Here is a 144179-nt window from a genome sequence, read left to right on the forward strand (position 1 = left end):
GTGTATTCATGGTTTTGTTTACTCTATAATGTTCTTTAAACAAGCACTTGCTATCATTTTTCCAGTGCCAAGGTTAACCATTGTAGAACAACAGTATTTGTACTAAGCAGCCTATTTAAAATATTTAACATTCTTAGATGCTCTGTTTATCTAAGTGATACATCCATTATTCCTTTTCCTGACCAAGCTCATAGAAATATATTTTCTTCCTTCAAGAAATGGGAAAACAAGGTTTATTTAGTTAGGGATTTTGGTTCTGAACAATTTTAATCCACTGTTTTATCATTCTATGAATTTTCCTGCCTTGGGATTAAATAATTTATTGATATCATGCAGTAATGGATGTATGCATGACATGCTCATGCAGACAGAGGGAAATTTTTATCCCCAGGGGACTTGAAAGCTAGGTATGATCCTTCAGTCCAACAAACTTTTCAAGTTTATATGAATGAAAAAAACCCGTATGAAACCAAATAGGAAACACAAACAAAACCCAACTCCCCTTCCCTGTTGCTCAACAGAGCACTGGGGCTGAGGAGCAGCAGACAGTGGCACAGAGCTCAGCTAAGGGCCTGGCTCAGGGAATACCATGTGGATAAAGCAGGATGGATGTGGCCTGTGGTGCCCTCAGAGTGGAGGCAGAGCCCAGCCTCTCTTTTAAGGCCTCAGGAAGCACAACAATTACTATGAACTTGCTGGCCCTGAGCTGCTGACCAGTGAGATGCAAGAAATCAAGCTCCCTTGGTAAAGAAATCTATGGAAGTTGCTGAGAGCACAGGAAGAGGCTCAGCTGAGGTGTGCTGCTTAGTTTTCTTCCTAGAAACTACCTTTTCCTGGTCTCCTTTATGCCTTCTTTAAATGGTCATCCCATTCACCATGCTCTGTTTGTCTCCAAAGATCATGAAAAGCAAGCAGAGATGTCTTAAGGTATTCCCTTTAAACACATGTATTCAGGAATGACAAGATATGGAAAATAAAAAATTAGAATACTCATAATCCTATGAAGTTAAATTTTTATTCATTTGCTTTAGTCTTTCTAATACTTCAAGAGCTTCTAGAAGAATGAGTGAATGTAGACTATTCACAAAACTGTGACCATTAACTTCATGTTCTTCTCTTTACAATTTTTTTATTTCTAGGAACTCAACACTTATAATCTGAGAAACTGTCAGAGACTATGCCATATTTTCTTTAAGTTTCACAAGGTAATGTTTTGTATAATTGCACTTGGTGTGAGTTATCCTGAGGATGTGTGATGTTTTCCTGTATTTCTTTCCGATGGAATAAATTGGAGTAATCATGCACTGCACAGGGAGTGGGAAAGGAATATTCCCACTGGAAGGCACAGTTTTCCAGGGTTTAACATGTATTCTGTTTCTGGGCCAGAGTTAGTAATGATACAAAGTGTCTGTGTCTGAAGAACTATCATAGGTTGCAAATTCCAGAGGATTAAGTGTTGGGAATACATCCCAAACTGGAAGGGCTAAAGGTAGGTGGTACTGCAGGGGCAGTTCAGATGAGACGTCCTTACAAGTGCACGAAGTGAGAGAAAGCCCAAACACTTGGCAGCAACAAAATGTGAGTGGGCTGTTACTCCAAAAGGGGAAACAGTGAGCTGCTCTCACAAGGAAGACAGGCTAACATTAGACTTTAAATTATAACTTTTGTGCTTTGGAAAAGGAGTAGTGGGTGATTAAGGCTTCCTTTTTTTCATATCATTCTGTGTTCCATGGAAGGCATTTTTGAAAGCAATTTGAGTCAACATTTGTAAGTGGATGAAGTACAGCTTGTTAAACAGCCAGCATTAATCTCCTGATATGTCTGGCTTAGAAATGAGACTTGAGCTTGTGCTTATTGATGACACTGAGAAATTGAGCTGCTTCATTATTGCTAATGAAGATGGAAAGGTTAAATTTAGATCCAGAGTAAGCCTCTGGAAAGAAACTGGATGAGTTTCTTTAGTACATGTTGTATGAGATCTATATGAGATTTTTTTTTTTTTTTTGCAGGGGTGGGGAGTGGATTTTGGGTTTTTTACCCTCTTTTAAATACAGTTTTCCTGATATTTTATCTAGTTTGTTTCCATAAACTGTTCAAAACAGGGGAGATGGTGGTTTTGTTCTCACATAGTACTCTTTTTCTCTCCTCTAGTATGTTCACAGAGCTTTTCAATGAAGGAAGAAGGATTTTAGACATATAAATCCCAAAACCTTAAGACTGTCCTATAAATAATTTGCCTTCTGATTTGTGTGACTCAGATTCCAGTGATAAATACCACCAGCACGAGTAGTGAATTTGGGATTTGTGTTGCCAGGAGCTGGGCATATTTAAATTGCAAATATGGAATCATGGCAAGATATTACAAGGAGTATTTTAGATAATAAAATGTACTGATTCTGGAAGTGAACAAAATTAGTGTGTTTGTACTGCTCCTTTGAAATCGTAGAAGTGAATTTGTGCAATGATGTAAAGTATGAGACAACAACTCCATCCTAGCAAAAGCTGACCACTCTGAGAGATTTAAAAAGTGCCTTGATTTTATTAATACACTTCTATCAATCTGTTTATTAAATTATTTTTAACTCCATTTCACAAATAAGGAAGCAGAATGAGACAAGACAGATGTTTAATCAAAACCATTGGACAGATCAGTGACAGATTTAGAAATAACCTTTTGACCAAGAAAGCCAGCAGGGAGGGTGTGATAAACAACTGTCTTTATACTTTGTGTAGGTCTTCTTTTGCTTGAGAATGAAGCAGCCTCTGTTCCTTGAGGACATAAAAACCTTTGTAACACACATTTGTAAACACATATTTGTAAGTCTGTTACTCAGTTGCTTGTTTATCTGAAGTCTGTAGCTTACGTGATATTCAGAAAATAAAGGAGATGAGGACAGAAAAAAAGGATAATAAGTAGGGAAAGAAGAAAAGAGGAGCAGCTGATCTCTAAAAAAGATATGGGGATGTCAGTACCACATAAATGAGGACTGAGAGAATGGTATATGGGTCTTTCAGCCAGGGACATGCAGGTACTTACTACAGAGTAAAGGAAATAGTTAATACCTCATAATTTGCCCTCATGACAGCCATGGTCAGCACTTGGCATTACAGGCTGTTAGTTTTTGCAACCAGTTTATTCAGAGAATCAGGTGTACAGAAGAGTGATTGAGATTATCTGCAAAATGGATGTCTTATCATACCAAAAAACACTTAAAAGATTTGCTTTATTTAGGCTGGGTAAATAAAGGCTAAGAGAAGGTATGACTTCTGCTGAAATAATATGTCAGAGCAGTAAACTATGGAGACCAGAGCAGTAAAATACTACATAAGCTAAAGGTCAATATTAGCAGAGTCACCAAGGGCCATGAATAAATTCAGGTAGAGAAGAAAAAATGAGAGTCTGTCATGTGATTTTTCTGCAGCATCTGGAGGACAGAATGAAAGATTTCAAGTGTTGTATGCACCCTATGCCCAGTTGAGTCTCAAATTGTGACAAGATGGGTGAGTTACCTTGTCAAGGCATCCCTGTTTTGAAAGGTATGAATCCAAGATGCAGTTCTGGTTTAGCCCATCACCATAGCAAGGGCTTCTGTCTTTAGCTTACTTTGAGAGAGCTGTGTAAACAATGTCCCATGGCTCAGAGAAAAAGTTCTCTGAGAAGTTCTACATTTTCTAAGAAACAAATGGCAGAAGGAAGTGTGACTTATTTAGAAAAGGTGAATGTGTGACTGCATAGGTTTTGCAAAAATGGAGTAAGCAAATCCAGGGAGCTCAGCAGTAGTGTGCTTACTGCCTGCATCTCTCTGTTGTGTTTCTTGGGAGAGGCTGGGTCTCAGTGTAGAAGAGGGATCACAGCAGCACACATTGCTCTCTTGGCTGTTTGTTTGCCTTTGGTGTTTCCTATGAGCAGCCTGCTTTGGACAACTGAGCAAAACCAACTATCCTAGATGTGCATGGAGGCTTTGGAAGTGTTTTCAGGCCACTGGCAGTTGCCTAGGGAGTCAGTTACCTTGCTGCTCTCCCTTGATAGATGTGGTTTAATAATTAATGTCCATCAGGAGATGTTACTTCTCTGACTTATCTAAGCCTGGACAAGGAATTTGCTGACCCAGGTGTACATGAGAGACATAAGCTTCATTATTGCTAATTAACCAGTTAAAGAAATTTTGCCAGGAGACTTTGTTTCTTGCATTGGAAGTTTTGGTGCCTAGCTGTGTGGTGTAGTTTGTTTCCTGAGTCCTATGCATATGACACAAAACTCAGTTAGAGCCTCAGTTTTGAAGTGTAAAGGCCATAACTAGAAGGAAAACTGTTACATCAGCTGCTGCTACAAAGGGAGAATGTTGAGTATTATTAACAGGTTGTTTATCCTAATGGGGCAAATATTATTTCAAATTTTATTTTCACTATATGAAGTTTCAGTGTTTCCTGTAGGCTATGTAAATGTCTTACCACGTTTCAGATTCTTCTGACAGTCTCATTTACTTACAGAACTGGTGGGGGAACAAAGTTTATTTGGGTTTGTTTTCTTAAAAGGGTCAGATTGTAATTTATTTTCTTCCCCTAAATAGCCTGTGGAAATGATTCCTTTGCCTAGAAAAGGCAGTTGAAGAAATGTGAAGAACCTACTTACAGTGTAAGCAATGCCAGTTTAAAAGATGTTTAATAAAACAAAAAGGAGCCCTTACAAGTTGTTCTATTTTATTCAAGACTTTCAAGGATCCTTACAAGGATTTCCTTGACCTTTAAAACAAATTAACAGGATTGTGATGAGCAAGTAATGGCTCTGGGACAGGGCATCAAGTCAAACAGGTGAAATCCTCATTTGTTCTGGAATTTATTTAGCACGAGTAGGCGCATGTAAATTCTGGGGATACATCACAGTCACAGATATAAAGCCCTGGTAACTCTTCATTTCTCAGTGCTGTTATTTTTTCCCCTGTGAAGCACAAGCTCACTTATTTTTTAACCTGATCTCTAATTAAATACAGTGAGTTATTTTTCCCTAGGTCTTTGAAAATAATGTACAAAATCTGTGCATTTTTTTGTAAATTTAGACACAATGAACCTCAAGTACTTTCATTCATAACATTTTGTATGTGCCTTAGCCTTGATGAAATTGCAGCTTGGATGACTTTGATCATCCAAGTGAGAATGAGTGAATGAGTGAGATTTGATGGTGGTGGCTTTGACAAACTAATCTCTCAAATTTTGACTGGGTTTAAAGTTAGGTTGTTAGTCACTCTGGTAGGAAACACTATATTTAATTTTTTCCTATGGTATGAAGCGATGAGGAAGTTGAATTTATTATCTTTTCATGATAAAACATGGTGGTTTTATCCCCATAAATGAAATTGACATTCTGCATAATCAAATGTCAATGGTGACCTAGATTACAAGCTCTCTACTTTTAATCATACTATGGAATTTTCTGTCTCTGTTTTCAAAAAGGATCTTTTCAATTTCCATCTTTCAAAATACAAGAACTTCTGGCTAAGAATATACTCTTTATTCTTTCTTTCTTCCAGTTATATTTGAATCTTATCTTGATTTTAGTTTGCCGTGTGTGCCAAGCAGAAGTTGATGTGTTCACAAAGCCAAGTCTGTGTGAGATTATGCAATACATATGTGCTTAATGTTTCTCCAAACAGAATTCAATGTTCCTAAATCCAGCTGTGTAGTACAGCACTGACTTTGTTTTCTGTATTCTGCAAGGCCTGAGTTCAGATTAGTGGGAGTTTGATTCCTTGCCCGTCACTGTGTTTTATCCAGAGTGGAGCACAATGTTGAAATTTGGAGATATTTGACCATATTTTTCCATGAAGTGGAGTCTGAGGGGAGCTCGGCTGTGTAACTTGAGGCTTATGTCTGTCTTCTGTTAGAGCTGATGTTTTGAATTATTTTTTTAAAGATACTACGAGTTAGTATAAACCAAGCTGCCTTTCCTAACTACCATCTGTCACTGCAAAGGAAGGAAGAGACATCCCCACTGGAATAAAGGTGGAGTAGGAGTAGGAGCCCAGCTCCTACTGCTCATTCACACTATCCTTCACAGTCTTTTATTGATTTTTATGTTGTCAAGAATAAGAATACTCGAATAATGAAAGTCATCATTCTGGATGTTGAAATAATCCTCGGAGATGGATATGGACAATTCTGATATCTAAGGGTGGATGGAAGAAAGAGGCATTACAACTTAATTCATGGAATTGTCAATTTTCTATGTAGACCCTGCATCTCTGGGATGGTGGTAGAGATACTGATAGTGGGCTTCTGAGATAAATGTTGGTAACAAATTAACAGGTTTTCATTTTAATGATATGTAAAGGTCTCTGTGAATGGCTTGAACTTCTGGTCTTTTTTTAATTTTTTTTTTTTAATTTTTTTTTATTTTATTTTTAAGGAACAAGCACTGAATGACAGTACTCTGGTAGTTGGCTTTCTTCTTAAAAATATGAATTTGTAGCATTTGGAAGAGAAGTTACTTGCCATTCTGCAACAATTAATTCCAAAAAAGTAAGCTAATGGTGAGTTGGAGCTAAGGTTATTATGTCTTCTGCTTCCTTCTGGTAAACATAAACTTAAAGTAAGAATGTATTATTCTCAGAGCTTGACAAATACTAAGGATTTACCACAGTGAGAACACTGTCTTCCTATTGTTTATAAAAACACTGAAACAAGGCCTCTAGGTTATCATTCAACTCCCCTACAACTATCAGGCTGACATTTATAAAAAAACTATTGATGGAACCCTCATTTAGAGTGTGTTCAAACCACCTCTGAAATACAGGTGTGAAAAGCAGTTCAAAATGCACTGGTGAGCATTACAAGAAAAAAGGTCCATGGTATTTACAGGGACCCATCATTCCATATTATGCAAGAGAGTTACTGAAACCCATTGCAGTGATACATTTAAATTATTGAGGGGGTGAGGTGGGAATCCTGAGATCTGAAGATATGTTAAGTGACAGAAGTGAGCCTTTCAATGTCACTTAACTTATATTTATTGTTAACAGATGGGATTTTTGTTTTCTGATTCTCTGAGTTGCCTTTAGGAATTCCATCCTAGACCAAGTCCAAGATAATTTTTTTTCCCTGTCACTTAGTCACAGAAAAGACTGAAGGTGTGAGGATATATAGAAAATTGTTCTCTTCTACACTTCTTGCTTGTAGTTATTAGCAATATTTTCTAACTGGAGGAACTGTAATTAAAATCAGATGGCAGATATATCCTGAAATTTTTAAGCATGAAGAATTTTCCAGCAGTGCCAGCTGCTGCTACCATATCAGGGTTTTTTACTTGTTATATCTGAATAGGTTGTTGTGGAAATTTATCTTCAATCTCAGCCTAGTTCTGGAAGGAAATAGATAGAATACTTAGAAACATAGTTCCATTTTCCTAATTTTTTTCAGTGCTTTAGAAGAATGAGTATTACAGCTGGAGTTGGATGTTGCTTATTTATTTTTAAACAGTACAGGTGCATACTGCTGGAAAGGAGCATATACCATGAAGCTAATGATATGCAATTAGGTAGCAGCCTGTAAAATCCCCAAACCCAAAACTATTTGGTGATCAAATGACAGGTTTATATTCCACCAGGTCAAATAAACATATCCCCTATTTTGACTAGTTTCCAAGGACTTCAGTAGCTATAATTTGGGATTGCAGTCTCTAAAAAAGCTCAGCTTAATTGGCTTTAATGATCTTGGGTTAAGTGACTTCTCTCTCTGTATTGGAGGTGATGAATTGCTCTGTGTGAAGGGAATACTTCAGTTGGAATAAAACTGAGCCATCCTCAAACTATGTGACATTTCCAGGCCCTCAGACTCTGCCTGGAACCTAATTCACACAGAATGTGATCAGTTACACTTCACTGTTGGCTAATCTTCAACTGCAATCAATAGAAACCAGCCTGGGCAGGGAGAGAGTAGGCGAGTCAAACGTACTGTGGTGTTTGCTTTTACAGCTTTTTTGAGAGGTCAGATAATGGAGACATCAATTAAAACCAGGATAAACAGCAGGGTTCTTCTAATGCAATAGTGTTTCTCTTTGTTAAATGGGAGTGTGAATTTAGCTTTGGAGGAACCAGCCAAATAGATTGGTTGTGTTCATAAGCAGTGTAACTCAGACATGGCTGGTGAAAGCTTCAGTGCTCAAACTTCTTTCAGAGAACACAGAATGTAGATTTGAGTGAATATATCAATGTCCAAACCTTTTATACAGAAAACAGTGGTTTGGTTTTTTTCAACCTCATTAATTTTCCAGTGGTTTTTTTCAGTTATTTTAGCATGACTTCAACACTCAAAATGAAAGCCCATTGTGATGCATGTATATGTGAAGGAAATACTTAAATTTGGATAAAACTGAACAAACTTCCGTGTGTCACTTCCAGGCTCTTAATGGAACCTAAGTGTGCTATTTCCTAAGTGTCTTTGTCAACAATGGTCATTTTTATGGTGGGTGAGACTACATTATTTATCCATTGGCCTTTATTATTTGGGCTGTTTCATACAATTATTATCTTTTCCTCCAGTGTCTGATAATCTAATACACTTGATTAATACCATGCTTTTATCTCTGTTTTTGTTGTGTGGATATTTTGGCTCCCAAGCAATGATGTCTCCAGTAGTTAGAGGTGCCATTGCTGAGACTGTTGTTTCACAGGAAAAGAAAATGCTGAATCAGAGCATCTGTTGAGAATTGGCAGGGAGTTTGTCCTCAAAACTAGGAAGTAGGTTGTTCTGACTCCAAGAGCTGGTAATCCTGGGCTTGCAGAGGAGAGAAGTACCTCTTTATGGGGTACTTTCTGCTCAACAACAGTTGGCCATAGTTCAGAAGATTTACAGGAATGTTATTAGAAAAGTGAGCCAAAAGACAGCACACTCTGCTAGTTGATGGGGATTTCTTACATTGCACTGGATACTGCACAATAATTTTGCAAGAAGGCAGAGCCAGCTGTGAGATGGATGGAGCCACATATATTTCCACACCCAAGAGAGATTTGTGTACAGAATTACAGTCAGGGTTAAGGCTGAGTGAATTAAGCATTTTTCACAGAGATGTCTGGATTTGTAGGTAAATTCACTTGGATTGGTTGTTTTTGTGCTAACTTTCTGATCATAAAAGAGTTTTGTTGCATTGAAGTCTATAAAGAAGTAAATAGTGAAGAAGTACTTGAAGATTATTTCATTCTGAACTCAAGAACCTTGCATGACTTGTGTTTGTGGTCTCTTTCCCAAACTTGAAATGGTCATACCACTGTCTTCCCATTTCCCCAATGGCACCTTGGCACTACCACCACCCAGAAAAGCTTAGTGCGAAGAGAGATGTCATGCTTTTTTCTCTCACATGCTGCAGCCCTGAAAAACTATGCAAAATGAGGTCAGAGCTTCTGTGATGCTGTGCTTCTGCAGCAAAGCAGGGAACAGACACCAGCCAGGCTCCTGCTTGCTTTCTGTAGCATGAGGTAGAGGGGAGAAAGTTCATTCAGCAGTGCTTTGATTCCAGGTAGCAGAATCCTTGGACTGGAAACAGATCAGGGAGTGTCAGTATCACCCAGGAGAGCTGGAGCACATGATATCTCATAGCCAACATGTGTAAAAGGAGTGCTGTCCTCTGGTGTGAGTAAAAAGAGATTTTTTTTAAGTGTTCAGATTGTTATTCTCTGTTATAACTTCCTCTTTTAATCTTCTGTGTTTTTAGAGACAATGGGACTAAAAAGACTTCTCTGTATTTTAGCCTTATTAAGTCTCTTACATGAACATAAAATGAGAACAGTGCTGTGGAGAGCTGAGCTCCCAGAGTGCACACAGCTGAGAGCTGTTTAGGGCTGAGTAAATGCACTAAAGGTAATTTGCAGACAGATAACTGGATCTTCCTAACAAATTTCCTTCCCTTGTTACAGTCAGTTTAATGTACCATAACAGTCTTTCTTCCTTTTGTAAGTAAGAGAAAAAAAATTGCTGCTGGGATTAAAGCAAGCACAGAGAATTTCAGATGAGGGAGAAGACAGTAAAGTTTGTGAAGCCAAATGTTGGTAGTCATAATTGTAAAGCTTCCACTCCTAGGTTACTCAGTCACTTCCAAAGTGACTTTAAAAAAAATACAACATTTGAGGACAGGTGTTGTATATGTTTTCTAGTTCATCCTAGAACAAATCACATGCATACGGCTCATAATTTGTTTCTATTTCTTTATGTATCATATATGTTTCCTTGAGGAGAAGTTGTTTTAAAGAAATACTAAAAAACCTTCAATTCAAGCTGAAGAGCTGCAGATAACTGCTAAAATGCAGGTCCCATTGTCTTGGTGAAGACTGGTTTGTGTGGGATAGATATTACTGCTATCTACAAAGTAATTCAGACAGTAGGGATCCTGCTGAAGAATCAGGAGGCTGAGGGGCTCTGCATGCTTTGTAAAACAAGTTCAAGAAAACAATTCAAGTATTAATTTACCAAGCTGTAAATGGCTTGGGGTTGGCTGAAAACATTAGCATATCCAGCCTATTAGTGAGCCACTGCTGAAAAGTGGAGTCACAATTGCAGAAGATGAGTTAGGTAGCGGTGTCCCAGTTTGGCTGTGCACATTCTTCCATCCATGGCCCGACTGGAAACAATACCAGTGAGCAGACACCAGAAAACAGATTCTGCTGTGTGACATCACACACTGGGGTGTCACATGATTCAGAACATGTAGGGATCCTTCCTTCCATTGCAGGGTTGCCCTGGAGAACCAGTCAGGTAGGTTGTCCTGGAATATGCTTTTTTAAGTACTTCTGAGAATAAGAGACCAGATACAGTGCTGCATTACCCCTGTGCTAGATTAGCTCACTTGATTTCTGATCAGGATGTGTTGAGCACTGTCTAATTTGCCTGATATTAAATAGACATATGTTGTTCTCTGGGTACATGAAGTTCTGCCTATTTCAGGAAAAGCTGGTAGAAGGGTACCCAAAAGATTCCCTTACTCCAGCCTGTAACAGAAAAATAGGGGACTGAGCACCTGATATTTTGGCACCTATCTCTGTTCCTGCTTTCTACCCTTTTGGCTTCCTCTTTGTTCCTGCAGTGGTCCTGTGGTCACAGTAGTACCTAGAAGATCTGGGATATTCGTTCCCATTGGGCTTTCTGGTAGTTGAGCTGAGTTGCAGTAGCAGCAAGTCCCACTGCCTGCAACCTACACAGAAGAATTAGAAAGGCAGAGCAACTGGAGCTGTGAAATGCAGATTAAGAAACAGCTTCAAAATATTGAGCAATATATTTCAGCCTAAATGCATTACAATAGATTTGCCACAATGTCAGAGGTGTTTTAAAGTGCACTTAAGGGATGTAGTTGAAGTCAAACAAACTGGACATAAGTCATCTGCAGTACTTTGAATGCTTCACTAGGAGTATTTGACAGAATTAAGTGATCAGACTTTATAGGGCCAAGTTGGAGAAACTGGCTCTTGGCTTTGGAACTGACTCTGTCCTTCTGTGAGTGTGCAGATAGTGCCAGCCGAATACCAGTGACAGCAGTGTCATGTGCTCCTGCATAGCACCTCTGCAGAGCCTGGCCTCTCACTTTGTTGGCACCCACAGTTTCCCATATGTGCACTATCACCCCCCATGTGAGGTAGCTCTTCAGATTTTAATTGTGGATAAGTGCATGTCCCAGAAATGAAAGAAGCCCTGAAGGTCTTCAAAGCACCACCAGACTGCCTGCTTGCTTGTCTTCTGTTATTGAGAGGTGTTCAGGAAACAAGGCCCAGATTGGATTTTTATAACACTGTGGTTTCATTGTGGGCATCAGAGAATGCCTCTAGAAGTAGATGTTGCTTCTCACCTGCTCCAGAGAAGCAGGTTGGAACAACAGTGCTGATGATAGCCAATATTTAAGGTGAACTTCAGAAGGAAGTGAGTGGTAACCTTTGGAATGATTAAATTATAATCTAAAAATGCATTTGGCATTTGCGAAGTATGTGAAATACTTACATGCCATAGGGAAGTTCAGCTGAGTTATCTACTACAAGACTAATTCTGCTGGGTAAGACTTTATGTCTGGTATTGCTGAAAGCTTCTTGCTCCTACAGGAACCACAGTGCAGGATATTAAAACACTACAGCTCTTTCAAGAAAGACTGCAGTGGCTGCCATAATAATTTCCTATAACAAAACCAAAACAGACAAAACCTCAACATATCAACATTCCAAAACAAAAAAAGTCAAAACTAAACCAAGCCAAACAAACAAAACAACACCCCCCACCCCCCCACCACCCCACCCCAAAAAGCAACAAAACAACAACAACAACAACAACAAAAACCACCAAAGAAAAGAGAGAGCGAGAGAATGTGACAATGAGGTTTAGGGTGTCTAACCAGTGAACTTCCAGTTTTCCATAGAGAAGGGCAAAGTTACTGAATGTTGTAAGAGAGGAAAAGAGGAGGATAGCTTTTAGGAGGTTCTAAATTTACAGAGATATCAGGGTGAAGTGGGACAACTAAGATCAGACCTGACATGTTGCTTATCCTCTTTTCTTGGCATTTATTTTCAGATAAAGCCAGCTGGATTCAGAAAAGTTGTTCAGTGCTAAGTGCTTCCATGACCTGGAACTGGAGCTGTTGTAATTGACAGCAGTTCCCTTTCTTGTGTTTATCATAAAAAACAAAGTCCTTTTCGTATAAGGGACGTTTCCAAGTTCTCTAGATACACTGTTCTCATCATTATCTGTGGCTGTCCTCATTGGAGCCCTTTGGACTCTGCACCACTCCTATTCACATGATGATCTCACATTCCTCCTGGAGACAAAAATGTGTGCTCATGCAGCTAGAGAGTGGAAACTTACTGGTTGTACAGAGCTTGGCAGAAGCTCCTGTTTCAGCCTCCTGACAAGAGCAGGGACAGGCCACGTTTCTGTAAGTGCTGAACCAATTAAAGCCTTCTTGTCTCTGCATTGATGCTTCTTTCCCCGTTTGTTCCTTTCTCCATGCTTACGACAAGTATGCAAAGCAAGGAAGCTGCTTTTTTCTGTGCCTAGTCAGTGTTGTAGGAAAGGTTTGGAGCCAATGCAGACCCATTGTAACAACATTTCTGCAAGAACCCTGCAAGCAGAACTGCCTACAGCAAGAGCACAGATTATGTTTTATGTCTGACACATCCATCTTTTAACATATTAGAGCAGAAGATGGAACAGTTCCTTTAGAGTCCCCAAATGAATTAGTGCAAGCTGGCTTTCTACTGCGTGGAGCTCTGTCTATGCTCCTTGTTTTAACTCTTTGCTAGCCAGAATCCAGATCACATAGAAAACTGCAGTAAATGATGAAGTTCCTTAACTGCATGAATGTATGTTTTTATTGTAGTATTAACTTACATGAGCTATTGCCTGCAGTGGAAGTGTGTTGCAAAAGCAGCATCTACGTGTGGCTATATTGGAAGAGAACAGCTCAATGCATAGTATATTTCCCCATTTTTCTTTTTGAAACATTCCTACTAGCAAGCTTTAAGGAAATAGTTCAAGCACATCTGGTGACTCCAAAGCCATGACTGTGCAGATGCTTTTGGGAAAAGCTTGGTGAGCTACTCCTGAAGGTTCAGAGCAAAGGCAGCCTGTTTCTACCTTCCTTCCACTGCTTGATGCCCTTTTCATGAAGTCTTTTAAAACATGCATTTTGAATGGGTCATATTATGGGCACTTACACAGTCAGAGCTTCACATTGATTTAATGAACAGCATTAAAGGTATGTCTCCAAATTTTCATTGAAATTTCCAAAACAAGCTTTGCAATTGGGTTTTGATAGATATTATTTCGCGGGCATGCATTTGCATCCAGTATGCCTAATTTCTTATATATTAAACCTACCAGAACAAAGACTTAGATATCTGTAATTATATTATTAAAACTGCCAGTCTGATACTTTGAAATTTAAGTCTAAAAGCAAATATTATAATTCTCACAGGTTAGTAAGGACTTCTAAAGAGCTAAGTGTGAGTTTGGCTAAGCTGAAGTGCAGTTCTGAGTGTAAATACACTATCAGTAGATCTCTGGTGGGTATGAACATTAAGGGAGAGGAGGATTAGTGCTGTGCCATTAGTTATGTGGAGATATGCTCTGAAGAATGTGAAAAACTGTTTTTGTTATCAGCCAAACCCATAAGGCCTGGGTTCAGTGACAAGTTTCTGCTTTCCCAAGAAATATCTAAAACCCTATTAAAAACAGAGAACCAGCTTGCGCTTCCAAGAAGATAAGACAGATGAGCTAATACCTTTTCCCTCCCTATCCTTCTGTTCTCATACTTGGCTGCTGACTGTGGCCATGCTGTGGCTCACCAGCTTGTGCATGGGGAGCATTTGGGCTGGAAGTGAGTGTAGGACCAGGTGAGTTCTTGGAGACTGTCCTCAAACTCACCAGTCAGTTCCTTCCTCCAGGAGGTGCATAGCAACATGAGGACAGTCACTGCGCTGCTCTGCTGGACTTTGAGTTCCGCCATGTAGTCAGTGAAAGAAGGTACCAAATGTGGTGGGTTTTTCAGGAGGTCATTGATAAAACGTTGATTTGTCCCAGATTTTCCCCTTTCCCTTGCTGCTTTCCCTCTCCCATCCACACACAGTCATTGCCTTGAGTCACAGTGCATTTGTTACTACAAACTGTGCTGCAGCACTTCTCTTAAAGGCAGTTTCCCTGCTAGTACTTCTTCTGCTGAAAACCCCAAAACTTTATAGACTGTAGTAAGTTCTAAGTGACAAGATTGCCAGAACATGCAATAATGAAGAGGACAGCTTGGCTAAAGTTGGGTAGGATCTGGTTAAAACCTCTGTAAATCAAATAGGAAGAGAGAAAATGTCAGCTAGTGCGTGGACAGGAAGTCAGACAGCTTAAATCCCAAGATGCTGTTTTTTTACTAGCACTGAGTATTTTCACTTTCATTGAAGCTTTTTTTTTTTTTTTTTTTTTTTTTTTTTTTTTTTTTTTTTTTTTGCTGGTAAATTATTTTTACATTGCTTGCTTTTTAAGAGAGAAAATATTTTTTCATGGAAAGCAGTGAGTGGACTTTCAATTTTTAACACAAACAAAACTTGTTTGATGGAGCCATGACCAATATGAGAGATTATATATCAAAGTGTTTTCTTTAGCTGAAAATCCTGAGAACAAATAAAACTCAGAGAAAATGGAGAGCTCTTCGATGCAAAGAGTAGCTAGAGGCCTTGTTTTGGTTAACTTGTTTGATTTCAAGATCAAAGAAAGATTTATGGAGAACAGTAATGCTATGGAGACAGTTGTTTGAACTTTGGATTTGCTAACACTAACGGCTGCTGATATCCTTGAGAGGAAGATCCTTGGTACCAGTGCAAAACAAGCTCACTGCTTTCGTCTGCACTGGGAAAAACTTGGCTGAAAATATCACTGCTGTGAATAGAGGAGCAGAGAGAAAGAGTGGTGGTATGGGCTGCCTGGAAAAATCACAGAGGTGAAGGACAAAGTGTTCTCAGTCTGATATGGATGAAGTTAAGATTAAGATTGATTGGCTTTGATTGTCCTGTGGTGTGGTGAGTTCCCTTAGGAGTTAGATTGCATGTTTGTATAAAGCTTGTATTTCACTCTGAAGTTAGATGGAAATGTCTCTCAACAGGAGATATATCTTAGAGCTTATCTAAGAAAAATATAGAGAGATTATGGGAAAAAATCAGTTTTTCAGAAAATTGCAAAATGAGAATTCAGAAGTCCTAGTTTAGGTCAGAAACAATGTTAAAGGCATACTGTAGTATTCCCCTCCTTTCCTATGTAGAAGGATTTGGATTTGGCCATTCTGCACCTGTCTGACCTGCAATAGCTCTGAAGAGAATTGTTGTGTTGACAACTCATAATAAGGCAAAGCAGAACTTGTACTGGAAGGAGTGTTTTTCAGGCAGTTATCAAATTACTTGTAGCTTTTCATCAAAGCAAATGAATCTACAGCGGTATGAATTGAATATGGTAGTTGATCCTGAACTCTTAACTGCCAACCAACACAAATATACTGACATATGCTCTTTTGCTGATGTTATTAAATCTTAATGTACTTTTCCCACTCTTCACCTGTTTGACTTGCCTTCCATCTTGCTTTTGAGTTCCTCTCTGCCAAACTTTGAGCTGTGTTTATCTACCTGCTTTGAGCCCAGCTTCAGCTGGAAGCAGGCCCAACCTGTGGTAGAAAGGGCTAAAAATAATTTGTTGTAGCAAAGATGTATTTGACCAAAAGCAGAGAAGCGTGTGCTTTATTAGTGTTTCATGGTGCCTTCCAGCAGGGCAGAGCTGAAAACTGCAGCCTTATTAAAAACAGTAATGCAATTATGTGTTGTATAAATTCTTAAAAATTCTTTTATGAAAACCATCTGGTTGTGTTGTTGTCAGCAATACTGGGGAAGGCAATGTGAAAGCACAAAATGTTAAATCAAGAAAATCAGTTATGTAATCATTTTCAGAATCATTCAGAAGTAATCAGACCTTCTCAGACTTTGCTGTACTTTTTCTCCTAAAAGTAAAATGGAAGTGTCTTTAAGAAAGGTTATAAATTTAGCAGAACAATTCCTTTCTGTGAAGGGCATTCATCAGGGGAGGGTTCATGCCAGCTCTGTGCAAAGCCACACACTTGGGTGCAGAATAAAACAGACAGAAAGGGATAGTGCTGCAGGTACAAGGCAGTGAGAAATCTTGGAGCTGGATCTCACTTATCTGCACAGAGTCCACTTCTCTGTGGAGAATCTTTCATGTCCTATACTCAGCTTTAAAAAGCAGAATCAGATTTATTAAAATTAACATTCAGAATGCATGTTCTACAGAAAGTAAGAGCAAGCCTGTTCCAAATCATATCAGTGGCACTCAGTAAGACTCTCATGGGAGTGGTTTTCAGCTCAACCAGTTGTATTCTTCTATCCTTTTTCTATCTGAGCAATAAATATTAAATAGTATAATTTATTTGGAAACAAATGAAAAGGACACTGTTGGTTTGGGGGAAAAATCCCTTTACTCCAATATTATTACCCCCTTAGAACCTGTTCTTTTTAATTGATTTAAGCTGATAAGATCTAATTTTCATGAAGCAGCCACACCAGTTTGAATCAATCATAGGCTGTCAGGCACCATGCTTGAAGATACACTACATTTGGGATAGTACATAAATAGGACAGAGAAAAAGGGAAGGAATTAGCAAAGTTAAGGCCAATCTTATGCCTGTGGGAATACTTTCTTTTTATCAAGTAAGGTAGTCAACAACCCTCCCTGCTATGTTAAAGAACAGGGGACAATGGCACTGGTTGTAAAAACTGTGATCATTGTAGCTCTAGGAATTATACACACCTAGGAAACATTGTCACACATCCTTCTGATCTGTTTAGTTTCCCTTATATTTCCTTTCTGATAATTAATTTGTGTCTTTGGGATGCAGAGACCGTAACTGCATGCTGTACTTAAGATATGGGTAAGGCAAGGATTTCCACAGCAGCAAAAGGATACTTTTCAAAATGTTTTCTCTTTATATTCACCTAGATATCAGAGTCCTAGAAAAACAGATGTTTACACAGCTTTATTTCCTCTGATTCAGAAATAGGGAGCAGAAAAGCATCTAAAGATTTACTCAGATTGAATTAGGCAGCAGTTATGCCACATGTGTTGTAGGGCCTTACACCAGTAATTGCAGGAGGAGGTGAAGTAGCAGCTGCATTTTTGCTGTACTTGGAGTGACTAGTTCCTCATGAGTGCCAATGGTGAGATTCATTCTGTATTGCACTATTTCCCAGCAGGGCAGTCCACCTCATGAGGTGTCTGGAAGATAATATTTTTTGTTTTGGTGAAAGTATCCCACATACAGAGGACACCCAGGTTCATGGCTGTTCTGTGGTGTTGAAGCAGCATCCAGCACTCCTAGTGTGAAGAACTGGACCACTAAAAGTGCACGTCATCCCTGTTTGCACAGCCTGTCTTGATGGAGCTGGGCATCAATTATCTCTCTGATCGAGGTATGAGTAATACAGTAGAAAGGAGCTTAGTACCAGCAGTTCCTGAGAAATCTGCCGGTGAATTATTAAAACCAGTGGTTAATTAAAAGATGCACTCAATCTCATGGCCAGAGAAGCTCAAAGTAGGACATGAGAACTACTGAGAGCCAGTTCAGACCAGTTTTCTCAGAGCACAACTCACAAAAGCACTGGTAGGGGAATTATTCTAGCAGCACTGCTTGGTAAAGAGAAAGAAATCCCATTTTTTTCTTATCAGTGCAGAGCCTGTTGCTTTGCAGTTTCTGAAAACTCTTTGACCCTTTTGTAGGACTAACATATATTTTATGATTAAACATATCAGATACATACCTGCTATTGTTATACACATCAGATGTTTATTTTTCCTTTACCATTACTACAGAAACCAATTTAAATGGAAAACTTTACTAAATTGGATTAAACAGGACTTCATCTCAATCCAGTCCTCCTTCCTATACTGCTACATCCAAAATTTCATTTTAACTGATCATTCAAGCTGACTCTTCTACACAAGTTGACGGCCCAGTGAAATCATGAGGGAGCATCTGCATCAGTTCCAGGCCACTTTCCTTTGAGAAGGATTCTTCTATCACTTTTTCAGATGCAAAACATTTATTTATGTTACAACTTTTCCATCTGTCTTTTCTTTCCCTCCATACTTAGGATGGAGAAAAGTGAAAGATTCCCCTTAATGGGCAGCTCTGGATTTACTTTTACACGTCCAAAGTCACTGTAGGACTTCACGTTTGGACACAGAGAAAGTAAAAGAGTAAGAAAGGAAATTCAGACTAATGGCTAAAATTTCTGTATTGTTTTTATGTTGGTTACAGTAAATGAATGAAAAAATTATTCAACAAGGACTCAAGCCTTATAACCATGATAAATTTTTTTAGGTAGCACTGGAGGAAAATTTTTCATGTGATATGTGTTGAGTTACCAATTAGCACTGATTTCTCACTACTTCTGTTGTATCCATAAATATTTATTGGCTTTTCCTCATCTGGGGAGAACTCTTTGAGATGAAAATATAGGTGAATTCACATTTCACTTTTTGATGCTAGCAAAATGCCACACATTAATATGAATAGCAGTGAAGGCAATGGTCTCTGTAAGTGAGGACAGCCCTTCTCAGACTGTGGTGCTGAGAGAAAGAGGAAAGTCGGGTTGTCCAAATGCTTGTGATCTGTGTATTTGTGAATGTGGAGGGAGGAAAAACCCTTTCTTCATTTATTCAAATACTTAATAATGGGAAAAAAATCTCCTTACATCTGTGCTGATCTGATTTAGAGTCTGCATTAACAGACAGGAATTGTGTGTAGAAGCTCTGCCTATTGATATTTTAAGCATTAATTCATTAGCAAAGAATAAAATATAGTGTAGTACAACTGTTTTCCTGAAGTTGAGACAGACATGCATCCCACAAGGCATTGTTATTTATTTGCAGATATAGAAGAATTTTATTCTAGTTTGATAACTCTAGAATAGCTGAAAAATGCAGACAGAGGATCTCAGGCCGAAGGATCACAAAATCACAGAATCACTGGGTTGGAAGAGACCTTCAAGATCATCGAGTCCAACCCACCCCTAACACCTCAACGGATCCATGGCACCGAGTGCCACATCCAGTCTTTTAAACACATCCAAGGATGGTGACTACCACCTCCCCAGGCAGACCATTCCAGTACTTATCACCCTTTCTGTAAAAACTTTTTCCTAATATCCAAACTATATTTCCCCTGGTGCAGCCTAAGGCTGTGTCTTCTTGTTCTGTCAGTTGCTGCCTGGAGAAAGAGACCAACCCCACCTGAGCACAGCCACCTTTCAGGGAGTTGTAGAGAGTGACAAGGTCACCTCTGAGTCTCCTTTTCTCCAGGCTAAACACCCCCAGCTCCCTCAGTCGTTCCTCACAGGGTTTGTGTTCCAGCCCCTCACCAAACCTCGTTGCCTCCTCTGGACGTGCTCAAATGTCCCAATGTCCCTCCTAAACTGAGGGGCTGGAGCTGGACACAGCACTCAAGGTGTGGCTCATCAGTGCCCAGTACAGGGGAGGAATGACCTCCCCGCTCCTGCTGGCCACACAATTCCTGACACAGGCCAGGTGCCCTTGGCCTTCTTGGCCACCAGAGCACACCAGGGCACACTGCTGGCTCAAGGAGACATAATTTCCAAATACACAATTTCTTTTTGTCTGAGTTTTGGGGACTATAATACCTCTTTTGAAGGTATTTTTGTAATCCTCTTGTTTTCAGGACACTTTGTGTACTTTCAAAATTAACATCTTGAATGTATTTTCCCCTCTTTTTAAGCAGTTCTGTTGCTTAATTTTGCCCTCTAGTGGTGCAGTGAAGTGAGACTGAGCTCAGCCCTTGCAAGACCTGTTAAAATACGAAAAGCCATCCATGGTATATAAACACTGGAAATTCAGCTTCATAGATGATCACCATTTGAGTTACATTTCAAGGGCCAGGAGAAATAATGAGTTTTGAAAATGATCTAAATACTGTTGTTTTATGCAATCAATTGTGAATGTTTATATATAATAATGAAAATTGTTCTAAAGTGTCCAAAGTGCTTCGGTATTCCCAGTAATTTGTTTTTCTCCTTTGTTGTAAATCAATGGTAAATAATAACAAACACTCTTTAACCTATCCTGGAAAGAAAACATGCATAATATACCAGTGATTGAAAAAAGAAAAAAAGAGCAGCTTTAGACTGGAAAAAGAGAGGTTTAATCAAAATGTAGCCAAAAGACTTATAAACGCTTCCTTTGAAAAGCCTCACTTTGAAAGATTAATATGTTAATTTAGAATAAATGTAATTCAATTAGTCAAGCTCAGAATTCAGCTAATTTACTCTGCAATGCTTCTTACTTTATGTGGTATTTTTTAATATCTCTTCATAATCAGAGATGCATTAGAGAAACTCTAGCATTACTGAAATGCTTCTTTTTGCCATTGATGATGCTCCTGGCCTCCACAGCATTCTTTGGCTTATTCCAAAATACTTTCAGGCTTGAACAAGTCCAAAGAATGAGTTGCTCGGGCAATCCTTGCAGGAGGTGATTTCCTCTAATCTGTGAGGACACGTTGTGATATGCCAGGGACAGCGGTAACCACAGGGAGGCAGGGCAGGCAAGCGTTAGTGAGAGAGAAACTGCAAAATGCCAAGTGCTCCTGCACTTACCACATCCTAAAGCGCAAAAGGTTGCCCTGCTCCTACTAATGGTACATTTCTCTTGTGCATTTAAGAAAGACACAGAAAATGATTGTAAACAAGTGATTAGAGACCTAATGAAGCAATGAGATGCCTTTTTTTTTTTTTTTAACAGAGCTGCACAGTAGCTGGTGTGCAAAGGAAATGCCACAGATGAAGCAATGGTGATATGCACTGTGGTTTTCAGGACACCACAAAAACCAGTCCCATTCAGTTTTTCCATGCCATGACCTTCAACAAGAATTAAAAATTTACATGCAAGGAGAGGCAATCCAAAGGGAGCTGGGGTCTGGAAAGAGTTCCTCCCTCTGCAAATTTTCCTTTATTTTTTAAACTATCTGCTCAGTGTGGTTGAAGCAAACAGCAAGGTTCCCCCTCACGCATCATACAAATAACTTGCTTTAGAAAGTACAGTTTACTCTAGCCTACCCTTAGCTAAATTAGCTATAGCTCTGGTGTTTCCAGTTTTAAATTAAACTAAGGCCAAGATCTGCAACACATTGCCCTCATGACAGTAAATCAGATGCCATTAAAATACAGCCTCTTGCAGAGCAGCTTTATTGGAAATGACAACCCCATCTAACATTTTTGAAGACAGTTCAGATAGTGCAGCAAGAGTTTTCACTTGCAAACAAATCAGACAGAATTCAGAGTGGTCTTCAGCTGCTGCAGTTTTCCCTGTAATTTGCTTGTTGGTCTGAGAATCTATAAATGTTTGGCAGAGGGATGTTGCTTTTGGGACTCAGTGGTGGTTGTGCCAGGTCTTTCTGCCTATTAATTGATCGCTTTTTTTCCCTAGGCTTGAACACAAAAGGCTTGAGTTGTGGCATTGAGATTTTTATCTCACTAGTCAGTTAATTGTACATGTTTAACTTTATTTTATTCACACTGAATGATGGGAGGGAAATAAACTGTTCATATGAAAAAATCCCATGCAACTTCAGGCGACAGAGCAGGCTGGGTTGTATAACTAGAAATTCAGTTTTGATTTACCAGAAGATTAAAGGAATTGTTCAGTTAAGTGTTGTTGATATATTCCTTTGTCGCTGCTGATCTCATTTTAGAGACATGAGACATTCTCTTTTTATGGAGTGGAAAAAACTATAAGTTTATTTTACACATCCCTTTTTATAGAGTTTTATAAACATCTTGTGTTTATCTTTAATTGGTCAGTAATAAGCTGTTACTCTGTAATGATTGGGCAGTTCTCTCGAAGTGTGTATGTGCAAGACTTTGTTTTGAGATACTGTTTTTACTCTTTTACTTGATGGTTGGCTATAGTTGATAAAGGTGTGAGAAACAGTTCTAATTTGTAGAATTCTTTCTTGGGGAAACAAGTTTGTTTTTTTTTTTTTTACTGTTGTGGGATTTTATTTTTACAAAGAGCAAGTAACTTGCTCATGGCTTATGTTGGATTAAGTCAGAATTTAGTCTGTGAGACTTAGACTTAAACAGTGGCTTGCTGTTTAGCACTGCATTTCTCAGTGTTCAGTGTTTTTCTGTGGGCACAGCAACATCTGTCTCAGGCACAGTGGCCTAGGGAGGTGTTACCTGAGGATTGTTCTTATAGAGTGTCACTGTCCTCCAAGTCTGGGGGTGTGTTAAATTGCACTGGAAAATTTCCTCAACATCCTGACAGTTAGAGGACAGTTTTTTAAAGTGTTTGGACCCGCTGCCTCAGGTCTTTCTGATCTGCTGAAAGGATTTGTGGCAGAGGTCTAAGTTGAATGACCAGGGTGCTAGTCTTTGTTTTATATCAGAGAAATTTCACTTCTTCAACATTCTTTTTCTGAAGCTGGCAATTTGCTTTCATTCACAGACTTTACCTACCTTGGAAGCAGTGCGAATCCTCTTAACCACATAGAAAACCAACCCACCAAAAACAAAGACCAAACTAATCAAGAAGCATTTAAAACATTGCCTAAAACCTACTGTCTTTGAAGATGAATATTTACTCTTGTGAAAAAAATTCACCAGTCAAAAGCTGAAAAAACTTCTTACAAACACTGACTGGTAGATTTTTCCATATATGTTTGCAATAAATAGTCTTTTTAAGCCATTCCATGCATCATTTAGTTCTAGAACTGCTTCTTCATGTATACCTTTGCTTACAGCACTGAAGTGAAAATAGAGTTGCTAAGTGAATAAGATTTATTTTACAGTGAAATGACAGTGTTTTAAGATAGTGTTTTTCTTACTTCTCCTGGTCTGATGGCTTCAGTTTCCAGTAGTTGTCCATAGATTTGCCAGCTTCTAAAAAAAAAGGTGTTTCTTACCTCAAGAGAGGATAAATAGTAAGGAAAATGGACAGAACTCCGATTCTCACTTCTTTTTCTGACTTACTATCTATGCAAATTGGTCTCATTAAGGAGGGCCACCTACATTTCCCTTTTATATCCATATCCACAGTGCAATAGGACATTTTAATATTTATCCTTTAGAGCAAATTTCCTCACAAAACCCCTGCTCCCTCTTTCATCTGATCTTAGGAATGGTTACTTTCTCATTTTCCAGAGAAATGTTTCTTGCCACAGCAAATTCTCTTGCCACACAGCAGTGTGGTTTCCACTTTTGGGCAGAGGTTGTCATAGTGAGTAATTTACCACTGTAAAGCAGTAGCACAGAAGCTGGCCATGTAGGGTCATGGCAGGTTGTCTCATGTGCAGAAGGAGACTGGGATAAGCACAATCTAGACATTGCCCCAGCTGAGGGAGGAGGTACTTTGGGAAATGGGCAGACACCTTCCTCCTAGCCCCACTTATTTCTCAGTTTATAGAGCAAGCCTCAGCTCCTCTCAGGGCATTGCTGGTAGAGGAGCAGCTGTTCCTCACAGAACTGTGAAAAAGCAAAGAGATGGAGCTTCAAGAGAAGTAGTTATGCAGTCATTTAAAGCCTTCTACAAAACCCAAAAGGCTTGCTGATGACGCAGCTCTTGTCTGAAAACTTATGGGCTGACTCTGCTGTTTATAGTTCTCAAGCTTATCCCAAGATCCCAAATGAATCCTTTTCATTTTTCATTTCCTGTTAAACCCTGGTGACTATTTCTGTTCCATTGGCCTTGTCTCATTGCCACCCCAAACCAGCTTTATCACAGCACTGAGGCTTTGCTGCTCAGAGGGGTTTTGGGCCAGCAAAATAATCTGTTCTCCTCTTTTGGGAAGCTTTGAACTTGGTCTGCCCTGTCAGAACCACTATCTCTTGGGATAACCTAGCTCTGCCTAGGTAGCTGTTCAGGCTGTTAAACAAAAGAGAGGCCATTGGCCGAGGAAGTCCAGTCTGTACATTTCATGCAGATTTCCCATGTGTGTTCCCAGACCATTCTCCTTGCTCACCTTCTGTGGAGGAAGCCATGGTTTATGTTTCTCCTCACCAGTGGTATAGCAGGGATGTAGGAGTCTGTGTGACCCACCCAGGCCTGCAAATTACTAGAAATGTGTCATTCACAGAGCCCCTGATCTCTTCAGGAAAGAAAGGAACAGTAAATAAGGAAACTACTTCACAGAGTTTTTCTGCTTCAATTTCCACCCCCTCTACTCTCAGTTCTACCCTAGAAGGACGATTTGCTCAAATTCTAAGTTCCTGTTTTCTGCTCTGTTGGCCCTCTGAGGGACTAAGGCATAACACAACTGCCATTTCTGCTTATTTCCTGCTTATAGTACTGAGACCTTTCAGGTTCAATATTCACATTTGCCTAAAGTCATTACTGCATCTGCTAAGTAGTGAATAATGAGGTTGCCAATAGAGCAGTGCTTTACTCATTTCATGAGGAAAATCTGCACTGACATTTAGCTGGGAGTCTATTTTGAATTTTTCTGGCTATTGATCTATATTCTGAAGTGCACCCCAGACCTTCTTGACCTGACCATAATTTTTAGTCCTTCATTTACAAAGAATTAAAAGATCATTTCCAGTAAACCTAAGTATCCCCCTGGAATGCTGCCTAATTTGCTGGAAAGTACTGTAACTGCTGTTTGCAGAAAGACATTTGGACTTACAGCCTGAAACCAAAGACTTAGAGCCAAATACTGTCTTCAGTTGTGCCACGGTAATTCTAATGTAGTTATTCTGCTTGTAGTGAAGCTCCTCTCTTGTCATCCTCTTCCTGTTTGGGATTTGCAGAGTATTTTTCAGGAGTAGTAACAATTTCCTCTGAAAGATCTCCAGGAAACGATCAGAGTGACAAATCTTACATGAGTCCAAAGATTGGTCAGTAAAAAGATAGAGAAAATAAGTTATTACTTGGCCTCTGGTAAATGCTGTGTAGCATTTCTCAGAAACTAGAGAAATATTATCTGGCACTTCTCTAACTCTATTTTTAGCAAAGATGCTCTTTCTTCATCCTCATTAGATTCCTAATTCCAAGCAAGAAACTGTATTCTCAGAGAAGGACAGAAAAAAGGAGACTTGCAGGGATATGATCGGGATATCAGAAAGCACTGCACCTCGGCTGAGCAGTGATGACTTAGCTGCATTTTCAAGGTAAATAACCTTTGAGTGTAAAGGGAAACAGGGTGCCAGTGCAGAGGGCACTGAGGAGCCAATGCACTCATTAGAATTCAAAGCACTCCTGTGTGCCTTCTGTCCCTTTGAGAGCAGGACACAGATGGCTTGTAAAATGTACCTCAGCCTTTGGAATATGAATTTAGAGCTGCCAGCTGATGCCCTGCTTCCTGCTGTTGGTTGCAGAATCTGGTTGGTGGAGATCAGACAATATTACAATGTCAAATTGCCTGATATACCTCCACCACATGCATGCTCTTTAAAAAATACCTTCAAAAGCTTGGATGTAAAAGTATCATCACATATTCCCTGGGCTAAATCATTGCAGTTAGTGAGTGTGGCTAAGAGATCAACTTGAAGGGTTTTGTTTTCCCTGTCAAAAACACTCTTTTAATTATATCTCCTGTGGCAAAGCAGCACCTTGAATACTGACTTTAAACAAACATGTCAATTCAGGATTTTAAACAAATGCTTGTAGGTCTATTTTGGCTCATTCCCTGGCATTTAACTGCAGGATTCGCTCTGATGTTATAAATGACTCAGACCCTAAGCAGGAATGAGTGATGAATTTATTGAGAACTAATAAAAAATCCACAAAGCAAAAGGGGCAGCGCTGAGAGCGTGGCTGATTGCCAGAGGCTTGTCCACAAAACGGCGGCTCTGCCTTTTATACCCCAGTGTTGCATCAGCCAAATACATTTTCATCAGCTGTCATACATATTGTAACATTTTCCTCATATATCCCTGGCCCCTCCCAAAGTCTGTTAGATGACTCTTCTTCACTGTCCATTGATGGAGGCCTTCTTGTGACTTGATGGGAGGTCAGGTGTTGTCATGCCAAATCCCCCCAGTGACAAACTTCCCCCATCCCCAGCTGCCCCATGCGAGGGGCACAGGTACAGCCCTCCCTCCACATGTCTCTGAAAACCCTGACAACCAGGGCTGTCTGGTGGCAGCAATACAGAGGGGAGAAGAGAGGATTAAAAGGAGAACAAAAAGGGGTCCAAAACCAGCCTTGATCACCCACATATGACAGAGTCACACATCAAAAGAACTTTAAACCTTAACAAAATTTCTTCTAACACACATAATATCCATGCCTCGTTTGTGAGAGCCAATCATCACATCCACTCATCTATAAAATCTGATAATGTTTTTAAGTTTTGTTCTAAGTCCTTGAGAGCTTGAAAAGTTCAGAAATGCATTAGCTAGATCTAGAAATCTGGAGGACCCTGGAACCAACTTAAACTCACTTCACTGCCTAAGGATGAAATACTTTATCATCTTTTGGAAAAATACAGCTTGTAAAATTGGACACAGAAATTTAGCCTCCCTTGTAACAGGAGGAAGAAACTGGGTTGAAAGAGAGGAATGGGATAGTGAGACTATAACAAAGAAAACCAAGCTCTTTACACATGACATGGCAGTGGGCTAAGGGAAAGGGCTTGTTCTTAGGGAGGGAACTGTGCTGCTGGGGAAAGAAGCGCCCAGAGGGACAGAAAAGATTTCATTGTTCATTTCATCACAGGAACCAACCTGGCCAAATCCAGTCTGTCTATTGTAGTCTAGGCAACAGCACAGGGGTAGAGGTAAAGCTGCCTAAAATCCTGCTCTGTTGTAGCTCACCCCAGCTTGGAATAGGTGCAAAACTAGTTAGTGGCTGTCCCTGCATGGATATAGGCAAAGTGAGCTGCCAGGCAAGATTAAAATAATTTCTGAGATGAAAATAATTTTGAACAACATTGACAAAAGGTGGCAGAAAAATTATTTTTGTCTTCTAAAAGTGATAAAGTGTGCCACACAAAGCTCCTTATTTCCTCTATGCCTTACACCATCCCTGAACAGTCCCAGCCTGCAGCAGAGGCCTGGCTGTACCTGGGGATCTCCCACATCCTAATGCCAAAAACCTCTGAGCGCCTCATGTGGAGTCTTGGCTGTTGTCTGCTTGCTTGGTAGGGAGGGCAGTTGCCCTAGCCAAAACCAATTATATTCTCTAGGTTTGGTTCAAGTTTTAAGATTTTTTTAAAAAATTTGGGAAAACCATTCAGTTGTGTAAGGGAGGAGGTGATGCCAAGACATGAACTGCACTTCAGCATTTGATTTCATCAAAGCAGCTGAAAGGCAGGCATCTAAAAATTCCAAACTAGCAAACTAGTGTTGTTGGTGCTTTTTGTGTTAGAAAATTCTGATAATTTTTAGATCTGCTGTTTTTAAGGCAGCACTGTAAGTGGATCTGTGTACTGGTTGTCTAAGGCCTGTGTTCCCTACAATCACAGCCCTTGCTCTTCCTTTCTTTGTTGCTTTCTCTCCCCACAGTCCCCATCTCGCCACTGCCCTCAAAATGCCTGCTGAATGCAGATGAAATGAAGAGTGCTAAGGAGGTAGGAGCCATTTCTAAACACACTGTTACAATTTCGTGGTGTGGAACCCAAGAAGATTCAGGCAATAATGCTACAGCCTACGTTTGCCATAGACAGCAAAGTTTAAAGCAAACGAGATGGTCTAAATGGACTGAGCCACAGAAACATATTTTGTCCTTTGCTATTTTTCTATAAAAAGTAAAGTCAAGGTCGTTTGGGGATGCAAAATTAAATAGCTGCATCTGGCAATTAGGAGAATTAGAGGAATGGTGGAGGGTCTGAAAGAAAGCCAGTTTGATGGTCACATTCTTTACTGCTTTCATTTGCTGCTGTTATGGAGATTGGAGCACAGCTGTGCTTAGCACTTGTTTACCAACTCAGATCCAGCTGGGGAAATGCAGTCAGTGCTCCCAAGAATGAGAGGCAAAGTTTCTGATTTTGATATACATTCTCTTTGCTAAGTGCTGAAGGTCTAAAATTCCACCTTTCCAAGGTATTTTCTGCTTTTCAGGTGAATTGCACTGAAGACTTCTGACATCCTTTTGAAGGCTTCCTGCAGGAAAGATGAAATTTCAAACCTGTATATTTCCTGAACCTTGATCTTATCCTGTCTGCTATTGAAATATATGACCCAAAAGTGCTTCCCTATGAATTAGGCACTCATCATGCATTTTAACCTTCTTGGAGAAAATTATGCAGGTCTCTGAGTTGCCGGCATGAGTTATCTTTTATTCATTAGAATCCTAAATGTTATTGACATGCATTCTTAATTATTCCCTGCTGGAAACAGTAGTGTTCCTGAGCAAGTATTTTGCATTTGTTATGTCCTGCTGCTAGCATAGTTAATAATGTATATAATAATAAAATAAGAAACTATCAGAGCAGAATAAGAGAACTTATGAATGTGATTCAATATAAGAAAATTGTTACTTCTCACTTTCACAGACTAACAACAACATTTTCTGAATACTTCAAGCATGCAAAATCTTTGAGACAGGTCTAGCATGGAAATGACACTGACAAAAGAAAAGCTGGCAAGATGTCACCTGCTGTCCCTACAAAAGCATTAACTGGAGTAGTGCCTTCCTTAGTGGAGCTCAAGGTGTTACCAAAAGCTTTCACAAGCAGTATTTGGACATGTGTCTGGAATTAGTGATTGTTTATTCAAACAGAAAATCCCAACCCTAAAAATTTTATTTGTGCTTCAGTGTTTCCCCTGTCTCCTCTTGTTCCGTATCTTCCTCTGTGCACACACACATATGCTTTTCTTTTGCTTTTTGCTGTATGGAAAACCCAAAGGTTTCTAAAAAATTAAAAGCTAGTTGTGAAAAGCTGTACAATATTCAAGGTTACTCTCTGGTAGGAAATCTAGAAGAATCAAAAAAAATCAGTAGAAAATTACAGCCTTTTTGTTGTGCTGTACTGCAGACAGAGTGCGAGTGATTTGCCAGCACGTCCACATCTTTTTCCTTAGTAAATTCCAGCTGGTTGCAATTCCTTAAATACATGGCTTGTGTGCTGTGCAATTAAATATCATTCAGTTTCTTTGCTGTCATCCCAAAGATTTTTCAGTTCAGTCTGTAGGATATTTCAGTCTTCTCTGATGCTGATAGCATGTCCCACCTTTGACATTGACAAATACCACCTTCTGCATCTTTTTAATGATAATGGCAAAATTTAATATTAAAGAGATGAAGTCCCAGTTTCAGACCTTGAAAAGACCATCTATGAACTAATTTTCAGTCTTCTCATTTAGGTACAATTTATCAGTTCTTTGGTTTAATCAGATCCCTTGCTGCTTTATACTTATTTCACTAAGTATTTTTCTCAGCCTGAAAAACCTGTAGTGCTATTTAATCAAAAGAGGTCTAAACTTCCTGGAATTTCTTATCAAAGAAAATACTTGAAGGATCTCAAGGGTGTGCTACTGGCAGTATGACATTGGATAGTCCATTCATCACTTCAGTATTTCTTCCCTTTAAAATGTATCCTAAAATCTTAAAACCTTTTAAAGATAGGCAGCAGGCTGATAGTGATTAGATTGTTTATCTTGCTGTTGTTTTTCAGACATTTGCAGGTTAACTGTCAACAGCTCCCTGTAGCTTTTCTTCCTGTATCTACAAATCCAAGTGTCTTAGAATAATTTGGGTTTCATTGTGACCTCCAGAGGTCACCTAGGCCAACTCCCTCCTAACAGCAAGCCTAATGAGATCAGATTGTGGTGGCATCTGTCCAGGTGAGTCTTAAACACCTGCAAAGAGGGAGGGACATTCCACAGCTGCCTGGGCATTTGAGTACTTTCATGGTAAGAAAATATTCTTTCTGTCTAATTGCTTTTCTGTGTTCCTTCTTGTGCCTGTTGCCTTTATCCTACTGCTGTGCACTTCTAAGAAGAATCTGACTCCATCTCCCCTGTACCCCTGATGAGGGAAGCACAGAGTGCAGCAAGGATATCCTGTGAGTGTTTTCTCTTCCAGGATTAATAGGCCCATTTCTCTCTGCCTCTCCTCTTCCGTCATGTTCTTCAGCCCCCTAAACCATCTCAGGCCACTGGCTGAACTCACTCCAGAATGTGAATATCTGTCTTGTACTGAGGAGACCAAGGCTGGATGTTATATCCCAGAGAGGTCTCACAAGTGCCAAACACAGGGAATGATCATTTCTCTGAACTGGTGATCCCAAGGATACAGCCCAGACTAAAGCCTCCTGGGCTCCTCTGATCCAAGCAGATGCTGCTGATGGATGTGGGCTTGTTGACATGGACCTCCAGGTTTTTTTCTGCAGAGCTCCTTCCCAGAGATTTGGCTCCAGCCTGTCTGGGTTGTGAGGGGTCACTCCATCCCAGATGGAGGAATTCTGTATTTGCTTTTGTTGTTTGACCCCCCCAGGTTCCTGTCAGCCCATTTCCCCAGGCTGTTCAGGTCCCTCTGATGGGCTGCTCTGCCATCCAGCATGTTGACAGCTCCTCCCAGTGCTGTGTTATCTGCAAAACTGGCAAGAGCACAGTCCCATCATCCAAATCATTAATGAAGACATTAGTGCTGATCCCAGCACTGATCCCTGAGGGACACCAGTAGTGCCTGACTGCCGGGTAGACTTTGCATCAGTAGTTATTATTGATGATTTCTCTCTTGACATGCCAGAAAACAGCAGATCTGGGGGAGATTTGTGTGTCTTATTCACATTCGTAGTGAGAGCACCAGTGGAAAGACAGACATACAGTCCACAGAAAAATTACTTTTAAAAGTACTGGTTACTAGCAGTTTCTCAGTGGAGCTTAGTTTGAGTACAAAGTTCTGGGAACACCATTCAGGTTATGCAATTTATGTTGTGAATAGAAAACATTGTCTAAAACTGAAATCTTTAGACTGAAGAAGTCTTTCCAATAATGATTTCTCATATTCCATGCATTAATGTGTGTTTTAAAAAGCAAAATATGAAAATTAAAAATATTTCCACACAATTCAGCTGGAAATCATTGGAAAGGCCACTAAAATAAAATACAGCAATGTGCTGAAAACAAGATTTTTTTGTAGTTGGCAGTACTAAATGATCCTCTTTACCATTGTCTTGTGAAGAAAAACAAAAGGATAAAACATAAGGGGCAAAACTGAAAGCAGAGCATGTTGTGTCCCCTATGGACATTTAGGTAACTTTTGAGATTTATTCTCACAGCCAGGATAACTGGCTGATGCAGAAATAATCCTTTTCCAGAGTAACAAGAATCACTAGCCTAAAAAATATTTTTTACAGCACATTTTAACATCAATATTATTGGCTCTGGGACTTGTGTTCTGTCACTGATTTTGACAAAGAAGAGAAAGCAATTACAGAGCTGAAACATGTTTGCCATCAGTTGTACTTGAAAAGCCTTCAAGTTAAAAGTGTATATGACACCAGATTGGGTAATGTGTTAAAAGATGTTTAAAATGTGCAGAAATAAAGGCTGAATTAAGCTCTTTTCTTATAACACTCTTCAACTCCAGGAAACAGTCAAACTAATCCATACTTGATGTTAAATAATATTTCTGTTCTGCATCTATTCACAAATTACCTGAGGGTAAAATTCTGCAGGATGACATAGACAGGAGGAGTTTGGTGATCCTGAGAAATTCTAGGTTAACATAACGATGTCTCAGCTGTAACCTGTATCAGAAGAGTGAAATGTACAAAGAGAAAATGAAATAATTAGAGGCAAGGCTGAGATAGTAAGGGAAGTCTTTGTTTTACACTGCCTTTTAAAAGAGGAAATTTGTAGAACAGCTGTTTCAGATGTACTACCTGGAATCTTAAAAGATAAAACAGTAACCTTATGGGCAGATCTGTCTGACCTGACCATGTTCAGATTTTTAGAGCTGTCAGACAATGAATGCCTTTCTCTCCAGGCAAGAAATTCTTCAATATACCACTCCTGTGTGAAGTTTCATCTCTGTTTTGCCAGGGAGCTCACTAATGAATGCCTTTGTGCCCATGTTCTGTTGACATTGAGGGCAAGAACTGGGCATAATCACATGTGACAGACAGACTGCAGCTCCAACAGGAGTTTGTCCTGTAATAACAATGTTTTGATGAGCAAAATTCAGACTCTGTATTTGTTGGGTTGAAGTGTGATCTTTCTTCAATTTCTCCTAAGTTTGGGTTAGATTTTTTGTTGTTGTTGTTGTTTGGTGGTTTTTTGAGGGGTAGGTGGGTGGGGCAGGATTTGTGTGTCTGTGCTGATTTACCCTACACCGTGCAACTTTAGACCCAGTTTGCCAGACTGCAGCTCTAATCTTTATGCACCACTGCTGTCTGACACAGAGCAAAGTCTTTAGGGGATGAGATTAAACACACCGTGAATCTCCATTTCTGATGAAAGCTCCATGGGAACTCCACTGAGATCCCTGCTACTTTGCTGCAAAGTTGTATGAGCCCCTGTGCCATCCCTTTGTGCCTTAGGGAGACAGCAGGATCATGGATACAATGAGTGTGTTCTGCTTTCTCGCTTTAGGGCATTCATTGCAAAGAATAGCAATGCTTTCCTCTTGTCCTCAAAGCCACTTGTTTACCCACCTCCTTTGTTCAGAACTGAAATATTTCGCTTTAAAACCAGAGAGGAAAACTGTCACTTTTTTAAATTTAGTGGCTGTAGGAAAGTCACACAAAATCACTGTCTCTTTTAATCAGCTTATTTGTTTAAGCATGCAGGGTGGTAAATTAGCTTTCTCTTCTCCTTGTGGTTTAATACCCACCCATCTATTGGCTGAGGACAAAACAGGCCATCACTCAGTTTTGCCTGCTGTGACAAGTGCTGAGATTAATTAGATCTTAAAGTCCTGATTTATGAGATTCAGTATCATGAGGACCTAAAGTGTAGTGAAGCTTGTACTGACTGGACTATGAACTGCATGTTTGTCGTAAGAGTGAGTAATTATGTACATTTGAGAGGGAAAACAATGCACCCAAGACTTTTAGTCACACTGTTAGTGCTAGGCTTTTGGGAAATTATGTCTTTTACCAATTCTACTGCTTATTTAGCAATTTCAGTGAGAAAGCTATTAATGTACTGAAGATTGCTGTAGTTAATTAAGAGTTTATTCAGTGTAAAAGTTTGAAGGTGCCCTGGTTTCAGCTGGGGTAGATTAAACCACATCAGAAGGTTTACGAAAAGTCTACAGTTAAATATTTTCGCTGCTGCAGAGGGTTTCTGATCTGTCAGAGTAGAAAAATCCAAAAGAAAACATACTTACAATGCACTGTAAATAGGGGCCTCTAAACATTATACCCTTCGATAAACACAGATTGTTTTATAGTCTGCTAAGAAACAAGCATTTGCTCCTGATGTGTGCAAGATAGCAAATAAAAAACCCACATACAAACAGTGCAATCTCATTTTACTCAGAGAAGATTTAACACATAAACCCAACACTTGTACCGTGGTTTTACTTCTATAAATACAAGCAGCCAGAAAAAGAAATACTGAAGTTTCATAGTGCACCCTATGCAGGTTTTAGTTGTCCTTTTTCCCAACTGTACATGGTCTCTCTAAAGGACCATAAAGTCTTAAAACGATTTACTGGAGTCACCTGCCATAGTTGGCGTGTCAAATTTTGATTGTTTTTTGAGACACCGCAGGTCATTTCCATAATTCCCACTAGCTTGGTTTTACTTCTCCTGCAGGGAGGTGGAGTAAAAACTGAGAGCAGAATACAAGAGGCAGCTTGCTTTATATCTGAGCCCATCTAAAGGATTTAAAAAAAAAAAAGTCTCTAAACATGTTCAGTAGAACTCAAATACATATTAAATGCCAGAATGCTTTCTTCATTCAGAACTTGCACTTGACTGTGGGCAAGGGGCTTGCATTGCTATCTTGCTTTTTAAAAGGGCTAATTCTCCTCCTTTTATTCATGCTGATGTAAACCTTAAATAACCCCACTGAGGTCACTGGGGAATGAGAGAACTCTTTTTGTGAGTCTGAAATCAGCCTGCAAAATAAGCACAAGCTATATAGACTACTTTAAAGACTCTCAGAATTTACTAAGACTGCCATTGCATGGGGGAAAAAATCACTTGAATGTTGTTTCAAGCTCAATTTTAGAACTTCAGTTTTTGAGGGGAAAAATAGACAAATTTTAGTGGCTAATATACTTTCAAGCTTCTGAAAAGAAATATCAAGCTACTAGAAGTGGGGAAGGGTATTCTCAAAATAGAAAACTCTCTTCACTCAAAGGCTGTCAGGAAAACAAGCCCCTGGTTTCCTGCAGCTGCAAAAGCAGCCAGAGCTCACTTTAACGACAGTCAGTGAGAGTTGCTCTATTTTCTCCACATTTGGGCTGCAGCTTACAATGTATACATGTGTTTGGTGTTAGGATACACATCCAACCCCCAGTTCCCCCACAGCACAGACATGGAGAGGAGGTTCCACACAGGAGTTGTCTGTGGACCTTTAAGTGTCAGAGTGAGAGTATTCATGTGCTGCCTGTCTGGTTGGTAAGGCCCTGGACATGTGTTCCTTACCATGCTATGTGTAAGGAAGTTATTTTGGTGGATCCCTCAGGTCCTGATTCTTAGATAGGACCTGTGATCCCTCAGGTGGGTTCCCTAATTCAGTTTTGAGGGGATATGCAGCTTTTCTGGGTAGTAGTAGTAGTAGTAGTAAAATTCTTCCTGTCTGTCCAATAGCTGAAGCTCTTCAGTCTGCTGCAGCTGGGTCACTCTTCACTTGAGATTGTGGGATTAATCCTTCCTGACATCTCCATGCATATGGATGTGTTTGTTTTCAGACATGTACTTGAGCTAATGAGTGTTTGGGCCATTGCTTGGCTAATTCCTTTCATTATGGGCAATCTGATGCTCACTCACAGGACTGGTGCTATTTAGCTGCCCTCTGCAGTGGCTATGATCAAATGGTCTCTTTTTATCATCATACACTGCACAACATTATTTGCCTCTCTCACATTCCTGACTCAATACCCCTCCCATCTTTGCTTGATCTTGTCCTGTCCTTGAAACAAGCTTGTTAGCTGTATGCAAAAACTAACGAGACAAAGACATCAGTTTTTCTGAAAAAGAAAAAAACAAGTGAATCCTCAGAGTGACAATGGCAAAAGATTTACACTGACAGGCATTTTTCATTAACACTGAATGCTGATAGTTGCATTTGGCAAGATAGAGGTGACCTCTAGGACCATCATTTGGCCTGATATTTGTTCATTTAACCTAAAAAAATTACACTGTCTTTAATATACTAAAAATATAAAAATTAAATTTCCCTTCACTATATACACAATAAAGGGTAATTTCCAAGTAGCCTTTTTAGCATCTATAATTTTACAGAGCACTTTAAATGTTGCATTTTTTTTCCCAGCCATCATCAGACCCACTGAAGTAAAGTCTGCTGCCATCACATTGCACATGCTGGACTTTAAGCTGTGGGAAAGTGTCGTTCTCCTGACCCAGCATCACATCCCAGCTCAGCATCCTGGCCCTTGCCTCTCTTGTTGGTGTTTGCCATGCCTCACATGTATCTGAACTGAGAGTGGAAATCTTGTATGACCTGACTGTTGAGAGCCAGGGATGCTCTTTGTAGAATATTAAAATAAGTGATTATTACAACACACAATTCACTGAGGAAGGTGCCCCTGTGAATGGCTGTAAACAAGAAACGTTGCTCATATGGAGAGGAAAAAAGTGCAGTGGCCTGAGGGTGCTAACAGGCCCTAACAATGCTGCCCAGCTTCATTGGTTCCCCCACCCAAAGGCACCAGAAGATTTAGGAATTAACTGCCTAGGGATATTGAATAGAATGGGGGACTTCCTTTTCTTCACAGAATGTACTCAGCGAAGATCTGTAAGAACAGTGGAAGCCAAAAGGAATCAGACAGTGCTACAATTGCAGTTTTTTAGACATTCTGGGAATACTGTCTCTTGCCTGCTTCTAACTGCTGTTCACAGCAAGTTCCTCCAGGCTGAATCAAGTATTCAAATATGGCTTTTTCACTTCCTTGTCTGAAAGCAAGTTCTCCTAAGACTGGAGCTACTCTTAAGGTTACTGGATTTGTTCCTTTGACAAACCTTAAAGTAGCGAGGAGGAAATTAATTCTTGAAATCCTCACCATATGTGGGTATAAAACAGAGAAACCTGGCTTAGCCAGACTGACTGTTTTTCCTCTGACACAATGAGAAAATACTCCCCAACTCATTCATCTCTACAGTCTACACATTTCCTTATTTGTTCCTACACACTGGAGTAGTGCAGAAGAATTGAACCCTGAAAGTGAGGTGTATTCTGACACGAGTATCAAATGCTGCTAGAAATAAATTATATTAAAGTGTCTAGCTTTAGAACTGCTTAGTATGTTGCTATTCTTGCCTTGGAACAATCACATGTGTTCATACTGGAAGTTCATCTGGTACAGTGGGATGTGCATGTATGTGTGTATAAGTCTTCTGCTGATTCACAGTATGTCAGTCAGTGTTAATTATAAGCAGGAAGAATTAAAATTTAGGGAGGGTGGATCTTGCAGTGCTATTTATCTCTACTTAAACTGGGACATGGCTCCAGACTATATATGTGTCTTGCATTCTCAGCCAATTGATTTCTGCACAGAAATAGGATGCTAAGATACTCAGATACCTAAATTATTCAGTGTTATTCATATTTCAAGTAGCAATAACTTAATATTCTTATTTAAATATATTTTCTTCTACATCCACCCATGTTTTCTGTGTTCAGGTACACATTGTTTCCTGATGGAGCATCAGGTCTGGATGCCAAATGGAGCTGTACCTGCTGGCTTTGATGCAAAGCAGTGTTACTGCCTACAGCCTGAGGAGACTGACATTCTTGTTCCATATGACTTCTTTGCCTTTCTGCTGACAAAGAATACAGTATGAAAAATACCTCTATGTCAACACCAACTTGTGTGTGTGTGTGCCCATAAAGTATTCCAAGGCTTTTCCCATCTTCACATTTTGGACAGTAGTGTGGGACATACAAGTGCCCTTGACATTGATTCAAATGGAAGAAGAGTGACTCAGGAGGAAACAGCCACCACTTTTCATGTCTCGCTGTTCTGATGTGCATCAGAGAATAGGGTAATAAGGAAGCTGGAAGTGAGTTGTCCTTGCTGAAGACTATTTTTCCAGGTAGGTTTCCCCAGTTTTACTTTTTAAATTAGCAGTTTCCTTGAGAACTAAATGCAACATGGAAATAATATCATGTGCTTAAAATTTCCCCAACTTTATGGACAACTTTTTAGCTTTGTACTGCCAGAAGGGTCAGAATTCTTCCCAAGTAAGATACCTGGGAATTCCTCAGATACCAGGAAGCATTCAGAGACTGAAGTCAGTTTTGCTGGCATCTCACCATCTGATCCTAACTCACCCAGCAACAGGAGGGCTAAGAGCTGTCACTCGGAATAACTTTACTGCCTACATCTTTGGCAAGTTGAGTCTGAATTTAACTAAAATCACAGCTTGCAGCAAGAATATTTATGAACTAGGAAACCCTCCTGTAAGCATATAAGGGCAATCTTTTATATATATATATATATATATTTGTGTGTGGGTATATATATGTATTTCCACACCCCCTCCCCTTCCTCCTATCTTCATGTTAGCAGCCAGCAATGTGGCCACTCTGGTTGCCTAGGAAGCTGATTGCTGCTCCTAAAGGATCTGTTTAAAATTCTGATCTGGATTCTAGTCAGGTATGTGAGACCCTGGGAATGGAGCCCTTGAAGTGGTGGGTACTTTCCATTTTTCCCCCTCTCCTCGGCTCCTCTGGACTAGAGAAGGCAGCTGTGCTGCTTTGCGAGACAGAGCAGCTGGACTTGGTTACCTCTAGAACCAATTAAATGCTGGAAGAATGGCTTGCCTTATTCCACGGAGACAGAAGGAGCTGTTTGGGATCATAAATGACACTGGAGAGTAGCTGTGTATGTATGCAGTTATTTAAAGGATTGTTTTTGAGGCTTTTCTATGCACCTGCCACCTTTTTGGGCATTTGTCCTTTCATCTACATTGTTTGAAATGCAAATAAAAACATTGATACATATTCAGACGATCTGAGACCGTGTTTCAGAGGACTATGCTGAAGCCTTTGTGAAGTTTCTTTTCAGAAGCTAATTCTAGTGGAAAATTACTAAATGGAGCTTTAAATAGGTGAAATAGTAAGCTGGCCAAATAGTGCACCTATCAGAGAGGCAAAGGAGGGTGCTCTCTCCAAGTCGGTTTCCATCCCATAGCTCTACTATTTGGCAAGGCAAAGCAGGGTTTTCTATTTAATTTTGGCCCAAGGCTGTCCCAAAGTTGTCTGTCACACCTCATTATATGTGCTGTTCAAACCTAGATAGGCATGCAGAATAACACCTGGATAAAAGTCTATGTATACAATTACTGATTATCAATGCAACAGATATTCATTAAAAGATATCTTAGATGGTAGCAAAAGCTGGAGTTTGAGTCACTTGTTTATGCTCTTAAATAAATGTAGGATCTCATTTAAAACTGCTTTGAAATTTGAGTTATGAACAGGAGCCCTTTGATCAAAACTGAAGTATGATGTGTCATAAGGTGTAATGCCATAATAAAGAAGCGACCTGAGTTTTTTCTCCAGAGGCACTGACCAAAATGAGAGCTATGGTTCCCCTACTGTGTTTCATGCTAGCGAGTCCATGCTGGAAAAGTTGGGCTATGAAGATTACTGCTGAACCTCAGCAGTAGGAAATGGCACTTGGTTTCTGCTGGGGAGAAATGAGAAATGCACAATATAAGTGTTTTATTAGTGTACTTATAAAGCATATGTCTATTGCATACATTCCTCCCTGAGTGTGGTCCCACATACTTCCTCTTTCAAAACCTTCAACTTAAATTTGTGCTTAGCTTCACCTTAAATTTGTGGTTAACTTCAACCTGACTTTGTGATTGGTGCTGCTTACAGCAATTTCTTCATAAAGAAGTGACAACAAGCTCTTTTCTTCAAAATATATTACTCTGCACACTTAGAAAAAGCACAACTGAAATGTGATGGGCAACATTGCCATGTGGTGATTGCTGTCCCATGAGTGCTAAACTAACTTTGTAGGTAGCTGATTGCACTGCTGTTGGGTGACTTCACTGGTCTTTGCCATTCTGCCATGCACTGGCAATACTTCTGTGGCTCCTGCTGGGATAAAACACAGACCTGCTGGGATCAGAGGCCTGTATTTTAATCCAGTGGTTGATATGCATCCAGCTTCATGGCAGTGAGATGTAGAAAAAACAAGGAGAAAGTAATAGGCCAGACTAACTGTCCAAGACATTTGCTCATTTGGTCCTAATTTATTTTTTAAGTCCTGCAAATAAATAAATGATTTTCCTAATGAATGGGTATTATATCCTCCATGACAGAGTCATGAGCAAACAGCACTCTTCTGTTCACTCTGAAAAATAAATGGGGTTTTCTATGATGTTATCCAGAAGAAAGGGTAATATTGGCATGTAGAGCCAGATAAGGCATATTCTTCTGTATCTTTCTTCACCTAGAAACAATGTAGAATTTGTAATTATTATTTGGGATTTAATCAACCTGTGAAAGAGGAAAATAACAAGGTATGTGGTAATATTCCTAGTATGTGCTTTAATTACTGATTGCCTGATTACTGCTGAAACTGATGAGGCTGAGTGTAATGATATTATCAGGAAGTAAAGCCTGATAGCAAGAGATGAAAACATAACATTTAACATGATCATGATATTCTGCAAAATAGCATCTTTGAAGGTTGGGTTGAGTGACTCCCTGCAGAGATAATTTAAATGCTGTAAAGCCACATATGTAGAAATGCTGATGAATAAGATAATAGACAGCCTCTAAGGAATACAGAGGCTCCTTTAATGCAACAGAAGAGTTACAGAAACCTCTGAGTGACTGTGGCACCATATCCAGATCAACAATTACAACATTATTAAAAGATTCCAAAAGATCCAGTGAGACTTAGAGTCTGCTAATTTAATGGGTAATGATATTTTCATCCTAGCAAGTTACAGGAATGTAGTTCTTAAATATACATGAGTCATCAAGGCACTCAAAGCTATAAAATCAGAGGTAACTTTGTCAGGCATTGGACAGATACACCACATGACACCTGGAATGACACAGGAACATGTACAAAGCAGCTGAAGGAGATGACATCAGACTTTGGGTATGTGGTGGTTAAAAGAGGCATAAATAACTTTTTCAAAAGGGGGTTTCCTTCCAGACCTGGACGTTTCTGTAATATACTTAAAAGCAGCAGGACTGAAACACAAAGCATCTCAGCCAGTTATTAGCAGAATGAAAATAGTGCTTGCTAAGAATGTCACCTTTTACTAGATGGAGAGTGAAGACTCTCTGAAGCATCCAAGCGTGTAGCTGAGAAATCCAGCCCAAATCAAACAACGAAACTGAAAGACTGCTTCAGATCACTGAAACTCCTCTGTTCCTAAAAGAAGAAAAAACCCCCACCCACAGACTTATAGGGTCTGAAACTGTTAGTGAAGAAATAATCCTAGAAGTGAAACAAGCGCATGCAAATATTACTTCATATAAAATACTCTCACACAGTTCAAGGATACAATAGCTTAGAAGTGGCCCGAACCTTTCTTTATGCACAAAAATGGCTGTAAACTCATCTATCAAGCAGTAGATGGGAACTAGCTGGTATTTTGGGTAAAATCTTTCAGCTTACTCCCTGATTCTCATTTCTTGCAGAAGTATTAGCTGTTAGAGTAAATAGAAAAATGAATTATTTTATGCTATGAAATCTAATTGATTTGTGTACTATGTGTGTTAGAATTTGCTTGCAGGACAATCATGAACTAAGCCCTTGCTTCTCCCAGGGATCTCCAATTCAAAGCTGGTAAACAGAAAGATGTGGAGCTATGACTCAGTGACTAGAAATAAAGGAGAAGGAGAAAAAAACCCACCTAATTGTTGGAATATACATAATTCCCAAAACAAAAATAACGACATTATGACCATGAGCTTGAAAATCTAAGTACACAATTAGTTTAGAACTGTCCTCCTCTCTTGATCTGAAAGACAGATGTCTGCCAAGGAAGGCAGAAACCTTCCGTGGAATGGAAAATATGATCCCCTTGCCCCCGAATTGTTATAATTTTGAAATCAAGGGGCTTTCAGGCAAAGATATGGGAAAAGAAATAACAGTTTATTACTAGTATGCGTACGTATGACAAGGCAAACAAACAACGACAAGAAGAGAAACCCAATGAACAGTCTCTTCCCGCTCTTTAAACACTTTCCCCGTCGGTGCAGTTCCGGGCACAGCCACCAGGGGCGCTGCTGGCTCCCGGCCGGGCAGGGCGCTGCCGTGACTCCTCCGCGCCGGCAGGGGGCGCTGTGGCGCGGCTCGGGCCCACACGGACAATGGCGGCTGCCGCTGGCTGGAAGGAGAAGGCCTTTTCTCTATGGGTCCGCAGTGGCAGCCGGGTGCAGGGCCCCTCTGGATAGCAGAGAGGCTGCAGCTGGGAGCTCAGAGTAGCAAGCTGGGAAGGCAGGGCTGAGCAAAGTGCTGCAGTGGCAGACGAGATGTATCAGAAACTCCTCAGCTGTAGCTGGAACCGCAGGGCCGGGCAGGGGGCGCAGAGCTGTAGTGCAGCAGAAACTCGATCAGTGGCAAAACCCAGCAGAGCTGGGTAGTGGCAGCCAGGCTCGTCCACAGCAGCTGCTGCACACAGCCGGGGAAATGCGCCCTCTGAGAGGGCCTTGGAATCCTGGCGGTTTCCCCTGAGGCACCCAAACAGATGGCAAGGGTCCTTTTTGGCTGAGGTAGGGTGTTAATCAGGCCCAGTGCAATGGCTGCTCTTACAAACAGGGCTCCACTCACAGTAGAAGAAAGCAGAAGACAGAACCCTGCAGTGATGCTGAATTCGTCCCACAACAGCTGCAGCCTCCTTCCCCTCCAAATGCCCAGAGAGCAAGAGAGATAGGAGCTGCACACAACCCATCTTCACAATCCTATTCTCTCTGCCTCTCAGAAAAAATATCTCAGCTAAGAGAGTAGCCAGCTGCACCCTTCTTAGGGGCAAATTCTTTTTGCTCTCAAATATTGATAGTTATTGCTTCCTAGCAACCTATGGGACAAAATTCCATGAGGGAGAAGAAACAAAAAGAAAGATCCTAACCCCCAACACCTCCCTGTCTGGTGGGGCTGCATTTCACCACAACCTATCATCTCTAACTCAGGTTGTCAGTTTTCCTCTTGGGATTGAGGTCAGCCAGAGGAACACTGCAGTGCTCTGACCATAAGTAACAGTGGATTGTCTGGGCCATGGTTCATTGATGGTAGTGAATGACCATGCACTTCCAGCATCCAGACATTCTCAGGGCTACTGTCTAGTTAATACAACAAAACTTTTGATAGTTTGTAGCTAATTTGCAAATCTTGACGCTATTAAATGTTATTTGCACTATCATTTGATGCATAATGGTATATATATAGCAGAAAGTAGATCAATTTGACCAGAATATCAAGTGAGGTGATATGGTGGGGCTGTGAGTAACTCAGAGTCTGACGCAAGGACAGGAGCTGCAGTTGCTCTGGTCTGTGACTGTTCAGTTCATCTCCTCTAATTTTGTCTTTATAATCCACGTGTATGTGGTTTCAGCAGAGAAATTTTCAGGGTATTAACAACTTTGGAGTACACAGTAAATTGTTTTATAAATGTCATAATGACTATCTCTAAGGAAGTTGATTTCTTTTGTGCGTATAAGCAAGCGTATTTTATTTTCCAAAGCAAAAGCATCCTTTGAAGAAAATTAAACCCTTTTATTCCATGGAGAACAGATTGACAGTTTCTGAATCCTAAATCCTTTTAGAACAGCACTTTGTTCTGGAGGGATGAGGAAATGTGACTGCCCTGGCAAACATTTACCATCATGGCAAATCACTGTTTCCATAGAGAAATAATTGTTCTGTAAAGTATGTCTTCTGCTTTCTGGCTAGGGGAAGGTCAGATTTCTTTGTGCTATGGTTGGGCATTTTGCTATCCTAAGATGCTTTGAAGTGATCTGGTGAACTGCAGTCAGAACTCACTGACCACATCTAGGGGCCCATAGTTTGTCTTCCGCTCCTTTACCAGCCATTCTTTTTCAGACGGTTGACACTGGTTTTATACAAAATAAGAAAATTGTTATGATCAATTAGCTCTAATCTGATATGATGCTGGTAGCAGGGAAGAACAGCTGCGCCTGCATTTGATGTGCAGCAGTTGTTTGCAGGCTGCTGAGCAGCTCTGGGGATGGCTTTTGGAGAGCAGCAGTGGGTAAAGGCTCCATTCTTCTGATCTGCAGCTGAACAACCCCTTCCCACACTGCTCTGCAGTCTGTTGGTTAAAACTAGATTAATTCCTACTTCTTATCCCAAACAGAATAGTTGGAGAACCTCAGCACATTTCCAAGTGAAAGTACAAGTTTAGCCAGGAAACCATGCCCAGACTTTTTCCTGGGTATGTTGACTCTGTGGATGTGCAACATCAAAGAATGAAAATCTGGCTCCGGGGTGCTGTTTGCAGGGCTGTGATCACCGGTCACCGTGACCCGAGAGCAGAGGCCACAGAGGAAAATGTGTCTGCTGGTCTGGCAGAGCCGTGTGACAGCACAATTGGAAGCTGGCAGAAGTATCCAGGGCTGCAAGTGGAACCATGGGAGCAGGAGAACCACAGACATTCTTTGAGGTGCTTCCTTACTTCAACAAAAGAGACTGCTGCCAAGTGTTTAGTGACAGTGAAGTGCTTTTGTACAGAACATCACTCTATGAAAAGCCAGTGTCCATAAAGGAGACAGAGGAGTCCTGCAGCTTTATCCGAAGAAAGGGAGAGAGTGCACCGGGCCACAGGCCCGCGGGCTTGTCTCTCTCGAGGTGGCCGAGGGTGCAGCCTCCTTTTATCCTAAACTCCCGGCTGCACATTGCCCTTTTCCTTTCCCCATCAGCTGAGCTGCTAGGAAGGTACAGCCTTCCCGAACCGCCTTCAGCATATTCCCCCCTTGAACCTGTCATTTTACCCCAAAGCTCAGCCTTGTGCAGACCCTGGTCTGTTTCAGGAGCCAGTCTGGGGCCGGTATGGAACCTGCTTTTGAAGTTGGCAGAGGCATTAAGACCCATTTCAAAGACGTTAACATCCATACCTTCACCCATCGAACTGTTTATGAAGACATGAGCACACATCTTTCCTATCATTTTGATCACCCAGCATTGACATAGGCTCTGGATTCACATGCCAGAGTAGGTGTGTAAAGGGAATTAGGGCATTCTCCAAATCTGCAGAATTGATTTTAGGGTCTGGTTTACGGATACATGAAAAACTGGTGTATTTGAAAGGAGATCAGCTTGCAGGATTGAACAAGCACTCCTGCTAGTGGTGCAGAATTGGCTCTTGTGAGGGGGCAGTCTGGTTAGCTGGGAACTGCTTTGTTTGGAGCAAATGCTGGTGAGTACTCTGCAAGTTATGGAATGAATTTACTTTTATCAGCTGCACGAGAGAATGTACTTGTTATATTTTTGTACTGAAATTTGTGGCGTTTCTTCCAAAGGATCGTGATACCTTCCAGGCGGGTGAGTCAGATACCAAAAGAACGTGCCAGCGGAGTCAGCGGCAGTACCCACCTCGCCCAGCTGCGGGATGTGCCGCATCTCCGGGGAACTGACAGCCATCCACTCCAACGCTGCAAGCTAAAAGCAGCGCGAAGTTGAAAAACAGGGCTGGGGCGTGGGGAACTCGGGCTGGGCGCTCGCTGTTGGCCCCGGAGCCTCTCGCTGCTCTCCGCAGCTGTGGCTGCGAAAGAAGGCGGCTTCAGAGGGCTGACACTTCCCGGCTCCTTGGCGGGCGGGCGGCAGCGGGTGCCCCGTCCCGCATCGGCGGTGGGACCCCCCGGTCCCGTCCCGTCCCGTCCCGTCCCGTCCCGTCCCGTCCCGTCCCGTCCCGTCCCGTCCCGTCCCGGCCCGGCCGCGCCGTGCGGAGCTCGGGCGGTGTGGCCGGCGGCCGGCAGGGGGCGCGGGCAGGCGGCGTGGCCGGGGGGGCGGCGCTGGGGCGGGCCGGGCGCTCGGCGGGCGCGGAGCCGCGGCCGTGGCGTGGCGGCTCCGGCGGCTCCTGCTCCGGCCCCGGGAGGACACGGCGGCAGCGGCTCCGGCTGCGGGCCCGGGAGGAGGCGCCGAGCGCGGCGAGGCAGGTAAGGGGCGGCCGCGGGCGGCGCCGGGCCCCCGCCGGGCAGGTGGGACACCGCCTGGGGCGCGCCGGCGGGGAGCGCTGCGGCCGCTGTCCCGGCACGCCTCTGCCGGCCCCGCGGTGCTCCGCTGCCCCGGTGGCCGCTCGGGGCCGGCGGGCGGTCGCTGCCGCCGCCCGGGGACAGCGGGAGAGCGGCCCGGCTCCCAGAGGGGCGGCGGGAGCGCCGCGGGCGGGGGCTGGGGCGGCGGAGCCTCGGGGCGGGCGGGTCAGCCCGGCGGCCGGACGGGAGCCGCTGCTGCGAGCCGTGTGTTCCTCGGGCTGTGCGAGCCGCCGGGTGTGACCCGGCTCGGGGCAGGGCTGCCAGGGGCGAGTCCCCCTGCGGATCCCCCCGTCCGGAGCCCGGCGGAGGCTGCCCGCCTCGGCTGGCAGCGAGCGGCAGCGGGGCTGGAGCGGGGCTCCGGGCACCGGCACTTGTCACCCGCCGGTGGTGGATACTCAGTGGCCGGAGTGGAGTTAACTTCGTGAATTCACCAGTTTCCTGATGCCTCCTGTCTTTAGCGTGTTCCGTAGCATCCTTTTCATCGCACATAGTTAACCTTGATATTTTGAGGGGCTTGAACAGACTTCTTAGTGTATTTCTGTGCTGTAGGTTCCTGAAAAATAATCCTGAACGTTTTGACGTGCGTGGACTTCTCAGTGGAAGTGTGGTCTGGGATGGACATTGTCTTGGCCTCCGTGCAGAGTGTGGCCCTTAAAAAAACAAAACAAAACTCCGTGAAATTGTGTTTTAAAATGCTGGGAAGTAGGGGCTAAACAATGCATTTGTAAACACTGTAACCTGAATTTCTGGACTGATCACTTTACATAAAGTCTTTGACAGTGGAAATGACAGGGTGAGAACAGCATGTGTAATGACTTAATAAGCCTTTTATTTTGTCTGGCATCATAGCCTCAGATGAGCATCTGAGTACAGATCTTAAATTTTCTCTTCTACAAATTTTACAAAGATATTTTTATGTGGTGAAAAAACCAGTACTGAGTAAGTGGCTCTATCTTTGACTAACTGCAAAAGCTGTCACATATAATAAGTTATTGTGCCGGTATTATAATAGTAATGGGATATTAAACCAGCACATTTTGGCAGTAAGTAGCTGTAATACTTACGCCCTGTTTTGAAGTCTCTAGAAGGAGGATTAGCTCAGATAGAATTTGTAGTGGGAGGATGTGAGTGAGATGAAAAGCAAAAGCTGCTTAATTTTAATCTTCTCAAAAAGGTAACTACAAGTAGTGCACATGGCTAAAACACATATGCTCCTCTCTCTAATGGCTTTTAATTGTAGTATCTTGAATATGTTATGTAAACTCAGTAGTGCTGAAATACTACTTTTTATGGGATTCAATCCATACTGAACAAGTTCCCTGTTCTGGGGCAAAGGAAGCATTGAGGGATAGCAGGGAAGGTCTGGCAACAGCAGACAGTAAAATGGCTTTGGTGTAACTGAGGCTGTGTCTGTACCTGTGTAGAGATGTGCCTCGAGTTAGGCTGCAGGCATTTACTTAAATTGTTTCATTTTCAAGATTGGGAACTTCATTTTCTCTAAGAGCTTTGTCTTCTGAGCTTTTTTTTTTTTTTTTTTTTTTTGTCTAGTTTTAGATGTGGACACCTTGGGTGAAGAAACAGAAAAAGCAATCCTCCATGGTGTGCAAAATCACTGTCTCCCATCTCCCATGCAGTGTGCTTCCTCCAGTGGTTTTACACGGGGGTGTGTATATTTACACACTTACCATAACCTCCTTAGGCAAATGAAACCTGAAGTGTCCTGGGAGGTTTCTTACGTATGTTCTTTTTTTATTTTCACAATCTCATAGGAGACCTTTGAAACTAGACTTAAGTTGAATTGTTTCGGATGCTTTTTCTGATGAAGTTGCAAATATTAAAAAGAAAAAAAAATCTACATATAAAGGCTTTGTATCTTAAGTGTGTCTGCATGTTATTGCCCCAAAAATGATGGTGGATTCATGTGGTTCTTAGTGTGGCTTTTATCTGGATTTATGGTCAGTTCTAGTTGCATATTCTTGTTATCTCACCACAATTTTGTCTTTTGGCCAACAATAGCATGTTGGCAATTAGTGAAGTGGAGAAACCACTGTGAGATATGCGTTGCTCACAAGCATACATCACATGAGCATAGGAATTAAATGTTAAGCCACCCACTAACATATGCTTTATAATTAAGATTTATGGTTTATGATGGGTGCTACAGAGGAGGTGCTGGTACTTTAATTGTTCAAGAGGGTGGGGTCTTCAGGCCTGCCTCTACCAAAAGGGTGAAGGTGCTCTCTCAAGGAGCTTGGGACTGTGCACAAAACACACACAGTTGCACTGGCTGTTAGGAGAATCATTTGTTGAAGGAGCTGTGAGAAGATTAAACAAAATGGGGTTTGTTACAGGGAATACAGGAAAGTTTTGGGAGTTACTGGCAGATAGTTACCAGTAACATGCAGGAAAAGATATTGTGACAGCCCAACTCCCCTGACAGGTGCTGGAGGAGCACACACACAAATGTTGCCAGACAGCAGCCTCAAGGGTGAGAAAAGAGCTGCTTATAGAGAACCTCAGTGGTCCAAAGGCTGGGTAAAGAGTGTAGTTTGAGTCAAAACTGCCCCAGCAGTGCACCACATTCAGGGAGTGTTTGAACATGGCCTTTAATCCTGCCTCTGGGAGAGGGAGGCAGTAAGTGAGCAGTGCATTGACTCACATTCAGAGGGGTGTATTTAAAAAAACTCTGGCTTGGCTGGTAAATTATATACCTTTATTATAGTTCTTAAGAAAGAAAACTTAAATTTTTCAGCAAAAAGGGAAGAAATGTCAAATGCTTGGAAGGAGACTTAAATGTAGATTTCATGCAAGATTTTTACTTGCATGGGTTTGAGTGTCATGGTAATTTTAAAGGCCTTGTATTAAAATATTGCAGTACTGATAAAATACTGTGCTTCAAAATGCATATTTTCTTATTTTCTTTGAAACGCTTTTGAAAATGCTTTCTGTAACAGAGAAGGGAACTGCAGGCCAGTGCATGGCATAAATTACACAGACACAGAATTGGAAACAGTTGGTCATAAAGCTATGTAAAAGATGATGATGACTGAAGGTTTCTGTAGCAGTTTTCCAGGATGATACAAGGAATGCTGTGCAGACTGTGACATGCCTCATATTCTGTTAAAATCAGGCTGCACTCTGGTGAATCCCAAAGTGAGTCCCCTGAAGCAAGCATGTAGCTTTGCACACTGTTGGGGGCAGAAGAATTTGGGGAATTTTATTGTCTAAAATTTGTAGGGGAGGATACACGAGTCTTGACTTAGGTCAGTTGTAGGAGCACGTGAGGTTTGCCCATATGGCTTGTTTTGTGCCATTGGGTTGAGGTTAGACTTCAAAATTCATGTTCTTGTTTGTCTTGAAAATACTAGATGTGCTCTGATTACAGCTGGGTGAGGCATTTTCTTGTTCAGTGAAGAAATATAAGAGTGGGAAGGTGTACTGTGACAAATGGCATTTATGATTCTTTTCAAAAAAACAGATAATGCCTGAATCATCAATGTAATGGTTCATCCTGAGCAGCAGGAAAGAGCATTTTTTTTTGCATTGTGCAAGCTGATAATGGAAACATTTGCCAGGAGGGCTACAAAGGTAGATGGTAAATGTGTGATTAGGCACTAAGTGGTTCTGATGACAGGCAGAGGATTCAGAGCATGATTGACAGGCTGTTATTTCATATTGATTAGAGAAGTAAACTGGATTTTGAAAAGCTAGACAGCTGGCATATTTCTTAAAAGTGACTGATTTTTGGAAGCTGAAATAATTAGGCTTATTTGTTTGTGCCACATGGTAAACACTTCCAGAACGGTTGTCTGGAAATACTAATCAGTGGCTGCTTTTCAGCTGATCTACAGCCACCTAAAACTTTAGCATGAACCAAGAATGAGGTCAGTTTCCCCCCAGAATTGTCACATTCATGGTTTCCCTTGTAAAAATAAAAAAAACAGACACCACAGCTTTGTGTCAGTGTCTGCGATAATAAATGTCACAGTTGTGTAGGGGAAGATGCTGAACTGTGACTTCCTGATGCTGGCAGTGGCTGACTGGGGGCCCTGCAGACAGGTGCCACCTTCTGTGGTTAATCATTGTTTAAAAGGACAAAGTAATGCTGGCACTGGTTCTTGCACTTTGCCGTGTGTGTTTCTCATGCTTTATTCACCTTCCCACAGCATCTGTGGCTGTGATGTCTGTCTGTTGATTGCTCCTTTGTCTGAACACAGCCTTGTTCTCTCTCTGAAGACCTTTGTGGGGAGCTTCTGTGGGCTAATAAAATGTAAAACCAGCAAAGCAACTAAAGCAACAAAACTATAGCCAAAGGGCCTTTCCAAGGAAATAATGGGACGTGATGTTTAATGCCAGCGTGGTTTACCTAAACCTATTTTTATTTTTCCTTTTGAAGCAGCAACTCTCCTGCCTGCACGTGTATGTTCAGCTGTCTCCGTCTGTAAGATGATGTGTTCCTCGTGGTTAGCTTGTGCTGCTGCTGTGAGGATCCAGGGAGAAGCCAGGCGTGCCCTTTTGCCAGCAGCAGGGCAGTTTTCCCAGTGTGCTGCCTGTGTTATTCCCCATTCGGCTCTCCAGCAGCCAGGCAAGTTGGCAGCTGTGCAAAGTGTTGTGGGGAGGAAAGGGCAGCAGAAAATGCTGACTCTGTGTAATCACCATTCTGGGCTTAGATTGCAGGAAGATGACAAAACTGCTGAATGAAGTATGTTTAAACTTTTTTTTTTTTCCCTCTCCAGTATGAGCTGCAGTGGGTAATAGTAGTATGTGTGGAGCAGCACAAGTTTTCCATTTGGAACAGAAGTCTGGATCTGCCCTGTAATTTTGAATCCTTGAGATTTTATGGAAGTGGTTGAATATGGAAGTTTTGAGCGACCTGACATATAATAATAGGATAGAAGTGATCTCATGCAGGGCTATAGGCAGAAGAAAAATCCTTTGGGATGAGGGTCAAAATACAGCTTAAACACAAGGATAGGATAGAGTAGAAACTGGTGGGTAATGCAATCAATGCCATCCCTTCCATCCCTCTTGCACAAACACTTCCCAGGTTGTTGCACTGCCATGTTTCACATCTCTAATTAAGCTAATTTAGTAAAGTGGTGTTTAACTCCGTGGCAAGCTCTCAGTAGTGGCCAAATCACCAGATGTAAAATGGTGCACTTTAGGGTGGGCTGACAGCTGTGGGGGAATGGCTGAGGCAGTTTTCCAGAGAGTGAGGGATGAAGAACCAGGTGAAGATGGGATATGAGACAGGATGGTGAGTGGGCTGAAGAGATGAAATCTCCCCAAATCCATTCAGTTTGGGTACTGTGAGCAAATCAACCTGTGTGAGCCCCTGAGGACTGTGGGTGTGTAACTTCCACGAGTAGAGTATGTATGTGTGAGGTGGGGTATAAACTGACCCAGTATAAGGTCATTTGGGATTAAAAGAAGTACAGATTTGGGAACTCACATCACATTCTCTATCCAAATCTAACCTGAGTGGAGGAGCTGACAAGCAGTGAAAAATACTGTCCTTAATATTATCATTGTCTTGAACATTACATGAGATAAATTCGACTCAGTGTGGGAAAATAAGCATTTTTCTGTGTTTATGAGCTTTCTTCGCTGATCTGTTTATTCAACTTGTCTTCCCTGGTTGATCACAACTAGCTTTGAGTGCATCCCTGCGATGTTTACTTTCAAAGTTAATGCCAGCAGAAGGTATTTGCCTCAGGACACAACCCCTGACACTGGGGCAGAGGGAGGCAGATTCCTGCTCAGAGGAAATGCTTGCACAGGGGAGTGTTATAGCAAGAGATGGAGTTGTTCAGACAATTAAAACTGTAAAAAGTAAAACCTGAACTTAAAAACCAACGCCAAAAATCATTTAACAGTTCAGGCATGCTAACTGCATTGCCTTTGTGTGCTTTTTGGAGCTGTGATGTTATCTGATCAGCCACTGGCTGTGATCTGGGGATGATTAGGGTCTATGCTTATAGTTATGAGCATATGGTATATGGTTTTAAAATTGTAAGTTTAAAATGATTACATTCTGGTGCTGTTTTTTAAGAATTATTTAATTATCTCTATGTTCCAGAATGGTTTTGCTGCCAGTTAATATTCAGTTCTGGCCTGGAGCCATCAAAATCATAAGGTTTCCTTCAAGTTTCGTAATACTGTTAAAGAGGAGTTACTCAGTTTCCTTTAAGGAAGTAAAAGAACTTCCTTTGTTTTTACTTTCTCTGTATGACTTATTATTGCATAGGAAAAGGAGTAGGACTATGGGGACATTCTTGAAGTGGATAACAGAGAGTTTGACTTGTGACAGATTTTCCTGGATATTAAAATTTAGTTCGAGCAGAGTCTCCAAAGTGATGGGTTGGTATTGACTTCAAATTTTTTAAGACTTCTACACAGTAGTGTAGGACATTGATCTTATTTCCAACCAAAAGAGATAATCAAAGCCGGATCAAAACACTTACTGAAAAGTTTGTCTGAACTGAGGAATCTTTTGAGCTAAGGGTTTATGTGGACCAAAAGAAACCAAAATTAAGGACACCTACTCCTGGAAATATTTCATGATCTCATACATTTGCTGTTCAAGTGAATAAACTATGTGAGACCTATAAAGTCATAGTTGGAAAACCAAAGGCCAAAGCATGGAGACTTCCAGCAGTTCATAAAAGGAATATGAAAATAAGAGAGGAGGTTTTAAGCTAGCTAAGGAACTGCAGTGGTCTCTTCAATACTCAAGATTTGGGTATGCCATTAAGTCTGACTTTTTAAAAAGGGGAATGGCATGTGATCCATTGTTAGTTGAACTCTACTGAAAGCTTTGTAGTTTGACAGATTTCATTATATATTGGATTTTACTGGTAGGCTGTAACAGAGCAGTGAAGCTTCTCTGTGGTTTGAGGGAAGCAGTCCATCTGTATCATGTTCTGTCCAAAATGTGGCTTCAGATTGAAACCCTCATCCTTCTTCAGGGACTGTGCTGCACTCTGAGCCTCAGAGCAGTTCATTGTGCCAAACAGACACCTCTGCTAAGGAGTTCAGAGGTTCCTGTGGAGCTTTCCCTGTGTGTTTTCCTTGATGTGGAGCAGAACTCACAGAGGCTCCTGCCTGGGCTCTGTGCCCCCAAAGTGACATGGTACATAGCAGCAGTGACTAAAAGTACGAATCCAAAAGGAGAGAATGTGCTGGCAAGTGGAGATTTTGCTGCTGACCACTGTTTTGTCCTCTGGTCTAAACAGATGTCTAAATCTGTGAGAAAGTAGAACATAAAGAGGTTTGCAGACAGCTTGGAATAAACATTCCATAATTGTTTCTATGTGCAGCCCTGCTTTTTCTCTTTGTTTACTGTCAGAGCTAATTTAGACTTTTGTTAAGTTCCTCCGGGCAGGAGCATGTCATCCCTGTGTCCTGGCTGATGGGAACACTGGATAATATTCTGTGTAAATAGACCAGTGAAGCTGGTAGGAGCAAAAATGCCTTTGCTGTCAGGGTGGTGCCAGAGCCTGGGCATGAAGGCAGCAAGCTGTCTCCTAGCTGAGTCTCTAAAGGGAAAGTGTTCTGGGGGAAAAGGAGACTACATTTATATTGGTTTTATTTCTTTATTTTTAATTAAAGGATGTGCAGGACATAGAAACATTTGAATTGCAACTGTTCTCTCACAAATACTAATAATTTTAGGAATAATAGCATGGGGAAGGAAAAGAGCATTCTATGGTGATGACTTCATCCCCAAAGAATCAGATATTTGTAGTACCTTACATTTTGAAACTATGGTTTTCTTCATCCCTAAATTAGTTAATGTATTTATTTATATTTTTCTTATTAATAGTTCTAGGAACATTGATTATGTAGAAACTGCAGTGCTGATCCCATTTAGTGACTTCATGACAGAAATTACTGTGCTTGGTCATAAAAAGACCCCCCTGTTTTTGTTTTCAAGTGTTTATAAGGGTATTTAAAACTCACAGTTACGCCATTTCTTCCAAAAGTACTTGTTTGAGTTTTCAGAAGCATTTGGTTTTAGAAGTGTTTCCTTGCAAGGTGATTATTGGTCAGAGTACAGGGAGGTAAGCTGACACACCTAAATGGTTTGCTGCACAAGGCTTTTTTAACAGTTTCCATGCTTTTTAATTTTTGTTTTATTTGCTCAGTTATGTTTGTTCAAGATAATGTGGGCATCATTTCATCAGAAAATTGATCTAAGTGTAAGGAAATTCCAGAATCTGAGAGATTTCTGGCTGCAGAATAAGTCAACTTCCAATGCTGTGAAACTCCTAAAGAATAGTTGTAGTGTTCTGAGGTTACACTGCGTTAACTATAACATTAATGTACAAAACGTGAACCTAAGTGTCTCTGCATGATTGTGTTTACTGCCCAGTTTCAGGAGATTCAGAGATTGGTAGGTTCTAAGTTCAATAAAACAAATACATTCTAAAGGACTTAGACTGGCAACATCAAATGCAAACCTAAATTATGCAAACACTTGTTCTGCTCACGTCTCTTAGCATCTGGTATCTGAAAGAAGGCAGCTCCTAATGGGTGACTGAGCAGGACAGAGCTGAAGAGAAGGAAACAGCTGAAGGTGGCTTTTCCAGCATTTCCAGTGTAAAACTTTACGAGAGTCCTGCTCAAACTTGAAAGCTGCTTAGGAGAGAGAGGTGTTTAAAATGTTCATGAGTTCATCTGCTTGTGCACCTTGAGGTTTAAAATTTTGGAGTCAAGGGAACCTTGTGTTTTGAGACCAGTGGATTATCTTTGAGGTGTGTCAATGTTCAGCCTGGCTGAGCCCTTCATCACTTCTCTGTGCTCAGCACTCGTCAGTGTCCTGAATTATTAAATTCAGGGGTAAATCTGCTGCACTGGGAAAGTGAGTGCTGTACAGAGGGGCAGAATTGTTCAGGTAAGATCTGTTTGATCCCTTGTATGAAGTTGGAGCTTATGCTGCTCTCTTGAAAGCTGAGCAGTACTGCAGTAGCTTTTGCACTTTGCAGGACCAGCTGTGCCAGTAGGAGGATTTTAGAACTGGCCAGGTAAGGAAGAAACTTGCAAACAGAAGACAAGAAAAACTTGGATGTGGACATTTTAATGTGCTAAAATATATGAAACTTCCGCATCTTAGCATCCCAGTTTATCTTTTAAAAGCTGATACTTGTTGGTAAAATGTTAAGTAGTTAAAAATGAAAGTATCTTATAAGTTACTATTAGTTTTTGCATGTTAACGTGTAGCCATGTTCTATTGGACAGGCGCTGTTATTGAAACTTACTGTTTCCATGCCTTGCTTGTGCAGTAGTACTTGTTGCCTTTTTTGTCATGGCTTTCTTTATCTTCACTTAGGTGTTGGGGGTTTTTTCTGTATGTGTGGCTTTTTGTTTGTTTTTGTTTCATGAGGCTGCTGACCTATTTGTACTTTCAGTTGAGTTTTGCATGTCCTGTGGTTACTGACTTCCAGCCTAACTCATGGGGTGGGTGGGCTAACGTGAATAACATTACTGAGCAGCTTTAATTTAATATTTTTAATGATGAGTTGCTTTTACTCTTTTTAGAAATGCATTTATTTGCACCAAGTATCTTGACCTATTTTTCTTAAATGCTATTTAAAAAAAAGTATGTGTTTCTTGGTTTTTTTTTTCCACTGGGAAAACGGAGAATAGTGCTGAACAGTATCACAGATGCTGTGTTACTTTGTGATGCTGTGCAAAATGCACCCTCAGTGTTGCAGGGATCATATGGCCAATTTAAATTGCTGCTGCTACAGTGGCTGCAGGGGTTTTGTGAGGGTTTCTCACCGTGACAATTACAAGCATCACTAACTAAGCAGGTCATGCTGACCAGGGAATTGGTTCTGCTGCATGTTCCCATTTCCACTCTGTTCTGGTTCCTGCCATGGATCTTTATAGCACTGGTTGATTTGGCCATGACTAGAAAATCCCAGCCACTAATTTGCATTCCTGCAGGAAAAAAAAGGCAAATTGCTTGAAGTGCCAAAGAAAAGGTTTGGCTTGTGCCATTTGCTGACTCAACTGTTTTCTGTAGTTGCTAATTCAAGAGGATGAACTCACTGTCTGAAGTTGTCTGGGGGCTGGACTTGTGAGTAGATGAAAGATGTGCCTGGTAGGCTGCTGCCCAATGGCTGGGGAGTGATCAGTGGAGCATCATGAGTTAAAGTGAAAGTCAAAGCAGATCTTTTTGTTATAATTGTAGCAGGAACTGTCACCTTCCTTTCAGATGCCTTCAAAACAGGCTTTGTCAAAAAATAAGCCTACAGATGTAGATAAAAAGATAAATAATAAAAGAAATGATAGTTAGATTCTCTTATGCAATGTAGAGATATCAGACTGATGGGTGGGTCCCTGTGTTATTCTGTGACCTTTTCTAAAGCTATCTATGAATGTTACTCCAAATCAACCTTTTGTTGTCTGTTCTCCCTCCTATACTCTATTAGCTTGCTCCAAAATATACTTTCCTCTGTCTTTGGCAGATAGTTATGTACAGACTGAGCACTACCTTCCTTTTGGGGCAAAGTGTCCATTTGTCTTTGCTGGATTTTTCATTGTGACCACTTTTGCTCACTTGCGTTTCAGTAGACAATGTAATTTTGATGCAGCACATCAGATAAATACTGTCATTTTATTGAGGCAGACTTTGAGGAGTCCTATTGATTATTTATGGAGACATGCTGTTTTAATCAAGTAAATTCATTTAAGCTGCCATGGTGAGTCAGTATAATTCTGTGCTTACGCTTCATGCTGGAGAGTAGCTTTGTGTTATAGGTGGATGCTGGTGGTTTAGAGGCTGTAACAGCACCAGTCAGTTGGCACAGGGGTTTGGCAGTGCTGGTTTAGTGCCACATCTCATCACAGTGCTTTGAAAGCATAGATATAAAGTTATTTTCAGGGGCTGACTTAAACAAACGTTTAGCCAGTCAAGAAATGCTGCCAGGGGAGGTTCTGTGCGGTGCCCTGGCTGGCAGTGCCCCTCCAGTGCTGAGCAGAATGTAGGTTAGTGCTGCCAGCTGCTCTGCTCCAGCGTCGTGTCTTGCCTGGGCTCCAGCCTGGCTGCCTCTCTCCCAGCATTTCTAGGTAGTTACTAATTTTTCCTGATTCCCTGGCCTAGCCTTTAACCACAAGGCTGTTTTTACCTTTGTGTGAGCATGCAGTAACACCTTGCACCAGCACTTGTGTGAGATTAGGTAAGTGCTGAGGGTGCACTGAATGCTGTGAGTCATTCTGGCATGTTCTGATGAGTTGAGGTTTTGCATGGTGTTTAAAAGGAAAAGTTACATTCTGTGTATAGGTATGTAGGTAGGTGTGCTGCAAAAGGTGACTGAGAAGTAGCCTTTTATTTACCTGCATTTCAGTGTAGGAGGCTTTATTAATGACTATCCTTATGAATTTCTAAACTGTTTAAGTGTGTCACATTTAGAATTAGTATGACTGAAATGTTTGGAGTTGTATAGGTCATCTTTATCAAATACTGCATTTATATAAACAGAATTAAGGAAGTGTTGAGGTTGAAAAAGGTCATCCCCCAGCATTGCCAAGCCCACCACCAAACCCTGTCCCTAAGCCCCGCATCCACAGGTCTGTTAAATCCCCCCAGGGATGGTGCCTCCACCATTGCTCTGGGCAGCCTGTTCCAATGCTTGACAGCCCTTTCTCTGAAGAAATTTTTCCTAATATCCAATCTAAACCTGCCTGTCTCAGGGATGAGCATCAATCACTGCATTTTAAGCACATGTCAGAAGCTGCTGCTCCTGGCACTGAGTCCCACTTCGGTGTGGTGCTCACTCCCCTCTAGAAGCAGAGTAAGCACTTACTTGGCTGGGGGACACAGAGCCAGGCCCATTCCTGCAGCCCAGCTGGCAGCTGGTGATGGAATTGCCCTTTGGGAGTGTGGAGAGGTTGAGGCTGGGCCAGGACCTGCACTTTGTTTTGGGTGAACAGATAGACCAGCAGTGCCTACATGTCAGGTTAGCAGTGGATGCTCTGCAGTGCTCTTGCTCTGTCTTACTCTGTCCTGACCACCCTAAATGTGTTTTGCTCTGTGGTTTGTTGTTTTGTTTCATTTGCACGTAAGAATAGTTTCGTGGGAAGATAAGGTTGGTTTGCTTTTATTTCTACCTCCTCCAGGCTTCATTTTATCACTTTTTAGCTTACCAATGCTCACATCAGTGAGAGCTCACAATTTCTTACTGTACTGCCTTCACTCCACACGTGCTGGCCAAGCACAGCCGTGCCCTGGGAGCACCTTGTGTGCCAGCCTGGAGGAGCAGAGGCTTCAGGACCCAGTCTCACATACCCTCACCTGATCCTCTGCAGCTTCTTGCCAAGGAAGAGCTGATGGCAAATTGTGTTGACAGGCTTTTAATTAACATCTTCTCAGCAGGAGCTGTTCCTATTCCTCATAAGCCGCAACAGAGCAACTTTTAATTTGTTAGCAAGCCAAAGCGTATTCAAAAGAAAATTTTTTCCACTTCACAATTTCTTGAATGATGCCTTTCACACTCAGTGTTTTAAAGCTTCTGATCTTGCAATTAAGGCTTAAAGCTCATTAAGCTTACTCAGGAAAACATTTTGCTAATATGAAGTGTGTAAGATCTCCTATTTTTCAGTCTTTAATTTTTTTTTGTGGCAGCTTTATTTTATGCAACAACAGTATTAATCTGTGTAGACTGTGCACAAGACCTCTTGTTCCTTAGAGCTTTTTAACAGATTTTACCTTCTCCTCCCTGCTAAATCTATTTTTTGCTTTTTCCTGTGGTTCCTTCTGTTGTCCCATCTGTTTGGTTGAACTGCTTTATTCTCTCCTGGTGTTTGACATACACTAATCCTTTTACCTTCTATCCTTCACAGCTTTGTTAAGTTGCAGTGGTGTAGTTCAGTTTTGCTTCTGCCTGCCTTTCACTAGGATGTTCCAGGATGAGCTATAATTTTTTTGACATTGAGAACTGTTAAAATTATTGTTCCTTCCAACTTTCCCTCTCCGTCTCTTTTTACTTTATTTTTATTACTGCTTGCACATGCCATTTATGGTGCTGTTGGCATTTGGGAAAAATATTGTAATGACTCTGGTTTCTTGCTTCTCATAATCTCCAGATCTTTCCATTTTTCCACAGTTTCCAAAAGCTATAAAGGTAGCTGTCCAAGTAAAATGAGATGCAAAGACCTCAGTCCTGCAAAATGTATGTGTATAATGGATTTCACTTACTGCAGTCGCACAACTCTTTTCAAGACCAGCCCCAGTGGATAAAATAAGTTCAGTGATTCCTGAGGACTTTTCAAATACTAATAAGAAAATTAATCGAGGAGTGGGGGGTAAGGGGACAGTGTTGAAAAAATCAGAATTTTGAGGTTGTGGTTTTATCAGCAGTCAGAGGTTAAAATCTTGCTAAGATAGCTAGTTTTTGGAGTCCAGAAGAGTTTTGGTAAGCAAATATGTATTAATTATATGTGTATGTAAGATGTGTCATTCTCAAAAGCAGAAAAAATAAAAGAAAAATAAAGAGAGGCCTCTTTCTGTGAGGAAATAAGTTCTGGGGCAAAAAGAAATAGGGGAGGGGAAATAAGTTACTTTCTGTCAACAGGTTTGAATGCTCTGTCATAAATAGAACTCAGTTCAAAGGATCTGGGAATCTCAGAAGGTTTCTTTCAAGACTAACCAATTTCCTGCAACACACTGTCAGTGCTAGGAGGAGGCATCTCTTGCACATAAGAGCAGCTGGTTGTTTAAAAAAGAAAAAAAAGGCATGTGGGGGGGGAGCAACTCCCTCTCATCCCTTATATAGGGCAGTTTTCCACAGGAGGATGTACATCTGTGAAAACAGGGCACTTGAGCAAATTCTCCCCTCTTCAGAATATTTTGCAAGTGTGTTTAGATGTTTTCAGGAGAGGGCTTGGGTTTTTTGTGTTTTTATTTTTGCAATGAGTAATGACTGCTGAGGCTTTATTACTTTTTTGTTTACTGTGTTGTGGTATTGACAGCTTTTCTTACTCTTTTTTATCTTTACAATTGTGAATGTGAGCATTAACCCTGTGTTTGCAGGAGCAAGCCTAATTTTATGGAAAATGGAAATCTTTTTTATTTTCCTGCAAGTTTTGTTGTGGAAATACAGTTAATCCTATTGTTAGAGTGAAGGCAACTTCTCTATTTTGTTTTTGCCAATTTGAATTACCTTTTGGGCTTGTCTTTAAAGAATAACTGATGCTTCCACATCTGAAATACACATTTGTCACTGTTTTGTTGTTTGCAGGAACCACAGATATCTGAAGATGAAACCATGAAGAGCAAGCAGAGTGAATAATAATAATGCTTTTCCGAAACCGTTTTCTGTTCTTGCTGGCCTTGGCAGCCCTATTAGCCTTTTTGAGCCTCAGTCTACAGTTCTGTAAGTGTCCTCATGTTTTGTTTTCCACATATAGTGCTCTATAGGTGTGCTTAAAACTGGCCATAATTACATGTTGTTTAAGCATTCTTTCTTTATTGAAACACTTGGGGTTTGTTTTGGGGTTTTTTTGTTTGTAAGGATTTTTGTTTGTTTGCTTGTTTTCCAAAAAAGTAAGAAACATAGTTTTTTGTGTGCCCTATAGGGATCTATCTGTACAATCTAGAGAGTTCAAATCAGGCTATTTAATTAAAAAAAAAATCTGCATTTTGTAGTGCAGTTAAGTAATTGAATGTGATTGAATCCTTCTGTGAAAGTAGACAAACCACAGTGGAGTGAAAACTGCTGCAATTCCTGTTTTACATTGCATCAGACCAGATGGGATTGAGGAATGCTGTGAGAGGTGTGAGTGCTGGAACTTCTCCTGATTTGTACCCTCACATCAGGAAACTTCACACGGTTGGATTGGTTCAGCAGAAGTGGTTGGTTTGTTTAAGAGCAGATAAACTGTGTTATGCTTCAGATGAATTTATCAAAGGTCAGTGCAGAGGGCCCTCACATCCTGATGGCTGAGCAGGAGGTGGTGCCCAGGGCAGGGCAGGGCAGGTATGAGATAATCAGCCCTGTGGCTGATGGTCTCCTGCTGCAGGAGAGAACATTTCCCATGTTTGGTGGCAGTGTGGTCTGCACTAGTGCACAGCAGTGCAGTTGCTGGTAGAAGGCAAGTGAAAGTACACGGCCATGGGATAGGATAATGTTCTTTGTTGTTGTTGTCATCTTTCCCTGTGTTTTAATGGGCACAGTCCTTCTGGGCTGTGCTTTTTCTGTGTAATAAGAAAACAAACCCCCAAACCCCAAAAGATTACGTTAGAATTACAGTGTGTCTTTTGCACATATCACACATGTCTTAAAAAAAGGGAGGGAGAGAAGGTGAAATAAACTTTGTGGTTTTCTGCTATTATTTTTGTGTGCTTGAACTTATCTGCATGTAATAAAGCGACCTGTGGCTCTGAATTGCTTAGTCAGCCTCCTCTGGGCACAAGCCAGGGGCCCTGATTGCAGCTTATTTTGCCCTTTTGCCTCATTATGGCTGTGCCCTTGGTGTTGTAGGGCTGGTTGTGAATTGTGCATAGGGTGAAGGTCCTGGAGGAGCTGCAGCTGAAACATGAAACTGAATTGTTAACTAAAATGAGTTTTATTTAGAGATGAGGAGGTAGGCATTTAGGAGAGTGAATCACATTTCATCTAGAGATAAAATTATTTTCTACTTAATTAGAACATAACATTTCTGCTAGAGATAAGGATGTTTGAGAAGTGCTTTAAAAAGCACATAAGCTGCAGCAGGTGCCAACTGTGAAGCTCAGTGCCAATACCAACACTGATACAGGAACTTTTACATAATGAGAACTGCAGTACAGTCCACTGGGAACCAAGACATTCAGGTAGCCTGAGACTTTAACTTCTACCAGCTTCAGGATGTAGAGCAGTTAGTCCAGACTTGGAGCAAAGACCATCTCCACAGCAAAAACAAAACTCTCTTGGATCACTTTGTGCTTGTAGGTGAGCTGTGCCAGCTGGGCAGCCTGCAGCTCAACAGCTTCAGAAGAGTTACCAGTGCTATCACTTGTTGCTTTCTTTATCAGGAGCTTTGTCACATCCTCATCAGTGCCTGTTTCTGTCAGGAAATATTGTTTTTTCACATCCTCAGAATGTTTTAACTTTGGGATTGGTGAATGAGGCTGGTTTCAGCATTCTTCAACACCAAAATTTGTATGAACTCCTCTTTCTGCATCCAGTATTTACAACTTATTTGCAAATAGGGTAAAATCTGAGCTATTTTACCCCCACTTAGGCAGAGCATCCTGCTACAGGCCTCAGTATCTGTCCTGCCCATGACAAGACAGATACTGAGGTCTGGAGAATTCCCCAGGGGAGCTGGTGCAGGGTCTGCAGCACAAGTCTGATTAGGAGTGGCTGAAGGAGCTGGGAGTGTTTGGCCTGGAGAAAAGGGGGCTCAGGGGGATTTTACCACTCTCTACAATTACCCAAAAGGAGGTTGTACAAGGTGGGGATCAGTCTCTTCTCCCAGGTAACAAGTGATAAGAGGAAATAGTCTCAAGTTGCACCAGGGGAGGTTTATACTGGCTATCAGGAAAAATGTCTTCACCAAAAGGATGGTTTGGCATTGAAACAGGCTGCTCAGGCCATCCCTGGGGGGATTTCAAAGACATGTGGATGAGGCACTTGGGGTCATGGTTTAGTGGTGCTGGGGTAATGGTTTGTGTTGATCTTAGAGGTCTTTTCCAAGCTAAATGATTCTATGATAATATGATTTATATTCATGGAATGAAAATGCGTGTTTGTACGTTTAGACTCAAGAAAATGCCCAAGCCATTGATTTATTCTGTGTTGTTAGAAGGGAGGTACCTCCTGAAGCATTTGGAGTGGAAAGGAATGTTTTATGCTGTTGTGAGATTGTGAATCTCTGTTAGCAAGCAGTGCACAGCTTTGTGGAGGAGGGCTGGTAATTTTAAAATATGCTACTGCTTTTCTAGGCATGGACTGTTGAAAATGTCTGTTCCTTTCTGTGATAAATTTGTTTATAAAAGCAAAACAGTAACACTAAATGTATAATTATACAAGTGGTACATACCTTCCTTTTTCAAACTTCTGCTTTAGAGCAGAGCATAACTCCTGTAAATGCTTAATATTTTATCCCTCTTATCCACATGTGGAACTGTGGCATTTGAAGCCAGACTTGTGAGTTGTAGCTGACTCTGAAGCAAAGGGAGTAGTAAAGGCCAAGCTCAGCTGATTTTCTGACTCAATATTACAAGCAGCCCACACTGGGGCTTGGCTGACAAGGTCACAGTCTGGCTCATGCTTCTGCTGTGAGGGTTCAGGAATTACTTGCAGCACTTTGCCCAGTCAAACAGAAAGAGATGCTGGTTTACTTTAATATACTGTGAGGGGAAAGACCTAGAACTGCTTTATGAGCGGGGATTTCTGCAGCCACAGTGAAGTGGAGGTGATGGGTATTGTGTCAGCAGCTCTGGTAAGTCTGTCCTTGCCTGCAAGATAAACTCCTGAGGCAATTGTTTCAGAGCTAATGGTTGTCACATCTCCAGTTTAGACACAAGGATTAAAAGACTTGGGAAAACAACCAGTGTAGGACTCAGAATCTTCGGTATTGGTAGGCTGGGGATGGACCCAGGCTTGATAGAAAACTCTGTCCCCTGTTATGATGTTTGGTTGTTCTTGGTCCCTTTTTCTCTTGTGGTTACAGAACACAGTTCTGTAGTCTGCTCTCCTGTGTTGTTTTCACAAGTGCTTTGTGTAGATACCAACCGTTCAACTCACAGGGTAAATCATGGAGAGAGCTTCCCCCAGAGTCTCTCTCAACAGCTCTGGGAGCTAGAAGTATTCTGTCCCAGCAGGAGTTTCAGTGGATGGACCTGGACCAGTTGGGTGGATCCAGGTCAGAAGCTGCCCCCAGAGCTCTGTCCCAGGGGCTGGCTGACCCCTTGGAGCAGTTGGGTCACATTTGTCACGTGCTGTGTGCTGGCTTGGCTGGCTGCATCAAATGCCAGCTGCATCTTCTTCATCTCCTCATCCTGGATAGAAGGAGACACATAAACAGATTGCTGCACAGCTGGAGACTTTTTAAACTGTGATAGTCATTCTTCAAGGTGATGTGATGTTGTGGCTCCTGTAAGACACACTCCTTCCTGCAGGGTCCTCTGGGCAATGGGGCACTTGACTGGTTCTGCTCTTCATGTCCTTGGACAGGAGCAAAAGGCACAGGGTCTGTGTATGATCTTTGTCTGCCCATGGGGCTGGCTGCTTTCCTGGGAATTTCATGTGGAGCAGTAGAGTAAGGGAACTTCCTTCAGGAAGTCCTACTGTTTTCAAACTCTGTGTATTTATTAAGGTAAATAATGCCACAGTTGGGTTGTTTTTTTTCCTGCACGTACCTGGTGATAATGGGAGAAATGCATTTGAGGCACATTTGAAATTTTGCTAGAATATTCTAATACCTATTCATAGTTTTGTCAGGTTTGGTTACCATTTCTAGTAGGCACATGGAAGACTTTTAACAAGGGGTTTATACTTGCTGAAAACATACAAGCCTTAACAGTTCTAGGCATCTTTAATATAATTGTGTGGCCTGGACTTTGAAGCAAAAGATGTGCCCTCAAGTTCTGTTTGGCTGTTAATGCATTGTGCAGAGTTAAACCTGCAGCAATCAGCAATAGAAGGAACCTCTCTTGAATGGCCAATGCCACTGGGTTTTGTCCACGTTTGAGTTTTTAAATGGTGTAGGAAAATGACAGTGTTAAAGTTAACATGAAAAAATGTTACACTGCTGCCTGGAAGAATACTCTGATGTCTGCAATGGATAATTATTTCAATGGAACGTTTTTGTTTGGAAAACCCATTGGACAGGGAAACTGGTTGACTTCCAAACCAAATAAGACTGGCAGATTAAAGTTTTATTAGGAATTGTCATTGTTTCCTTCTTGTTTTATGTTTGGGGCCAGATCTACAGAAAAGAGTGAAGAAGTATTTTTCTTATGGTCTTTATCAGTCCACACATGTTTTGATTTTTCTCCTCTTTGTTTATGTAGACAGTCATGGTTGTAAAACAATTTAAAACTTCAGCATTAGAGGCAAAAGGAGAGCTCATTTTGATAGACTTGTCAGTTAAGGCTGTTCTGAAATGTAATTCTTTTTATCTAAAATTTTCAGTGTTCTGCTTTGTCAGAAAAACTGCAGAATGGAAAAATGACCTGTGCTAGACTGTGGGCTGTATTTTTGTCTCTGTAAATATTATCTGTAATGCCGTTGACTAAAAATGGGCAGTGTCCTGTACAAACACAGAGAATATATGTAGGGGTACTTCATTCTTTTTCTGCCAGAAGAGGAGGTGGCAGTAGCTGAGGTCTTCCTGCTCTGTGCTGTGTGACATGCCTAGAGCAGTGCAGAGGGAAGGTAAATACAGTGTCTGGGGGCAATTCCTGCAGTTCAGGGACAGAGGGTGGCAGTGCACCTACATCCAAAGGATGTGTCAGAATCCAGCTGTGGTCCTGCAGCCTCAAACTGAGGAGGTAAGACAGAATTTAGGACCCTGTCAATGTTAACTGCATTGGTTAGCCTTAGGTCAGCTCAGGAACAGTTTACAAATAGGCCTGAGGAGTGGCTTTCTTTTTCCTCCTAAGATTGGTACCTGACAACCCAATTACTGGGCAAACACAGGCCCTGCATTACAGTAGAAACATCTGTAACTGGCAGCAGAAGCCTCAAGGGGGCCTCAGGATGATTCAAACATTTATCCATGAGTTTCCTTGAATAAACCAAACAGAAAGGCAATTTAAAAGCTGTTATGATGCCGTATGTACACTGTAAAATTTGCTTGACAATGATTTTTTAACTCTGCAGTCAAAAGAATGTAAATGAATTTTTTTCCCATGAAGTAAATACTTTTGTTTTACTTTGCTTTTTAGTTTTTTTTTTATTCTATTTACTGAAAGCCTAAGGAAAGTAACAGTCAAGAGAAGAGGACTAAAATGGTAGTGGCATAGCATCATCATAAAGGGATGCTTTTGATAACCCTGTGGCTGGCATCAATTCCAGACTGTCCTTATGAAGGTCCTGGCTCTTGCCCATGGAGCTTCTCTGCTGGTTTAGAAATTGTTTTCCTACATACTTTGATACTTTGATCAGTGGCTTAGGCTTGCCTTTTGATAAAAAGAATTTTGGTGACTGCCACTGCTTTTTAGGACGTTGGCCACTGCCCTGGCAGGATGCTGGTTCCTGTTTAAAGTGTGGAGAGCTGTTTTATGGGGTTTTTTTAGTGCTTTTTGAAAATACTTTCTCTGCCATGATGGGTCATGCTTGGATGTTGGTGTATCTGCAGGTCTGGAAGGGATATTTTGCTATTCCAGTAATAATTTCCCTCTGCCTTCTCTCATTTGATTCACACTGGAGGTTTTGGTTTTAGAGATGAGTCACAGGAAACAAAAATTGGGATTTTCCACACAGAAAAGCAGAAGAGTTTTATTTTGTTGGCTTGAGCTTTGCCAGCAGTTCCTACTTTCTGAGGGCAGTGTGGGCATCATGCACAACACTGGAGTGTTTGGGGTTTAGCCTGAGATCCTCACCATGGCTTCCTTCAGCCCTGCAGGGAGCCTGGGACAGTGGCTGCTTGGGTGGGTATTGCATTTTGCTGGTCTTTACAAGTGACTATATTTAAAAAGCCACAGCTTTAGAATTGTCGATGTAGAGAACTTGTTTTTTGTCATGTGTTACCAGTGTATGAAATTAAAAGGAGAGCAGATCTCTCCCTTCATGAATTTTGCCTTCAAGCTCAGAAGCATGGCAGATTTTCCACTCATGAGCAGTCTCTCTGGGTTTCATTTTTTAGAAGTGCTAATTTAATCTGAATTTAAGATTAAAGGGAAAGATGACGCACAAATAATAAATCCAAGGCTCTGTACATTTTAGCAGCGAATGGAAAGAAGTAACTGCAAATACAGAGATATTTTTGCTAAAGATCCTTCTTATGTTGGTTAAAACTGGAGTTTTAAATAACTTTTTTGTGATTTTTCAAGAGTGGTGTTATAATGCATCAGTCCATAAAATGAACCCTTGAAGGGAAAGGAGACATGATGAATGCTTGAGAATGATACTATGAGACAGTCTTACTGCCTCCTATAAAAATAGAGCAATCATTTCAAAATAGCTGCTTTAAATATAGGTCAGGTTAAATCTCTTGAGACAGGATTTGACCAACAGAAGTTACTTGCCAGGCTACAGAAGTTCATAATTCTTATTTAAATGTATATTCTGACTTCATCCGTGGTGAAGTTGGACTGTATTTTAGCAGAATTAATATGAAGTGTTAAAGCACATATTTGAAGGCTCCTGTACAATTCATTCTGTAGTGCTAGGTCAGGTGATTTATTTATTTTTATATATTAGCAAATATATAAAAATATATCTATTTTGTCATTGAACCAGTTCTGTGCCCTTCCTTTTTCACTGCTCTTGAAAGCCAAGTCAGGCTGCCTTACAGGTCACTGTAAGGAATTTTTTAGAATGGCATATCTGTCTTTTAAATCCAATTAAATTATTCCTAGGATTTTTCTATATGTTACTTGTATACCGGGTTAAACTGTGTTTTAAAAACTGAAACATTGTTTTTAAATTTCAATATTTCACCCTATCTTGTTTCTAGAAACAGCAAAAAGAGAACATTGTTTTTAACGTGCAGCTGTTACACCCTGTATAAATGGTGAGTCAGGGTTAGCTCACTCAGGTGAAATCTGCAGAGTAAAGCCTCAATTCTCACAAGTGCATGGCCCCTCTGTGTGGGGTTTGCAATGTGGCTCTTCTTTGGGGTTCTCAGGATAACAAATTGCAGTGGAGGGCCCAGCCCTGAGTGCCTGGGCTCTGGGACATGGGCTCTGGGCTTTGCTCTGCCCTCCCTCTGAGTGTTCCTGCTGGGCACTGGGGAATGATTCTGATCCCTGAAGGTTTGCTCTTTCCATAAGCAATTTCTCAGCTGCTACAGGGATGCCTTCCCTTGTACTTCTGGTTTTTTTCATGTTACAGAGATGATGACATCAAAACAAAACCTGGATGTCTTAAGCTGAGAAGGCAAACACAGCTTTGCCGCTCTGTTTTAGTAGGAGCCTTTTGTTAATCTTTTGCTGATCACTCTGATTTTTGAACAGTTTTCTGAGAATTCACAATCATTCACACTTTATCTCTCTTACTTTACTTTGACCAGAGCTTTTAGGACAATGTTGTCTATTAATAATTTAATAATTTGCTGTCCTTTGTTTGAGATTTGGGTTCTGCATCTTCATCAGAGAATGTTCTGACCCAAATTTTCCTTCTTTCCCTGTTCAGTGAGCAGAATTTCAACAGGATAGTACCAGAAAAATGTCACTGGGTTTCATGCAGTTGTGCTCTCCCTATTTCTAGGCCATGTGCAGTCTTTCTGAAGAGCATGGAAGGCTACTTAAACTTCATGTTTGATGATAGGTTTGTTTCTCTGAGCTGTGCTTTGTGCTTGCCTTAATCCCCAGTGTGCTGCTGCAAATTGAGCTGAAAACCGTTGGGGTTTATGGATGTGCTGGTTCCACTGTGTGTATCTGAGAGATGCTTAATATGCTTCATACAGTTGTTCCTGTTTCTTCTTAGTCCTTTTAATTTTTCTCTTGTGAGTTGTCTTTGGGGCAGTTGTGCTCTTTTATCTGTGTTTTTGCTGGGATCTCATTGCTGAAATTATACAGTGACTGATTTAATCCAAAGGGTCTTGTCACTTGACTGTGAAGCTTTTTGAAAAATTTATTGTGTGTTCTTGGGCATGTGGAGTTTCTGTGATTAATAAAGTGTCTCAAACTGTACTGATTTTGAAGATTTTAATGCCTACAGGCAGTTTTTTATTGCCTTGTGTTTTTTCTAATCAGAGTAATCTCTGTTCCCAAAATTAGTTCCCTTTTAGCTTTTCAAAGCTCACTCGCTGAGAGAAAAGCAGTGCTTGTAAATACTAAATGGCATTGTGGTTTATTTTCAATGAGGCAGGGTCTAAGTAAGTTTGTATTTAAAGGGCTGGGGCTTTTGTGGATTTGCTGCAGTGAAATACGAAGTCTTGTAAAATGGAAGTGATCTTCCTTCATTACTTTTGTGAGATGGTTGGATTAAAAGAGCTGGAAACATATGTGGTGTAATTTTGGGTTTACCAACTGTGCACATTAATGCTGAATGAAGACAAGAAATAAGATTCACTGCCTTCCCCTAAGCTGTTTTATGGAAAGAGTCCCAAAGATACCTATAATTCTCTGATCCAGAGAGCAGTGTTCTGAATTCCTGAGATTAATGACTGTCATGGAAGGCTTCCCCAGCACAAAAGTCTGTCAGGTTCTACTGTATTAAATATGTTGTTTTGAGGTTTGCTGCTGGCAAATCCGTGGCAGCTTTCTGTGCCTTGCCCTGGTGTTGACAAGGACAAACAAGTGAGCTGGTTTGGCTTGAGTAAGCAGTGGCATATGGTGTTGAGATCACTTCCCTGAGCAGGTCACTTTGTGGACAGAAAGCAGTTGGGATTAGATGTGAAACAGAAAAGTGCTAATTTAATGCAGTAGTGAAAAATATTGATTTGAATTTGTAAGGCTTTTTATCTCGCAAGGACACTGCTCTAGAGAAGTGCCAGATGTCTGTGGGTTGTGTCTGACTGATGACATTAACATATGAAGCAGTTTGTGCCCTGTGCCTGTGCAGAGCTGTGGCTGAGCTGCGCAGAGGGTGGATGTTCCTGCCTTTGGGCTGGCAGCGCTCTGATCTCTGGCTCTGGCCCGGTGTGCAGGCAGAGATGCTGCAGGGAAGGCAGGAAGCAGGTCAGGAGATGAAGGAGCACATCAGGAGATGCCTTTACCAGTGAGCAGATGTAGTTTCTCGCCGCCCAAAAGCTGCTGCCTCGGTGTTCTGACACCAGGGGAGCAATACTTGTGGAGATGTGGTGGGCAGAGCTAAGGTGGGATTTTAAGGCCCTTTATTTCTTTGTTTTCCTTGTGTATTTTGGGATTCCTGTTTCAACAGCTGGATGTTCTAGTACACGTCCTAGGGACAGTTGACTTGCATGTCAAAAGACATTGTGAGTATTTTGGGATGAGTCTGGGGAGAACCCTGAGGAAAAGAGGCATCAAGGACGATAGAAAAGAGCAGTGCATGCTTCCCCTGTGTGCAGGGGGCACTCACAGGGCTTCAGCTGGAGGGAGTTCATGTCAGCACCACACTGCTGGGTAACAGAACAGGAGCAACCCTGGAACTATCTTGAGCTCTGCTTTATGGAGTATATTTTTGTATCATGCCCAGCTGCTGTAGATGAAAGGGTCACTGAAGCCCGAGGATTTGTAGCCCATGTTCCTGAGAAAATACTTTTTACTGTGTGTTCTTCTGCTGTGCTGAATCTTCTTGGCTGCTATGTTGGTGTTCGGTTCATGTGTGAAATCTGCCAAGTGTCTTTTTTTCAGTCATGTTGCAATTGCTGCTGCATGACTTCCCACTCCAGTGTTTGTGGGGATCATACACGACAAAAGGAAAAAACAAACCAAACCAATCCCAAACTAAAAGCAAAGCTCCTCATCCCCTGAAAAAGGATGGCAGAGGCATTCAGTACAGTGTATATCAGTGTAGAGCACTTGATCTTCATTTTGAGACAACACCATGGAAGTGAGAATTCTAAGTTGTCAACGGTTTATGAACCCAGCTGATAAAAACTGTTCTGAAAATCTGTTCCAGGACAATTCAGTTGGATTCTTTCATTTAGCTGTTGCTGAGTTTTGTAGACAGAAGCGGGACAGTGCTTTAAAATCTTATTGCAGTGCTCATGAATCCTGTTGGATAAGTAGCAGTGGCTGGATCGACAGTTTTATAAAAGTTGTACTCAGGCCATAATTCCCCCCTGTTTAGTCTGTGTGTATTTAAGCCTTGTTTGGTGGCCCTCAGGACACTGATTTGGTATAGCTGAAGTCTTCTCACAGCGTGAGACAGCTCTCAGCAACTGAAGGGACTTCACCAGAGCGTGGTGGTTTATGGTGTTTGTTGGCTTCTCATTTGGGAATCCCAGTGAGCCTGTGCTGGGCCAGCACCCACATAACTGCATCAGTGTAAGCACTGCTGGGGCTCCTTTTGCATCTTGTCACTAAACAACCTGGAGAACAAGCACCATGTGACTTGAGCAGTGTGTTTATAGAGCAGCAAACCCGTCTGCTTGTCTGCATGTCTTGTAGGAACCTCCCTCACTCCCTCCAGACCGAGTGCAGAGCCAGGCAATTGGGAAATTAGGGACATGCTGGAAAAGAAAAGCTTTAGTATGCATGCATATTTATTTTAAAGAAAGTAGTATATTAAATTGATGAAAATAGAAATCTGTTCTGTGGTGAACATTGTAGAGTTCCAGAGTAGTAGGAAAATGCGATACAATACCGCAAGTAATTTTTCACTTTGGGAGGAGAATGGAAAATGATTGTCATCTCTAGAGCTTGAAAAGGCTCAGATTTGCAATCAGCATTGCTGTGTTATTGCTGCCAGGCTGAAAATCCTGGAAGCTATTTAGGCAGTGCCATATGTCCTTCTGAATTGTCCAGTGAAAAACAATGGGGGGTGGGGGGAAACCCCTAAAACTATAAAGCTCCCCTCAGAGCCACATCTGGACTTAATAAATGCAAACACACATTGTATAATTTAATGTATCTGCTTAAATTAGGTCTCAAACACAAGAGTACAAGGCCTGCCATGTTGTGTTTGTTGCAAAAAGGATTTTCTTAACCTATTTATTCTCCTCATGTAAGTCTGATTGTGACCTTGTAAAAAAACCTGCTAGCCATGCGGCTGGAAATAAGAAACCTGTTCTTTGCAGTATTGGTGTTTAAAGCTGGTAGGCTACTAGGCATGCTGGTTGTGTGCAGTTGTTCTATTTTACCATTGAACATGAGCCCACAAGTACTGAAATCTGCTCTCGTGCCCTGGCTCTGATGTGGAATAAGGCCCTGGGTCAGTACCCATGGGCTATGGCTCCATGGTCAAATGCCCCAAAATGAAGAAAACCTTTAAAGAAAGTTCACGGCTTGTGAGCCAGAAAACAGGCAGACAAGTAGGCTTTGCCCCGCTTGTGGAAAGGGGTAGGAGGGTTGGCTATTTCTGTCCAGCTCTGTGAAGAACATCTGAGGAGAGCAGCCTATTTTTAGTAGCTGTCAGTTGTCCATAGGAACATTTGCATCTCCAGTGGAAAACTTTAGGGATCTGAAAACTAAGAAGGCTGAGAACTCAGATGGCGTTAGTTTTTCTAATCAATCCTGGTGTCATTTTCTTACACAAAATGGAACCAAGAGCTTATTTTTCAGTCTAAGATGCACTTAGAGGTTGTAGCTGCAATTGTATTATGATTGTTCTGGGGAGAAAGCAGGAACTGGTGAGAACTCATTCTGGGGTGTATGTGTAAACTTCCATTTCGCTTGTGCGTGGCAGGAGAGCAGTGTTATTTTTCCCTCCCCCCTTATGTCCTAAAGTCTGGGATTTTCTTCAAAACATGCACATTAAAAATCTAAATACTCTAGAGCTCACACTCGTTCCCCCTCATTCAGATCTGACTTCCACTGGGTGAGCTGAGGTACATCTGCAGCCTCCTAGGTTCCCTGAGTCCCTATTTTCTGTCAGTGAACCCATGATATACAGATGCTTCAGAAAACTTACATTTCCTATACTTTAAACAGAGAAACAGCATTTTTATTTTAGGTTTTCCCTGGGGATTTTTCCAGTTGGAAGAGAATGGTTTCTTGTGTTGGCTGCCCTGCTCCCATCTCCAGCATATTTCAGATGGAGATTAATTGTAGCTGAGTTCTCCAGGTGGAGAAGAGCAGGAAGGGACGTGATGCTTCAGGCTCTGTGGTGACTGCGTCTGCAAAGCTAAAGGAAAGGGAAATCTACCTCTTTTCTTGATTAAATCACAAGAAGTAATTGGGGGAGGAAATGAGACTGTTAATTCTGTGCTGTCACTATGAAACTGAAGATGTAGTTTGAGGAACTACATGAGGAAATACAAACATAGCACTTAACAGAATTTTCATAGCAGTATTTTTCTAATAGTGACCCAAGTAATGCAGAAATTTACCCAACAAAGATAAGTGCACCAAAATGGGGACACACCCTCCTCATCAATCCAACTCCCCAGCTATGTGAATTTAATAAATTTCTCTTGCCAGGTTAAAGTTTCTCTGTAAGAATTTGAAAAATGATTTTCTGTTTTACAAGTCTGCTGCAGCATTCCTCATAGTCTTCCAAAGTAATTGTATTTTTTTGTTGTTGTTGTAGGAAGGGAGATGTCCATGTTTATCTGATAGGATCGATAGAACTGTTCTAGTGGGCTTTAATTTCTGGTGTCAGAATGTGCTGTGCTGAAGGCCACAGCAGAACCATGGCTCTGCAGTATGAAATGCAGTATTCAAGGCTGCTGTAGCAAGCATTTTTCGGCACTTTTGATTAGAAACACTGCCATGAAAAGAATATTTATTCAATATCTGCTACTTGCTTGCTACACCTAAATATCCTTTGTGAGTATTTTTTAAAGTTTGTCCTAGAACTTGACTTGTAGGCTTCTGGCGGTAGGATTGTGCTCTAAGACTGCTTGAAAAGGCTCTAAATTACTGTGATTTCTTTTACAGAAGGAAAAACAGCAGCAGCAGTCACAAAATTGAGTAGGTTAAATAGGTGCATGTGTCAGCCCATAACTCACCGCTGGTGCTGAGTGTTTGCAAGCTGTTGGAAACTCAGAGGGGATCTGTAGTCTGTTTGCTCCCATTCAGCTGCTTAGTCAATCCCATGAGCTTGGAAGATCCTGATGAATCTGTGTTAGAATCTTCCATTTTCAGAGTTTGGTGGGTAACATCTGAAGTGTGTAAGGAGGGAAGTGCTTACCCATGGCTCTGCTGCCCTGCCACAGCTGCAGTCTGAAGGCTGTACCTGTGTCACCTTGGAATGCACACAATTGCTAGGTTGAAATATTGTGGAGAAATTACACTCCAAGGAGCCTTCTTTATCTTCTCAAGGGTTTGTTAAGGCAGAGCATTTTGTTGTTGCTATTCCAGGTTAAATATAAGTGTGTGCCCTCTTCCATCCCCCACTGTTCTTCTCTCTGTTACCCACCTCCCCCATGGCTCCCTTCACTCTTTTTTTTTTTCTCCTTTGTAGTTGTGCTCAGTGTATTTAGCAGCACTGTGGGAAGAAAACCTTGAAGCTCAGAGCCTGTTCTGTAGTCGAGAGAGGGCTGTGGCTGCCCATGAACACATCTGTGCTTCGGGGACCCCTTCTGCTCCTCAACAGCAGGACACACAGCAGGAGGGGAGAAAATGGAAGGGCAAAGGCTTGGGGAAGCAGAGTTGTGGTGAAAAAAATAGTTAAGGGATTGAGACTGAAAAGACACCGAGGATTGTCACTTCTTCATAGATTCAGTGTACACAGATCTTACAGTAAAAAAAAATTCCTCTTTGGGTTCTGTAGGGCAGGAGGTTTGATTTAAAGCAAAAATTTTCTGGCGTTTTTTGTTTAATTAAGCTACACATTCTAATAAACTAAAAGCCAGTGAAAATTTAAGACTATAAAAAGTTTAGTAGCTCTATTTATATTTTATATAAATACCAAATCTAAAGTTAGAAACTTACATTCACAGGCTCAGAAAGCCTTTCAAAAGACTTTTATGGTAATTTTTTTTTAATAGTACTTGATAGTTTGACCAGTGTGAGGTTAATAAGCCTTTTTTTGTTTGTGTGATTACTCAGCATTCAAATACAGCACATTAGTGATTGTTGCCTTTTGCATTATGGATGAAGCTCTTGCTGTTAATACAGATCTTACCTCTGAGCCAGTCAAAGCCTTTATTTAGCCATACAAAAGAGGAAAATGAGAAAGGTGGGTTGTGTGTCACACAGGCACATTTGAACTTCATTAATACCCAAATGTGCCTTTGCAATCCAAGGCAGAGCTCTAGAACTGATCCTGGGGCTGTGCTGCTCAGGGATGAGGGTGGGGTTTTCTGGGAGCACACCTGGCTGTTTGCAGGGATCAGAGCTGGGACTTGCAGGGTCCCAGGGTGTCAGAGCTCTGGCAGTGCTGTGCTCAGGTTGCTTCATTTCTCCACTGGCACTGCACCTTCAGTGTTGCACCATGTGCTCCTCAGCCCATGTGTGCCTTAGCTGGTTTTTTTCCAGATTATTTTTCAGATCTTTTCCAGGTTGTTTCTTCACATTTTTTCCCCCACCTCAGTTGTTTTCAAGAATTCTTGCCTCTTTTGGGCTGTTCTTTCATACAGTACTCCTGTTCTAGCTTCCATTTTTTTCAGGGAGAGAGCAACTAGAAGAAGAGCTGAGAGCTGGGATGTTTAATCTGGACAAAAGGAGGCTCAGAGGGATCTTATCTCTCTCCATCCTCCTGAAAGGAGGTTGTAACCAGGTGGAAATCAGTCTCTTCTCCCAGGTATCAAGCAACAGGACAAGAACAAATTGCCTGTAGTTGTGCCAGGGGAGCTGTAGATGGGATATGAGGAAAAATGTGTGGATGTGGCATTTGGGGCCAGGTTTCAGTGGTGCTGGATTAACAATTGGATTCAATGATCTTAGAAACCTTTTCCAGCCTTAATGATTCTACGAATCTGTGAAGTCCACATTCATCATCAGACTTTCAGAAGCCTGAGTGTTCTGCTCTGTGCTAGGCAGCCTTGTTACTGCCCTGGTAGGAGCAGTAAGGGGTGGGGGGAAAGGTGGAAGTGGATAAATAACTTTTTGTGCTCTCTGACATGCGTGTTTGCTTTTCTTTACCCATCAGCCTAAGGTTACTTACAGTGGGGTTGCTGTTTTTCATTTCTGCTGTGTGGCTGCATTTCTATTTGACTGTTTTAGATGGTATGTTTGCATGGGGCTGAAAGAACCTTCTGTATTATAAAAGATTCAAACTTCAGCTCTCTGTTAAGTCAGAAAATTGGGACTAACATGGCTACTTGTGCTGCTGCTTCTCAGGCTGTTTGGAGCTACAAGGGAAAAGAGCAATGGAAACCGGTTTTATTGCCTGTCTTTCTGATTTTAGGTAAATGATGTTGAGTCTTTTTCATGGATAAATGTGTTTATTCTTGGTAAAGTGTTGCTACCTTTTGTATCTCAAGCTGACAGTAGGACTGCAGGAGGGAGACAAATTGATAATGAAGAGATTTAGCGTTTAATTCGGTGTTCTTTCTACATGAGTTGCACTTTGTTGTGTGTTTGGTTTTCTGCTGGACTGAATTCTGTCAAATTCATGTCAGTTTTGTAGCCCTAATGTGTATCTGGCTCCCTGCTTGGGCTTCTGAGCACAATAGCTGAGTTGGTACTTGACATTTTTCCAGAGCGGATTAGTTGCTATGTTATGGGGTTATGATCCTTCCACTGAAAGGTCTTCTGAGCGATTGTCCCTCTTGCTTGGAAACTACTTGTCTAATATTTGGGGGGTTTCTATATTTCGTGGCATTCAGGAGTATGCTGGGGGGGAATATGGAAGTCAGGCAATTAATTTTTGCTCTTTAATTCAGCCCTATTTAATGTACACTGGAAATAAAACCATACTTATGGTGTTTGAGATGCCACTAGGTTTGCTCTTAAACACATTTATTAGTCAAGCTATTGACTTCATTTTAGAATATGGTCTTCACATTCTGTGGTGTGATTTAAAATAAAGGTTCCTGGAGGTTTTTTGTTTCATTAAACTTAATATCAGAATTTGGATTTTATTTCTTTTGAATTGTGTTGACTTCAAAAAATAATCTGAGTTTGGAGCTGCAAGAATTCTTGAACGAGGGATTCTACAGCAGCATTTAGGTGTGATGCTGTGTGACCAGTGCCTCTCTGTCTCACAAGGCAGCAGTTGCTGTTTGTTCCATCAGGTCTTACTTTTGTTTGATACCAGCCCAAGTATTTAGTTTTCCTTCATGTTTCAAACAATTTTAGCCTTATGAGACCCTGGGAAGAGTTGCATTGAGCTCTTTCCTTTTACTGTTTCTGTAACTTACTACATTTTTTTCTCATTATAACTTTTTCAAAATTATTGTTTCAAAGTAGTTTTTGTGTAGCTTCTTTAGTTATAAAAATAAGCTTATGAATATTGGGAAATAAAATGTGTTCTCTTTCCCTTTCTGTTGTCAAACTACCTCTTAATAAGAAGTCCATATTCTTTATAGTTTCAGTGTTGGCAAGGCTTCCAGTTAGATGATGAAATATGTTTCAGATCTCTTTTATTAACTGCTCTGACTGTGGTAAATGCACATCAAAATCATCTGTTCTGTTTCTGGTTTACATTGTTGTATTGCTGTTGTAGTGCAACATGAGCTTTGAAAGGCACAGCAGTGGAAAAATCCTGCTCAAAACCTCTCTTAATCATAGATTTAAGTATGACTCTGCACACTGGCAGCCTTCTCTTTTAGGCAAGGGCATGTTACTGTGAGCTAAAAGAGAAAGTCACATAAAATAGTGCTAAGCTGTAAAAAAACAATGTGAAAACTGTGTAGCAGTATTCTGACCTTGTAATGATTTACAGCTGGAAGAGCAGAATTTAGTATGGAGGAAAAAAAGGACAAATTTCAGCTTTGTGTGAGAGGCTTTTAAAATTTTATTTTTATTTATTTTTTTCCCTTTCCTCTCTGAGCTGTATCAGTTCAGTACTGTTTGTAGTTTTGAAAACCCATGTGGGAGACAGAGGTGGGATTGACACTGCAGAGGAGGACTTTCAGCTGGGAAATACTTGGATACAGAGAGACAGTCAGCTCTTCTTCAAAGAGCTTTAGAGAGCTGCTGTGTGTGGTGCAGGGAGTACAGAAATGAAGGACCAGAGGGAGCTGGAGAGGATGAGGTGTGCAAAGCAGGACTGGAGAGCTTGGAAATGGGATAAATGAAGACAGCAAGGGAGCATGAAGGCCAAGTGCTTGAAATGAGAAAGGAGGAAAAAGGAGAGAAAATCATAAATAAATGAGGCACTAACAATGTCCGGGGAAGGGTAGGAGATGAAGAAATAGTTGAGAAGCAGCTAAGAGCATGGAAAATACCTCTGTTGTTTCAGCAGCCAGAAATACAAAGAGAGGATATGTCCCTTGGGATTCTCATCCCAAAGCTCCAGAATGGCAAGGAATGTTCCGGCTTCTGAGGGGCTTTCCCAAGGGGAGGAGGACCAGTGTGGCTGGGTGAGCTCTTCAGAGTGACTGCTGAGCCACAGGAAGGCACCTCCAGCTGACACTCATCTCTCCTTGGTCTTGTGTTGTCATTCTTCCCTGTTGTCCCACTCATCCCTCCTATCCCTATCCCCATTCCCCCAACTCTGAAATACTTGTTATTTTCATGTATATGCACCTGATGAAGATTTTTAGGAGACTGCAGAGACTGGTGCCCTGTTCATGTAATTCCTTTTTGTATTTAGCTACATTTATATTTATATGTCTATTTATAGACAACCCATGTGTTTGCCTAGGTAGTTTGATTGCTATTATTTTCACCTAATGTGCTATTTACAGTGTGTTAAAAGCAAATACTGCTTATCGAGTGTCTTTTCTTCTCCCTCGTATAAGCCAAACATATTCACTGTACAATAAGGTCAAGTGTTATATACAGCTATATATACATATATAGCTGACCTCATGTCAGCTATAACATGAACTATTTATATTTCTAATTTCTGACTCTGTTTCCAGTGCACAAAATATTAAGTTGTACTCATAGCTGCTGTATTGACTTAAGAGTCTCCTTTAAAATGTTTTTTTCAGTTGCTTTTTAAACTACAGACATGTAATCTGGTAGTCCTGCAGATTTTATTTTTATTATTCAATTTTTTTCTTAGTGTTCGATGTTATTCTTAGTATTCAATGTTATTCTTAAACTTCAGTTTTATTTTTAATATTTTAAAGAGAGTAGATGCTTCTATTTAAGATTTAGTGTTTTTCCTTATTCTTAAATTTGTCTGACAGTGTTATGGTATTTATTCAACTAGTTAGATTAGAAATGAGAATTGCTTTCTGCAAACAAGGTATTTGGCCTAAGGAATCCCAAGCACTTGATTTTGAAAAGCCAATGTTTGCATCTGTTGGCTTCTGTCCTTGATAGGCTCAGTACAAAAATGGGATCTGTTCAGGGTTTTTGTAGTTAAAACTGCCTTAGATAAAAAAAATTAGGATCTTTATTTTGCTTTTAAATCTCCCAACCAAAATTTAGGATCAGAATTAACTTGGAATTTTTTGCTATTGGGCTGTGGTTTCCCATCTGCTGAAACACTCCTGTGTCTGAGCTGACTTGAGCCTCGTGACCTCTTGAGTACCTGAGGCAGCTCTGTGTCTGTGACATTAAAGGAGCAGTGGCAATGTTGTTTGTGGATTGCTCTAGAGGGAATTGTTGCAGAAAGCTGGCAGTTGTTGCTGTAACCTTTTCTGGCTTGGAAACTTGGCCAGTAGAACATACCTGTAATTTGCCATTTGTACTGTGGACAGCTGCTGGCTGTAGTGCTGTTTATTTGCGGAGTCCAGTCACTGTTGTATGACACTCTTGGGTTTGGGTGTTACACCCCAAGTACAAATGTACTGAAAGCCCAGAGTTCTCACCCTCTGATAGATCTTGACAAGGCTCTTGTGTTACTGCCAGTTTCTTGGGCAGGGGTTTGCAGTGTCTCACAACAACGTGAGCCTAAGCAAGGAGCTAAAAATGAGTCTGGTAGATAAAGGCTGAAATGGCAGCTGGGCCCCACGATTAAAGTGTCCAAAGTCAAAATTACAGTTTAATATTCTCACCAAACACAGCTGAAAGCAAAATCTGAAACAGCTTAATGAAAAATTTCAAGTCACTGCACTTGGCAGGTATTGGCCTTGTCAACAGCACTAGCAAGGCTATGGAAAATGCTTGTGTTCTGGTTTTGGCAGGCAAAGAGTAACCAACCACATAAAATATTTGAAGTGTAATGTATTGTAAGAATTAAGAGTCTGTGTTAATTGCTGGTTATGTGTTCTTAAAATCTAGGTGTGTTTTGCTTTGTTTTGCTGTCTTTGTTGGTTTTTCTGGTCTGCACAGCCATTTAGTGTGGAACAAATTCACCTCTGAAATTGGAACTGGGAGTTAAGACGGAACTGAGGAACTGACACAGAAGAATTAGTAGTTTTGCTTTGAAATTTGTTGTCTCATCTTTTCTTTCTTTCTTCTTTAAACAGAAGAATAATGGGATAAAAATATGAACACTTTTCCTCCTCTATTTCACCTCTAAAGCTTCTGATTAAAATTCCAGAAAACAGAAAAGAATAGAGGCATTTGTTTTTACAAGTGTAGTCTGGAAATACTCATAAATTGACTGATGCTCTCACATCAAGGCAGGGTCATTACAACTCTGGCCCTGCATTTAGATATGCTTCAACTTTCATCTGCATGTCAGAAGACTTAGTGATGGTATTTCTGTTAGTTTCTCCTCTATGTGTGTTTATTGCATCTCTTTGTGTTTCACATTTTTTGAGTAGTCTCAGTTTCATTCCAAGAAATATATTTTCTATGCTCTTTTTTGATAAATCAGACTCTTTAAGGTTGACAAGGTGGCAGTGTAAGGGCAGGGATTAGTGAGGAAAGTGATGAATAATCCAGTCCTTCAATCTTGACTACTTTGTTTTCCCAGTGGTTTGTACTACCCTCATCGTAACTGTGCTGTGTCTTTTGCTGATGTCCTTCAATGTCAGTTTTTAAGTTATGTTAAAATGGTGAGAGACAGCCGGACCTATTGTGGTGCTTTTTATGTGATTCATGCTAGAGACTGATAGGAAAAGCACTTTCAAGAAGAGTGCAAAACCCAGAGTTGTTCTACATCAGGTCTGTTCCTGAAGTCTTAGCTAAGCATTGACTTAGCCAAAGAGCTCTTCTGGGCTAGTGAATCAGAAAAAAAAAAAAATCACAATAAGGTTGTTGTATACTATTGAGAGACTTCTTTTCGTGAAACCATAGTCTAAATAATGATAAAAGTAATAATCCTATATGTCCCTGAAGTCTCCTGAAGGTGTATGGTGTATGTGTTGTATCTTCCAGTGCATTTAATCCCAGTAAACCCAGTCAGGGAGGATGGGTTGAATCCCAAGAGCCGGAAGAGAATAATGCCGGATTTGCTGACGGAGCCTCCTGCCATAGACCCCGTGTATGAAGCTCATGTTTACTGCAATATTCCCAGCATTGCTGAGCGCAGCATGGAAGGTAGGCTTGGGGAGGGCACACCTCAGGTTGGTTGCTTGTTTTGTTGTGCTGTTATTAAAAATGATAACTCTGTGCATTGTCAGTTCGTTGGTGCTTGGAGAAGGTGGAGCAAATGTCAGCTGGTCACTGAATTATGTTAAGTTGTTCAAAATAGGCTCCTGCTCTTTCCTTCCCTTTGTATCCTGTTTGTTGTCTTGATTTTTGAAAATTGTTCTGTGTCCAGCCAATAGTCAGCTATAGGTCTAAAACTGAAAGGATTGAGAGAGGTATAGGTGTTTGATACTTAAGCTGTAATTCTTGTTACATGTCAGCTGCATTTCAAACAGTTGACTTGGAATTCTTCAAGAAAAATCACACAGAAGCAATTAATTTTGGAATTCCAAGCCATTAGACATGGTCAGCTAGAAGGCTTATTTGCATTCTTTACTCCACAGCAGCTGCAGCAAGTTTGAATGAAATCCTTCATTAGCATATCCAAATAATGGTTATCAAATAAATCACAAACTAATATATCAAGAAGATCCAGATTAGGCATGCTTCAAAATCCATCATGATGGGGACCGGAAGAGAGGCACTATAAAAGTGGAATAGCCTTATTGAGTTGACAGAGTTCAGTGCTTCAGTAATGTTTTGTATGGTTGGTGGACTTCACATGTACTGTGGAGAGTGCTAAGAACCTCAGTATTGTATAACTTGTCTTGCAGTCTGAAGTGAAATCTTTCTTGGGTTGGTAAGTGTAATTTCCTAGAGGTGTTTTCATTCATTGCAATACCAAAACTAACAAAACTGTCAAGCTAATGATACCTCGTTTTTTGGTGTTTTTTTTTTTTTTTAAATTAAAGAAAGTGGATGCAGGTAACATTTTTTTCTCTATCTCTTGTTTTGTTTTCCCTTCCTTCACTTTAGGTCATGCCCCTCATTATTTTAAGCTGGTGTCAGTTCAAGTGCTGATTCGACACGGCGATAGGTATCCTCTGTATGCCATTCCTAAGACAAAGAGACCTGACATCGACTGTATGCTGGTGCCCAGCAGGTAAAATTCTTGGAGTTCATTTTTACTTAGCTCTTTTTTCATTTGAGAATAATTTTTTTCCTCTTCAGGAAACAATTTGTGCAGCCTGAAGTGCACTGTGACTTCTGACCATTGTGTATTGCTATGGTTTAAAGAACCAACCCCTGGATCAGTGGTGCACAGTATTTTCTTTGAAACAAGAAATATTACATGTTACCAGTTCAGACCAAAATAAGTTCTCCATATTTCTTTAAAAAGCAAAGGCTATTAAGTCAGATATTTAGGTTGCCATTCCTCTTAGATAAATTTCTACATTTTGAAAATGTAAGTGCATTGTTTGAGATGATCTCTTCAGCTCAGCACGCTTCCCTTCATCTGAATACAAAAAGCTCTCAGGCAGTTCAGCACTACCATAAGAAAATTGATATTTGTGTTTTATATTATTTTTTTCTTTTACTCTTCAGAAATATAGGCTCTCAGAGTTTTCCCTTAATGATTTGTGTCAAAATTCAGGAAAAAATGGGAGTTGTACATTTAACTATTAAAATACAAGTTAACAGAAAGTGCTAGTGTTTGCTACTTGACAACTACCCCTTTCCTGTAGTTGCCTCTCTCTGTTTAGATCTGTCACAAGTTAGTTATTTGTGTCTAACTGCCACTAAACATCATTTTCCTTTCTGTTTCAGTATAGTACTTTTGTCTAATATCATGTCTTTGTAGGTTGCTGAAAACTGTTTTCACACCTCAATCACTTTGAGCTGCAGATATGATCTGAATTGCTTCTTTGTGGCAGAACCTTCCTTTTTTGTTTAGATTCTAGTCACTGATACAGGTGAATTATAGAGTAAAGCAGTAGAAAAAACCAGTGGTGATGCAATTTGCCAACCTTTGCCATGGCTTGTTTGATTACATGTAAGTACTTTTAAGCAGGATGATGATGATTTTTCAACAGAGGACTTACCAGTCACCCTACTGAATACTTAAAAGAAAAATACCAAGATATGTTGGCAAAACCTCTGGGCAAATCAATCCCTTCATGCTGCTGTCCCCTCAGCAGTGTCAGGTGTGGAGATTTCAATGCCTGAGGGCTGTGTGTTGTGTTCCTGTGTATATTACTCAGGAAAAGAGGCATAGTAGGTACACAAAACAGTGTAGATGGACTACAAATACTTTTTCCAGAATGGCATGGAATCCCCTCTGTCTTTAATTCCACACCAGAAAAGCAAGAACATTATTTCTTTATTCACAGAAGGCTTTACTCCGTTGTGCTGGAAGTGTTAATGTCACACTGAAAGTACATTTCACCTTAGTGCCTGGGAGAGTCATGGAGCAGATCTTCATGGAAAGAATATTTTAGGCAAGTGCAAGACAAAGAGATGATCCAGGACAGCCAGCACAGCTTTACTCAGGGCAAATATGTCTGTTCAGTCTGGCCTTCTATGATGGGGTGACTGAGATGGTGGTCAAAGGAAGACTGACCAGTGTCATCTACTTGGAGTTGTGTAAGGCTCTCAGTGTGGTCCCTCTTGGCATCCCTAACTCCAGACTGGTGACATGTGGATTGGAAGGGTGGACTGTTCAGTGGATGAGGAATTGGCTGAATGGAATCAGAGATGGTCAGTAGCTCTGTGTCCATGGAGGCAGTGATGAGTGGTGGCCCTCAGGGCTCTGGCTCCAGTGCTTTTCAGTATCTTCATTGCTAACATGGACAGTGGAACTGAGTGCACATTCAGCAAGTTTGCAGTGACAAGAAATTTGTGTCCAGCTTGAGAAATGGGTCCATGAGAAACTCAAGAGGGTCAAGCAGTTCAAGAGGTTCACCTGGCTCAGGGCAGTCCCAGGTATGGGTACAGACTGGGAGGAATCACTGGGAATAGCCCTGCAGAGGACTTGGGGGTTCTGGTGGATGAAAAACTGGGCAAGAGGCTGGACTGTTTTTCTGTGTTCACACTACAGCTTCTGTCAAAATGCCTGTTTTGTCAAGCGGTGTCATCCAGGGGTCTGGTCCAACATCCTTCAGAAGTTGTATTTCCTTCAGAGGTACCTAACCCCAGAAGCACTCTGTGCTCACTGCAAACTGAGTGGCTTCCTGAAATGAGATGTGCATTCCTGAGACTGCAGAGAGGAGACCAAATTTCAGTTATCTCTGCCACGGTGGATTGGGAGATACTTTAATAAAAAATTAATTTTTCTAAGAAGATGGAAAATTAGAAGTTTGCTAATAGCTATGATAACATTTTTAATGACCTGCCTATAAGGGGTGAGATTATTTTCAGCATGAAATACTAAGTAGAGAAATATGATCCAGATTTCTGTTAGAGTTCCTAAAGGCTCTGATCTTCTGATCTTTCTTAATATCTGTCATGCTAGAATGTATCTGAGAAAGCTTTGTTGAAAAGATTTTAACTGCAAGTGACAGTGTTAGATGAATAGCTGTGTTTCTCAATATTAGTGTGCCACATGAGATCTCAGTTTCATATTTGTCAGAAAAGCTTTTATGCTGTTTCCACTTCAGTTTCAGGCAAGGAGTACAACATGAAGGCCCTGGAGTCAGAAAAGCTATGCATAAAAGGCAATGAAGTAGTGTGGCTTTGACACAGAATGACCAAGGGCAGCAGCTGAGAGGACACAGTCAGGCTCTGAAGAGGCCGGAGGGGGATACCCATGGCTCTCACTGTGAAGCATTACTGTATAAATGACACATCCCTTACCACTCACAATCACTCAAAGACATTGTCTCCTCAAGAACAAAATTTATGTAAAAGAGCATCTCCTAATTTAGGGCGGCAGAAAGATTAAAGGAGTTGGCTCTGCACCATTCTGTCCAGATGTGTTAAAGCTGACCTTACTGAATAAAGCTAGAATTAAGCCATTGTTTTGAATGGAACATTCATTACTTCAGCATCAGGAAGTTATTTGTTGTGTTTGGCTGTCAGGCTTATATTCCTTTGTGATGTAAATTTAGTGCTTGATTGTAAATGTATTTATATGGGGAGTGTGACAGGGTCTGTAATCACTGCCTTTGAACTGAGGGTTTCTTGGTGCTGTACAGTTGAGTCGAGGTGTCTGATGGAAAGTCTGGCCTGTTTAAGCTTTCTAACATCAGATAAGCAAGCTGCTCTTATGCAGGCTGCTCTTTATTTGACTTGGCATTCAGCTGATGGAATTCATTAATTAAGCAGATTATGCTACAGCCCCATGGACTTCTAATGGATATGCAAAATAGCCTTGAGGTCACGCTTGGGTTTTGTGAAATATGGATTGTGACATGTAAGTGTGGAATGAATATAAGCAAATGGATTAAACGCTTTGGAGATTTCTTCCATTTAAAACTTCAGTTAATATTATTGTTATCATTTTTATTGTTCTGGATGAAAATTTCCAAAGGGAACCAAATAATGCATACTTTCTTCCTCAAGAAAGTTACTTGAATGATGTTATGAAAATCTGTTCATCGTAGTGTTTGCTTATGGGGGAAATAAATTAATCCCACATTTTTTTTTCCTTATGTAGCTCACACAGTGTCAAAAGTAAAAAAAAAAAAAAGTGATGTTTTTTAGCTGAGTTTGTATGTGAGAGAGAAGAGATTTTTTTTGGAAGATGCTAAAATGATTTCAGAGGACTGCTATAATTTGGTAGTAAGCTGGGTTAATTAGCATATACTTGAAGACATTTTGAAAGGTGTTGATGTTAATCATAAGAAGCTTAGTAACAAATACTGAAATTTTAGGTTCAATATGCATATGTTTTGAAACTGCCACAAAAATGAGCTGTGAGGTGGGAGAAGAGACAAGTATCATACTGTGAGCTAAAGGGGGTGTGGATTTGACTTGGAGTGAGGCCAAAGGAGGATCCAGAGCAGAACCAGGTGAAGAAAGGTCTCCTGAGGCCTCTGCTGACTTCAGAGAGTCAGACAGTGGGGAAGTAGATGGAATTACAGAGCCACATGGAGTGGTGGTTTGGGCTGGAAGGGACCTCACAGATCCTCTCATTCCAAGCCTCTGCCAGGGGAGCACTGTGGAGGTTATAAGAATGTACAAGCTGCCAGATCTTTATGAAGAAATAACCCCCGACAATGCTACTACTGCCCTAGGATCTCTTCTGTAGGCTACACTGATCTGTTGTTGGGTTTAGTGGCTCCTTCCATTCATTTCTTTTCTAAAAAGCAAACAGTGTAATCCTTTGATCTCACACCTTTTTTTGCCTACTTGAACTTCACAGAAAACACATGGGTTTTTTTTTGCTTGAAGTTCTAAAATGTTTTTTGCATTTTAAGTAAAGAGAAAGGGACTCACTCTTGTTATAGCTTGCAGGCAGAATCTTGTGTTGTATGAAAACAGAAGAGTCATGTTTGTGTGTCTGAAGCCTGATGGGGTCACGTTTAACTCACTGAGTGATGCATTGAGGGCTCTGCAACTCCATGTGAGAAGCCTGGTCCTCTCAGTTTTACCATACATTTTTGTATCAACTCCTCAAGGAAAAAGGAAATTTTATTGAAGGACGCCAGCTCTGTCTCTGGCAGAAATACATAACAGTTCTCAAATAGTTGTGCAATATTTCTTTCCATCTACACTGGTTGCAGTGTAGCAATGAAAGGTGATATTAAAGCATTTCAAGACCTTTGCAAATAAGATATTTAAATGTTGATTAAGGATTTAAAATGGTGGTCCATTTTAATGCTTATGCATTAAATGAAAACCAGAGTATTCAATCTGGGATCTATTATGTCAGTGTTTAGGTTGTTAATAACAAAAAGATCAGCTGAATTAAGTATTTGAGGGAAAAGAAGCATCCTCTGTTTTACTACAGATAAAATTAATTCTATTGTACACAAATAAAATCATTAAAAGGCAAATTAACTGATTTTAAATAAGGGAACCAAATGTTAAAATTGGGGAGTGTGGTTATTGCTAGTGGGTTTAAATGAAAAGCTATTCCATTTTCTGACAAAATATTTATTATTATTATTATTTATTTACATCTGTCTTTGGTAAATGCGGTAGCTTGCCCTTGTAAGGTCAGGAAAATTACAGAAGGATATCTCTTTAGTTCATTTTTATTTTCTGATCACTCTTATGGAAATAAAATTTTAAGGATAATTCAGTCTTTTCAACTGTACAACTGAGCAATTTCCTTTGCTTCCTGCTCCACCAGCCCCAGCAGCCTCAGCCGTGTTGCCTGGATACTCCATCTCCTGCAGCATCTGTAAATTGGCCAATTCAACAGGAGGATTCATATTCTAAATAAAAGCCAAGTCTTGGGGAGGGGGGCGGATTGCTTTGTCAGCTGGGAGCCCGAGTGCTGCTGCAAATCTTGCTGCCGAGAAAAATAGGTGTTTGTTTGCCCAGTGGTACAGGGGGATCTATTTAAGAAGAAATCAGCTTTGAATTTCTCTTCAGAAAGATGTCCAACAGTCATATTTCATACTGCACTTCTGCAGGCTTATCTTGTGCTCACTTTAAATACAGTGTAATCCAAAGTTAAGTAACTTGCATCTCCATGTCTAATACTATTAATATACTGTATTAATACACTGGAATATAAAATCATCAATTATCGTCTCTTTTGTAATTTTATCTTGAAAGTGAATTTATTTTGCTTGCCATTTTTTCAGAGAAATCGTTTTGCAGAGTACAGATGAATACTTTTCTTTCTTCTTTCCTTTCTTTCTTCCCGCAAGTGATTGCTGGCAGTTTTATCAGCATGGATTTGATTCCATTAGAATTCTTTCAGTCTTTTGTAAGCAAAGCAGCAAAAGAAGCAGAATGGAAAATGCAATTCTTTTCGTTTTCTTTCACATGTATTTGTAGAACTTCTTAATTAAGTGAAAAGAGTTTAAGGAAAATTTTGATTGTCAGTTTATTCATGTGCAGAGTTTTATAAAGTTCAAAATTTAGAAAATTGGTGGTTCAGCCTGCTACCTCTGTAATAAGCTTAAAAGGCCAAATGGCTTAAAAAGCTAATGGGTCTAATTTAATTTTCTCAACTTAATTATTCCATTTTTAGATGTCACTGCTGGGCTGTTAAAATAGTGCAATGTACGAAGTGTTCTGTTGGAAATTTTCATCTGGAGCTGGAGTAAGCTTCTAATGTATGATTGTACAACAGGAAACCTCCAGTGCTTGAGAAACATGAACCAGGCTTTGTTCCTTTCTCTGCTTTGCAAATACTAATCTTCAGTTGCCCTGTTAAAATTACAATATACAGAAGAAGCTGTGGATTTAGAATATCATAAATTGGCTGGTTTTCCTTTAATTTGAAGTTAAAATGAAAAAAATTAGTCTGATTTTTAATCTCATTATGCTTTTTGTCTCATTTAGAATTTTTTCTTACTGGCAGTTGTGGCATAATTTTGACATTTTCCTGCCAGGATTTTTTTTTTTTTCTGAAAAGAAATTAAATACTGGAAAATTCAAGTTTTATGAAATGATATGGGCTGCCTTTCTGTTGACAGACACTGATTCTTATGGCCCCCCCTGTATATGCAGGCTGTGAGCAGAGCTCTGCAAGAGGTCCTCTCATGTATGAGAGTTTCTCAGTTGGCTCTTCTAAGTAAGCCTGGATGTGTTTGTCCCAGTAACTTCAATTCCAGACTCTCATTCCTGCTTCAGTGGTGTTACTGCTCCCTCTGGTGCATCCTGCAGCTCATGTTTCTTTTTAGGACCTGAGGTTTTTCTATCCAAAATAGTTTGTCATTCTAAAAAGTGTAAATCTGAGCAGTAAACACAAATCCCAGGGTTATGTAAGAAATCCCTGACAAAGTTTATTTTATATTTGTTTATTTTATATATTTTTAAGCAACATGAAAATATATTAACTGTATTCAAGCTGAACATCCCATTAAGACAAGAACCATCTGGAGCAGAATTGGGTTGCCAAGCAGTTTCTGATTTAGTTCTCTGCGAAATTGGAGAGGTGACTGTGTAATCTTTGATAACTGCTGACATCTAACAAAGAAATCCCCACTCATGTAATGCATTTCTGCCGTAGGAATGTGATCACAGATTTATTTTCTAAAGGTTCAGATTACCTTTAGGTCACATTGTGACGTTTTTTGTACCTGTAGCTTTCTGCACAGCAGTACCGCAGTGAGCTGAGTCTGTGGTGTATTTGAAATTTTCAATGCAGTGTGGGAGATCTAAGCATTCTTTCACTGACTTGAACTCTGTTTCAGTGAGTTAACTTGGATATTTTAGTGAATATCTCTTCCAGCTGCATTCATTACCTCCGTGGTGGGGGTATCTTACTTGTGTGTGTGTGTGTCCAGCAGTGCTGGCCTCTTTCTTCCTGCATAAAAGTGCAGTACCCCGAACAATGAGTCCAGTTTAATGGGCCACTGCTTTCCAGTCCCACATAATTGAGGCTACACATGCTATTTGATTTGAAGCTGAAGGAAGTAGAATTAAAAGCTGGGATTGTGGTCAGCATTGTACATTACAAAATCTGAGAATTCCTTCAAGATCATCTGCTTAAAGTACTATATTTGAATCCCTTTAGATTGTTACTGCCTTTAGTTGTGCTAGAGGTAATCCTTGAAGAGGTACTTCAGAAACTGGAGAGAGGTTTGGAGGTTTTTTAAGGATTCTTTAATATATTTTCTTTTTCATTTTAATTCATATCAGTATTAGTGACTGAACTCAAAGCAGCCCCCAGGAATTGTTCTAAATTACTTAGTGAAAGGTATCATAATTTTAACGTGGCAAGACATCTGTTTCCCTGTAGTTCTTTGGTTGATAGTAAGTAGTTAGATATCTTTTCCATACTTGCAAAAGTCCTGAGTAAGAGCAGATGTTGTCTCAGTGGGAAATAACCTCACATTGTGAAATTTCTGAGCTGACATACTTGGAATATTTGACTGTCTCGAGCTGCTTTCCCATGCACTTTTGGAAGTTTTCATAGTTTGATTTTCTATCTCTCTAGGAAACCTTCTCATCCTCAGCTTGAAGCCTTCATGAAGCATATGTCCAAAGGGTCTGCAGCCCAAATGGATGGTTCTCTGAGCAGCCTGCCTCACTTCCCCAGTCACTCCCTGTGTGAAATGGGAGAGCTCACACAGACAGGTGAGGTCCCCTAGCAGCTCTGTCTCGTCCTCTGCTCTGTTAAACACAGTCTGCTTGAAAAGGGGTCTTCTGATTCTCTTTATAATAACATAAATTATTTTTTATGGAAGCTTATCATGTTGGTCATATACTAGGCTATGCTGGGATATGGATGAAATATTGGTCTCTCAACTGTAAAAGTGGCAACAGTTGTAGAAACCATGCTTTGTCCCATAGCTTGACAATCCTGTTACACACTGGTCAATCTTGGCAACTCCTTTAACTTCCTTTGTAGCAAGTCAGAGCACCTTTCTTTCATGTTGCTTCACACCTCAGAACTCCTGTTACCCTTGAGACAAACAGCAGTGGTCAGTCTCTCCTGAGGAAGGTCTGGTGCTCTGTTACTGACATGGTTTGATTCAGAGGGACCCTGTGTCCCCTACAAGAGATGCTGGTTTAGCAGACAAACATGATGTCTGTGTCATGGAAATGCTTTATACATCTGGTGCCTGTCAAATACTTGTGTGTGCTCGGATCCCTTTGGAAGGAATCCTTGGCCACTGTCAAATCCTGCAAAATGATAGCTGGAGAAAGCAAGGCAGGACACCACTGAGATTGCACACAACACACGGATTGTGCCACTGAGCTGGCATTTGGGGACTCCTGTGGCTTGTAGCAAGGTTTATAGAGGTGTTCATTCTAGTGCATAAAGGGTTCATGCCTATTGCTTTGCTGCTGTGCAAGAGATTTGGATTCTGCAGAAGAGGTTTTGGCACGTGAGAAGGATACACTTTCCAGCTGGATAAAGGCAGAGCTTTAGCATAAATTATCAAGCAATTTAAATATTCCCTGAAGGAAGATGGAGAAGGAAGTTTGATGCAATAGCTGCACCTCATGATTGTTTTGTGAGTTACACACTAATTTACATTCTGGGTATTTGTGTGCTGACTGCTGGTGGTTTTATTGGCTGCCATAAATTTTCAGGGGCACAGCATTCTCTGCCTGCCTGAGGTACTGCCTTCAAAAACACCTTACTTTTATAGTCATGTTAGACCCATTCAGTCTGTGTCTTAGTCCAAAGAATTAATATTAAACCACTGAGGTTTTAAACAAATTTTATGGAACTAACTTCTTTTCTATAGTTCAGATTAGTTCCTAGAGAAGAATAGCAAGTTTCTCATGTTTCAGACAGTTTTCTTAATAGTCATCATAAATGAAGTTAAATTTTTTAAGTTTATAACCTTTTAACAAATTGTTCATTTATCAGTAAGGCTACTAGCTGTAATTTTTTTTTTCTTGGCAAAACTGCAAAGATTCTAACCATGTGTTGTAATTCCTGTCAAAATTCAGGGGTTGTACAACATTTGCGAAATGGACAGCTGCTGCGAGAAATTTATATCAACAAGCACAAACTGCTCCCTGGTGACTGGACAGCCAAGCAGCTCTACCTGGAGACCACAGGGAAAAGCCGAACCCTGCAGAGCGCCTTGGCGCTGCTCTACACCTTTTTGCCCGATTTTGACTGGAAGAAAATTAACATGAGGCACCAGTGGAGCACCATTTTCTGCTCGGGAAGCTGCGACTGTCCCATGAGAAACCACTACCTGGAAGAGGAGCAGCGCAGGCAGTACAGCCTACGGGTGAAAAACAGCGATTTGGAGAGGATATATGTGGATATGGCAAAGATTGTGGGCATTCCCACCAGGCAGCTGAGAGCTTCTAACCCAATAGATTCTCTCTTGTGCTATTTCTGTCATAATGTCTCGTTTCCGTGTACCAAAGCTGGCTGCATTGGTATGGAACACTTCAAAGTAATCAAGAGACACCAGTTGGAGGATGAGAGAGAAAGGCAGGAAAAGAAACTTTACTTCTTGTATGCCCTATTGGCTACTCATCCTCTCCTCAACCAGACTGTCAATCGGCTGCAGCGTATTGCAGAAGGCAAGAAGGAAGAAGTGTTTGTTCTCTACTCTGCACATGACGTCACCTTGTCACCTGTTCTTAGTGCCTTGGGCATTACAGAGGCCAGATTTCCCAGATTTGCTGCCAGATTAGTTTTTGAGCTGTGGCAGGATGGGAAGAGGCCCAAAGAACACTTTATCCGCATCCTGTACAATGGTGCTGATGTCACATTCCAGACCTCGTTTTGCAAGGATCATTATAAACGTTCCAGCAAGCCAATGTGCCCACTAGAAAAATTTGTCAACTTTGTCAAGAGGGATATGTTCTTAATTTTTAACAGTACGAGCTACTATGATGCATGTCATAGGAAAGCACTGTAGAGAAAGGAGGAGGAAAGGAGGCAGTGTTAACTTATGTTGGTGATCTGTTTTCTGGTAGAGGCACAGTTCAGTTTTCTTACTTCTTGTATTTTTCTGTGTAAGTACAGAGGGGTAATGCTTGAAACATTCTTCAAATAGTTTTATTTTCATTCAGGCTGCAGATGGCCTTCAGTAGAAGAACAAATGCCAAGGGTTATGTGTATGTGGAGGCTCACAAATGCTGTTAACTGTTGTGATAAACCATGTGGGTGAATGTAACCTGGCCCTTGCTTGATAGAGAGAGCACAGACTTTGTGTTTCTCTGTCCAGAGCAATACTTGGATAGCATAAGTTTAAAGCCAAAACTACTTTTTTTTTCCCACCACCATCTCAGTCATTTTAAGCAGTTCATGTCAGGGTCACGATGAATTCCAGGTGTCTGCATTAAAGCATTTGTAAGGAATTTTTGAATTTCTTTACTCAGAGGAAGCCTTATAATATTATGAGGCAGGTCCTTAAAGCAAAGTGCATGTATGTATGTGTGAATACTTCCCTTAAGCATGTACAAATGAGTGTGTGCCTTTTGCACCTCACAGACCTAGAAACCCTTTGCTATTGTTGCCAGTGCCAGAGAAGGGTGTACTGAAAAAGGGATACAAAACTCTAATCTTTGATCGCACTTTCAGCACTTTGAATAGGTCAAACACAGTCTAGAAACATGTAAAGGCCTTGTGACGTTAAAATAGATAGCAAACACTAACAGTACCACTAAACCTGAGTGGGAAATTAGGGCTAGAAATCAGTCTCATGGTGAAGTGTTGGGCTCTTTCCCATTGTGAACACGTTCAAGCTGTTGTGCTATGGAACAAATCAGTATTTTAGGAATTTGCTATGGTGACTGCTTGAGACAGCTTGACTAAATACTGAGAAAACTTTGTAGTTGAGTTAGTATTTTTATGGACTAGGAAGCTCTTATTTTGTAAGACCAGACTTGTACATATTGTACTGTGTATATTTATAACGCAGTAGATCTTTCTTACTTGTTTAGTTTGTAAAGACTTGTGGAAGTCACTTTTTAGACTTTTTTTCCCTTGATCAGGATGTTTAGACTTAAGAATGAACTGTCTGTTATGAGTAATTTGGACAATGAGTAGATATGAAAACTTCAGACTACTTTCATCTTTGTAGGAGTAGTAAATTGAGAACCATTTCTTAATAGAATTCCTAGAAATTTTATAATGATGGGGTTTTTTTAACCTCTAGAAATAAATTAGTCTGTGAGTTGTGATTCAATGGTGCTAGTTTGTCAAAGAAAACATAACTCAGCATAAGTTCTCTGACTCTTGGCATTCCACTCTCTCTGTTTTCAATGCTGCATTTGAACACTTTAAATAAAATTCTGGGGTCTCTTTGTGTATTTGTGTGTTATGTTCGTTGTGACTACCATAGCTGTTTGCAGGAACAAGGTGGATATTGTTAAGCTGCGTGTTGCGTTTTTAACTTCTGTATTTAATCTGTCCTGAGCCCCAGTCTGGGCAGGAGCAACTAAACCTTTTATGGATACTGAACTAGAAATCCTGATAGAATATTTGGGACTTTTGTACCACATTGGAGTGGTAACCTTTCTGTGTAAGAGACTGGATCTGCTTGTCATCATCCCTGCTTGTGTCCTGGAGGGTAAACAGGAAGAGAGAATCTGAAAGGTGAGCTGACTGTAGAAATTAGCTGACGGGGGCCTTTTGCCCAATATAAGTACCAAAGGTATAGACCCCATAACTTTTCCTTTATGTTGAAGTGGAACCTCCTGTGTTTCTGTCCCCACTGCCTCTTCTGTCACTGGGCAACACTGTAAACATCTCTTATAACTCCCTTCTGGTATTTATACCCATTGATGAGATTTCCTTGAGCCTTCTCTTCTCTGGGCTAGGCAGACCCAGCTGTAGCCTCGTGTCAGGTGCTCCAGACCCTTGATCATCTTTGCTGTCGATGGAGACTCTCCAGGATCTCCATCTCTTGTCCTGGTGTGATAAAGAGCACTGATAGCTGTTTCAGCCAAAACTGCCTCCACTGTGGTCAGGGCAGTGACAAGAAACCTGGATTGGGAAATTTAAGGAAATCTGGAACTAAATTTCAGTTACAGATTCAGGTTGTTAGTACCTGCTCACCTGCATGTTTGAGAGTCACGGGTGGACAAAAACCAAGCCTTTAATGTAAAAATAATTTTTTTAAAAGGGCAAAAACTACTTAGTTTTCTGTGTATGCACAGTTCATTAAGATACATAATCTCTTCTAAGCTACACATGCAGAGGATCTGCAGCAATGAAAGAATTGATCCATCTCCAGTGCCACCAGAAGTGCTAAAGGAAAGAGCTGCAAGGCTGAGGTCATTCTCATAAACCTTGCTTGGACCTGGCTGTGGAGATAAAGTGATAAGCAAACTGCATTATTGAAGTCGATTAATCATTACCTTTTGAAGTTTGACCTAATTTATGATTCAATTTGTACTTTGAAGTGGATTTATGTTTGGATTAAGGTAACAAATGTAACTACCTGAACAATGAAAAGAGGAATCACTAGGAATTTATTTATTGATAATAAATAAATGGAATTTATGGAATTGATAAATAGCCTTTCTGTAGGGGTGCGCTGATGAATTAGCTGTACTAACTGGGAAACATTGACTTGAGTAGCTGCACAGTTTAATCAAGTGGTAAAGCAGGACTAAAAGCTGCTGGTTTAAGGAATGCTGCTTGAGATCTTGCTCTTGGCTTGAAACCGATGTAGGAGTGGGCTGTTTTTGTTGTGTGCTAAACACGGTATTCAGAAAGTGATGTTTAAACATGTTGAGTACTTGTACTGTGAATGAAATCTGTGCAGTGCTTCCTCATCCAGTGCAGCTCATTTTCCAGCGCAGTGCTGATGGCCCGTCTCTCCCCGCCCACTCTTCGCTTCTGTTTGTTCCATTTCTAGGAAAGCGTAACAGCTTTAGTTTCAAGTGCCCCTTCCACACCGTGAGCGCCAAACGGCTTGGCTTGAGCTGCCGTGTATTATTCGTGTATTGGAAAGGGAGGGAAGGCCTCGAAAGGCGAAATTCCCGGCGCCGGAGGGGTGCGGGAGCAGGATCCTCCGGAGACGGGGCTGCGGCGCCCTCGCGTGGCCGCTCCCTGCGCTGCAGCGCGGGAATTGCGCCGGGAAAGAGGCTCTGGGAAAGAGCTCAGACCAGGTGAGAACTGCAGATGGATTTCATCCTGCGGTCTGAGAGAGAGGCCTCCTTCCCCCTGGTTTCAGTGAATAGGTTTCTGTGTGAGATGCTCAAACCCTTGTGGGGTGAAGAAGGAATGACATGACGGCAGCTGTGATGGTTGTTTTGAATTGAGTCATTCAAGTTGCTGAGCGCTGGTGTATTCTGCAGGTATTCTACAGCTTTGTTAGTCTGTGTACTAAAATCAGCCCTGCGCTTTTCAGCAGAGTTATTTTTGAAATGAGTGAAGCCTATTCTATTGGGAAGTATAAAACAAAGTGTCAGTTTTCTGGTTTGGTCTCAGTTTGTTCCTTCCCCCTTTTTTTACATGAAAGTAGCTATGCTGCGTGTGAGTACTATGACCTTATTTGAGCAGTTGAGATGTGACAGAGTCTGAACTTTGTAAAGTTCCTTCAAACTGAAATCAAACACCATTAACCTTGTTGTTTCCAAATGTCCTGGAGAGCCATTTTCAAAAGTGATTTAGAATTCCACTTAAACTATTCCTTTAGGATCCCCTGATCAAAATCATCATTATTTTTTTTCTTTTGTTGAAAGTAAAAAAGAGTGAAAGAAAAGTGATCGTGTTTGAACTGTAAAACAGTCCAGTTTTTGTACTAAAAACAGTCTTTATGGCAGAGTAAAAAAAAAACACAAAAAACAAACAAGTCATCTGTTAGCCAGTCCATTTCAGTTTTAGACAAATCAGAAGGAAACATTCTGAAATGAATGTGTCTTCTAAAGAAAGGTAGGTTTCAGCAGCCTTTCCCCACAGGTTCAAAAGGAATTTCTTGGAGGAAAGTGAAAAAACCTGTTTATTTAACAAGCAGAGTGCACACAGGCACGGAAAAAAAAAAAAAGAACGAATAATGTTAGATAATAAACTTTCTCATTGTGGAGAAAGCTGGTGGATTTTTAGAGTCCTGCTCACTTCTCCTGAGGTCTGGAGCCAGGAGCGACATCCCTGCAGCCTCCCTCCCACGGGGCCACAGTGTGGGGCTCCCAGTGATGGTCTGCTTTTCAGAGCAGAGCTGCACAGTGCCAGAAGATGAAGCCACTGTCCCAGGAAAACTTCTTGCCTCAGCTAACAAGAGCTAGCTAAAAGCAAAGGCACAACTCTCCTGGCTGCACAGCAGAGAGAGCAGGGGGGAGTCTGTGGGAACTGAAGGAATTCCCCCAGCTTCCTCCCGCTTCCAGCTTCAAGTTACAGGACCCATGTGTGGGCATAAAGCAGGTGATAGGGGATACAGTATCATAACATCACCCCAGGACACAGTCTTGAAGATGCCATTGTAAAATGGTCATGGGAGGATGTGGGAGGGAAAAGTTTGAGCAGAAGTTGTTGCTGTAGGTCCTTGCAAAGCAGGATACATAGGATAAAAGATGAAAAATAGCAAATAGAAAATGTGGTTTCTTGCATCCATCTTTCCTGGAGCAGCTACAGAGGCAGCTGTTCAAAGCTGTTCCTAACCAGGAGACTGAGGACCAAGGGGCAGCTACAGGACAGAAGGACTGTCAAAGGGCAGCTGCAGGGGTGTGTGCAGTGTGTGTGTGTGTGAGTGCTGGGCTGTGTGCAGCAGTGACTGAAGTAACTGGAAGGTTAAAGGGTCCAGCTACTGGACACACTGAGTGCTGCCTTACTCCTGGCTGGACCTGTGTAGGCACAGCTGCAGCTACTGGATAAGCCCAAACAATTTTGTCATCAAAAGCAGAGTGATTTAAAAAGGAATTCTGCAGATTTAGATGATGAGAGGGATGACTGTAATACTGTTTCATCTTTTTTAAAGTGTCTGCCCTCAAAAGTGGTGAGTAATAGAGATGGAATCAAGCCTGGCTCCTGATGAATCAGTATTGATCCATTAGTTGCTCATTTAATTTCCCTTAATTTTGAACTGATTGCATACTTAATGTTCTTCTTTAGCAATTCTGGTTATGACAGGCTTTTGACCAATACAGTGCCTCAAAGAAAACAAACAAAAAACCCCAAATAAAACCAACAACAACAACAACAAAAAAAAAACCCAAAAGCCAAACTTCAACAACCAAACCTTTATAAGTAACAGGCTGCACTTTTCTGCTTGTTGTGGTTTAAAAACAAACCAAGTAAGAGGCTCTAAGTCAGAAATAAAATTTAATGAGAAGAAAAGGAAAATAAAATAGAATAAAATAAAATAAATACAAAAAGAAAAACCAGTGACAGAGTCAGAATACAACCTGATCAGGGTGATGGAAACAGTCCAGACGAGGTGGTCTTCTTGAAACAGAAATCTTGTAGAAAGGTCTGGTAGCTCCGGTCCTCTGGGAATCCAGTGGAAGAGGGCTGCTTCTACTGTCCCAAATCCCAGCTTATATCCAGGTGAGAATGCTTGGCTCTTCTCCATGGGCGGAGCATCTCACAATGGGATGATGAGTCATGGAAGAGAGCCTTAATGGCCCATTAAAGAGAGAGATAACGCCCGGAGGGAGTTATCTCTGAGTCATGCAAAAGGCATTGATGGGCCATTAACTGAAGATGGTGATAGAATACACCCTAAACTACAACCCAGGACAATCCACCCCTTATTCTATTACCATCTACAACATGCCTAAATCAATACATTCTTACAGATGAATGCATATATACATACAGAATGAAACCTTACACACTGTTCTCACTTAAAATTAAGTCTTCCTGTGGTACACAACGGGTTTCTCCATCTTTCTGCATTACCCACCAAGTGTAGCTAGGTCCTTGAGCAAAGACAATCCCATGGACGGGTCTGCCTTTGCCTGAAGTGGGATTAATCCAAACACTCTTTCCTAAAATGCCCTTCATGTGTACCACAGGTACTTTGTCTCCATCCACTGTGTGTAAGGGTTCAGACTGGGCAGGACCACCTCGATTGACAGACCCTCGGGTGTTAACTATCCATGTGGCTTTGGCTAAGTTTAGTTCCCAATTCTTGAAGGTTCCCCCACCAAGTGCCTTCAGGGCAGTCTTTAATAGTCCGTTGCACCGTTCAACTTTCCCGGCAGCTGGTGCATGATAGGGAATGTGGTATATCCATTCAATACCATGTTCTCTAGCCCAGGTGTTTATAAGGTTGTTCTTGAAATGGGTCTCATTGTCCGACTCAATTCTCTTAGGGGTGCCGTGTCTTCACAGGATTTGTTTTTCAAGGCCCAGGATGGTGTTCCGGGCAGTGGCATGAGGCACAGGGTGGGTTTCCAGCCATCCAGTGGTGACTTCCACCATGGTCAGCACGTACCGCTTTCCTTGGCGTGTTTGGGGAAGGGTGATATAGTCAATTTGCCAGGCTTCCCCGTACCTGTACTTCAGCCATCGTCCACCATACCACAGAGGCTTCATTCGCTTGGCTTGTTTGATTGCAGCGCAGGTTTCATAGTTGTGGATGACTTGTGAGATGCTGTCCATAGTGAGGTTCACCCCTCGGTCACGGGCCCATCGATATGTTGCATCTCTTCCCTGATGACCAGAGGCATCATGGGCCCAACGAGCTAGGAATAATTCTCTCTTGTGCTGCCAATCTAGATCCACTTGTGATATTTTCACCTTGGCAGCTTTGTCTACCTGCTCGTTGTTGCGATGCTCCTCATTAGCCCGGCTTTTGGGTATATGCGCATCTACATGTCGAACCTTCACGGTCAGCTTCTCTACTCGGGCGGCGATGTCTTGCCAAATGTCAGCGGCCCAGATGGGTTTTCCTCTGCGCTGCCAATTGGCCTTTTTCCAGCGATTCAGCCATCCCCACAGAGCATTAGCTACCATCCATGAGTCAGTGTAGAGATAAAGCCTCGGCCACTTTTCTTGTTCAGCAATTTCCAAAGCCAGCTGGACAGCTTTAAGCTCTGCAACTTGACTCGATCCACCTTGTCTCTCGGTAGCTTGTGCAACTTGTCGTGTGGGGCTCCATGCTGCAGCTTTCCATTTCCGGTTAGCTCCTACAATTCGGCAGGAGCCATCAGTGAACAGAGCATATCGTCTTTCAGTCTCCGGTAGCTCATTATATGGTGGGGCTTCCTCAGCGCGTGTTACTTGCTTTTCTTCTTCTTCTTCTTCAGACGATAATCCAAAAGTTTCACCTTCCGGCCAGTTCGTTATAACTTCCAGAATCCCAGGGTGATTTGGGTTTCTAATGCGGGCGCGCTGTGTAATGAGGGCAATCCATTTGCTCCATGTGGTATCGGTGGCATGATGTGTGGAAGGAACCTTTCCTTTAAACATCCACCCCAGCACTGGCAGTCGGGGTGCCAAAAGCAGCTGTGTTTCAGTGCCAATCACTTCTGAGGCGGCTTGAACTCCTTTATAGGCAGCCAAGATCTCCTTCTCTGTGGGAGTGTAGTTGGCCTCGGAGCCTTTGTAACTTCTGCTCCAGAATCCCAATGGTCGGCCTCGAGTCTCCCCAGGCACCTTCTGCCAAAGGCTCCAAGACAAACCATTGTTTCCAGCTGCGGAGTAAAGCACATTCCTCACATCTGGTCCCGTCCTGACGGGGCCCAGGGCTACTGCATGAGCAATCTCTTGCTTGATCTGAACAAAAGCTTGTTGCTGTTCAGGCCCCCAGTGGAAATCATTCTTCTTGCGGGTCACCAAGTAGAGAGGGCTCACGATCTGACTGTACTCAGGAATGTGCATCCTCCAAAAGCCTATGGCACCTAGGAAAGCTTGTGTTTCCTTTTTGTTGGTAGGTGCGGACATGGCTGTGATCTTGTTGATTATCTCTGTGGGGATTTGGCGACGACCATCCTGCTATTTGACCCCCAAGAACTGGATTTCTTGAGCTGGTCCCTTAACCTTGCTTCTTTTAATGGCAAAACCAGCTTTCAGCAGAATTTGGATAATTTCTTCTCCTTTCTTGAAGACCTCCTCTGGTGTATTCCCCTATATGATGATGTCGTCAATGTACTGCAGATGCTCTGGAGTCTCACCCTTTTCCAGTGCAGCCTGGATCAGTCCATGGCAGATGGTGGGGCTGTGTTTCCACCCCTGGGGCAGTCGGTTCCAGGTGTACTGCACGCCCCTCCAGGTGAAGGCAAACTGAGGTCTGCACTCCGCTGCCAAAGGAATGGAGAAGAAGGCGTTGGCGATATCAATGGTTGCATACCACTTTGCTGCTTTGGACTCCAGCTCGTACTGAAGCTCTAACATGTCTGGCACAGCAGCGCTCAGTGGTGGCGTGACTTCATTCAGACCACGATAATCCACCGTCAGCCTTCATTCTCCACTGGACTTACGCACCGGCTAAATCAGGCTGTTGAAAGGTGAACGGGCCTTACTGACCACCCCTTGGCTTTCCAGTTTGCGGATCATCTCATGTATGGGGATCACAGAGTCTCTGTCTGTGCGGTATTGCCGACGGTGTACTGTTGCTGTGGCAATTGGTACTTCTTGTTCTTCTACTTTCAGCAGTCCCACAGCAGAGGGGTCATCTGAGAGACCAGGCAAGGTATTCAATTGTCTGATGCCTTCTTTCATCACTGCGGCTATCCCAAAAGCCCAACGATATCCTTTTGGATCTTTGAAATATCCATTCCTGAGATAGTCTATGCCGAGGATGCATGGGGCCTCTGGGCCAGTTGCGATGGGGTGTTTCTGCCACTCCTTCCCAGTTAAACTCACTTCGGCCTCTAATACAGACAGTTCCTGGGACCCTCCTGTTACTCCTGTAATAGAAATGGATTCTCTTCCTACATACCTTGATGGCATCATGGTACATTGGGCCCCAGTGTCAACCAATGCCGTATATCTTTGTGGGTCAGATGTGCCAGGCCATCGGATCCACACAGTCCAGTAGATCCGATTGTCCCTTTCCTTTTCCTGGCTAGAGGCAGGGCCCCCCTATTCCTGGTCATCGCATACGTTGTTCTCTTCCTGTAAATGAGTTGCTGAGGTTCCTTCAAGAGGATCAGTCATATCATCATTCCTGTAACGTCTGGAGTTCTGTGCACGAGAGACCGGAGCAACACTGATTCTAGATGAGCTTTTTGTTGTAGGCATTTCTCTTTTCAGTTCACGTACCCGGGCTGCTAAGGAGGAGGTAGGTTTTCCATCTCACTTCTTCATATCTTCTCCATGCTCCCGAAGAAAAGACCAAAGGTTACCTCGGGGTGTGTATCCTCTCTCCCTGGCTGGGGGATGCCTGCTCCTAATCGCAGAGACTCTCGTCGGCTCTGGTGAAATATCGTAAATTTCTTCCTTAAGTTCTTTTTTCAGTTTCTGATGGCCTTCTTCAATTAAGTTCCTGACTTGCTCAGCCAGTCTTGTTTCCACAGATGAGACATGGGCACGAACTGGGGCGGTGACAGTGTCCTCGTAAATCCTTAGTTTATTAGCCAGGACACCCACCTTGTCCTCACCTTCTCTCCATTGCAGTGTTGCCAGGTAACGCGAGTACATTTCTGGTCCAAGCCGTGCAAATTTCAACCACATCCGTGATGTGCACTGGACATCATCTGGGCTCTTAGGAAATCTCTCATCTTCTGCAAAAATGATCTCCAGCACAGCCAATTCCCTTAGGCATCGGATACCTTGTTCTATTGTGTTCCATTTTCCTTGGTGCACTAGGAGGTCTTCTTTACAAAGGTATCTGTTTTTTACACTTGTTAGCAGTCGCTGCCAGAGGCTGAGAGTTTCTTGGGTTTTTCCAATTCCCTGGTCAATGACCACATCGCGGGACAGTGATCCCAGTTGCCTGGCCTCAGTTCCATCCAGAATGGTGTCATTGGCTGCAGCATCCCAGATGCGGAGCAGCCAGGTGAGGATGGACTCGTTGGTCTGACGGGTGAATTCCCTTCGCAGGTCACGCAGCTCACCCAGAGATAGAGAGCGGGTGATGATCTTTGTCTCTGTCTCTTCAGCTGAGTGCGAAGGTCCTGCTCCATCCTCGTCAGTCGCTATGCGGACTGATTTGCTCCTTGATTTCTTCTTCTGAGTGGTGGCAACTGCTACTGGTTTAGGCTGTTCCGGTTCAGTGACGGTTTGTGTGGAGATGCTGACAGCACTTTTGGTTCCTTTTTCCTCTGTGAGAGTCTGTGTAGTCGTCGATGTTATTGCTTTGCTTCTTTTTACCTCTTCTACTTCTTTAAGAACATGCTCCAACACACCATGTAGTGTTTTGATTCTAAGCATGGTGCGGGCCGTACAGAGAAAACCAAGCAAGACTAACAAGAACATCATGCTGTCCTTGGCATCCAGAGGGTACTCAATATTTTCAAAAACTGCTGTGTCCTTCCTGAAAAGCTGGAAAAAATCATTCTTTACTCCTCCCCACAGGGGCTGGGTGAGATTGTTGAGGCTCCAGACGTAGCATCCTAGACTAGAACAAGAATACAAAACTGGGTATATATTCTGAATAATGTTCATTGCCTCAGATTTTATCAAGCAATTGACATAATAGACCAGTAAAGCAATTTTAGTACCATATCCTGGTCTATGCAGGAGCATTAATGCCGGCAGATAGTGCCCCACGTTTGGAAAAAATATAGAGAGATAGGTATAAGACACATGTAAGCATGTTGGGCATCATAACAGACAGGTGTCCTCAATAAGATTGTAATTTCTGACTTTTCTTATTGCCTCTGCCGCACGTTGGGCGCCAAAAATATGTTGTGGTTTAAAAACAAACCAAGTAAGAGGCTCTAAGTCAGAAATAAAATTTAATGAGAAGAAAAGGAAAATAAAATAGAATAAAATAAAATAAATACAAAAAGAAAAACCAGTGACAGAGTCAGAATACAACCTGATCAGGGTGATGGAAACAGTCCAGACGAGGTGGTCTTCTTGAAACAGAAATCTTGTAGAAAGGTCTGGTAGCTCCGGTCCTCTGGGAATCCAGTGGAAGAGGGCTGCTTCTACTGTCCCAAATCCCAGCTTATATCCAGGTGAGAATGCTTGGCTCTTCTCCATGGGCGGAGCATCTCACAATGGGATGATGAGTCATGGAAGAGAGCCTTAATGGCCCATTAAAGAGAGAGATAACGCCCGGAGGGAGTTATCTCTGAGTCATGCAAAAGGCATTGATGGGCCATTAACTGAAGATGGTGATAGAATACACCCTAAACTACAACCCAGGACACTGCTACTCTCGTACATGCATAACTCAGGCTTATCTTGAAGGATGATTAATAGCTACTGTCATTTTTAGCTGTCAAGTGGACAACAATAATAACTTGAGTCCTATCTCATGCACCAGAGAGGTGTCTTTTTGCTTAAGCCTCTTCCTAGGGGGATTAAATTATGTCCATGACTATGTAATAGGACTGGTGTAAGATGACATTTGTCATCAATTAGTGTGCTCTCCTCAGCTATGTTCCTAACCCTTTAGCTGTGAACCCAGAGTTAAGTAGGTTTAGGGAGAGTTTTGCCTGTTAATACTTAACTTGAGTCTGCAATGTGGTAATTGGGGGTTTGGTAAGAAAGAGGACTGCATCTTGTTGAAGAGTGATAAAAATACTTTTGCTTTTAATAGGGGACTTCGCTTTTAATAGGGGACTGGAAGGAGGCAGTGCTGCTCTGAAGTGGTGTTTATAAGGAGGAAGGCAGCCAGCTTAAACGCAGATAGACAGGGGCTCATTAGCTGTAAAGGCTTATTGTGAATCTGGGCTGGTTCTGGCAGTGCTTTTTGTCATTGGCATAGAATGGGAAGTAGTTGTCCCAGCAGGATCCATGTGTCCCAGTATCCATGTGAAACCACTGGATTTGACTGAATCTCACCTTTTCACAAAGGACTGACTACTCGCCATCCTTAATTTTTGTAAAGCACTTTGCTGGGATACAAACCTTCATTTTGCCTGCTGTTGCCAGGAGGAAAACTTCCTGCAAATTTGGAAGCCAATGGCAGGAGGGAAAACAGCCTTTCTGTGTCCTTAGTGGGCTCCTTGGGCCCTCGGCTGGAGCCGCCTCCCCGCTGCAGGTTAAATCCCGCGGCTTTGCTGCTGTTCTGGAGCTTTGCCCTCTTCACTGCTGCCAGCCCCTGATGTTTGTGGAGCAGCGCTGAAAAACGCTGCCTGTGGCCTCGCCAGTAGTTCGGCTGGTGCACGCACAGTCTTTAATAGCGGTTTGCTGACCTTGGCCGTCATTGATGGTTTCAATTTTAACTAGGGGTCACAGTGTTATTTCCTCAATATCAAGCTGACGACGCAAATGCTACACCTTGCTTTTTGTCAGGGAAATAGACCACTTTACTGTCTTCCAACTCCTTCATGGGATGAAAAAGTCAAATTTTCTACAAGTGGTCGAGATTCTCAATCCTGCAATTCCACCCGTAAGGCTCTCTCATACCCTGGGCAGTGGGGCCATGAGGGGCACACGGGGCTCTGATGGGGCTGTGAGGGGCTGTGAGGGGCTGTGAGGGGCCATGAAGGGCACACGGGGCTGTGAGGGGCTGTGAGGGGCACAGGGGGCTGTGAGGGGCCATGAGGGGCACACGGGACTGTGAGGGGCTGTGAGAGGCACTGGGGCCCGTGAGGGGCTGTGGGGGGCACACAGGGGTGTGGGGGGCACACGGGGCTCTGATGGGGCTGTGAGGGGCACAGGGGGCTGTGAGGGGCTGTGAGGGGCCGTGAGGGGCCATGAAGGGCACACGGGGCTGTGAGGGGCCATGAAGGGCACACGAGGCTGTGAGGGGCCATGAAGGGCACACGGGGCTGTCATGGGCGGTGTGTTGCACACCGGGCTGCAGCTGCCGGCCGGGCAGCTCGGGGCTGAGGAGGAGGAGGAAGGCGGAGGATTCCCCGGTGAGGCAGAACAAGCAGCTCCGGAATGCCGGGGGTGGGAGCATTAGGGGGCCGGGACCGCGTCCTGCCCGCTCCTGCGGCTCGGTTCGGCTATGGACCGACGGCATGCAGCGCCCAAAGCGGGGAACGTGAGCAGGTGCTGCTGAATCACTATGGAGTGAAGCCGGAGCAGGGAGAGCTCCGGGCCGCCCTGCCCCTGCCCGCGCCCGGGACGGAGCCCCAGGGCAGGGACCCGCACGGCTCCTCCACCACGGGACCAGCAGGAAAACCACGGTCATGTATGAAAATGGCTTGGAAAAGCACATTTCAAAGTCGCTGGTGTTTAAGTTGTGGCAGCTAAGGAATCGTGCGCTGTGACCGTGTGAGTGAGGCTGAGGCACGCCTTCCTCTCCCCGGGGCCTGCAGCCGTGTGTGTGTGTGTGTGTCCCGTGTGTGTGTCCTGTGTGTGTCTGTGTGTCTATGTGTGTGTGTGTGTCTGTGTGTCTATGTGTGTGTCCTGTGTGTGTGTCCCGTGTGTGTGTCCTGTGTGTGTCTGTGTGTGTCCTGTGTGTGTGTGTGTGTCTGTGTGTCTATGTGTGTGTGTGTCTGTGTGTGTCCTGTGTGTGTGTCCTGTGTGTGTGTGTGTGTGTGGTGTGTGTGTGTGTGTGTGTGTCTGTGCTGTGAGCAGGTCTGAGCAGCAGCAAAGTCCCAGGAAATGTCCAAGCCAGGGCTTTCCCTGGAGACAGGATCTCCTCTCCCTCCAGCAAATCCCCAGAAATTATTTCGTCCAAATAACTGGAATGCCACCCTAATCAGCCTTTTGCTTCATCCAGAAATTCTGGATGCAGGTTGAGTTTATGCCCTGTGGTAATCTTGTACCCCAGCTTCAAATGCTTTTTTAAATTTCCTGTATTTATGCTCTCGTGTATCTGTAGAGGGAGTAAACCAGCACGGACACACTTGACAGTCATCAGCTGTTGCACAAAAGTTTGTTTCCTTTTAAATATAGTATAGATTACATCCACCTTTGGCTGTTGTGAAGATATTTTGATAGTTATGTGTTGGGCTTGGAACCTGTCTGTTCAAAAAACATAAATATTAAAAGTATGTGAATGAGATGAGAAAGTTACAGAATGTCAAATATTAACCACTGGTAATAGCAGGTGCAGGCAACAGTTTGCACGCAAGCTCAAAACTGAAATAAGTTATGAAATCCCTTTGAATATTTCTGGATGTGGTACTGAGAATACGAAGTTGGATTGAGGATCCTTCAGTCCAAACTGTTCTGTGGGGTTAATTTGTGGATGGAACAATGACAGATTAGTAAATGGTTCATTGTGCACCCTTCTAACTCTAAACATACCATGAGCAATTTACTGCTATGGAATAGGAGATGTAGTATTTGCTTTAGTTTCTTTTTTAAATGGCATTGTTTCATCCGTACAGAATCCAGGTCATGTTTTCTCAGTCCTGTGTGCTTTTAAATAATGAATATGGATTGAGTATGAAACATGTTTCATCCTCATTCTCTTAAGCTTTCAATTTATCATGGAAGCAGTCACAATTCCTTTGGCCTCTTGGAGCTCTCGAGCACATTGAAACATATTATTTCACCAGTATGAAATGGTGTTAAAATACCTGGTGCAACCTTTGAAGGTTTCTCTCATTTATATTTATCAGAAATAACTCTCAGGAAAACTCAAAGAATAAGTGCCCTGCAGGCTATAAGTAATTAAGACAAAATACAACTATTTAACAGCAGCCTTGAGAAGGGAGGTGTTTCTCAGAGCCTGGATGGGGTTGTGTTCCTGAGGGCTGTGTGAGAGACAACCAGAGCCAAGTGATGTTGCTGTATGTTGCTGTCGGGGGACTGCAGGAGGGAGATCCAAGGGAGGAAAGGATGGTGCATTAAGGTAGTGGTGTGGCCTAGAGAACACATGGAGCAATCCTTCTTCACCCTCAGTGCTGGTGAAGGGCCTGTCTCAAGTGTCTCTAGAACAGTGAGAAAACTCAAAACTATGTTGAACCTGGAGGGAGACTCCAGAGAGAAATCTGGAAGAGGAGAAGGGTTTAGTCAAATGCAAATATGGTTACTATGAAAAAAAAAAAATTGAATCTCTTTTTCCTCGTGGTTAGGGCTAGAAGTAATTGTAGTTAAAAATACTCAAGTTGGGCACTTAAGAAAGAAATTGTGGGAATAAGCCCAGCAGAATGGCGGGATGCACTGGTGGGAGAGGTGTGAAGTCACAGACCTTCAGTGCCTTTAGGAACAGGAGATATAAACACCTCCCTGAGCATTTATTTTGTTTTGTAACTAGGAGATGAAGAGGTGACTTTCAAGTCTCTTTCATCCTTTATTTTTCTTTGATTGGAAATACTTCCCTAATGTCCACAACTTCTTGCAAGTATAGTGGTAACCTCCTGGAAAACAACTCATGAATTTGAGTGTTTGGAAGCTGTGCATTTCTCCCAAGTCTTCCAGGCATGTACAGTGAGCTATCTAAAATGAAGCCACAGAGTTTGGCAGGGCTGAGGTTTCTCTCAGTTCCCACTGGAATGTGTATATGTAGATTTCACTGCTGGCTTCCTGCCAAAAACCTTCTCAGGGGAAAAAAATCTATATCATCTTAATCTGTTACCTTTTATTACTTCCTTTGTACCCATCCCCTCCCCTCACAATTTTTACTCTTTCTAAAGAAGCTAATATATTTTTTTCAAATCAGTGGCCACTCTGGCAACTCCAGACTATTGATATGAGTGTGTGGGGGATTATTTTCCAGACACAGAATTGAGAAGCACTTATTGCATCTCTGATTCACTCTCTTTAGAAATCTTTTAAACTTATGATATTTAACTTCTTGTTTAATCTTGTTGCAAAGTTTGGCTTTTCCAGAATCCAAATGGGGCCTATGAGTTCATATGCATTTGTTGTCTGCCTGCATATAAATACATCTTGTAGGGGTTTCTCATAAAGCTTTTTTCACTGTTTCTTATTTATGCCCAGATCTCAAATCTGTCAAGTCAGAACTGGGATTGCATAGAACACTTTGCTCTGTGTGCACTGTTCTCTTTGCTCGGGTCCTCCTAAATGGGAATTTTCAAAATTTCTTTATGTGATTTTCTAGCAAGATTCCCTGCATGGAATGTAGTATTTTTAATGAGAACACTTCCCTGTGAGAGGAGATTACAATCCTGTTAAATATTGATCTAAACTTTAAAGCTTGTCATAGCATTTATCAATCCAGTTTTTATGAAAACTTCTGGGATTTGTGTAGTTCATCTGGACAGAAATAGGCAAAGACTTTGGTTGTTGGCTCCTTCAGATGTTAAGAACAGAAAATGACTTTGCCAGTGGAAGAGAGTGAAGTGTCCTTATCAAACACTCTCAGCAGATGTCTTCTCTGTATCTTCTCAGAAGAGTTTTCTCAGGCTGACAGAATGCCAATATCTGCTGTTACCCTGGTGGGCCAGCTCATGGGTTTACTGGATGTGTGGGAGAAAAGAACACAAAGCTTTGGTTCTTTGATCTGGTGCTTGACTGAATCTGGTCTACTGGCAGCATCTTAACACAGGAGAGAAGGGTTTTTGTAATCACACATGGCACTGGTTTGGGGAGAGGTCTCCTCTCGGTAAATTTTGAACCTGGGTTGATTTCAACATTTGCCAGGAATGTAGAAATCACTAAGCTCTACAGATTTTGTGAAAATATATGACCAGCAGAGGAAGGAGATTCTCTAGGGGAAGCTAAAGACTGTTCTGAAGACACTGAAGTTGATTAGAGGTAAGTTAAAAATTCAGAGACACCAGGCTTCTAAAATCCTGACCTTACTTTTTTCTTTGTTGTTTTCCATCAATAGACACTTCTCCATAAATGTTGTGCTGGTAAAGCACCATTTCCAGGTTCTGCTTATACTCCCATAGAGCTGGCCTGAAGAGAGATTTCTCTAAGGAGAGCAGGAAGGTAAGTTCCAAATTATTTTTTTTTTTTTTGCCATGGCACTCTGCCTTCTTGATGTCAAGAGAAGGAGCAATTTCAGAGGAATCTGCTGGAAATGTAGGTATGCTTTATGCATTAAGAAATGACACATGCATCTCCCTGGTGGGTGTTATTATTAATAAACGTGGCCCCTTCACAGATGTGAACCAAACTTTGGAAATGCTCCCCTCCACCCTCGTTGAAAATCCTGATCTAATTCCAACATGCAATACCTGGTGGGAAGCTCTACCAGAGCACAATTCCTTTGTAATTTTACTGACCACTGAAATTGGGAGTCAAGTGAAGAAATATCAATTCAAAATAAGAATGCCTGGAGGAAAATGTTTTTATTAATTTAAGTTTTACAGACTTTCACAAGAAGCAGTGAAAGGAATGTCATCCTTAGGATTCTGATAAAATCCCAGACTCTGTAATTATATTGACTCTGAACTCCACTTGCAGTTTCTCTATAAAAAGCTGCTCTGCTTCCAGCTGTAGCCTGCTGTGCAGTGATGCTGCTCAGTGTCAAACAGGTGCTAGAGCTCATCTGAGAGGGAAATGATAATATAATTTATATCATTTTACTGTGCTTTGTTACATATTTCAAAGCCCCTTCAAGATTCCTCTGGATAAAATGCACAGCAGAAATGAAATACTATTTGAAGAAATTTTTATAAACTTGGCTGATTATTAAACATTTTGGGACGGCTAAATTTTTATGCTCACTTGTGGGTTTTGCCAAAACTTAAAACATAAATGCACTAGATCAGTGCATACATACAACATTCAGGTTTCCTCAAGCTTAGGTCAGCTCTCCTTGTAAAAGCAGATCAGCAGAAAGGTCCCACTGATGGAAAAGAGACTCTGTGCTACTTATTTAGGAGCAGTTGTTGAGTCCTATTTGCTGGTCAGTGTAAATTGCTCTGAAAGATGTGCTCCCATTGCACAATTACCTTCAGTGGAAACCCTTTCATCCTATGTTTTGGGAAGAGTCAGTGAAAAAAGAGGTAATTTGCAGTTGGCTGATGCAAAGGGTGTGCCATCCTTCACCTGTGTTTTTGTAAGTGAGGCATTACCCAGGGTCTGTCATTCTGTAGGCTGTGGTAAAGGGTTCCTCTACATGGTGGGTTGCTGAAAGGCTCTTTGGTTTTACCTTTTTGTTTTTACAGTTTTAAAAGCATTTTTCTTCAGGAATCTAGTTTGTAATTAATTAATGGTGCAGCAGAGTTAAGAGGTTTGCATTGCTTTCTCTTTAAGGGAGTGTTCCCTGTTCTGTGGATTTATGAATTGCACACTACTCCTAAAACAGCGGTGCAGGACTTCCAACATCTATAGCCTGAATTTAGTACTGGATATGAAACATTATCAAATTCTTGTGTGTAACTCAGGTTTTCCTGGTTCCGTAGACTGATAATGATTTCCCCTGGTGTTTCTCCATTAATCTGGCTCACTTGATGATCAGAAGGATAATTAAAATTCCTTCCTTATGACCATGATCTTTAATGTGTTTGTATTTTTAGTCATGGGACTGCCAGCTCATTAGATCCCAGTGCCATAATGCAAGTGTGTGTACAGTGAGAGATGAAATGAACTGGACAAAGTGCTTTGACTAGACAGTGAAAGAAAAAAAGTCTTGTCTCCTGATCCTCACCAGAACATCAGCTATTTTCCTAGAGCCAGTTGGATGCCATAAAGTCTTCAGTACAGGAGTGTCTTTGAAGTGGTTGTATTTAATTTGCATCTTGCCTCTGATTCTTGAAGGTGCATTCTTACTGTTTATAGACAAAACAACAGATTCTCAGGCTAACCCTTACACCAGGAAATGCTGAGAATTTTCTTTTTCCTGATAAATCCCAAACTATAATTGAATGTAGAACTGTTTGGAGTGACTGGAAGGCTGTGGTTGAATTTAATCAGGACTTTACTGTTTGTTATTTATGAAGAGAATTCTCATTCCTTCCTAGAAGTAATTCATATTCTGCTAATGCTTGTATGAGAAACCAGTGTGTGTGTGTTGGCATGGGGAGGGGGAGAGTAAACGATTTGAGGAGAACTCCTGACACTGTGAGATGTGACTCAGAGATGACAGCTTGAGCCTGCAGGTGATGATTTAGTGTTAAGTAACTTGAGGGAAGGAATATTTTCCAGTTTGCTTTGGGCACTGAGAACCATTGTGCTTAATGCATCTTAGAAATTTTCTCTGCAGGCTTCTTAAAGCTGTGGGGACTTCCTAGGAGCTTCAGTGCCTTATCCTTGCTATTCATTCCTGCCTTGAGGTAAAACAGTGCCTGAATGCTCCTGGAGCTGTGAGGAATAACTCCCCTTTGATCAGGCATAGCCTGACCCATGTGCTGTGGCTGTTCTTCCACTGATTTTTTTTTTTCTAAATTGGGCTGCAAACTGAGAGAGATACCTGCAGTTTGATCATTTGTAATTTATTATATACTTGTAATAGCACAGGAGACTGTGGTTAGAAGCTCTCCAAATGAAAGCGATGTTAGCAATGTCAAATGCAGTTCAAAATTCACATCAGTGACCACACTGAACTGTGATTTTCTCTCTTCTTGCGTTCTCTTTTGCATCTAATTAAGATACAAATCAGCAGTGTCCAGGTCAGAAGCTATCCTGCTTTCTGCACATAGCAGAACTGCCAGCCACCTCAGGGGGGAAAATAAATTCCCCAGCTGTTTGTACCACTGGTGTCTGAGCTATTGCTGCCAGTGTAAATATGCGCATCCAGGCTGCTCATTTGGGAGCTCTGTACCTGTAAAGTTCTTTCATTTTTAAAGGCTATAGCCAGTCAGGGACTTACTATACTGTCACCTGTATTCTGGTCACTGGCACCACAAACCTCTCCTCTGTTCACTGCTTCCTCATTCATCCACAGGCAGTAGCATATTGATTAATATTTTGCCTCTTGGAGGCAGTCCTTTGAGAAGTCTTATACCTTACCTTTTATAAATTTTGCAAATGACATCCTAAGCAAATATGAGTGGATTAGTGAGATCTGCCATAATCTATAATGATGTGAAACTATCTTAAGTTATTTTAAAGAAGTGAGTGAAGGAAATGTGTAGAACTTGGACTTTTTGCCAAGCAAGATAACCCTTTCTTTCCATCTGAGATATTTTTCTTTTTCACTTTAGGAGGTGACCACCTGAATGGTGATATTCTGCCTGGTTCAAAGTGATGTATTTTGTGATGCAGGGAGTCAGTCCGCCAATGGAATCTCCCTTGTGGAAGATCTGAATTTGAGTGAAAAATCCTGACTTATTTAATCTAGAGTTTCCTCTCTTTATGATTCTCATATAGCTGTTAATTGCTTAAATGTGAATGAGTGATTTTTCTGAAGGGTGCAGTATCTAACAGTGTCTTTGTCAGTCCAGAGAAGGATCTTGTGTATATCAAGGGGAAGCATTCCCACTTATTGTCATTATATCAAGATTTGTTATGGTAGTTTGTCTTTAGCTCCCAGGAATATCACTAATTTCCCATTCTTTCTGCTGGAGCAGAAGAAGTGTGTCTATTTCTCCAGGAGGGGGTGTCCCATCACTGCATGCCAGAAGGATCTTATATTTAGACTTACACACACTTAGGTCTGCTTTTTCCCATGCTGTATCTCAGCCAAAACTAGCTTGGAGAAATGCAAAGAGAGTAAATAAAAAAAGAATAGAAAGAGTAATGTGTTAGAAAAGGTTGATGGAAAGACTCCACATATATCTCTTTCACTTTCAGGATTATTGCTATTGACAAATCCTGCTGTTGAGCACAGAATGTAGTTCAAGTGTCCTGGGGAAATTGTACCTGTCACAATCCTTTTTCCTTTTCTGTTTCTGTAACAGTCTATCTTATATGGGGTATTTAATTCATTCCTCACCAAACTGCAGCAGCTAATTTGTGGGCCATATTTCTGTGAAAGATTTTGTTAGATTTTGTTTTCAGAAACAAGGAGTGTTCTTTACAGCAACTACAATATTATAAACACCTATGCTGTGAAGTACCTTTATTTGATTTTAGCTCCTCTTTGACATGAATACACTGTGCCTCCTTCTTTTTATTCTCTTTTAACAGTGACTCATTATTCAAATGCATGGCAACTGTAATGTAAATTTGCATGGGGCTGTAGAATTCAAGCTGGCTGATGGTTATGGAATGAATGTGTGCAAAATGTGTTTGGGACTTCAAGTTCTTTGTCATGGTTTTGGTTGTTATTGTTTTCCAAAACCCTGGCAGCCGAAGAAGGAGAAAAAGAATAAGCAGAGAGAGGATCGATAGCAGGAAAATTAACTCCTAATGTAAAATGACAGCTTGAGAGGGAACACATTCAGCATGAATTGCAAATACAGCAAAGTCTGGGAACCCTAATCTGATACTTTTCCCCCTGATTCTATGTAATTCTTCTGCAGATAGTCTTATATGTACTAAGAGTATTTGCATCATAGGAGGTTTAATATAATCAATATAATATTGCAAAAGCATTCTCAATATAATTAGAACAGTCTCATGCCTCCTCAACAGAATTTGCAGGGTTTTTTTTTTTTTTTTTTTTTTTTTTTCCCCCTGTGGTAAATGTTAATTTTGGGGGAATACACATAAATCTAAAGAAGTCTTCTCTACTCCACTTAATAAGAATAAATAATCTCAAGACTTCTGTTCAGTGGTGCTCAGATGTCACAGAACTAACTCAAATTGGTATTATTAGACCTGAATCAAAGCAGTAGTCCTGACTTGTCTCATGAATTGTGGTGGCAATCAAATCCAGGCTCAGATCCTCAACTCTGGATTTAGAGATGATGATTTTTGGATGATAGTAGTGTGTGTGGTGTCCAATTTGTGGATTGTGTCCTTGGTAGCTGTGGTTCAGTTGTTTCTCCAAATGCTGTATGTAGTGTTTGGGGTTTTCTCCAGCTGATTTTAGCTCTGTTTGCTAGACTTGATCCTTTCTTTCCTTTTGAAACAGCCAACACACCTTGCATCCTGTATGAGTGTGGACATAGCCCCCCATGGACTTTCCTTTTGTGTTTTGCCTTTCCCAGCCTTTGCTGTGTGGCAGTCTCAAAGGACCACATGTGGAACGTTTTGTCTGAGATCCCTACGAAACAACTACTAATTCTTTCAGATATTTTCCACAGCTGCACAGCATTCGTTAGAACCAACAGAACTTGATTGAAAACTAGGGAAATGTTTAGTTTAGTAGCAGTAGAAGGATTAGAATTAGATGTGGTTTTGTGGCATGAGCCTGTTTTATGTCTGAAGCTTAACATTTAATAGAAGGCGAGTCCCTCAACCTTGCAGTGGTATCACACGCACTCCTGTGCTTACATGTGTCCAGTGGAAAATATGACATTTGAGGAATGCAAATACTTGACTGCGTTGCCTGAAGTTTCCTACAGGGACTTGGTTCCAGTCTCCTGAGAATGACTTGCAAATCCTGTGTATTGCAGCAATTCAGATCCCCTTTCACAGCTACAAACTGACCCATCAATTATCATTCTACATGTTAAGTTAAGCCAAGCGGTCATTCCCTCAGCTCCCTGCTTGGCTCCTTGGCCATGGATCACAGCTCCTGCACTCGGGCTCACGTTCATTTCTTAGGCTGCTGGAGCTGAAAGATCGTCAGCCAACTCGTTATGGGCAGCGTGATGATGCCTCATTCTTCCCGAGGCTCATTAGTGCGCCCCGCGGGGCTCCCCAGCGTGCCTGCGCTCCCTGGAAGGAACAGGGACATCGTGCGGAGGTGTAGGAGGGGTCAGCCAGCCACACAGGATCCATCTTTAGCAATTCTGCCTCTCCCCTGTGAGAAATGAGCCCGACATTCCCTTCCTGCTTTGTGTCACACCGTAGCGCTGATGGCACTTGCTGCACACCAGGAGTGTGCACGGGCTCTCCTTGACGAACAGCCTGCAGTGAGAGAGGCTCTGTGTGTGTGAGGGTGTGCTTGCACATACCCAGAAGATGTGGTGGTTATTGTGCCAAGTCAGAGACGTGAATGTCAAGACATTCCACAAAGCCTAGAAGGGATAATAAGAGTATTTGTGAATATTACAGTCATAACTTCTACATTTTTTAAGACCTCCAAAGACTGGACTGATTTATGACAGTGCAGCTCTTAAAAAAATTATATATATATACCAAACTTATTACATACAAAAGAAATTAGGGAAGTCAGAAACTAGGCATTTAAAGAACTATCTAAAAATAAGAAGTACAGCTATAAAGTTAAATATCCCACTGAGCAAAGGAGAAGGTTTTTCTTGTCTGGCTACAGGACCATGTGCAGTTTTGCTGAAATGTAGTTTTCATTTTTCCTCATACAGTCTCTATGGCAGTGACTGCTATTTTTACTTTAGATGGAGGCTTTTTAATTTCATTTTTTACATTTTCCTTAGCATCAAAAAAGCGTTATTGTGACTGTTCTCTGCATTCTGCATGTTTAATTCTAAACTCTGACATGCAATAGCCCTGGTTTGGGCTGTGGCAGCTGGAAATTCAGTACAACTGGCATTCTGTCTCCAAGTCTGTAAAGGAAGTGGAGTGACAAAAATACAAACTTTGCAATAGAACAAATGAAAAAGAATGCTCATGGAGACCAACTGGTGTTGTAATATACTCGCAAGTGACTGCTCTCTGTCACTTGTCTGCATGCTTAGTATTTTTGTATAATTTTGGCTCTATATTCTTGGGTGGTGTGGTAAGGATTCAGTGTTACACGTGTCCAGATGTGGAAGTTTGATGTCTGATCATGGCAGCCCAGGGTGGACAGTGCAATGCTCTCTTCCAGTGACAGAGATTCAAGTTGTGGTAGCCCAAAATAAGAGTCATTATGAGAGAACTTCTGGAAGACAGTGAAGAGAGGGAAGCAATGGAGTGAGAAGCTGCTTGTCCCTCTCAAACAGTCCATATTTTTACTGATTCTCCTGAAGGATCTTTTGTCTTGGTGAGAAAATTCTAGCTATTCCACTAAGTCTCTACCAGAAGTGTGAGCCAAAACTTAGGAAAGTTTTGCTTCTTTTCAGAGAATTGTTAAATTACTCCTTGGTTTATTTGTCATGCTGATAGTCATGTAAGAAGTGGCCTGTGTGAGTAGAAATGTGAAATTTAGTACTGATGTTCTTGGATGTAGAGTGTAGAAAGGAGCAGAGGACTTTGGCTAGCCAAGATGTTGGCACTTGAGAGGTCTGAGAGAACAAAAACTGAGTTTGTTGACAACCTCTGAGTTTGTTATCAATGACTGAAAAGGAAATGTCAGAAATACAGTAAATAGTAGTGTACCACTTCAGGTTAAAATTTAGAATTCCAGTCCAGAAGTTTTACCCTCATATATGAATTTAATAACGTAAACATTTATTTTAAACTACAGCATTGACTTGTAGGAGACCAAATTCTTTTGGTCATGCACAAAAGATGCAGCTCTCAGAAAACACCTATGCTTGCTCTCTCTCTCTCTTTTTTTTTTTTTTCTTTTAAATATAGCTTCCTCCCAAGGTGATTTGAGTAGCATTAAAGAAGTTATGATAATCAGAGCCTGAGAGCTGGATATGTTGCTGAAATGCCTCCTTAGCCATGCAGAGAGATGGCAGAGTGAGAGTTTGTTAATTATCACCTGAAACCAGTTTCAAGTTCTTTTTGTCCATGCCTGATTTCAGCCATCAGTCAGGAAGAGAATATGGAAATGGGAGTTTAAACACCAGCCTCTAATTAAATCTATTGGAGGTTTACTTCTGGCCTTGCTTTGTGCTTGCTGAGTGTCTCAAGGCACATACCTGTGTCTCTTGCAGAGAGGAGTTGTGAGCCATGCTCTGCAGCACTCTGAGAGGGTGTCCCAGTGGGACACAATGGAACAAGTTGTATTTCTCTTCAGAAACACTATCCAGACTCTGGTTTTAGAATGTTTCCATGTCCACGGTGTGTACGGACAAGTAAAGTGAGATGTGCCCCATAAATTGCTGTGGAAATGATGTATTTAAATGCTTAGGTAATGCAGTACTGAATTCTGTATAAAAACTACGTGTAACTAGGAAAGAGGACACGGTAATATATGGACTTGTTGCTTTAAGGTATTTCCAGAGGCTAACTACATTTCATGTTCTCCTCATTAGTCAAAATTTCCATACACTCCTTTCATCTCTGTTATTTCATGTCCATTATTTCATCTGTCACATGCAGCAGTAGATGTTTTCGTACATAATTCTAGAAAAGTGCTCCCCCCAACCCCTCTTTAGCCTCTGCCATGAAATACAACAGAGAAGAAAATTTAAAATAAGACATGTCATAGACCTTAACGGAGGAGGCTTGCAGATGTATTTCCTGCTGTAAAGAGAAGTGACAAGACCCCAAGCTGGTAAAAGTTTTGTGAGAAAGGTGCCAGAACCTTCTGTCATAATCTCTTCTCAGAGATTGTTGTTTAGCTAACAACAAACAAGTTCTGTTACAACATAAGCCATGATAATGTATAAATACACAAAGTTCATAATGTCCATGTCAGTCAGGATGCAAACCAAAGAGTTTAAATAAACATCTCACTCCCCATGCCTTCCCAGTTCTGTCATAGTGGTAGAAGGTAGATCCTTGCTTCTATGGTTAGTTTAACTCATTTCAGTTTTTTTTGTGGACTGCACAAGCCTCTTGGTCTCTCAGATGGTTTATTAATTGTTTCTCCATTTCTTTCAGCATGCATTTGTTTGCTCCCTGTTTGAGTTTAAGCTTTTTTGCTTTGTGCTGTGCTTTTTCCCTCAGAAGTCTCAAGGCCATGGCTCAGTTGCTGTTCTGTTGTGTGTGCTAACTGAGCTGCTGGGATGCTGAGGGAGAAGTGACTCCCACTCCATGGGCCCTTGTGCAGCCCTGTCTGGCAGTGGGTAGGGAAGAGCTGCACTGGAGAGATGGACGTGGGTAGCTCTGGTTGTTTTCATCTGTCTTTAGAAACCTGTTCATGTCTATGGTTATGCCCATCTCTGGCTTTGCAATACTGTTATTTTTGTTTATTCCATAGCATAATCAGAATGTGAATGTTCTTCAGTAAAAATAAATGGTAATTGATGCAAATGCAATATTTTTAATATTCCTATTGCTACTGTCCCTTAACCTGCCTTAGATTTGCTTTGTTAAACACTCATGCACGTTGAACAGAGGTATGAATTGATATATAGAGTTTTGGGGTTGGTTGGGTTTGTTTGGTTTTATTTTCCTTCCAAGTGGTTGCAGTTACTTCAAAACCCATCCATTTCTGTTATTCAAATGCTGAATTGCATTACCCAAAGGCAGGCTTAGGAAACATTTGGCCCAGAAAGCTCCTCCTGGAAATGCAAAATAGATCTTAAACCCCTTCTTCCCCATCTTCCCCATCTCTGCACGCTGTGGGTAGCCTCCTCTGCAGAGGGCAATGAGATCAAAACCATATGAATGCTCTGGAGAGGAGAAAGGCCCAGAACTGAATGGAAAGCACCATTTTGGGCTCATTCAAGCTGCTGAATATCTGAGAAAGCTGAGCCTTGTACCAACTTGCTAAAGGTACTTTTAAGCCATTAACACATCATCATAATACTATAGGAGTTTGGATGGGGGAAATAAGCCACAAAAATAGTTTTCTGTGACTTTAACTTAATTTGGTCAATGACAGTATGTCCTCAATGCTGTTTGTGTAATTCTCATTATGATTGTGGCCTTAAATAATTAGTTAATAAACAAGGCTATGGCAAAGCCTATGTTGCTGCTTTCATCATATGCTGGAAGTATTTCAGAGGTTAGGAGTGAATGGCAGGGTCAATGAGGTCTCTTTGAACTCATTTGCCCCTTAATTCTTCCATAATCTTTAAATCTGCATTCCATTACCTCTAAAACATTTGCTGAACATGATTCTATGTCAGTTAAGATGCATATTCCTGGGTTCAAATAACCTCCACTGCCCTCTCTTCCTCTCTGTGGCCTCCACTGTGTTCCACTTAACTGCATTTCAAGCTCTCCAAGATGTGGTAGCTATTTGGGAAAGAAAAATCATGTTATTTATTCTTTTGTGACAATGGCTGTCTCCTTGAGTGTTTTCTGTCAGATTTTGATGTTCCCCAGTCAGTGTTCCTGGTATTAATGGCTTTCCTTTCTCCATTCTTTGTGAAGGAATCATGTGACTTTCATTCTTTTGCCTCACCAAACTCTGCTCAATTGAGTAAAACTGTTGAGATTGGTAAAACAGGAGAACAGAATTTCTGCATAATGTTATTGTCAGTGATTGGAGTTTAATCTGTGATGTCCTTTCATGTCTCTTTTCTTAACTTGATGATAAGTGATTGTGTAGTGTTGGCTCTGGGCCTATCTAATTTTTTCCATGATCATGTGGAATTTTCTGTATTTTTTAAAGAGCAGGTTTTTGTTCTTGGTAGTTTGAGTTTTTTTTTTTTTTTCTTTTCTACACTTGGGAGATAGAACTTAATGGGTTCTCAGTGCCTTTCTCTCATAGTATTCCTTGATCATTCTTAGACTAAAATTGTGTTCTGGTTTTTAATCTCTTGTTTCTTCTGTGTGTTGTTATTCTCTGGATATTGGCATTATTGCATTATCTTCCTCCTTGGATTTTCATTTGTCATCAGTCTCCTTTGTCTGATGATTGTCCGTTTCTCACTCCAGCTACACCTCTAGCATCTCCCTCAAAAGATCTTTCTGCCTCCTACTGTCTGAGGGTGGCACACAGAACATCTCTTTTCTTTGCACATTTCCAGTGAATATTCTTGTCCCTGATTAATTTTTTTTCATTATAAAGGAATTCAGTGGCTATCTCTTTGTTGCAGACCATTAGATGGGCCCATTTCAGATCTGATTCTTTAGGACCAAACTGAATCTTCATCTGGTCTCTTGTATCTTGTGGATGTCTAGTACGTCAGCTGCATTGCAAGAGCTCTTATCTGTGTGTGTTGGGAGAGCCTGCCCTCATTTCGATGGCTTGCCTGGAACATAGCAAGGTCTGTGCAGGTCACTGAAGTTGTACATGTTGCTTTTGTTTTTCCATTGTTTCCATGGATTTTTCTGATTGTTACAAGCTCTGTTTCTGCCTCTCAGTTCCATTACTTAGAGTGAGTTCCATTACTTGCATGTGAACCTTGAGAGGGACTTCCGTGGAGTCAATTGTATTTGTACTGGATTTTGTATCCATTTTAATGTTTCTTTCTCATGCCTTTTGTACTCAGAAGGACATATCCCATTGTATTACAATCTCTGGGACTGAATAATATAAGCTCAGGAAGTGTTTCTTTGTCACATTTTGGCTAAGAAAACAACAGTTCTCCAATCTTCCATGGTCTTTCAGTCGCCTCAACAGATCAGCTGCTGGATTTTGACTTATCTAACTTCCTTTTTAGCCCTTTAATTGTTATGTTATTGGTAGAAGATGTGAGTTCTTTTTCATCTTATTTAAACTAATTTTACATCTGTATATTCCCACTAGTATTGACTGAATTTACTGTGAAGTGAATGAAATCAGAATCAAGACCCCTGAATGTATAAAACATACTTGGGTCTGCATGTCTGATGAGCTGTGAAATGTTTCATGGCAATTTTGAGTGCAGGATGGTATACAATGACACACTGTTTGGTACTTGGGGAGAGCCAGGCCTGCAGGGCCCACAGGAGACAGGCAGGAGGGCTTCATAAAAATGAGAGAGGTGACAGAACAGCAAGTGAGAAGAAGAGAGAGGGAGAACGTGAGGACGGATAGAAGAGTGTGTAAATGGACTGATGAATGATGAGAGAATGTGCAGCTGAATTAAAGAATGTGTGAGCTGATAGATGGGAGATGGGGCAAGCAGACAGAACCAAATGCATTTTAGGGTAAAAATAACTGTTCCAAAGAGCTATAAAGAGGAAAAGAGACTGAGGGGATATAAAGATTAAATAAAGGGCTCAAAAGATAAGGACATTGACAACCAGGCTGGCAAACATTACACTGGCATGGCCAGGAGAACATTGCTGAGCAATTAAAGAAAGGAGAAAGACAGCAGAAAAAGGCTTGAAGGAAACTTCTAAATAACACCAGTGTGGCAGGGCCAATCCAGTACTGCTTAGAATTGCCTTCTGAAGAAGGTGGCTTTTCTTCTGGAGCTGTCCAGAGAGGTTTTTAAGGCTGTGTATTGTCTCTGTTCTGTGCATATGAACTTGGATGGATGTGCAAGCATATTTCTAGCATTACTTTGTGTCCTGGGTTGAGAGCCCACCTATGGCATATGGTTGCTGACCTCCAGAGCTTGTGGTATCCTCATATATTCACATTTCCTGAGATAACTTTGGAAGTCTAAGGAACAGCTTGAGAGGTGTAAGCTCTTAATCTGGCACTGAAATCAGTTCCATTAGATTAGACACTGTAAACCTCCCAGGTCATGAGTTGCAGCATCCTCAGAGCATGGAGCTGGAAGTGATCTCTTCTGTACACCTTTAAGATGATTACTTAGGTTTCAGTAGAGGGGACTGGGACCACTCTAATGAACAGGGAGAGTCAGCATGGGTTTTTTCTCTATTCCTTGTCTACTCCTTTCCCTCAGATAGCCTTACCTCATGGGAAATGCTGGTAAGAACTGGCTATGTTGTCGTTGTATGTTTTGGCTGGAAGACTGAGGCTGTCACTTCTTATGAAGTCTTAGCTGGAATTTACTACTGGAAACTAGTCTGAGTTAAAATTAAGTGCTATTTTTGACTGGTTAGATTTTATTCTCCATCTGCTACATAATCTGTTTTGCCATGGTGCTGCACAAATGCTTTTGCTGGGATGAGAAATGAGGTTGTTAGGGACACACAGAGGCAGCTGTCGAGTAAATCTGCTTTTTGTAAGGGCAGTGCTACCTTAAAAGAGTGTGTGACTCTGTAAACAAAGATGCTCCATTCTGATAGTGATTTTTAATTTTTTTTTTTTTTTAACAGTTGTAACAGAGTTCACCACAGGGCAAAAAAAGGCACATGACCTTTCTTGGACTGCTGTCATACAGCAAGCCCTATGTGACAGTATAAACCAGCAAGGGCAAGGGATATGTGCTGGTGAGGGACTGCTGGCTGGCTTCATTATCTTTTAGGCATGGTAGGAGCAGGATTTAAGCCATTCTTATTCTCTGATCCCCAAAGGGAGAATGTTCCTGTGTTAACTACACGTGGAGCAAACTCATTGTAGCAAAACACATCCACAATACATAAAGATTTGCAATCAATACACATTTATTTCTCTTTATAATTCATGAGCATTGTTTTTCCAGAGTAAATGATCTTTTTTTGAATACTGAAGCCATCCTATCTGATTTGCTGAAACCAATCAATATTACTGAAAACATAAACTATGACAGTGGTCATTCATAAAGGCCTATTTTCTTCAGGTACTGCTCTGGTATGCAGCAGAGCTGTAGAGGTTGTTGCATTTTTAAAGCAAACTGTAGTGGGAAAATAAATCCAAACTATAAGAATTCTCTTACAAGAAAATGATTTTTGAAATATATTCCTAAAAATTCCATTTATATATTACATGAATTTACTATCTGTGTTCTGCCAAGAGCTTTGTGAAACAGAACTGTTTCCTCTTCACCCTGTGCATGAATACAGACATCCACATCTGCACTACCTGGAGACAGACTAAGATGTTCAATGTTTCTCTTGAGGACTCTGTGAAGCTTTTAGGGCTTGATTTTTCTATGGAGTGAGATGATTATTTTAGTCTCTTTTAGTTTTCCTGGATTAATAGTCTTCAAAATAATCCAGGAAAAAAAGAGGTAATAAAACTCCATGCTATTTTACTAAACTCTGCATAGTCAGGATATAAAGTAGGATTTGATAATTTCATCCAGGAGCTGGAGCTGGTGACCAACAAATATCTGATCTTGGCTCAGAATAAGTATGGTGAACAAAACTGTGCTCCAGAGAGACGTGTGGCTTGAATTATGGAAGTGCTGTAGAGGTCACACTTGAGATATGGTAGTGAAGGTGATTTGTTTTGGTGCAGTTCTTAATACACTTCTAAGCAGAAAGGATAAGAATTTTGTTTTAATAAACCCTAAGATTTCTTTGCAACTTAAAAAATGTATTGCTGTACCTTCTGTGACTTTCTAAAGTGTCTGTAAACAGCTGAAATTAGAAAAAAAATCAGTGCTGAGTGGTTGTCCTTGCTGATCTGATGGCAGGGGTGGGAAGACGTTAGAGGCACTGACGAACAATCTATACATCTTCACTAGTCATCCAAACCTTTGTGATCATGCAAGGTTAAAGGTCCTGGCAAGGTTGATAATGGTGCCATGTCCTCACTCAGTTTTTATCCAGTCTGTTGCCTGAGGAGGATTTGTAAGGGGTACAGGCACAATTTCAAATTTCAAAGTCAATAGGGTGCTAACTTTAGAGATAACTGATGGGGAAAAGAAGTATAAACTTCAACACTCCAAACCCTTATCATCTACTTTTTTTTTTTTTTTTTTTTTTTTTTTTTTTTTTTTTTTTTTTTTTTTTTTTTTTTTCTCCAGGATAGTAAGCCAGAACTATCTGCTGGATTCAGTTTAGGATTTTATATCAGAGAGAAGTGAATGTCTTCCTGTGTATTCTTGCCAATTATTTTCTGAATATTTCTCTGTCATGTTTTAGTGGGGCTGGCCTGTTGTGCTTAGCAGTGTCAGTTACTGAGAAATTTAGAACGACCTGGTGAGACTTTCACGCTTTTTTTGATCAGTTAAAATTGGAAGAACTGCCCCATAATCCACAGTTACAATTTTTAACTTGTATTTAGTGAAACATTCCAGAGGAGACCACAGTAATATTGTTGTCTGAAGATGTTTATTCCGGTTCTAAGCACAGAAAACGCACTGATTTTACTGATTCAGGGCAAAGCTCAGAAGAAATCATGGGAAACTTTGCAGCTCATAGAACAACCTAAGGACACCAGTGGGTCAAGATTGATCATGTTTTAACTTCCATGGTGCGTCTGTACTGTGTGCTACAAGACAAAGCAATGTTAGAAACTACACGGTCAGAACAGTCACATAAAAGCAAATGGGCTCAAGGTAAATTAGGACAACTTTCAGTGTACATGGGAACATCCAGCTCAGCACACAACCCTCCTTTTCCAGAAGCTGTGGTGGTTTTATCTGTAAACTCTACCTCTGTTTCCCAATTCCAGCGCTGCCCAGCCTTGCTCTCCAGGACTCTACATTCAGATTGTCCCTGTACAGTACCTCTGTCCTTCTTCTTTTCACCCCCTGCCCCTTGCAGCCATAAGAACAACCCAGCCTTGTTCTCTGGGGACAGATATCATTCTCCAGTATCTGCTGAGAATCCTTGAGTCAGCTCTAGAGCCAGGCTAATTAGTCAGAGCACAGCCCCATGTTGACACAGAGAGCCTGCTGCTGGGAGCAGAAATGAAGTTATTCCCTGTCAGGCACTGGGTATGAGCTTTGGTTAGCACAATTCCAGCCAAACAACAGTTAAATCAGTTCAGTTATCAGGAAAACAGTCTAGTTGTCTGCTAGGTACTATGTATTTCTCTTCTGGTCTCTGTGCAATATTATGTTAATCTTGTTTATCTTAGATTTTGTCAAAAAGGCTTCCCTTAAAGTAACACTAAAGACTGGCTATTCTCCTCTCTACCAAGAGAGATGTAAAAGTAGCTCATGTGCTAGACCTGTGTTTCTTCTACACACCTGCAGAGCAGGGCAGTAGTCAGTAGCTAAAAAAAAAATTATGATGGATAGCAGCAATTATAAACCAATAATATACGGGAAACAGAAAAGATTGCTAAGAATTTCCTGCCATATGCATTTAGGAGGCATCTGGACTACATCTGGGAAAACACACACTCAGGGAACTGCAGCTTGCTGGAGATGCATGTCTGTGCTATCAAGAATAATGACAAAATGGTGCTATTCACGTTTACTTCTTTGTGTGTTGAGGGGAGGCATGGAATACTCAATAGGAAGTATTTCTCCAAACAGATGGAGTACAAGGCAGCATTAATTGACTGAGGAGTAGGGGAGATCACCTTGTGAGCTGTTTGCTCACTTTATTGCTTAATCATATTCAAGATGATTGATAGCATCCCTTAAAGAGTGAGGTACTGTGATTGTGATTAGCATAAGTGGTGACATGTAAATATGACCGACCCTAACATTTACATTTGGCTTAGTGGCCACAGGGACAAGTTGATGTGGAGGAATACATATTGCTAATGAGTCATTAAAAACAAGGAGGATTGGAAACCATCTGAAAGTTGTGCCTGCTGTGTCACCCGAGCAGAGTAATTTCTTAAAAAAGAATCCTATGCCTGTTGAGAAAATTGCAGAAAGAAGAAGATTTTTTCTTAAAGAGTATTTTCTAACACAGAAAGTTTTCAGGTGGTGATTTTTTTTTTTGTTTGTTTGTTTCCCTCTCTCCTGATGAAAACTGATTATAGATGTGACTTTCTGAAGGGCTACTGAGAGTTGTGGTCAACTGATTTCTTCAGTTTATATGCACATTTCTGTAAATACTGAATCAACTAATAGTTGTCTGTGAGGATATTTAAAAAGAAAAGGGAAAAAAAAAAAACCCAAAACATGCCAAGCTAAGTTTCCTGATTCTACTGAAGTAAATTCAAAGAGTTTTCCCCTAGTGGACAGTGGGCTTTTATCCTAGCCCACTTTTACAGTCTGTCAGAAGAAGCGGCTTAAAAATGCTTTTACACCAGACTACCACTAAGGTGTTCAAAAGCCGCAGTGAATCTGTCTTCTGGAGGGTCATTGTAAGGGACTTCTCTTGCAGCCTTTAAAATTGCAACCTTCAGCTAATAAATTTGACTTCATTAGTATGCCAGGGGGACAGTGATAACTTGGCTTGTATTTTTAGACAGGCCCTAGGCTGATTCTTTTTTCCATCAAAGTTTGTATGTTCTGGGAGTTACTTTAAAATATATTTCTGTTTGATCTTGCAATTACTCTCATATTTTCCTTTCTGCACAAAGACTGATGCAGGCAAAAAAGCAAATTTGTTTTATTGGAGATGAGCAACAATTTGTATCTGATGGATGAGTTTCATGATGGATTATTCCAGAGCTTCAGACATAACTTGTGGGGGTCTAAAATTCATGTGTGAAATAAGGGGCAAAATGCTGCGTGCTGCAGTTAACCCATACTTGTCAAGAAATAGTAGCACAGATCAACTGTTGGATCCTTTAATAACCAAGGTGTTACATCAGCACTAATTACATCCAATCCTTCTGCTCTGTTGATGTCCATCCCTGGAAGGAATTTAGAATAATTATAGAGCCAAGAACCATTCTGAAGCTGAATTAGAAAAAGTTTCTACTATAAGAGCAATGTTTTTCCAGGTCTCCCTCAGGAAAAAAATATTGTTTACATCTGAAACCTTTCTTGCTGGGCTTAGAAGACTAAGTTGCCATTTTTTTTTCCTTGCCAAACTGACCTCTAAACACAAGTGAGTTTTAGTCAAGCTGTCCAGATTGATACTTCTTTGAGTTGTAACCTACCTGGGGGGTAGCACAGTTCAAGAGGACTGGTAGATCTGCCTTATTACAAAGCTCTGTGGTCCTTGAGAAAAGCAAATAATGTTTAAAAGCTTCGATTTTCTTGTTTCTCTCTGTGTTGTTCCCATTTGATAGAGTGTTTTCGGCATTCTGTATCTGGTTCCTGCCGGGTGCTTGACTCTACCTGAATATCAGCCATGAAAGCTGGGCTGTTCTCACCTCTCCTATCGCTGCAAATGGTTACTGGGCAAGAATATCTCATTTCTTTCCTACTCTTCTGGGGAGGTAAGAGCTTCTGTGTATTATCAGAGGAATTGGAGGTACCTGGAGATTTCTGTGGGGAGTACAGACTGGTTATTCTGGCTCTGCTCCCTGCTGACTTGACACTATCTGCTGGAGGCTGATCTGGAAGTTGGTGACTGCTGATGTTGCAAGTCTGTCTAATGCACTCCAATTCCCAAAGTGGCCTTTCTGCAGTCCCTTGGCCATGAAAAAGGTGGCTGGACATATCTAAACACAAATCTCACGGGTTTATCATGCCTGGTAACACTTTCCATAGGGCCCAGAAAAGTGCACAAAAGAGGAACTATTACTAAAAATTAATGCAAATATTATTAAAAATTAAAGTATTCTGATCGAAGTTTTCAGCACAACAACATATACACAGTCATCTAGAAAGCAGATGCCTTACTATCATCCTAAGTGGAAGTGCTATCCCAGAAATCAGCTCCAAGTGTGTAGAAAAAACCCCAGATGTAATGGAAGAGACATCCAATGCTGGGTAACCTTGTTCCTTGAAACTACACGAAGAACTGACTGGAATAAGAGGTTGTTCTTACTGCATAAAGAAAGGTGTCAAGTGAAGAGAAGCCAAGTGTGGGAATGGGCACATTCTCCAGGGGTGCCCTTTCTTCTTATAGTTTCATCTCCTTTTTTTTAAATGTATTTTTTCACGTGTTCTAGATCATAGCTAGTGTAAAAGTTAACATATACCTTTATGTGGTGGTTTAGCATGAATGTAAAAAGTTTTTTTTTAAAAAAGGAAGTTCTAGTATGGATTGTGATTGACAGCTTGGCTGACGAATGGGAGTATTTCTACACCTCTGGAAACACAGTCTTGATTCACAAGTTCTGGTGACTCTTTCCCCTTTCCTTTTCCGGTCACAGAAAGATAACACCATCTCGTGAGTTGGGGTTTGGGCTGGGCCCCCTGGGGCCCTGCCTGTGGGACAGGGGCCAGGGGGTGGCTGTGTCCCCTCTGTCCCCTCCCGGCTCCTCTGATGGGGAGAGGAGGAGGAGGACTGCAGACCAGCAGTCTGGCCCTGCCCCAGGACCGTGGTGGCCGTGCTCTGGGCCTTGGTTGCCAGAGCTGCTGGTCCAAAGGAGGAAAGACTTTTAAGAACTTTTCTCTGGAGCTCCAGGGAGCTGATCAAAGTTTGAGTTGCTTTGGATCTGACCAGGGGTGGAAAAGGTTTCGTCCATCAGCGTTCCTGAGCATGCGCTCTCTCTCTCCCTCTCTCCCTCTTCCTCCCCCCACCATCACCTGTGGCCTTGAAGTTCCAAGACTCTGCTGAAGAGGAAAAAATCTCTGGGCAAAGACTTTAACCCTTTTCCCTCCTCTGTGGGAGACAGAGTGATTTGAAATGTAGAGAGAAAGCACTGAGACAAAGTCAGTGAAAGAACTGAGAAAAACTCTTTGGAAGATGGGATGGAGGAAGTGGACATTTCTGACTGGACTTTTCTAGATGTGAATTATGGGGAAAAGGACTGTTTTTGTAATATCCTAATGCTGCTTGGGGGAATGCAAGTTCTAGCCAAAGGGTTGTGTATATTGATATACATGGGTTTTAATTAAGAATTTTGATTAGAATATGTTCCTGGCTCCTGGGAAAGAACAAGGAGGTTTCTATTTCTTTTGAGATAGAAGTGAATTTAGAGATGGAAGAGAATCCTTGTTTTGTACTAGAAAGGCATTCTTAAAATGATACCCCAAACATGTGGAAGCCCATAAACAGTGTGGAAAACTGTTATATGTGCGAGACTGCACAGAATCTGCAAAAATTCTGGGTGGTTGCAGATCTGTGAAAGCCACCAGACCTTTTTCTTGTGGCATATTCTCTATAACCCTAGAGAGGCTTGTCTCCCAAGGTGATGTAGGATCATGTTTTAATGGTGGTGACTGACTGAAAATCATGGTTTTCTCTCTGGTGAGTGGGAAAGTGATCAGTTTGGAGGGGGGTGAAGGTGTTTGAATGTCTCAGAATGTCTCAATTTTTTTTTTCTTCCCCCTTTTCTTTAGTGTATATTAATAAAATCTATCTGTTTTTACTTTTAAGTTGTGCCTGTTTTGCCTTTTTCTCCCAAAGTCCTATCTCCCAGTTGATAAATAAAATTTGGCAAATGTGAAACCACGACATAAATGGTGCATTGGCCAGGAAACCAAATTGAAACTACAACACTTTACAAAAGTTTAATCAGAATTAAAGCTTTGAACACACAAAGTGGATGAGATCTCCTAAAACAAGGGAGGCAAATAGCATAAGTCAGAAAAGGAGCATTTGAAAATGGGCAAGACATCCCCACCCAATTAATTCTTAGAACATGAAGAAAAGCACTAAGTAGTAAATCTTCCATGCTCTTCAGTCATTAATATGGCCTCTCAGAGAAAACTGTTAGAATCTGAACATCCTGCATGGCATTAAAAAAGGTGAAATATTTTAGTATGTTGTTTCAAAGGGCAGAGAGGTAATATAACAATATGTGAGAATACTTAACATGTTGCCTGGTTTTGTATCTCTTTGAAGGCTCAAAGGTGAAAGAGTATAATTGTTAATAATATTTTTGTTTTTACCTGAATTTAAATCTAGGTATATTCAACCAGCTTCCTGCAAGCACGTGTGTGGAAAACAGAATAGGAATTTGCTTTTTGCTTAGTCCTACAACCTCAAGCAAATCCCATTTTCTTGCTGTTATTTTGGGCTTTAATTTTTCTTTCCCTCCTCCCCTGCACTGCTCTAGCCAACCTGAACTGGGACCCTTTCACCTGGGGTTTGTATTTGTCAGTACGATGCAGCAGAATGGGCCCCCATCACTTTGGGGATCTTGAGATGTGCTTTCATTCCTATAAAATATCCCCTTTGTATTGATCCCCCTACCCCCCATTCGAGTCACTATTAACAGGTTTTTAAGGTCTGATCTTACATAAAAGTTACTATCAGCCCAGGTGTCATTGAATTTTGTTCTCTTTCTGATTTCATTCTTACAATAATACATGCATGCCACATCTTCATGTTTTCTGAATCAAACTGCCAAGTTTTCATGTTTAAATGGGCTTTTCCTTTTTCTGGTTACTAGTGAACTTCACAAAAATTTAGAGAATCAAAACCTGCCACAAGAATGGTTTTTTCATCTTTTTATTATCTCTGCCTTTAATAGTTTGCAGTCAGTGCTAGAACTGCAAACCAGTGTGACATTAACAGAGCTGCAGTCTATATCTATGAACTATCAAATAAACCTTTTAAGGCACATGGAAGGTTGTTTAGTGTTACAACTGAAATATCTTGTTCCATGGTGGTTCCCTTGCCCCTGACACATTGTGGTGTTTGTTCCAGGCTGTTCAGACACAGAGCCCTTTCTGGCAGAGCCAAGCCTCCTTGTGCATTTTCAGCAGTGTGTGCCTTTGGTCTAATACTGTCTGGCTTCAGCTCTCTCTTTCAGCAGCTAATTTTTATTAATGTTTGCCCTGATTCTTTCTTTCTGCATGTTGATTGATCATTCTCATTTTGCTCCCTGCTGGACAATTGTCCAGGTCAACACAACCTACTGCTAGAAGTGGCCTCAGTGGGAAGCCTTGGTGGCTGTGTAGGGTGGGGGACAATGGACAGCCACCATCCTTTGGAGAATGGCTGTCAGTAGAACTGCGCATCCAGCAGTAGAGCAGAGAAGCAGGGAGCCAACTGGTTCCTTCCAAGTTCTTCCCAGTGGAGTTACTATAGCAGCACAGCTCTGGAACATTCTCAGATACCACTTATTTCTCATTCCTGTTGCTTATCTGAATGACTCTGAATGACATTTGCTACGCTTTCTCATCTGTTCTGCAGGGGTATTTTTCTGTCACAGTGTTCTGGCATCTTGTTGTTGTCATTAAGGGTGAGGGGCCGTTTCTGCTGCCATTTGCCATTCTGAGCTGTGTGCCAAAAGCCATTCTGTGAGAAGCCCAGTCCCAGCCTAAAGGGTGTGGCTATGCCAATAACCAACCCAGCGATATGTTTCCAGACCAGGCAGGACATGAGACATTGCTATGCTGGATTTTCAAATCTATTGCTGTCTTAAATCTTCCGTGGTATTTACTCCCTATACAACAGATATGCTTTTTCATTGGTGAATTAAAGTAATGCTGTTAATGAAAGCGTGGCCCTTCTCAGAGTCTGACAAAAACCTTCAGTAAGTTCAGTGGATCCAGGCTTTCACCCTGCTTTTAATTTGGGATTATATTAGAATAATCATCCACAAAACATGTATTTCGTAATCCTGTATCGTACTGCTGCAATTCCAGTTGTGACAGTCTCTGCCAGCATGAGAAAGAGCTCCCCAGAGGTCCCAGCTGGGAGTCCTGGCCTCTGTGGGATGACAGCAGCCACACCTTCGGCAGCACAGGCAGCAGAGCAGACGGGAGCTGTTAGGCATTTTTAAAAGAGTGTGTAAACAGACCCAGCAGGGAGCCCTGCAGTGTTTATTGTGGTCTGTCATGAAATCATAGAGAGCTCTGCTGCTCTGCCCTGACCCTCCAGAAGTCTCAGAGCCTGGGCCAAGAAGCTGTCTGAGGCTATAGATAATGTGGTAACATAAGAATTTCAAACAAAACAAAGCTAAAGATACAACCAGAGGAGAATGCGCACTGTACGTAGTGGCTTGCAACTGATGAGCTCAGAAGGGCCTGATGTCCCTGTCTTTTTAAAAATCTTACCAGCAGTGTCCCATTTGAGCAGGTGTTGTACTGCAACAAACATGAGAAATACCGTATTTCATGGCTTTAAGATTTCTTATCTTTCCTCAACAGCACTATTAAAATTATAATGTTTGCTTCTAAAATAACATAGTAAAGCAGAACTTGCACAGTTCTGTTTTCTTTTGGGACTCTGGTTTTGATTGTTTGAAGCCAAACTGTTTAGTGGAGAAGCTGCCAACTGTTTGATTCAGCCTAAACCCCATCAATTTCCCTGCATGGAGTGTCATGGATGTGCAGAGTTCTCTCTCTGCTTATTGTTCTTGCAAGCTGCTGATCAAACTGTTTACTCAGAGCTCATGACTGTGGCTTTAGGAGGCATCTTCCTGAAGTAGCAATTGCAAACTCACATTTGTGAAAACACATTTGAACATAGACATGGTTCAAGAAGTCAGCTCAGCGCTTTATGGGCCAGCAGAGACATTGCAGTTTGCATTTTAATGGAATACTCTGCCATTTTGTTCAATTGTGGTGTACACTAATCTGGTTCCTCACTTCAAGCTCTGATGGACTTCACTTGTTGTGAAGTCAAAGGAGTTTTGTCATCTTGTTAAGCTTTACTTTTGAGAAAAAATAAAAGGAAAGAAATGTGAAAATCTATGTGGAAATCACATTAAAGCCCAGTCTGATTAAGATGTTTGTCTTCTTTGTCAAGGAACATCTGGCTTCAACACAGTCATCTCTTATGTCATGTTCTGAGTAAGTGAACACTGTATGAACACTCCTGCTGTTCCCTTCTGCCCACTCTTAGCCCTTCTCTGTCTCAACCCAAGGAGCATTTTTGTGCCTGCTTGCCAGCATTCAAACTGCTTTTTCAGACTATATCGTAGAGAATAATCAAGCACACATGGAACATGAGAACCCTAATGGAATCCTAAACTAGAATCATCGAATTGGAAGGGCTGGAAGGCTTCTTAAAAGGCCATTTAGTCCAATGATCCTGCAATGAGCAGGGGCACCTTCAGCCAGGTCAGATGGCTCAGAGCATCATTCAGCCTGGCCTTGAATGTTTCCAGAATGGGGCATCTGGCACCTCTCTGTGTGTTCCAGTGTTCCATAGCCATTGTAAAAAACTTCCTTATACTTAGTCTGAAACCTCTTTAGTTTAAAAACATTATCCTTTGTCCTGTTGCAACAGACCCTGCTAAAAAAAAATTGTTCTTCCCTCATCTTTCTTATAAGATGCAAGGAGGTCTCCTCAGAGCCTTCTCTTCTGTAGGCTGAAAAGTCCCAACTCTCCCAGCCTGTTCTCACAGCAGAGGTGCTCCAGCCCTCTGATCATATTGGTGGCCTCTGCTCTAACAGGTCCATGTATTTCCTGTGCTGATGACCCCAGAACTGGATGCTGCAGGGTGAGGTCTCATGAGAGCAGAGGAAAAGGGAAGAATCACCTCCCTTGTGCTGCTGTCCAGCTTCTAGGCAGTGAAGTTAGGAATCTATTACAGGCTGCTCCGGATTGACTGCATTTTCAGGAATGCAGAGTAAAGGCACAGAAGCTATAGTGTGTTGGTGGAATAGAAAGGGTAAGTGCTCAATATTTATGTTTCCTGATATTTGCAGCTGGGTGGGTAAAATCTGCCACTGCATGGAAGCCCCTGATGTGAAGTATCAATATGTTGACCTGTAAAAAATTATTTGACAATTCACTGCACTCCTTTCCCTGCTTTGATTGTGCACTGAAACACCTGTAAACACACTGACCTGGTGTAATCCTAGGGGAGCTGTGCTACAGGCACAGATCCATCATGGTACTTTATTGGACTTACAGTATGGTTGTGTCTTATTTAAATTCCAGTTCTTTGGTAAAGTTCATGCTGTATTGCCAAATTGCCTGCCTGGGAGGAAGTGTAGCCAGGAGACAACCTGAGAGCACGATATTGTGGAGTTTCACAGTCCTGGGTGAGGACAGGAGAGCAAGTGTTGAGTGTGATGTCTATGTTGGTCTGATATGCAGGTGACTTCATCTGTCTTTCTTGAACCACCCTGATTTACATTCCTGCTATGAGCAATCAGAATAAGCTGGAGCTCTGCCAGCTTCTCAGTGGGAGTCTGGCCAGGATCTCTTCAGGCAGCAATGACTTCATGTGCTGTGTCAGCAGCTCTTTCTGCTTTCAGGATGCATTCCATACTCTGTCTTGTGCCTTTCTCAGGTGATGCAGGGTTTTTCAGCCACTTACTGGATTGAAACATCCAACAGGTTTTTGTGCTGTGGTGTTTTTTTTTTGTTGTTGCCTTTTTTTTCTTTTTTAATGTTTTTTTGTCATTATTGTTTTTGTTCTGTTTTGAGGTTTTTTTAACCTTTTGGCAAGAAAAAAAAGGTTTCAAAAATTTGCCAGAGGCAAGGTACAGACTATCCCATATCTGAAGAGTAGAACTGGGAGTGCCCGGACAGTGAAGGGTTGATTCTGAGCTCAGTGAAGTGGGTTATCTGTAAAGACATGGAATCACCAGTCAGCAGTGCCTTGATCTCTACAAGGCAGAAGTTCCTCGTACCAGCAAGTTGGAATTATTACAACAGCATTTTCAGAAATATACCCACAGCAGCTCCAGCACTGCACAAAGGAGCTCTTTTATCTGAACAATCTGGTAGCAAAACATCCTTTAGAAGTGTCCTCTCATCTTTGGGGCAGATTGTGAAACCACAATGAAATCCCCAGGCTAAAATGTTGTTCACTATAATCTGGTGCTCATCTGAAGACCACAGAGCTGCACTCAGTGTGTATACAGCTGGGTCAGGGCAGGATTTCTGGCACCTCTTTTAGAAGGATACCAGGACTGTAGCTGTGCCTTCCTGCTACAGGGCTTGTAAGGAAGAAGATTGTTCTTTGCTCTCTGGTTTCAGCTCTGATCAGCCTCATGTTCTGATCTGGAGGGAATAGAACCCAGCATTTGTACTTGGTTAAAATTCAGATGGTTTTGTTCTTCCTCTTCCCCCCTCCTAGAAATATTGTGATTTGCACAGATTTTTCTTTATTCACCAGGTATGCCAGACACAGTAATTTCTGATACCTCTGTACATTCCTTGATTTCTGTTATGTTGTCCTGAAATCAATCTGGGATGCCTCTCATTAACCTGCCAAGAATCCCTGGCTAAGTTTTATATGCTCTGTGCCACTTATCAGCAGACAGGTATGAAGATGTGAGTGTGAACCAGGGAATTTCAGAAGGTCCTTTGCTGTTGTTGATGATGTTAACAATGGTAGAAAAACTCAGAAGTTGCAATAGAATTTTTAAGCCTATGTAATCACACTATTCTGGTCCCAGCTCTAGAATTCTGAACCTTTTCTAGCTCATTTGAAAAAAAATATATGTGTGTGTGTATATATATACACACACACACACACACATACATATGGATACAAGGAACTATAAAATCAATAAAAAATTGTCTGCAACAGAATTTACGTAATTTGTGACAGTGCCCTTAAGCATAGCCTCCATATATTTTGGGTTCTTGATATGAATATAGAAATAGAGAAAAACCAATGAAAATGTAAAGTGATTTTGACAAAATGATTGATATGTTGCACTATTTGTGGCAAATTTCACCTTGGCATGGTCCTGACATTATGTGATGTTCAACTTCAAAGAAGACAGGAGACAAGTGTTTCTCTCTTGCCCTCTGCAAGAAAGTGAAGGGAGAGTAGGAAAACAAATACATCTATATTTCTATCTGATGAGGGAATTCTTTTCCAGAATAGACTTTTTCACATTTATCGATTTCCTATATATATAAAATAGGCTTGGAAATTTGCCTAAATACAAAATCTTTTTCAGCTAGATTTATTTTTCCTATCAAGAATCTTCTCTTTTTTGTTTATTTGATAGTTTGAAGTGTAAAGTTGTTTCCTCAGTGAATTCAGTAAAGCTGGAATTTCCCTTGAATTCCTTAAACTTGAAGAAATAAATGGCTAAATCTTAGAAATTAAACACCTGGAAAATATACATATCTCTGTCTAGATCTGAGACTCTTTAGCAAATTCATGGAAACAAAGCAAATCTGCAGTACATAAATAAATACCTGAATTCTAGAATTATTTATTAAATACCACATTTGAAATTAATCTTGACAGGCAAAACACTATCTGTCTGTATCAGTGTTTGAGGTGGTCTTTTTGACACCCATGTCCAACCTCTGTAGCAGTTAATAAGCTTTGAGGAATAATCCTTGTGTTCTGGAAGTTCAGGAAAGTTTTGGTTTAGTTTTGCTGCAAAGTTCTGTGTTTAATACTTTGCACTTGGAGCAAGCAGAAATTTGTTTCTGGAAATATCCTGACTGCATCTGTTCCCACTGTGCTCCATCTACTCCCCAGAGTCAAATGTAGAGTCTTAAGGCACAGCTGTTGGCTGATGTGGCTCAGAGATTTTCTGTGGATAGATGTGCAATCTACTACAAGTAATTGCTCCTGAAGCAGTAGTAGTAATGGCAGTAGTTAGTGTTTGATTCAGATCTTGGCTAGGTTTGCACACAGCATCCCCAGGTGCTGAGCCTGCAGGCTTGCCCCAGTGCCTGTGTGTGTGGGTCTGGCAGCTGCCCCTCAAGTGCTGCCATGGAATAAGGTGGCACATCCAAAATGTGAAAGAATTGTTAACACAACAAGCAAGAGCACAGGGAAAACAGCCCATGTCAACAGCCGAGCTGATGAGACTTGATTTTCTTGAGATTTATGACCTGCATGGGAGGATTATACCCTGCATGGGGTGGAGTAGCTGATATCTAATAGCAGGCTAAGATTCCTTTTGCAGCTCTTTTCTCTCCAGAATGCTAAACCTCTCTCTCCTTATTCCAGCTGGGTTTGGTGTAACTTTAAGAAATTAACGTAATTTGAATTCCAACCTTTTTGTCAACTTGTAAATTAAACAATAAGTTCAGCACTTACTAGTGGAGAGACAGGTAGACGAGTATATCTAGAATATGATCATAGGAAGCTCAGATTGTTTTAGAACATCATTTGTGCTTTGAATGAACCAGAACTCCTTGATGCAGGAAAATTTTCAGTGGGATCTGTCTTGGATGTCATTATTAAAGAACATGATGTTGAAATTCATAAACTCAAACTGGAGGAAAAAAAGAGCCCCATTTATTACTGGCTGTAGCTGTCATTTCCACAAAGTAATTTTTACTCCTGGTTCTATGTTGCATTATTACAAAGAGCATGATTACACGGAAGGTGATTTGAGATTGAACTTGCTTTTCTCAATGGCTTGCAATAGTTGTAATGTACGACACTTTCCTGCCGTGGAAATGGATGTTTACTTCTGGTTTATGTTTTTGCACTGCACTGAACTGTGGCAGTCAGTTTAAGGATATTACATTTATGGAAGTAGCTTAGTAGTACATTTCAAGTATACATTTTATCTCATGTCTCTTAGGACTTGGGAAAATATATATCCATGTAGGTAAAAACCTTGATGCCACTTGCAGCAAGTGAAAATCTGATTTTGCCTGTAAAACCTTTTTCAAGGCAGAAAATACTTTCGAAGTGAACAATTTTTAATGGCAGACCCCAAAGGCATTATGCTAACTTGGCAATGCAACTCTGAAGTGACCAAATCTTTTGATTTGAGAGTACTGTTTGTTTTCCACCTATCATCCAAACAAATAGTAATAATGAAAGATTGAAGTGAGGATTTTTTTTTTTTGGTGGGGATGGGGAGTTGTCTGTGCATTCAGACATTTCCTGGTGTGTTTCTGAAAGTTCCACACAAAGAGAAGAATGAAATTCCTAATCTTGACCAAGACCATGTACGTTCTATGTAAGTTAATTCAGTTATAGAGAGTAGAAAATATGAGATCCTTCTGGTACAGGCCTTTTTTTTTTTTTTTTTTTTTTTTTTTCCCTGTGGTGTTTTCTTAGACATTTTGTTGTGTTTAAAGAAGATTTCTGCAATAGTAGCACTAACTGGTTATTTCACTGTGTTAGTATCTGGTTTAAGCTGTGTGCTGACCCTACTTCCTGTGAGTGATGATCTTATTCATAGGGTTTTAATTCCAGTCTAATCCTAACACATACCTGAGTAGCTCTTTGGTTGAAAAATGCTCTCCCCTTTTCAGGCCTGATTGGGTTTTTTTACTTGCATCTTTTAATTTTAATTAAGAATTCTTTAATGAATAAGGACTTGGACTAAAGCCAGTTTAAAGGCATTGAAAGTCTTTTCATTGACTGCAATGGGCTCTGGATCTGACAGTAAGCGTATTAAGAAATACTTATTAGTGGGTTGTGTGTATAGCACAGTCACCTAACACAGGAAAACCGATGGTCACCCAGTCCAAATGAGACTGAAATCTGCTTTATTAACCAAAGGGAAGTTCAGCTGGTTGCAGGAAATATTTTTTATCCTCAAACAGCAAAAGCTTTTCTTGTTTATATCGATGCAGCCTGGTAGCTACCAAAACAACATCCTGACAGTTTCATTACCTTGGCACAACAGCTCCTTTCTCCCCAAGTCCTCATCTCATCCCAGGAGTATTTCTATTGAAAAGAGACACTTGTGCCTGCATCAAAACATCTCCTATAATACATCAGTGGGTAACGTTTAAATTACTGCCTATCATGAGATGGAACCTGTTAAACTTCTTCAAAATCAAACAGTAAATCACAGTAATAGGTTTAGCTGTTTAGGGAAAAGATACATTATTCTACAACATGATGGACACTTTTATCTGTAGGTTTTGGGAAAGAACAAATTTATATAGGAGAAAAAGATTTTCAAGCCCCTCATCCTGTTTTTTAGCTCTTCAGCTGTCTCTAGGCTCAGTGAGGAGTGTGTTATCCTGCACAGGGCTCGCTAGATGGCAGGACAAGATAATCTTCGGGAACAGGGAATTTCTAGGGACCAAGACAAAAAACTGGAGTTATGGTGAAAATGAACAAATGAAAATAAAAGGGAAAGAGAAACTGAACAAGAGACAGAAATTTTGTTTCTCTGTGATTAAAAAAATGGAAAAATAAGAAATTTAGATCCTTAAATTGACATTCCAACAAGTACAATATGATAATGGCTAAATTGCACATGGAAGTGTGGAAAAGCGGAGTTCTTTATTTCTGAGAGACAATGGAGCGCATTATAAAGCAAATAGCTTGACAGTAATTTCTCCTTGTCTGTTTTTAGTAAAGACCCATGTGTTTGAATAAGAACTTTCTTCATTGTTTCTAGGAGCTCCTCTTTCAGATATGTCACTGTATTCATAACCTTATGCCTCTGTTGCATGAAAATGCATCATGAGAAGGAGAGAGGGAAATGGCCCTTGAGGTCATATTTATATCTCAGTAACACTGGTGTTAATCCAAAGTAAGAGTGAGCAGAATCTACCCCATTATGCAGTACAGTACATTCCCTCGTCAATAGAAGATCAATCCCTGGAGTGAATTTTCAAGCTATTTGTCTGGCATTGCTGAGATGTCACTGAACAACTCCTTTCCTGGCACTTTCTCTGGAATGGTAGACACCAGACAAAGAGAATGTCTGGGACTTCACCCCAGAAGAAAGAACCAGCAAAATGTGCCTTCTACAAGCCATTTTTTTACTTCTCAGTGTGTGAGCACTGTGTATTCCACTTTTCACCTTGTTATCAGAACTGCTGAGAGATCTCAACTGTCTAAACAGCAAATAGCTTACCTGTAGCAGTATTGTAAAATATACCAGAGTACACAACCTCAGCCTCAGATGATGGTATTACACTGAGTGTCATTGACTTTTGAAACAGAAACATCTACTGCTTCACAAGATTTCAACAGAAATCACAGAATTGTAAAATGGTTTGGGTTGGAAATGGCCTTAAAGGTCATCTTGTTCCAACCCCGTTTTCATGTGCAGTGTCACCTTTCACTATCCCAGGTTGCTCCAAGCCCCATCCAGCCTGGATGGAACACTTGCAGGGATGGAGAAGCTACAGCTTCTCTGGGCAGCCTGTGCCAGGGTCTCACCACCCTCACAGGGCAGGAGTTTTTTCTTACATCTGATCTAAACCTATTCTCTGTCAGTATGGATCCATTCTCTCTTCTCCTGTCACTACATGCCCTTGTCAGAAGTCCTCTCTTTCTCTCTTGAAGAACCCTTTGGGAACTGGAAGCTGCTCTTGGACGGCTTTCTTGGAGCCTTCTCCAGGCCGAGGAATGCCATCTCTCTCAGCCTGTCTCCATAGCTCTCTGAGTTATCTCTGTGGCTTCCTCTGGATCTGCTCCAACAGATCAGAAGTCCTTCATATGCTGGGATGCAGCACTGCAGGTGAGGTCTCACAAGGGAAGAGCAGAGGGGGAGAATCCCCTCCCTTGCCCTGCTGGCCACACTGCTTGTGATACAGCCCAGGACACGATTGGGTTTCTGGAATAATTTTGGAAATTCTTGGTCAAATTAAGACCAAGTGTTTGTAATATACTGGAGGCTTAGTCACTGAAGTTCTGAATGTAATGGAATAAAAATCATTTAAATTTGGCAGTAAGTTGTCTTGTAACTACCAAACAGTAAAAGTTTTAAAAGTTCATTTATTTGGAAATTTCTGATCTGATCAATTCATTATTTTAATTTGATGAACAAGTTGTTTAAAAAAAAAATCATCATCATCATCCAGAAACCCAGTTAATAGCTATTAAAAGCTGTCATTTTTACTGCTACACATCTATGTGGATTTCAATAAGCTTGGAAACATAGCTCTGAACTGAGAACCTGCTGCACTTTTAGAAAGGCTCTTAGTGTCCAAATTGTCCAGTACTCTGAAATGTAAACTCATGGATACAGTGACAAGAGGAAATTGAAGATAAGTTAACAAATGAACATCAAAAATAGATTTTAAAATGTTTTTTCATCCTTCTTCTGTAAATTCTGTCTGCTGCCATATCTGTCAGGATCTTTGAGTGACAGGACTAATCTGGTTCCAGCTCTGCCCTATCTGGGACCACTCTTAAGACCTATGGGAATGTAGTTACCTTTGAAACTTCCACACCTTTTCTATATTTGGTTTAAATTAACTAGCAAACTCAGAGAATATTTGAGGGGAGAGAGAGCACAATCACACCACTTCTATTCTGTATATTTTCTATTAAAAAGTTGGGCTAAAATCCCTAGCAAATTGATTAAAACCAGTTAAAGAATGTGGCCAAAAAACCCAGTCCTTAGACAATTTAAAGTTGTAGTCCTTTTCACTTGCACTATTTATCTAGCTTATTTCCTAACAGAACCTCTTGTACCCTAGAGACTAACAAAAAATTATCTCTGCTGGGATTCATTTGGTAACATGATCAGGCAGGAACATGGAATATCTAGTTCCAGCTCCCCCAGCTATGAGGAAGCCCCTTAGTTCATTTGTTCCATTTTTAAAATGGTGATAATGGTTGTGATGTCGTTTGTAAATATTTTATTTACGACAAGTCCTTTATAAACACCAAATATTATTGTACTGTTTGTAGGATGGAACTCTGTCCAGCTGTATCTGTATTTTTTGAGGAGTTAAGAAACGTGTGAATGTGGGCACTGAGAAAATCTGAACCTCCTTCTAAGGTTTCTGTGCATGATTTTGTGATTTGATAGGAGTGTGGGGGGGAGAAGCCTAAGAGAGAGAGCAAATCTGGTAACTGCAGATAGCTGGCCACCTGGGGTTTTACAAGCTCTGATTCTCTTGTTCTGGAATCTACTGCCTTTTTCTGTCTTAAAGTTCCAGAGGCCACAATCCATCATGGATGTCCCAGACCTCCTCTACTTGAAGTAATATAAAAGAAGGGATCCAAGCTGCTGAAACAGCTTTCTTCATGTGGTGGATGTTGCAGTTGTTCACAGCTGGGTGATAGATTTGCTGTTTCCCCACCAGGGAAACTTCTCAGCCTGAGGCTCCCTGAGACTCACTGGGCCCCAGGTGGGGGACCAAGTGGGACACTAACTCTTTCCATCTTTGCAACCATTCAGTAATTTTTGATGCCCTTTTTGTTCACACTCCAGGAGGTCACATGGCTGGAAAGAGAGAGTTTGTTTCACAGCTCTATTTAGACCTAAGCCTGGTTAGTAGAAACAGCATTCCTCACAGTTGCAGGATAATGTAACATCATAAATAGAGCTATCAAGAATGTCAGGCAGCCTTTGTGGTTGTCAGAGCAGTGATGTTAAAAGAAAAGGAGTTTTTTCCTGCCTTATTTTTTCCTAAATAGCTTTCCTCAAACTGTCAGGAGAGCACCTGGTGAAATGAAGCTTTGCTTTTGCTGTGTAGCTTTTGTTCTTAGAGATGGTTTAAGTAATAAATATGATGAAATAATTACATAGAAAAATAACAACTTCATTTCCATCAGAACACTAAGGGGTGGTTGTGATTCTTCAAAATGCCTTGAATACTTGAGGAAATAATTACAGCTGGGATACAGCTGAAATACTCCACACAGTATCCCAGTATCTGTGGATAGCAGAGGATGTGTAGTACCTGAAAAAGCAGGGGGAGTGAAGGTTAGATGCTCATGCTAATTATTCTGGAGATGGTTGATTGGGAATGAATCACCTCTCATCTCATTAGCATTCAGCAGCACAACTGCTAGATGAAAAGGAAACAAACACTTGGGATTGCAGGGAGAGGTAAAAGAGGCTGGTTTCTCTGTTCATGGTGGTTTTACAAGGAATTCACTGGAGCTTGGAATGATTTATGTGTGCTGAGGACCTGGCCTTAAGGAACCAGCTGGAACAAAAGTTAGAGCTTAAGGGGGCTGTGCGGTGTCCCTGGAATCTCAGCAAAAGCAAGCAGTGGGTTTCTGGCTGCCAAGGGTCTTTCCAAATCTGTGTCTGATTTATCAATAAATAGATTGTTTGGTTGATTTCTACAAATATGAGGGACGAGGATGATAAGACTTATAGCATTTGCTTTACTGGCCTTGTTAAATCCTCAATCCCAGCCCCTCAGCTGCTTGTTCTCAGTTCACCCCACAGGAGGTGGCTGTGGCTAAAGAAACAGTGAGAATAGAAACAAGGTGCTTGCTATTATTGCTAATTACTGTTGTTTGGTGCATTATTATCTCCAACTGCTGGCTTTGCACTTGATGAAGGTGATTCTCACCGACTCCACCCTTTAATGCCACCTTCTGCCTGCTGGCTGCAGGATACTAGGGGAACACTGAGATGGGGCATTTCAAGAGCCACGTTGGAACTGCGGTAATACCTGAAGAATAAAGGTAAAAGAAATAGTAGAATAAGTTTGTTTCTATCCTGCTGGTAAGCAGGTTCCCAATGTTGGTATCACTTTCCTGCTGTGTGTTTATAAAGGCCAGAAAAAAGGGTCTTCCTTGGTGGCTTTTGAATACTAATGAATGAACTCCTCATTGTGACCTGCTATTCTAGGGCGCAGTCTGGTATGACTCATACCAGAAACAAAGAAATTCCAACTGTTTCTTTTTAAATACTGTTGAATGCTATTTAGCTGTTCTCACTAGGCTAAAGGCTAGGACACAAATTTATGGATACACACATCTATGGATAGTGTATGTTTCTTTTGGCATAAGATACAGAAATGGTCCGAGTCTGGTTTACAGCATAAAAGGCTGTAGTAAAGGATGCAGAAGTATGGCAGGCCACTGCCACAGGAGATCTCTGGCTCTATAAAATTTTGGTGATCAAGGTTTTGCTAGCAAATGATGGAAAGTAAGAAAAGTAAGAAAAGGATTTTTTCCGGAATGTTTTCATGCTGAGAAAAGAGCATGTGTGAGAAAAGAGTATATATGTGTATGCTTCTGTAGGAGAGTTTGTGGGTGACTAAGAGAGACAACTCTGCTCTCTCATGTCAGCTGTGAAAGGTTAGGAGTGGCTCACACCCTCTGGGCTCAAATACACTTTGTAGAGCAGCCAGGAGCCTCTAGAAGGGCAGTAGTCCACAAATCTAATGAGTCACAAGATACGTGGATGCAGTTTGGAACCTTGCATTTTGAACAGCTATTGGGAAACCTTAATGCTTTTTATTGAAGGTTAGCACACAAGTGCCAGGAGTTTAATAGCAGACCTGTAAGTGATGTGATATGATGCCTAGGACAAACACTACAATTATTGGAATTTGTAGCAACATCCTAAAAAGAAATTATTTAATGGGTATAAAGATAAATTGAGGCATTACAGATATTCTTGGTTTCTGCTGTGAAGTTTTTACCAATAGTATCTGGCTGTAATTTACTATAATGTACTAGAGTGAAAGCAATAAAATATGAAGGCTTTTTTCCTATCCTTTCAGTATCCTTCTTGCTAAGGTGAGTAAACCTGGTGGGTTTGTAATTATGGCAGGGATATATAGGAATGAAGATATTGTTGTCATATTCATGCTTTGCTACCAATCAGATGAATGAAAAGAGCTCTTTCTTGAAGAGCAGGAAATCCTTTTGTGGGGATTTATGTTCTCAATACAGGAGAGCTGTTAGGACATCTTTCCTCATTCCTCTTCTTTCTCCTCCTCTCCTTTTGTCAGTTCCCCTTCATTTTGTCTGAAAGCAATTTTCTCTTAATTAAAAATA

General features: G+C 41.2%; 1 protein-coding gene across 1 annotated transcript; it reads left to right on the forward strand.

Annotated features, from left to right (window-relative positions):
• Positions 1 to 45653: 45653 nt before the first annotated feature.
• On the forward strand, positions 45654 to 93735 carry PXYLP1 (2-phosphoxylose phosphatase 1). The gene is made up of 6 exons (XM_066326244.1): positions 45654 to 45749; positions 60092 to 60226; positions 80845 to 81006; positions 81913 to 82039; positions 89939 to 90078; positions 91408 to 93735. Exons 2-6 carry the CDS (start codon positions 60148 to 60150, stop codon positions 92337 to 92339), a joined length of 1440 nt encoding a protein of 479 aa, XP_066182341.1. The 5' UTR covers positions 45654 to 45749; positions 60092 to 60147; the 3' UTR covers positions 92340 to 93735.
• Positions 93736 to 144179: the final 50444 nt, after the last annotated feature.

The sequence above is a fragment of the Sylvia atricapilla genome, chromosome 10, assembly GCF_009819655.1.
Source record: "Sylvia atricapilla isolate bSylAtr1 chromosome 10, bSylAtr1.pri, whole genome shotgun sequence".
Taxonomy (NCBI): Eukaryota; Metazoa; Chordata; class Aves; order Passeriformes; family Sylviidae; genus Sylvia; species Sylvia atricapilla.

Coding starts and splice junctions, on each gene's coding strand:
- PXYLP1 (XM_066326244.1), top strand. CDS start 60,148: ATGCTTTTCCGAAACCGTTTTCTGTTCTTGCTGGCCTTGGCAGCCCTA. Junction 82,040..89,938: donor TGTATGCTGGTGCCCAGCAG/GTAAAATTCTTG, acceptor CTATCTCTCTAG/GAAACCTTCTCATCCTCAGC. Junction 90,079..91,407: donor GGGAGAGCTCACACAGACAG/GTGAGGTCCCCT, acceptor GTCAAAATTCAG/GGGTTGTACAACATTTGCGA.